Genomic DNA, 144179 nt, shown 5'->3' with positions numbered 1-144179 from the left:
ATTTCTGGGCCCTGTTTAGTTGGTTTGTCTGCAAGATTGAAGTCAAAGATGTCAGCCTGGGCCACAGTATCATCTGATGCTTGACTAGAGAAGAATCTGTTTCCTTATTCATGGGTTTATTTGCAGTCTTTAGTAACTTGCAAATTGTCAGACTTGAGTTCTACCTACACTTAAGAGGAGAGGATTATCCTAGGGTGTAAATGCCAGGAGGTGGTGGTCATGGGGGCCATCTACTAACCAAATCAGTAATATTTATAAAATAGAACAATTTATAAAATAGAACATCAGTAATATTTATAAAATACTTATAAAATCAGTAATATTTATAAAATAATATTTATTATTATATAATAATCAGAGTATAGAACTCTTTTTTTTTGCTTATTAGATTCAGTTACCCAAACTTTTCATGTGAAGCTGATTTTTAAAATAATTTCATATTTTCATATGTCACTCAAACGTTTTGGGGAGCATTCTTTAGTCTTTTTCTCTTTGATTTTATTTATTAATAGTGGAGATGGTTTCTACATAACTTGCTTCTTGTTTGCCAACAAAATTATTATATTTTTAAAAGTAAATAATTTTTATTTATATTTTTTGTCTACCTGCAATCATGACCATGAATTCTCAGTTATATTCAGAGACTACTACTCAGTATTAATTCTAGATCTTTAAGGATGATCTTTAATATTCTTATTCACTATATCTAAAAATAGTTGTAAAGCTCTATGGAAAACACATATAGCATTTAAAAACACATATAGTCTTTAAAAAATTAAAACAGGGCTTCCCTGGTGGCGCAGTGGTTGGGAGTCTGCCTGCCGATGCAGGGGACGCAGGTTCGTGCCCCGGTCCGGGAGGATCCCACATGCCGCAAAGCGGCTAGGCCCGTGAGCCATAGCCGCTGAGCCTGCGCGTCCGGAGCCTGTGCTCCGCGACGCGAGAGGCCACAACAGTGAGAGGCCCGCATACCGCAAAATAAATTAAAAAAAAAAACAAAAAAAAACATATATAGTATTTAAAAGAGAATAGCCATCAAATACAGTCAAATTTCCTTGGAGGGCCTGAAATAACCTATCCAATGTTTCATTTCTTTCTTTTTGTGAGATGAAAAATGTCACTCTATTGTGCATTGATATAAAGCCTCAAGTCATTTTCCTATGAAAGAAATTTGGGATAACATGGGCCTATCCTGAAAAGTTAAACAATGGGAAAAAGATATCAAAATACAACAGCACCTTTGAATTTTTAACAAGTCAACAAAATCAACAAATCCAGTCTAGATAGTTTTATCAAAAAGTATGTAGTATGGAAAAATAGGTGCTTAAACCATCATTTAAAGACCTGGAGAAGTCTCTAGACTAAGCCCCCAAGAATCACTACCAGCAGTAAGAACCACTTTGCCTCTACCACAGTTGAGGAAGTTACAAAAGCTGATGAATGGGAAGCTAACTGCTGAAAAGGAAATCATTGCTATAGCCTCTGGTTCCAGAACATCACCACCTCACTTGGAAATTTGCCCTGTAATCTACTTTTTTCCCCCATCTGACTCAGTTCTATATCAATATCTCTCACAGATGCACCTAATTTTCAGGCTAGGACCGCAACTGTAAAAGGGCATGGAGGAAATGTAATTTCTTAGTTTTCCAGCTAACAGGGTCTCCACTCTAGAATGGAATATTGAGTAAGCCAATTTATATAACAATGTATAGCAATATCTATGTCTATATCTATATATCTATGGACTAATTCAATAGTAAGAAAATAAACACTAGGTATATCTTGCATTCTAATTTCAAATAACCTCACTATCTTCAATGACAAAATCTTGAAAGAATGAATTTAAGGAGTTAGTCTTGTTGAAAACTTTTGGGCATTATTTCAAAATAACAATAATTATTCGTATCATAATATCTTATATGTTACTTTATCATTTTAAAGTGACTTTACATAATTATAACCTGTGTGCATCACTATACATTTATAAAAGTTGGAATAGTCACTATAAAATCTATGTATGGGGACAGAGAGTCATCAAAACACTTAAAGTAACTTGCCTAATCTATCTGTAACCTAGTAGATCTAGGATACAAAACCACTAACACAGTACTCTTTGTCCTAAAATGTATTCACTGTTATATGGGGGAAAAGCATTTTTACTGAAATCTTATTGTCCAAGCTGGCTTTTTTTCAAACAGGATTTCAGAATATGAAGTTGAGCCCATACGGGCAAACTAATTTGAAAAATAAAGACTGAAATAAATAAAAGGAAAGCAAGCAAACAATGCCACTTTGAAAAATCTTTATAAATGAAGCAAACATGAGTATAATATGATTATAGTTGTATATAATTACAGTGAGTATAAAGTTTACAATACAAATCTGAGTAGAGCAGGTGTAACTTTCTTAATTTGTCTATAACTGAGCTCCCTTTGCTCATGAGGCCCTATTTCTGCCAGTTGAAAGAAAACTGAATTTTGGACTTTAAGTAAGCTCAGCAATTTGAAGTTTATAATTTAGTCAATTTTCATTAAATATTCAGTTAAAAGTTTCTTGCCCTTCCCCTCTCATTATCCAAGCACGAGTGCAAGGACATTATTTTCCACCATGTTCCTGTGAGCCAAGACATTGTTCCTTATATCCTCACTGACCTACGCTCTGGGGTTGCTCTATTTCAGCTTGCTGGTATCAACACATGCGTTATGATGGAAGAGCAAATAAGAGGGGCAAGTAATTCTCAGACTCAGCTAACCATTAACAGGAATTTGCCAGAACTTTTGATATATCAAGAGAGCAGAAACAATGTATTTCTTTCTAATATTATTATTTTCAAATGTTGGTTCACTATTTTTTTAAAATAAGGATGCAAACAGAACATGTAAAACCATCACAGAGATTGCTGTTGGTGTACAGGATACTTGTTCATCACATTGGACATTTTATTGCATTTCCAGATATTTGTTTCTTATTTTTAAAGTTAATAAAGTGCTGCAGTATTTTTCAAATTTAACACTGAAAGATTAGTGTCTTTATGGTAATACTAATATTATAATTCTTCTTACAAGCTGTGGAGTATGTTCCTTGAATTTTAGTCATTGGTCTCACTAGCAGTCTTCTGTTACAGTTATCTTAATAGATTTAAATCCACGGGCATATCTCTGTTCCTTCTAAAAATCATTACAGGAACAGCAAAAGGATAATTTCTTTTAAAGTTATTAATCTACACCACAAAGAGAACAGAATAGTAGACAAGAACAAGAGATTTCAACATATTTTTTGGAAAATGGAAAGCAGTGGGAAGACATAATGATTGACACAGCAGAGCAAAAGAACAGTGAAGGGACAATGAATAACTAGCTTCTCTTACAGAGAAGAAGCCAATGAATAGCCAGCTGCCTCATCCCATAGAAACTTTGACTCAGAAATTGTTGCATAAGGAGTGAAAGTAAGTGGGTGTGAGCATGGACCTAAAAATGGATGATGGTTTAAGACATTATAAGAAACAGTTAAACTTCCAGTTTGTCTGCAGCTCTGGGCAGAGGGAAACCACCAATCTCCCATGTCTACAGGAAAAATTGAGGCTGAGACTCAACAGCATGAGATGTTGAGGTACTTTGCTGCAAATAATTGTAGCAAATGAAAGGCAATATATACTGAATGTTGACATCCTCTCTCCCTCTCTCTCTCTCTCTCTCTCTCTCTCACACACACACACACACACACACACAGACTCTCACACACACACTCATCTATTTCGATCTTTTTCAGAATCTCACTCTAAATATGAAAGTCAAGTAATATACAGATATTAAAAGAAAGCACCAATACAGAAGACAGATTAAAGAAAATGAGAAGAGAAAAACAACAATGAAAGAAGCAGACAAAAATCTCAATACTATCATCAGTATTTTTAGGGAGATAAAATAATGTCTGCTATGAGAAAAGAAAACATTCAAAGACTAGGAATCAGCCTTTGAGAGTTAAATGCATAAAAGTCAGAAAACAGACCATAGAAAGGTAAGAGACAGTCAATAAAATTTCTTCCAAAATAAAATTTTAAAAAAACACAAAAAATTAAACATTGAAAAGAAAAGGGAATTAGAGACCCATCTAGGAGGCCAGCTATCCAATGATAGGGTTCCCAGAAGTGGGAAACAAAGGAAACACCATGCTGAATAGTGTTCCATTTTATGGACATACCACATTTTCTTTATCCATTTGCCAGTTGTGAACATTTGGCTATTATGAATAATGTGTCTATGAAATCCACATACATCTCTTTGTATGGAAATGTGTTTTCATTTCTCTCAGGTACATTCCCAGGAGTGGAACTGCTGAATTGTATGCTCTATTTATGCTTAACTTCATAAGAATCTGACAATTACTTTAAAGTGGCTGTAACATTTTACATCCCTCAGCAACGTATGACAGTTCCAGTTTCTACATGTTCTTGCCATCACTTGGTATTCCTGCTGTTTTGATTATAACCATTCTACTGGATGTATAGTGGTATCTTATTGAGATTTTAATTTGTATTTCCTTAGTGTTAAGTATCTTTATACAGGCTTATTAGCCATTCACACATCTTCTTTGGTGGAATATCTTTTCTGATATTTGCCTACATTTTAATGGTTGTTTTTCCTCACATAATTTGCAAAAAAATTCTCTCAAGTGTTTTCGTAATGCAATTTAAGTTTTCAAGTGCAATTTGAAAACTGGTGAAGTCCAATTTGTAATTTTTTCTCTCTTATGGGTTGGGCTTTTTTTGTCATATGTAAGAACTCTTTTCCTAACCCAAAGTAATGGAGACTTCCTCCTATGTTTTCTTCAGGAAATCTTATATTTTAGCTATTGCATTTAGGGCTTATTATCCATTTTTAATTTCTGCTAGAATTTTTATAGGAATTTCAAGAATGTAGAGATAAATTGGGGGAGAATTGCTATTTTGACAATATATATTATTTCTTAATTCTTTTTTTTAAACATCTTTATTGGAGTATAATTGCTTTACACTGGTATGTTAGTTTCTGCTTTCTAACAAAGTGAATCAGCTATACATATATCCCCATATTACCTCCCTCTTGCGTCTCCCTCCCACCCTCGCTATCTCACCCCTCTAGGTGGTCAGTCACAAAGCACCAAACTTATCTCCTTGTGTTATGAGGCTGCTCCACAATAGCTATCTATTTTACATTGGTAGTGTATATATGTCCATAACACACTCTCACCTCCTCCCAGTGTACCCTTCCCCCTCCCTGTGTCCTCAGTCCATTCTCTACGTCTGCATCTTTATTCCTGTACTGCCCCTAGGTTTTTCAGAACGTTTTTTTTTTAGATTCCATATATATGTTTTAGCATACGGTATTTGATTTTCTGTTTCTGACTTACTTCACTCTGAATGATAGATAGATAGTGAGGTCAAGCCACCTCACTACAAAATAACTCAATTTCGTTTCTTCATACAGCTGAGTAATATTCCATTGTATATATGTGCCACATCTTCTTTATCCATTCATCTGTTGATGGACACTTTGGTTGCTTCCATGTCCTGGCTACTGTAAATAGAGCTGCAATGAGCACTGTGGTACATGACTCTTTTTGAATTATGGTTTTCTCAGGGTAGATGCCCAGTAGTGGGATTGCTGGGTCATATGGTAGTCCTATTATTGGTAGTTTAAGGAACTTTCATACTGTTCTCTATAGTGGCTGTATCAGTTTACACTCCCACCAACAGTGAAAGAGGGTTCCCTTTTCTCCACACCCTCTCTAGCATTTATTATTTGTAGATTTTTTGATGATGGCCATTCTGATTGATGTGAGATGATACCTCATTGTAGTTTTGACTTGCATCCCTCTAATGATTAGTGATATTGAGCATCCTTTCATGTGTTTGTTGGAAATCTGTATATGTTCTTTGGAGAAATGTCTATTAAGGTCTTCTGACCATTTTTGGATTGGGTTGTTTGTTTTTTTGATATTGAGCTTCATGAGCTGCTTGTATATTTTAGAGATTAATCCTTTGTCAGTTGCTTCATTTGCAAATATTTTCTCCCATTCTGAGGGTTGTCTTTTGGTCTTCTTTATGGTTTCCTTTGTTGTGCAAAAGCTTTTAAGTTTCATTAGGTCCCATTTGTTTATTTTTGTTTTTATTTCCATTTCTGTAGGAGGTGGATCAAAAAGGATCTTACTGTGATTTATGTCATAGAGTGTTCTGCCTATGTTTTCCTCAAAGAGTTTGATAGTGTCTGGCCTTACATTTAGGTCTTTAATCCATTTTGAGTTTATTCTTGTGTATGGTGTTAGGGAGTGTTCTAATTTCATTCTTTTACATGTAGCTGTCCAGTTTTCCCAGCACCACTTATTGAAGAGGCTATCTTTTCTCCATTGTATATTCTTGCCCCTTTATCAAAAATAAGGTGACTATATGTGCATGGGTTTATCTCTGTGCTTTCTATCCTGTTCCATTGACCTATATTTCTGTTTTTGTGCCAGTACCATACTGTCTTGATTACTGTAGCTTTGTAGTACAGTCTCAAGTCCAGGAGCCTGATTCCTCCAGCTCCATTTTTCTTTCTTAGGATTCCTTTGGCTATTCGGGATCTTTTGTGTTTCCATACAAATTGTGAAATTTTTTCTAGTTTGGAGAAAAAAGCCATTGGTAGTTTGATAGAGATTGCACTGAATCTGTGCATTGCTTTGTGTAGTATAGTCATTTTCACAATGTTGATTCTTCCAATCCAAGAACATGGTATATCTCTCCATCTGTTTGTGTAATCTTTAAATTCTTTCATAAGTGTCTTATAGCTTTCTGCATACAGGTCTTTTGCTCCTTAAGTAGATTCATTCCTAGGTATTTTGTTCTTTTTGATGCAATGGTAAATGGAAGTGTTTCCTTAATTTCTCTTTCAGAATTTTCATCATTAGTGTACAGGTATGCAAGAGATTTCTGTGCATTAATTTTGTATCCTGCTACTTTGATTAGCTCTAGTAGTTTTCGGGAACACTCTTTAGGATTCTCTATGTATAGTATCATGTCATGTCAACATGTGACAGCTTTACTTCTTCTTTTCTGATTTGGATTCCTTTTATTTCTTTTTCTTCTCTGATTGCTGTGGCTGAAACTTCCAAAACTATGTTGAACAGTGGTGGTGAGAGAGGACAGCCTTGTCTTCTTCCTGATCTTAGAGGAAATGATTTCAGTTTTTCACTGCTGAGAATGGTGTTGGCTGTGGGTTTGTCATATATGGCCTTTATTATATTGAGGTAAGTTCCCTTTATGCCTGCTTTCTGGAGGGTTTTTATCATAAATTGCTGTTGAATTTTGTCAAAAGCTTTTTCTGCATCTATTGAGATGATCATATGGTTTTCATCCTTCAATTTGTTAATATGGTGTATCACATTGATTGATTTGCATATATTGAGGAATCCTTGCATTCCTGGGATAAACCCCACTTGATCATGATGTATGATCCTTTTAATGTGCTGTTGGATTCTGTTGGCTAGTATTTTGTTGAGGATGTTTGCCTCTATGTTCATCAGTGATATTGGCCTGTAGTTTTTGTTCTTTGTGACATCTTTGTCTGGTTTTGGTATCAGGATGATGATGGCCTTGTAAAATGAGTTTGGGAGTGTTCCTCCTTCTGCTATATTTTGGAATAGTTTGAGAAGGATAGGCGTTAACTCTTATCTAAATGTTTGATAGAATTCGCCTGTGAAGCCATCTGGTCCCGGGCTTTTGTTTGTTGAAAGATTTTTAATCACAGTTTCAATTTCAGTGCTTGTGATTGGTCTGTTAATATTTTCTATTTCTTCCTGGTTCAGTGTTGGAAGGTTGTGCTTTTCTAAGAATTTGTCCATTTCTTCCAGCTTGTCCATTTTATTAGCATATAGTGCTTATAGTAATCTCTCATGATCCCCTGTGTTTCTCCAATGTCAGTTGTTACTTCTCCTTTCTCATTTTTAATTCTATTGAGTCTCCTCCCTTTTTTTCTTGATGAGTCTGGCTAATGGTTTATCAATTTTGTTTATCTTCTCAAAGAACCAGCTTTTAGTTTTATTGACCTTTGCTATTGTTTCCTTCATTTGTTTTTCATTTATTTCTGATCTGATCTTCATGATTTCTTTCCTTCTCCTAACTCTAGGTTTTTTTTTAATACTTCATTCTCTAATTGCTTTAAGTGTCAGGTTAGGTTGTTTTAGAATTTTCTTGTTTCTTAAGGTAGGATTGTATTGCTATATAGAACTGCTTTTGCTGCATCCCATAGGTTTTGGGTCGTCCTGGTTTCATTGTCATTTGTTTCTACGTATTTTTTGATTTCCTCTTTGATTTCTTCGGTGATCTCTTGGCTATTAAGTAGTGTATTGTTTAGTGTATTGTTTAGTATCCATGTATTTGTATTTTTTACAGATTTTTTCTTGTAATCGATATCTAGTCTCATAGCATTGTGGTCCAAAAAGATACTTGATATGATTTCAATTTTCTTAAATTTAGCAAGGCTTGATTTGTGACCCAAGATATGATCTATCCTGGAAAATGTTCCATGAGCACTTGAGAAGAAATTGTATTCTGTTGTTTTTGGATGGAGTGTCTTATAAATTTCAATTAAGTCCATCTTGTTTAATGTATCATTTAAAGCTCGTGTTTCCTTATTTATTTTCATTTTGGATGATCTGTGCATTAGTGAAAGTGGGGTGATAACGTCCCCTACTATGATTGTGTTACTGTCGATTTCCCCTTTTATGGCTGTTAGCATTTGCCTTATGTATTGAGGTGCTCCTACGTTGGGTGCATAAATATTTACGATTGTTATATGTTCTTCTTGGATAGATCCCTTGATCATTATGTAGTGTCCTTCATTGTCTCTTGCAATAGTCTTTATTTTAAAGTCTATTTTGTATGATATGAGAATTGCTACTCCAGCTTTCTTTTGATTTCCATTTGCGTGGAATATCTTTTTCCATCTCTCCTCACTTTCAGTTTGTATGTGTAGCTAGGTCTGAAGTGAGTCTCTTGTAGACAGCTTATATACAGGTCTTCTTTCTGTATCCATTCAGCCCGTCTATGTATTTTAGTTGGAGCATTTAATCCATTTAATTTTAAGGTAATTATCAATATGTATTTTCCTATTACCATTTTCTTAATTATTTTGAGTTTGTTATTGTAGGTCTTTTCCTTCTTTTGTGTTTCCTGTCTAGATAAGTTCCTTTAGAATTTGTTGTAAAGCTGGCTTTATGGTGCTGAATTCTCCTAGCTTTTGCTTGTCTGTAAAGGTTTCAATTCTCCACCAAATCTGCATGAGATCCTTGCTGGGTAGAGTAATCTTGGTTGTAGGTTTTCCCCTTTCATCACTTTAAATATGTCCTGCCACTCCCTTCCGGCTTCCCTTCTCAGCTGTTAACCTTATGGGGATTCCCTTGTATGTCATTTGTTGTTTTTCCCTTGCTGCTTTTAATATGCTTTCTTTCTATTTAATTTTTGATACTTTGATTAATATGTCTTGGTGTGTTTCTCCCTGGATTTATCCTGTATGGGACTCTGTGCACTTCCTGTACTTGATTGACTATTTCCTTTCCCATGTTAAGGAAGTTTTCAACTATAATCTCTTCAAATATTTTCTCAGTCCCTTTCTTTTTCTGTTCTTCTCCTGGGACCCCTGTAATTCGAATGTTGGTGTGTTTAAAGTGGTTCCAGAGATCTCTGAGACTGTCCTCAATTCTTTTCATTCATTTTTCTTTATTCTGCTCTGTGGTAACTATTTCTACGATTTTACCTTTCAGGTCACTTATCCGTTCTTCTGCCTCAGTTATTCTGCTACTGATTCCTTCTAGAGAATTTTTAATTTCATTTATGTTGATGTTCATCATTGTTAGTTTGCTCTTTAGTTCTTCTAGGTCCTTGTTAAACGTTTCTTGTATTTTCTTCATTCTATTTCTAAGATTTTGGAGCATCTTTACTATCATTACACTGAGTTCTTTTTCAGGTAGACTGCCTATTTCCTCTTCACTTGTTTGGTGTGGTGGGTTTTTACCTTGCTCCTTCATCCACTGTGTGTTTGTCTGTCTTCTCATTTTGCTTAACGTACTGTGTTTGGGGGTCCCCTTTTTGCAGGTTGCAGGTTCGTAGTTTCCATTGTTTTTGGTGTCTGCTCCCAGTGGTTAAGATTGGTGCAGTGGTTGTGTCGGCTTCCTGGTGGAGGGGACTTGTTCCTTTGTTCTGGTGGATGAGGCTGGATCTTGTCTTTCTGGTGAGCAGGACCGTGTCCAGTGTGTTTTTAGGTGTCTGTGACCTTATTATGATTTTAGGCAGCCTCTCTGCTAATGGGTGGGTTTGTCTTCCTGTCTTGCTAGTTGTTTGACCTAGGGTATCCAGCACTGTAGCTTGGTGGTTGTTGAATGGAGATGCGCCTTAGCCTTGAGATCTAGCTCTCTGAGAGAACTTTTTCCGTTTGACATTATGAGGAGCCAGGAGGTCTCTGTAGACCAATGTCCTGAGCTTGGCTCTCTCACCTCAGAGGCACAAGCCTGACACCCGGCCAGAGCACCAAGACCATGTCAGCCACATGGCTCAGAAGAAAAGGGAGAAAAAAAAGAAAGAAAAAAAATAAAGTTATTAAAATAAATTTTTTTAATTATTAAAAATAAAAAAATTAATAATAAAAAAAGGAAAGAAAGAAAGATCAACCAAACCATAAAACATATCCACCAATGATAACTTGCACTAAAAACTATACTAACAAAAAAAAAGGGGACAGAGAGAACCCTAGGACAAATGGTAAAAGCAAAGCTATATGGACAAAGTCTCACAGAGAAGCATACACATGCAAACTCACAAAAAGAGATAAAGGAAAACATCTATATATATATATATATATATATACAAAAGAGAAAAAAATAAAAGAGAGCAACCAAATCAATAAACAAATCTACCAAATGATAATAAACTCTAAATACTAAACTAAGATAAACATAAAACCAGAAACAAATTAGATGCAGAAAGCAAACCCCAAGTCTGCAGTTGCTCCCAAAGTCCACTGCCTCAATGTTGGGATGATTCGTTGTCTATTCAGGTATTCCAGAGATGTAGGGTACATCAAGTTGATTGTGGAGATTTAATCCACTGCTCCTGAGGCTGCTGGGAGAAATTTCCTTTCTCTTCTTTGTTCGTACAGCTTCTGGTGTTCAGCTTTGGATTTGGCCCTGACTCTGCGTGTAGGTCACCTGAGGGTGACTGTTCTTTGCTCAGACAAGACACGGTTAAAGTAGCAGCTGCTTCGGGGGCTCTGGCTCACTCAGGCCGGGGGGAGGGAGGGGTACAGAATGCAGGACGAGCCTGCGGCAGGCTCGTTTACTAAGAATTTTTATCATGAATTGGTGTGAGATTTTTTTCAAGTGTTTTTTGTGAATTAATTGAGCTAATACTCTGTGCTATTTATGAAAGTGATATTGTATCAGAATACATAATTTTTAATGATATTTTACTAATAGCATATTTTGGTTTACCCACACGTTATAAAATCTTAGAGGGAAGGAATAATGTCTCAATGCTTTTCTATCTTCCTAATTGTAATCAAAGTGTTATTCATGAGGTAATGATCAGCTGTAAGAAAAGAAAATTATAGACCAATGTGCTTGATGAAAATAGATGCAAATTTCAACACAATATTTGCAAACTGAATTCAATACATTAAAAGGATCTAACAACCATGATCAAGTGGGATTTATTGTTGAGAAGCAAGAACGGTACAACATACGCAAATCAATAAATGTGATATACAACATTAACAGAATAAAGTATCAATATAAAAATCATATGATCATTTCAGCAAATACAGAAAAAGCATTTAACAAAATTCAACATCCTTTCATTAGGAAAATTAGGTATAGAGAGAATGTACCTCAACATAATAAAGATAATATATGACAAGCCCACAGCTAACATTATACTTAAAAGCAAAAAGCTGAATCTTTTCTTCTAAGATCAGGAGCAAGAAATTAGGCAAGAATTAGGCAAGAAAAAGAAATAAAAAGCATACATATCAGAAAGGAGGCAGTAAAATTTTCACTATTTGCAGATGACCTAATCTTATATATTGAAAACCCTCAATACTCCACCAAAAAAATGTTAGAACTAATCAACAAATTCAGAAAAGTTGTAAGATATAAAATCAATGTAGAAAATGTAGTTGCATTTCTATATACTAACAATGGACTATGAGAAAGAGAAATTAAAAGAACAATCCCATTTACAATATCATTAAAAAGAATAAAATAGGGCTTCCCTGGTGGCGCAGTGGTTGGGAGTCCGCCTGCCGATGCAGAGGACACGGGTTCATGCCCCGGTCTGGGAGGATCCCACATGCTGCAGAGCGGCTGGGCCCGTGAGCCATGGACGCTGAGCCTGTGTGTCCGGAGCCTATTGTTCCGCAATGGGAGAGGCCACAGCAGTGAGAGTCCCGCGTACCGCAAAAAAAAAAAAAAAAAAAAGAATAAAATACTTAGGAATAAATTTAACCAAGGAGGTGGAAAATCTGTACACTGAAAACTATATGATATTGATGAAAGAAATTGAAGAAGACACACAAAAATCAAAGATATTCTTTGTTCAGATTGGAAAAAATATTTTTAAATATCCGTATTATCCAAAGTGATTTATAGATTCAGTGTAATCCCTATAGAAATAAGGATTACTGTGGAATCACTATGGAATCAATAGTTTAGATTTGAAGGAGAATTTAAAGATCACCTGGTTCAAGGCCATAAGTATCTTAAGGCAATTAAAGTACAATATTTTACAACTTTTTAATCTTAAAGTTACTATGAGAACTCAGATCTCATTGATTAATATCCATTAATATTTCTACTCCCAAGTAGCTCAAATTGGGGCTGTGAGGTTGCAGTAAGATATCTCAATGGACTTAATTTAGAATATTTAGATTAGGTCCTAAAAGTTCACTAGCAAATAATGTAATACTGGTTCACCTGAAAGCAGAATTAAGTGGCATATTTTTCATTTTTCTTTTTATGCATTTCAGCCTTGTTTGAATTTGATACAAAGAACCTGAAATATTTTTGGAGTTTGAATAAGTATGTATTTTTTTAAGGGAGTTGAGAAAAAGATGAGGTGCTATATTTACTTAGTTGTGTTTTGTTTTGAAAAGCTATTGCAGTGTGATTCAAAGACCTTCTCATTGGTTTGAACTCAAAGAATTTGGAAGTCTGGCTCTGAGTATAAAAACTGGTCAAACCAATAAATAGGCTTTAATGTTGCTTGATACTGACTCTTCAGATAACTTGACCTTTCTTTTCCCCCAAGTGTTTTGAAGTGAATGTGTAGATTCAGTTTGGATAAGTAACACATATATAAAATATTAGCATATTTCTTTCATTAATTTTTGTATGTTAGGAAAAAATGTTTTAAGAAATTATGTTTTATAAATATCAATTAAATCTATCTGGTCTACTGTGTCATTTAAAGCTTGTGTTCCCTTATTTATTTTCTGTTTGGATGATCTGTCCACTAGTGTAAGTGGGGTGTTAAAGTCCCCTACTATTATTGTGTTACTGTATATTTCCCCTTTTATGGTTGTTATCATTTGCCTTATCTACTGAGGTCCTCCTATGCTGGGTGCATAAGTTTTTATAATTGTTACATTTTCTTCTTGGATTGATCCCTTGATCGTGTCCTTCCTTATCTCTTGTAACAGTCTTTATTTTAAAGTCTATTTTATCTGATATGAGTATCGCTACTCCAGCTTTCTTTTGATTTCCATTTGCATGGAATATCTTCTTCCATCCCTTCACTTCCAGTCTGTATGTGTCCCTAGGTCTGAAGTGGGTCTCTTGTGGACAGCAGATATCTGGGTTTTGTTATCGTATCCATTCGGCCAGTCTGTGTCTTTTGGTTGGGGCATTTAATCCATTTACATTCAAGGTGATCATCGATATGTATGTTCTTATTATCATTTTCTTAACTGTTTTGGGTTTGTTTTTGTGGGTCTTTTTCTTCTCTTGGGTTTCCCACCTAGAGAAGTTTCTTTAGCATTTGTTGCAAAGCTGGTTTGATGGTGCTGAGTTCTCTTATCTTTTGCTTGTTTGAAAAGCTTTTAATTTCTCCATTGAATCTGAATGAGATCCTTGCTGGGTAGAGTAATCTTGGTTGTAGGTTTTTCTCTTTCATCACTTTAAGTATCGCCTGCCACTCCAAAATATACAAACAGCTCATGGAGCTCAATATCAAAAAAACAAAAATTCAATTAAAAAAGACATTTCACCAAAGAAGACGTACAGATGGCCAAGAGGCACATGAAAAGATGCTCAACATCACTAATTATTAGAGAAATGCAAATCAAAACTACAATGAGGTATCACCTCACACAGGTCAGAATGGCCATTATCAAAAAATCTAGAAACAACAAGTGCTGGAAAGGGTGTGGTGAAAAGGGAACCCTCCTGCACTCTTGGTGGGAGTGTAAACTGATACAACCACTATGGAGAACAGTATGGAGGTTCCTTAAAAAACTAAAAATATAACTACCATATGACCCAGCAATCCCACTACTCAGCATATACCCTGAGAAAACCATAATTCAAAAAGACATATGTACCCCAGTGTTCGTTACAGCACTATTTACAGTAGCCAGGACACGGAACCAACCTAAATGTCCATCGACAGGTGAATGGATAAAGAAGATGTGGCACATATATACAATGGAATATTACTCAGCCATAAAAAGAAACAAAACTGAGTTATTTGTAGTGAGTGGATGGACCTAGAATCTGTCATACAGAGTGAAATAAGTCAGAAAGAGAAAAACAAATACCATATGCTAGCACATATATATGAAATCTAAATTTAAAAAAAGGTAGTGATGAACCTAATGGCAGCATAGGAATAAAGACAAAGACATAGAGAATGAAGAATTGAAGACATGGAGTGGGGAGGGGGAAGCTGTGGCGAAGTGAGAGTAGCATCAACATATATACGCTACTGAATGTAAAATAGCTAGTGGGAAGCAGCAGCATAGCACAGGGAGATCAGCTCAGTGCTTTGCGATGACCTAGAGAGGTGGGCTAGGGAGGGTGGGAGGGAAGCTCAAGAGGGAGAGAATATGGGGATATATATAAGCATATGGCTGATTCACTTTGCTGTACAAGAGAAACTAACACAGTATTGTGAAGCAATTATACTCCAATAAAGATCTATTTAAAAAAGAAATTATGTTTGTTTCATTTATTATTTGTGTATTTATGAATGCATTAGTGGATAACATTGACAGATCTCCAATTCATTTTTTTTTTAACATCTTTATTGGGGTAAAATTGCTTTACAATGATGTGTTAGTTTCTGCTTTATAACAAAGTGAATCAGTTATACATATACATATGTTCCCATATCTCTTCCCTCTTGCATCTTCCTCCCTCCCACCCTTCCTATCCCACCCCTCCAGGCGGTCACAAAGCACCGAGCTGATATCCCTCTGCTATGCGGCTGCTTCCCACTAGCCATCTACCTTACGTTTGGTAGTGTATATATGTCCATGCCTCTCTCTCGCTTTGTCACAGCTCAGCCTTCCCCCTCCCCATATCCTCAAGTCCGTTCTCCAGTAGGTCTGTGTCTTTATTCCTGTAGATCTCCAATTCTTAATGGTTTTATCAATTAGCACCCATCAACTTATTTAGTAAAAATATGTCATCCAAAGAATATCTAAAATAACACAATGGTAAGTGAGTTATCACCACTGTCCCCTATATTTTCTTACCTGTACCCGAGTCTAATCTATTGGTTTCAGAACTGATTTGGAACCCAGGTGTATAGCAAAGTTGAAGGAAATTTTTCATTGGGACTTGAAATAACATGGTGCTGTCTGGAATTGTTTCTGTTGTATGAAGGAAAATATTTGAGATAGTGGTTATATTTAAACATAATTACTACCAGTTTTTAAAAATGTAGGGAATCAGAATGATAAAGTAGCTCATTCATTGCAAAGGTCCATACAGGCTTGCAAAGAGCAGGAATGCTGAAAGCAGGAGTTTCTAATAGATTAATAACTGATATGTATCTGACATGATTTTGTTTCTTTGCACACAAAATAGGGGAACCTATCTTCAATTTAAAGGGGAAAATCATGTACATTTAAATCCACCTAAATTTTCTGTATTTTCCTGAGCAAACTTTTATTGTATAGAATTATTTAGATAATTATTGAACCTCTTCATCCTCATGTAGCAATTGAAATGATCAGGGCTTTCCAAAAGTATTGCAAATATAACAAAGTTTTCAATTCCTGCCATTGATTCCAGATTGGTCATTTTTTCAAGGTGCATTTTGATAGTTTTAAATCAGCATGAACATGTTAAAATATTTAACACAATTGTTTTCATGTAATGCAATTATGAGGTAGTACATTGGCTGCTGAATGAATCAATAATCTTATTTTATGTGAATACTTACATTTGAAGTCTTTTTTTTCCCGAGACGTGACACATATTCAAAAGAGACACTGCAGCATAAAAATAGTTAAAATTGTACTGTAGCTCTTAAAGTAGTTGACTCTGTATATAAATCTCAGAAAATCCATTAGTCTTTTCTACACTGGTTAGATAGATGGTAATAAAATCCCAAGGGATATAAATACAATACTAACAGTGGTTTCTGATGATTTTGGCTGATATCCTAGAAAAGAGTGACATTTTAAACTGAAAGTGGTTTTATTTCCTAAAGGAATGAAAATATAATTTCTATTCTGTATTCAATTTGATCTATGCTAAATAAGAATCATTCAGTAGATGCCAGATAGGGCATTAACTTGTAGTGATAAGAGAAAATATGTACAATCCCCATGGACACTTCTTAAACTACAACTTCTCATACCATGCAAATATGGCACTTTTAAGTTTTAACGCATTTATAAAACTAACACACATGTTCAGCAGAAATACAATATGAGGAGGGCACATACCCTAACTCCATGGGGACAGAAGCTACAGAAATTGAGACCCTTCTGGACCTTGCCTTATGTACCTCTTCACCTGGCTGTTCATTTGTATTCTTTATAATATCTGCTACAATAAACCAGTAAACAAAAGGGATGTGTTTCCCTGAGTTCTGTGAGCTGTTATAACAAATTATTGAGCCTGAGGAATGGAATATGGAAACTCTCAATTCATAACTGGTTGGTCAGAAATACAGATGACAACCTGAGACTTGTAACTTGCATCTGAAGTGGGAGCAAGCTTGTCCAACTAAGCCCTTAACCTGTGGGGTTGGGGTTAACTCTGAGTAATTACTGTCAGAATTAAATTTTAGGATACCCATTTGGTGTCAGGAAACTTGGAGAATTGGTTGTTAGTATGAAAAAAACCGACACACATTTGGTGCCAGACGTGTTGTGTGTGTAGAGAAACAGTTTTCCTTTAATGTGTAAAAATATGCATTTGGAGTCAGTGGACTTTTGAGCTAATGGGCTTCAGCCTGCTTTGAAGAAATAAACAAACTAAGGGCCAAAACGCAGTGACCATCTTTGGTTCATTCATAGAACAGGTTGTATGACCTGTGAGGGCAGGTACCATTTCTGCTTTTACTCACTCTTTTCCTCCTTTTGGTGGTATATGGTGGTATATAGTGGATGCACAATAATATATAGAATGGTTGAATTATGTAAGATCACTTTTTAAAAGGTATTAGAATGTTCCAGGTTATGTTACCATCTGCTTTTATCAATTTGTGACCATTTTGGCTGATTTGAAACTTGTATTATTTTCTTCAAGGGCAAGATACAACAAGGCCTGCTCTGTTCTGAATGTTTGTGTGCCCCACAATTATTTGGAAAACTTAAGGCTAAACACCTAATGATGGCATTAGGAAGTAGGCCCAATGGGAGATCATTAGTTCATACAGAATGAATGGGATTGTACCCTTATAAAAGAGACCCCAGAGAGCTAGCTCCTCCCTTCTACCATGTGAGGATACGAACAAATATGCAGCTGGGAAGAGGGTTGTCATCTGACCATACTGGCACCTGGATCTTAGACTTTCAGCCTCCAGACTGTAAGAATAAAGTTCTTTTTTTTTTTTTTTTTTGCGGTACGCAGGCCTCTCACTGTTGTGGCCTCTCCCCTTGCGGAGCACAGGCTCCGGACACGCAGGCTCAGCGGCCATGGCTCATGGGTCCAGCTGCTCCGCGGCATGTGTGATCTTTCCGGACCGGGGCACAAACCCGTGTCCCCTGCATTGGCAGGCAGATTCTCAACCACTGCGCCACCAGGGAAGCCCTAAATTTCTGTTTTTAAGCCACCTAGTCCGAGGTATTTTGGTATAGCGGCCCAAATCGACTAAGAGAGAAAATTGGTGCTGCAGTAACAAATAAAAATGTGAAAGCAGTTTGGGAACTGGGTAATAGGTAGAGGTTGGAAGAGTTTGGCGGTGCATGCTAGAAAACAGCCTACATTGCTGTGAACAGATCATTAAAAGCATTTTGTTGTAGGCTCAGAAGAAGAGGAGAGCTGTAGTGAAAGCCTTAATCTTAGAGAATACCTAAGTTGTTGTGAACAGAATGTTGGCAGAAATGTGGAGGGTAAAGGCCATTCTGATGAAGTCTCAGACAGAAATGGGAAATATATTGTTGGAAATGGGAGGAAAGGCGATTCTTGGTATAAAGTGGCAAAGAGCTTGACTGAACTGTGTTCATGTTCAAGCATTTTGTAGAAAGAACTTCTGAACAATGAAATTGGATATTTGGCTGAGGAAATATCTAAGCAAAGTGTTGAAGGGGCAGCCCATTTCCTCCTTCCTTCCTTCCTCCTGATGTTATAGTAAGATTTGAGAAGAGAGAAATAAAGACAGAATTATTAATTAAAAAGGAAGCAGAACTTTAAATTTTGAAAAATTCTCCTACTACCCATATTGAAAGAAATGAAAAAGCTTGTTTGGGAGAGAACGTGAAGAGTGCGGCCAAATCTGATATGAATATTAGTATGGATTAGCCATTTCAACAAGAAGCTAGGAGCTATTCATCAAGAAAATGGAAAAATGACCCCAAAGGCATTCTGGAGACCTTCAGAGCTGCCCTTCCCATCACAGGCAGAGAGTGCAAGGGCCTACAGAGCCTGGCCACCTCACACTGTGGGCTCCAATCCGAATTCCAGTGCCAGGCTCCTGGACCATCCCAGTGGGCTCTGGTGCAGCTTCTGTGGCATCCAGCAAAGCACCAGCAGCCTAGCTGCCTCCACCTGGATTTTGAAGGATGGGGCAACCTGGAGCCATGGGCATGCAACCTGGGCAGAAGACCACTCCAGGGGCGGCCACCATAGAGTTCTCACCAGGGCAATATCCAGCAGAACCGTGGGAGTGGGGCCTTTCCTGCAACCCACACAGGTAGTCCCACCTGAATGCAACAGAGTGCAATTCTATTTGGGAAGACGAAGCATGGGCTGTGCCCAGCAAAGCCATGCAGGTGGGGCACCTAGAGCTTTGGGGGTCCAACCCTTGCCTCAGTGTGTCCAGAAGGTGTGAATGCAGATGGGTGGGTCTGGAAGATGGGACATACAGCTAATAGACTGTTCTCAAGCCTTGGGGTTTAGTGCTGTTTGCCCCAAAAGTTGTTGAACATACCTTGGACCTGTTACTTCTTTTTTCTTTTCTATTTATCCCTTTTGGAATGAAAATATCTATCCTATGCCTGTCCCACCATTATGTTTTGGAAGCACATGACATGTTTTATTTCATAGGTTCACAACTAGAGTCTCATCTGTATCTGATTTAGATGATATTTAGATGAGACATTCAACCTAGATTTTTTTTTAATTGGAGTATAATTGCTTTACAATGTTGTGTTAGTTTCTGCTGTCCAGTGAAGTGAATCAGCTATATGTATACATATATTCCCTCCCTCTTGGACCTCCCTCCCAGCCCCATCCCACCCATCTAGGCCATCACAGAGCACCGAGCTGAGCTCCCTGTGCTATACAGCAGGTTCCCACTAGCTATCTCTTTTACACATAGTAGTATATTTATGTCAAACCTAATCTCCCAATTCATCCTACTCTTCCTTTCCCCCTCTCTGTCCACATGTCCATTCTCTACATCTGCCTTTCTATTCCTGCCCTGCAATTAGGTTCATCTGTACCATTTTTCTAGATTACACATATATGCATTAATAAACGATATTTATTTTTCTCTTTCTGACTTACTTCACTCTGTATGACAGAATCGAAGTCCACCCACCTCTCTACAAATAACTCAATTTTGTTTCTTTTTATGACTGAGTAATATTCCATTATATATATGTACCATATCTTCTTTATCCATTCATCTGTTGATGGACATTTAGGTTGTTTCCATGTCCTAGCTATTGTAAATAGTGCTGCAATGAACATTGGGGAACATGTGTCTCTGAATTCTGGATTTCTCAGGGTATATGCACTGTAGTGTGATTGCTGGGTCATATGGTAGTTCTATTTTTAGTTTTTTAAGGAACCTCCATACTGTTCTCCACAGTGGCTGCATCAATTTACATTCCCACCAACAGCGCAAGAGGGTTCCCTTTTCTCTGCACCCTCTCCAGCATTTATTGTTTATAGAGTTTCTGATGATGGCTGTTCTGACCAGTGTGAGGTGATACCTCATTGTAGTTTTGATTTGAATTTCTCTAATAATTAGTGCTGTTGATCATCTTTTCATGTGCCTCTTGGCCATCTGTGTGTCTTCCTTGCTGAAATGTCTATTTAGGTCTTCTGCCCAGTTTTGGATTGGGTTGTTTGTTTTTTTGATATTGAGCTGCATGAGCGGCTTGTAAATTTGGAGATTAATCCTTTGTCAGTTGCTTCATTTGCAAATATTTTCTCTCATTCTGTGGGTTGTCTTTTCATCTTGTTTATGGTTTCCTTTGCTGTGCAAAAGCTTTTAAGTTTCATTAGGTCCCACTTGTTTATTTTTGGTTTTATTTCCACTTCTTTAGGAGTTGGGTCAAAAAGGATCTTGCTGTGATTTATGTCATAGAGTGTTCTGCCTATGTTTTCCTCTAAGAGTTTGATGATGTCTGGCCTTATATTTAATCCATTTTGAGTTTATTTTTGTGTATGGTGTTAGGGAGTGTTCTAATTTCATTCTTTTACATGTAGCTGTCCAGTTTTCCCAGCACCACTTATTGAAGAGGCTGTCTTTTCTCCATTGTATATTCTTGCCTCCTTTTTAGTGATGTTGAGCATACTTTCATGTTTTTGTTGGCAATCTGTATATCTTCTTTGGAGAAATGTCTATTTAGGTCTTCTGCCCATTTTTTAATTGGGTTGTTTGGTTTTTGATATTGAGCTGCATGAGCTGTTTGCATATTTTGGAGATTAATCCTTTGTTCATTACTTCATTTGCAAATATTATCTCCCATTCTGTGGGTTGTTTTTATATCTTGTTTATGGTTTTCTTTGTTGTGCAAAACTTTTAAGTTTAATTAGGTCCCATACTCTTATTTTGTTTTTATTTACAATACTCTAGGAGGTGGGTCATAAAAGATCTTGCTGTGATTTATGTAATAGAGTGTTTTTCATATGTTTTCCTCTAAGAATTTTATAGTGTCCGGTCTTAGATTTAGGTCTTTAATCCATTTTGAGTTTATTTTTGCGTACGGCATTAGGTAGTGTTCTAATTTCATTCTTTTACATGTAGTTGTCCAGTTTTCCCAGCACCATTTATTGAAGATGATGTCTTGTCTCCATTGTATATTCTTACCTCCTTTGTCATAGATTAGGTGACCACAGATACGTGGGTTTACCTCTGGCCTTTCTATCCTGTACCATTGATCTATATTTCTGTTTTTGTGCCAGTATCATACTGTCTTGATTACTGTAGCCTTGTAGTATAGTCTGAAGTTGGGGAGCCTGATTCCTCCAGCTCTGTTTTTCTTTCTCAAGATTGCTTTGGCCATTCGGAGTCTTTTGTGCTTCCAGACAAATTGTATAATTTTTTGTTCTAATTCTGTGAAAAATGACATTGGCAATTTGATGGGTGTTGCACTGAACCTGTAGATTGCTTTGGGTAGTATAGTCATTTTCATAATATTGATTCTTCCAAGGAGCATGGTATATTTCTCCTTCTGTTTGTGTCATCTCTGATTTCTTTCATCAGTGTTTTATAGTTTTCTGAGTACAGATCTTTTGCCTCCTTAGGTAGGTTAATTCCTAGGTATTTTATTCTTTTTGTTGTGATGGTAAATAGGAGTGTTTCCTTAATTTCTCTTCCTGTTCTTGTGTTGTTAGTGTATAGGAATGCAAGAGATTTCTGTGCATTAATTTCATATCTGCAACCTTACCAAATTCATTGATTAGTTTTAGTAGTTTTCTGGTGGCATCTTTAGGATTTTCTCTGTATAGTATCATGTCATCTGCAAACAGTTTTTACTTCTTCTTTTCCAATTTTATTCCTTTTATTTCTTTTTCTTCTCTGATTGCCATGGCTAGGGCTTCCAACACTATGTTGAATAATAGTGGCAAGAGTGGACATCCTTGTCTTGTTCCTGATCTTACAGGAAATGCTTTCAGTTTCTTACCATTGGGAATGATGTTTGCTGTGGGTTTGTTGTATATGGCCTTTATTATGTTGAGGTAGGTTCCCTCTATGCCCACTTTCTGAAGAGTTTTTATCATAAATGGGTGTTGAATTTTGTCAAAAGCTCTTTCTGCATCTATTGAGATGATCATATGGTTTTTATTCTTTAATTTGTTAATATGATGTATCACATTGATACACCATATTTGCATCTCTGGGATAAATCCCACCTGATCACAGTGTATGATCTTTACAATGTGTTGTTGGATTCTGTTTGCTAGTATTTTTGTGTGTGTGTGTGTGGTATGCAGGCCTCTCACTGTTGTGGCCTCTCCCATTGTGGAGCACAGGCTCCGGACATGCAGGCTCAGTGGCCATGGCTCACGGGCCCAGCCACTCCGTGGCATGTGGGATCTTTCCGGACTGGGGCACGAACCCGTGTCCCCTGCATTGGCAGGCGGACTCTCAACCACTGCGCCAACAGGGAAGCCCCTGTTTGCTAGTATTTTGTTGAGGATTTTTGCGTCTATGTTCATCAGTGATATTGGTCTGTAATTTTCTTTTCTTGTGATATCTTTGTCTGGTTTTGGTATCAGTGTGATGGTGCCCTTGTAGAACGAGTTTGGGAGTGTTCCTTCCTCTGTAATCTTTTGGAAGAATTTGAGAAGGATAGGTATTAAATCTTTGCTAAATGTTTGATAGAATTCGCCTGTGAGGTCATCTGATCCTGGACTTTTACTTGCTGGAAGATTTTAAATTATACTTTCCATTTCATTACTTGTGATTGGTCTGTTTATATTTTCTAATTCTTCCTTTTCCAGTCTTGGAAAGTTGTACCTTTCCATGAATTTGTCCATTTCTTCCAGGTTGTCCATTTTATTGCCATATAGTTGCTTGGAGTAGTCTCTTATGATCCTTTGAATTTCTGTGGTGTCAGTTGTAATCTCTCCTTTTTTATTTCTAATTTTATTAATTTGAGTCCTCTCCCTTTTTTTCTTGATGAGTCTAATTAAAGGCTTATCAATTTTGTTTATCTTCTCAAAGAACCAACTTTTAGTTTTATTGATCTTTGTTATTGTTTTCTTTGATTCTATTTCATTTATTTCTGCTCTGATCTTTATGATTTCTTTCCTTCTACTAACTTTGGGTTTTCTTTGTTCTTCTTTTTCTAGTTGCTTTAGGTGTAAGGTTAGATTGTTTGAGATTTTTCTTGTTTCTTGATGTGAGCTTGAATTGCTATAAAATTCCCTCTTAGAACTGTTTTTGCTGTGCCCCAGAGGTTTTGGATCATCGTGTTTTCATTGTCTTTTGTTTCTAGGTATTTTTATTTTTATTTTTTTTATTTTTTTGCGGTACGCGGGCCTCTCACCGTTGTGGCCTCTCCCGCCGCAGAGCACAGGCTCCGGACGTGCAGGCTCAGCAGCCATGGCTCACGGGCCCAGCCGCTCCGCGGCATGTGGGATCTTCCCGGACCAGGGCATGAACCCACGTCCCCTGCATTGGCAGGTGGACTCTCAACCACTGCGCCACCAGGGAAGCCCTCTAGGTATTTTTAAATTTCTTCTTTGGTATCTTCAATGATCTCTTGGTTACTTAGCAATGCACTATTTAGCCTCCATGTATTTATCATTTTTACAGTTTTATTCCTGTAATTGATTTCTAATCTCATAGCATTGTGGTTGGAAAAGATGCTTGATATGATTTCAATTTCCTTAAATTTTCCAAGGTTTGATTTGTGACCTATTCTGGAGAACGTTCTGTGTACACTGAAGAAGAAAGTGTATTCTTCCACTTTCAGGTGGAAAGTCCTATAGATATCAATTAAGTCTATCTGGTCTATTGTGTCATTTAAAGCTTGTGTTTCCTTATTTATTTTCTATCTGGATGATCTGTCTATTGGTTTAAGTGGAGTGTTAAAGTCCCCCACTTTTATTGTGTTACTGCCTATTTTTCCTTTTATGGCTGTTAGCATCTGCCTTATGTATTGAGGTGCTCCTATGCTGGGTGCATAAATATTTACAATTGTTATGATTTCTTCTTGGATTGATCCCTTGATCATTATATAGTGTCCTTCCTTAACTCTTGTAACAGTCTTTAAAGTCTATTTTATCTGATATGAGTATTGCTACTCCAGCTTTCTTGTGTTTTCCATTTGCATGGAATATCATTTTCCATCCCCTCACTTTCAGTCTCTATGTGTCCCTAGGTCTGAAATGGGTATCTTGTAGGCAGCTTATATATGGGTCTTATTTTTGTATCCATTCAGCCAGTCTGTGTCTTTTGGTTGGAGCACTTAATCCACTTACATTCAAGGTGATTATCGATATACATATTCCTATTACCATTTTCTTAATTGATTTGGGTTTGTTTTTGTGGGTCTTTTTCTTCTCTTGTGTTTCCCACTCAGAGAAGTTCCTTTAGCATTTTTTGCAAAGCTGGTCTGGTGGCGCTAAATTCTCTTAGCTTTTGCTTGTCTGAGAAGGTTTTGATTTCTCCATTGAATCTGAATGAGATCCTTTTTGGGTAGAGTAACCTTGGTTGTAGGTTTTTCCCCTTCATGAGTTTAAATATATCCTGCCACTCCCTTTTGGCTTGCAGAGTTTCTGCTGAGAAATCAGCTGATAACCTTATGGGGATTCCATTGTATGTTATTTGTTGCTTTTCCCTTGCTGATTTTTATACTTTTTCTTTGAATTTAATTTTTGTTAGTTTGATTAATATGTATCTTGGTGTGTTTCTCCCAGGGTTTATCCTGTATGGGACTCTCTGTGCTTCCTGGACTTGGGTGGCTATTTCCTTTCCCATGTTAGGGAAGATTTTGACTATAATCTCTTCAAATATTTTCTCAGACCTTTTCTCTTTCTCTTCTTTTTCTGGGATCCCTTTAATTAGAATGTTGATGCATTTAATGTTGTCCCAGAGGTTTCTGAGACTGTCCTCAATTCTTTTCATTCTTTTTCTTTATTCTGTTCCTCGGCAGTTATTTCCACCATTCTATCTTCCAGCTCACTTATTCACTCTTCTGCCTCAGTTATTCTACTATTGATTCCTTCTAGTGTATTTTTCTTTTCAGTTATTTGTGGTTCATCACTGTTTGTTTGTTCTTTAGGTCTTCTAGGTCTTTGTTAAACATTTCTTGTATTTTTTCTATCAGTGCCTCCATTCTGAGATTTTGCATCATCTTTACTATCATTACTCTGAATTCTTTTTAAGGTAGGTTGCCTATTTCCTCTTCATTTATTTGGTCTTGTAGGTTTTTACCTTGCTCCTTCTTCTGTAACATACTTTTTTGTCATCTCATATTTTTTGATGGGTGGGACTGTATTTCTGTCTTACTGGTTGTTTGGCCTGAGGTGTCCAGCACTGGAGTTTGCAGGCAGTTTGGTAGTTCTGGGTCTTGGTGCTGAGATGAGGACCTCCAGAAGGCCTCACTCCGATTAACATTCCCTGGGGTCTGAGGTTCTCTGTTAGTCCAGTGGTTTGCACTTGGCGCTCCCACAACAGGAGCTCAGGCCCAACCCCCTGCCTGGGAACAAAGATTCCACAAGCCACATAGTGTGGCAAAAGAAAAGAAGAAAAAAGGAGCAGTACAATAACAAAGAATAAAAAATAAAATACAAGTAGAAAGATAAAAAATATATTAGTTAAAATAAAAATATAATTGAAACAACTACAACAAGGTAAAACAGAACCACAACAGAAAAAAGAATTTAAAAAAGGGAACAAGCTAAAAGGAGCAGAACAATAACAAAGTATAAAATAAAATTAAAATAACAAATTTATTAGAAAAAATAAAAGCATAAATGAATTAACAACAACTAGGTAAAACAGAACTGCAACCTAAAAGAAAAAAAAAAGGCTGGAAAAGGTCTTAGCTCTGTGGGGTAGAGGTTAGGCAGGGGTGGAACTTAGGCTGGGGTGGGGTTTAGGGTTGGAGGCAGGGCCTAGGTCCGGGTGACTTTTAAGCATGGGGCAGGGCCTACGCTTAGAACCTGTTGTGGGGAGAGGCAGCACAGACTGAGGGGAGCCTCCGAGTGTAGAGTTCTGGAGTTTGGAGATAAGGCCCCAGGGTGAGGGTATGTGGTTGGGGTTTATGCCCAGTGGGGTTGGAGGGGGTCTCAGAGGGGGTCTTGTTTTGGAGTGCCCTGTGTAAATGTAGGGCCCTGGCTGCGGGTGTATGCGTGGGGCTTAAGCTCTGCATGGCTGGAGGGAGCCTCTGTGGGTGGAGGATTAGGCCCGGGAGCCCAACAGATTCCCCGGTGCCCAGCTGGGCAGGAGAAGTGCTGGCCATGCTCCCTTCTGTTCCTCCACTCTCCCGAGCATCTCCCCTGTTGCTGCTGAACCCCTAACCGTGGGTAGGCCTCCCACTGGGTGTGGGAATCCCTCCCCTCCCCCAGCTGCCCCCCAGGGGCACTTGTCCTGTCCGTCCAGCCTTTACTTTTGCTCCGCCTCCTCTCCCTCCCACTCCCTCAGGACCCATGCAGCTGGAGGGGGCCTCAGTGGGCAGAGGATCAAGCCTGGGATTTCAGCAGGCTCCCTGGGGCCCAAATGGGCAGGCGAAATGCTGGCCACACTCCCTTCTGGTCCTCCACCCTCCCAACGATTCCCCCCTTCCCCTCTATGGGCGTGGGAACCCTTCCCCTCCCCTAGCCTCACCAGGGCTCTGGTGCTGTCCCACCTCCACTTTTCCTCCCCCTTCAATTCCCCCAACTTCCTACCCGGTTGCTGGGGGTTCCTTCCATCCCCTTAGGTGTCTGTGGTCCCCTGCCAGTACTTTGTAGGTGCCCTAGTTGTGCAGAGACGCAAACTCCACATCCTCCTGGTCTGCCATCTTGACTCTGTCCCCCTTGACCTAGATTTTTGAGTTGATGACATGAGAAGGACATGAATTTGGGGGCCAGGGGCAGAATCCTGTGGTCTGAGTTTGTGTCCCCCCCAATTCATATGCTGAAGATCTATTGTCTGAGGTGACAATGCATTACCTAGTACTGAGTAAGCAGTAGATCAGAGACTCCCACTTGTTCTGTGAGGAGAAAAGGTCTTTCTTTTCCCAAAGGCACTATCTTCAGGAAGAGCAATGCTGTCATTTCCACCATATCTCATATATGTCGATGGTAAGAGATAAAATTTCTAGCCTAAAAGCATTATGATGTAGTATAAGACTGGCAACAACTCTGCAGTCATCAATCGCATTTGAATTATGCCCTTGCCAGAATTCCTTCCCTCATCCTGCTACGCTTCAATGCCATAGCTACTACAAATGCATAGCAGTTTCTTCTAGGATAAGAATTTATTTCTCACCTGTAGTCATATAAAGGTTACTAAGGTTGAATGAGACTTGAGCTTTAGTTCAGATTATCAGTAGTTTATTTCAAGCTAAGACAGTAGCTTCATCTGTAAAAATGAGTGGCTCAAATGCACTGTGTATAAATTTACAGCTCAATGATTATATAATTCTAGGTAGATATCTTTCATTCATACAAAATCTACTTACCTGACTATGTTTCTTAGAGAATGAAACTTAGAAATATTCTCATCTATAGTGCATGTACAATAATATAATGTATTTAAAATTGTTCTTACAACAAAATACTAATGACATGGGCATGACTCTTAGAAATTCACATATATATGATAAATTTTGTGCCTGACCAGAAAAAAAAAAAGAATGAAAGAAAAAAGTAGTACTTTTACTGCTTAATAAAATCATCTGAAGTTTAAAAAATGATATGAAATGGTAAATTAACAGCACTTTAGCACATGAAAATTAACAGGAAAACTCACAGATTTTCTTGGTGATGCATTGCTGTTTTTATTACTGGTTAAATTTTCTTATACTTCTCAGGAGACGGTGGAAACATTTATACAATAAGATACATAATCAATGAGCTGCATTCTTAAGCAATTTTATATTTCTGACAAGGTGACAGCTATGTTAAAAATTTCAGCAAGTGTTAAGCATATGGACTGCATGTCTCAAAAAAACACTTTTTTCATTAGAGTATTTATTATTTATTTCAAATGTAAACATTTGGGTATTCAGATACCATTGAAACATTATTTAAAACCATATCCTATGGCTGATAGACACACATATTTCTGTGTCACCAAGATGATAAGAATATGCATTGTAGCAAAATAAGGGTACAAATTTGAATTGGAAAATGAAAGAATTCTTGACATCATTGTAGTTCAAAAAGTATATGTCACTGAGTTTTGCAAAACCATTCCATTTAAAATGCATGTTTTAAGATTGACAAGAAGAACCCCACCTTAAGTGAAAGCACATACTGGTAGAACCTTGTCTAAAACAGATTATCTCCTAACTTTTCCCAAAGAATTTTATTTTCATAATTTTACATTATCTCTTGATATCTAAAATATTTTGACTCAGTACCATGTTTCCATTTGTTTAATATCAATCTAGATAATGTTTGAATTCCCAGCTTCTAGTCTCCAGTTAGGAAGCTATCCCCAAAACTTTTTTGCTATTTCTTTGTTTTGATGCATTGGGAAAACTACATCCACTAAAATGACCTCTGTGAGGTCAATGGTTTTGAATATTTGTTTACTGCTCTATAACCAGCACGAGGAACACAGTCTTACACATAATAATTATTCAATAAATATTTGGTAAATACATTTTCTGAATGAATTTTTTTCTGATGAAGCAAACATTTGGAACTCTTTCCATTGCCATAGCACTAGCCCAAATTAGCGTAAGCTAATAAGACACAGGAATGTGAAGATATATATTATTGGGAAGTCCGAAGATGGAGCAACTTTTAAGCACAGTTGGAACGAGTTGAAACAAGATTATCTAGTTTGCTTTCGGTCTCTGTGGTTCTTCTTCCCTGGATGCATTAGCAAGTCCATGTGGCCCCCTAGGATGTGCACTGCCTAGTTCTAGAAGATACAGTTCACATGGGCTATGATGTGAATGTTCATCCCTAAAGTTGTGAAGTACACAACCTGCAAAAGTATACAAGGTCGTCTAGGATTCTAAACTCATTCTTTCTTTCCTTTAGCCAGGGAAAATGACTGCTATTATTGCTGTTAAATAACATTAGTCAATATCCGTAGAAAACATTTTTTTTCTGTGTGTATACGTACACACGCATGCGTTTGCATGTCTACATGTGTGGTGTATCTCAAGATAAGATTCTGATTATTCTTTGACAATACCTGTGCTGTCTCCAGAGGAATGGAATAACAAGTTATTTTTTCACTCCTGTGGATGGTGGATAGAGTGTACTTCCAAAATAAGGGGAATGGGAGAAAAGTGAGAGACAATCACAGATGATTGCTGAAACCAGGGGGAAAGTACTGTCTAGTTTTACAAAAGATATCTGCTTCTGACTTTTAGGGATTGAAAACACTGACTTTTAGGGATTGAAAACAATCAGCAAAAGCGCTCCAGTGCAGATCCTTAGGAATGAAACTGCCAAATAAATAGACTGAGTCTACCTATAGACTGAGTCTAACATATCCTAGGCTGCTAGAAATATGCTAAATACAAAGTCAATACAATTGACTGTCTATATAGAATTGATGAATAACATATTTGCAGTATATATATATGTGTGTGTGTGTATTTTTGTTGAGTATAATTCTAGTTATCAAAAAGGTATAGTGATTATAAGTATTATTGTCATCTTAATTACAAATAACTGGTGGGGTAATAAGACAAATTATGGATCTAAAGAGAAGGACTAATATAACCTTTCTCTCTCCTCTTTTCTTGCTATTTCCTCCAATTTTTCTCTCTCTTGTGTTGTTTTTGATTCCTTTTCTTCTCTAACACAATAAATATTCTCTATTCTATTCTATTCCATTCTTTCTATTCTCAACTCTTAAAGCCTATCCTATATCCTTTCCTCACACTACATGTTCTTCCTTATCCTATGAACTTATGTTTATTTAACTACACCATGTATGCTGAGAATCCCCAAACATATATGAACTTAAGTCCAACTCCTATCTGATTCTACCTCCAATAGGTTGATAAGATCTTTCTCATACCATTAGTTGTATTCTAGATCCTCATCATTTCTTGCTTTGAATATTGAAACGGTTTTTAAATAATTATTGCTTTGTTCCCTGCCTTCAAATTCACATTTCTCCTATCTCTGTTTTCACAGATCAGATTATGTTATTCCTTGCTCACTAGGCTGGTTCCCTAATGCCTGAAGAGTCCATACCCAATTCTTAAATGTGAAATTTGAGGATTTTTGCAGTTTAGGTTCAACCGGCCTGTTTAAATTATCCTTCCACCTTTCATTTGGCCTCTACTCTGGCAAACTAGATTACTAGTCATTCCCTGAGTACACCATGCCCCCAGCCTACCCCCGGCAGCCCCTTTGATGAGACTTGAAATGACCCAGTGCTAGCATATGGCACAATTTGTGTTCATAGGAAACACTCTGGAGATGCAGACTACACTTGGTTTGTTCTCAAAGCAGCTATAAAGTCTGCCTATCTCCCTTTAAGTTGGAATCAGACCTTCGTTCTATGAGTCTTCTAAGCTCAAAGAAAGCATAGCAGGCTATTCAATGGTCTCTTTAAAGTCACTCTCTCAGGACTTCCCTGGCAGTCCAGTGGTTAAGACACAGTGCTGCCACTGCAGGGGGTATGGGGCCAATCCCTGGTCGGGAAGCAGGGAACTAAGATCTTGCATGCCACGTGGCCAAATAAATAAATAAATGAAGTCCCTCTCTCAAAAGAGGTGAAAAGAAGACTGACACTCTCCTCTGAGTAGCTGGGAGTGGAGGGAATGGGGTAGGGTGGTTGCAACCAGGCAGATCTGCCTAACTGTTCTCTTCACAAGTCCTGCATTACCATATATCCCTGAATCTGAGAAGCTGTAAGATTCTCTAGTCATTTACATTCTGCTAATGAAGACAGGCTGCATAAAAAGTATGATGTGCTATTGATTTTCAGATAATTCTTGATTTCAGAGACGTCAAAAAAAACAAACAAACACCCACTCTTCTTCTTTGAGACATGGAAGTTAAGGGTAAGACTCACAGCCCGCTTTTCTGGAATTCACTTCCATAGCTTTCATTTAATTTTGACTTATCATACCCTGGATGGAGCTACAGTCACCTAATGGCCTTTTCTGGCCACCTATTTTTGCTTTAGCCAAAATTTAATTATAACGTTATGCAACATGTGTCATTTTATACAATAATTCCTTCTTCATCTTTAAAGACTCAGATAAAATATAACATTTTCTAAAAAGTTTTCTCTGATTCCTATCTACTAAACTTCTCACTCTCAGGAAGAATGAATCACTTTTTCTTCTTTTAATTTCACTGTTTTTTGTTAATACTATTTATGATTCTTTTTTGACAAGGGAGTCAAGAACTTGCAATGGGAAAAGGATAGCCTCTTCAACAAATGGTGTTAGGAAAACTGGATAACCACAGGTAGCAAAATGAAATTGGATCCCTATCTTACACTACTCACAAAAATTAACTAGAAATGAATTAAAAACTTAAACATAATACCTGATATCATAAAACACTTAGAAGTGAACGTAGGAAGAAGCACCTTAAGATTTGGCAATAATTTTTTTGGATGTGACACAGAGCACAAGCAACAAAAGCAAAAATCAACAAGTGGGACTACATAAAATGAAAGCTTTGCTTTTCTCCACAGCAAAAGAAACCACCAACAAAATGAAAAGACAACCTGTGGAATGGGAGAAAATATTTGCAAACCATATATCTGATAAAGGGTTAACATCCAAAATAGAAAAGAATTCATACAACTCAATACCAAAATACAAATAATCCAATTAAAGAATGGGAAGAGGAACTAAATAGACATTTTTGCCAAGAAGACATAGAAATAGCCAACAGGTACTGGAAGAGAGGCTCAATGTCATTAATTATCAAGAGAATGCAAATCAAAACCATAATATCACTTCATACCTGTTAAAATGGCTGTCATCAAGAAGACAAGAGATGACCAGTGTTGGCAAGGATGTGTAGAAAAGGGAACTTCTGTTCATTGATGGTGAAATATAAATTGGTACAGCCACTGTGGAAAACAGCATGGAGGTTCCTCAAAAAATTAAAAGTAGAACTACCATATAATCCAGCAATCGCACTTCTGGATATACGTACAAAGGAAATGAAAAAACGTATGTCAAAGAGATATCTGCACTCCCATGTTTATCCAAAATAGCTAAGATATGGAAACAACCTAAGTATCTGTCAACAGATGAATGGATAAAGATGTGGTAGATATATAAATATGAATATTATTCAGCCATGAGAAAGAAAGAAATCCTGCCATTTGCAACAACATGAAATGACCTTGATGGCATTATCCTAAGTGAGATGAGACAAAAAAGACATGTAGATATCACAAAAAAGATATCACTTATATGTAGAGTCTAAAAAAACAAACTTCTGGAAACAGAGACTAGAATGGTGGTTACCAGGGGTTCGTGGGTGGGAAAATTGGGGACAAATTCAATTTCAAGTTTGTCTCAGAATATAATAATGCTGCAGATCTTGAGTATACTTCTTTATGTGTTGATTTTTATAGTTTTCAGATTTAGAGGGCAAACTATACCTTGATATTTTTAATCCCAATTGGAAGTCTACCTAAGAATTGCAATGCATGATTACTTAAAATTATGCTATATAAAGAGGAAAGAAAATGATTTGCACTGTTAAACCGGGTTGCAATATAATTAAGTACTATGGGATAAAATGACTAAGCAATATTGAGTACATCTATTTCACTAATAGAATATATTTCTTCACTAAGAAATGTATTGGATCATAGGATAATTTCTATTGGGAATTTCTATGGAAAAAAATAAGTGTATTTGTAGTACTGATTTTCTCTCCACCTAAGCAAGTGACTCATTGAATCCTACATTACGAAAGAAGTAATCCAAGAAAAGCTGTGATAAATCTAAAATTTGATTTCATCTATTTTAAGAGTAAAATGATTCACTAGGTAAACTATAATAAAAATTTTTGGCCTACTTTAGTTACATACATTCCAGTTTTTACCCACCAACCAACCAGATAGCCATTTCTATACCAAGGTAGTTAGTTTCACATTTGTTTTCTTATGAATATATTCATTCTGATTTCAAAAGAATATGCCTCAAGCATAAATTTTACCAATAGACTTCCTCAGATGTTTGAGTTGGAATAATTATGTTGTTGTTGTTGGTTTGTTTTGATATTTTAATACATAAGCCAAATCATCAAATTAAGTTGTGATATTCTCACCAAAAGACAGCTACAGTGTAACACATGACCTCTTCTCTCCCAGATAAAACGGAAGCAATTTTTCTTTTAGTTTTATAATATATGTTACTCTATATTTTAGATACACATTACTTATAAAAACTAGTCTGAAAATAAAATGAGATTACTGCTGAGGTTTTAGAGAGGGCAGCTGTTTTATGTATGTTCTGGTTACAACTATCTGCTTCCAGCTAGAAAAGTCCTGTGGTCACAGCTAGACCTAATCCATTGGGTTGTTCGCCATGTGGAAAGTGAAATATCTATTGATATCCTCTGCATGAAAACTCTCTACTATTCTCATATGAGATTTTTTTTTCTTAACTGACACTAAATAAATAGAATTTTTTAAAAAGCAAGTTTCTGCCATTTCGCTTTAAATGAAATTTCAGGAGAAAAGATAGCATTGAAAAACGGTAGACTGTATATGAACAAACTGTCATAACCTTAACATCTCTTTTTTTCCCCCAGAATGTTTTCATTTTAAAAATCACTGTTCTTACTCCACAGTGAAAAAGTAATTTCTTCCACAAATATTGTTATTGTTTTCCAAACATGTATTATTTTTAAAGATAAAAGGAATAAATGATGAAAGATTCTCTCTGTAATCTTATTGGTGGAAATATCTGTATATTGATGGGATTCAGAATAAGTCTCCTCAGAATGTGTCACACTGGCATGCAGACTATTCTGAGCTGACGATGATCGAGGCCTAAAAGACTCAGGTAGAGCCTTTACATCCCCCTTAACTGCCTAAAAGATTTAGATAGAGGACCTGGTCCAGGAAGAGAGTTATCACCAGAGAACTGCAAAGAGTGTGGGCTAGTTGTGGTAAACTGGGGAAGGGCAGAGGTGGAGGCGTCGGGGAGCTCAGCAGGGCCTGTTTCAAATTTCTCTCGGTCTTCCATTGTCTCTGCATGGCATGGCAATCATTTATTTACCAAACATTTTTTCTTTCTATCTTCCTCTCCTTTGCAGTACTAGATCCCTATCCCCTTCTTAGCTCTGAATGACATGTAAGGCTCAATTGCCTGACTGCCTAGGGGTTTCATATTCTATGGGACCCCTATATGTACTTAATTAAATGTGTTTTTCTCCTGTTAATCTGTCTCATGCCAATTTAATTATTAGATCACCCAGAAGAACCCAGAAGGGTAGAGGAAAAAATTTTCCACCTCTAAAATTATATATACATTTCTCTCATATAGGTTCCATTACTGAGTTTGGGTGTTTGGGTTTTTTTTTTGTGTGTGTGTGATTCAAATATTTTTAAACCAATTTTTTTCTTTCCATCTCTAGAATCACTATTTATAAAGAAAACGGCCATTAGTCACTACGTTTTACTATGACTACATGGGCTTTTTTTCTTCATAAAGTTCACATCTTGAAGGTCAACAACTGATCTAACACAATATACCACTGACATTCTTGGTCAGTTCAAAAGAAATAGATCCAATCCCCAAATGTGACACCATGTTAAAATAGATAGCTTTTAGTGTATTTAAACATCTGTCTCTGCTCTATAAATAAAACTATTTAGTGGTCAGATTTATAGTATAGAAAAATAATTGTAAGGCTACTTTTAGTTTTAAGAGATCTCAGTTAATTTAGTTCATTTTTGTATTTTTATTCTCCTACTTTAAAAACACCTTTTGCCCATATTGTTGTTACAAGAGGTAGAAAACTCTCAATTATAGACTTCTAAAATATGCAAGAAAATGTTGATTAAAAAGCATTGGGATTTATCAAATTTCTATTATGTTAGACAGCTGTTGCTGAGATTAAAACAAAGCATAGACCTCAAAACCTAAAGTTGTTATTTAAAAGTGTTTAATGCGTCAAGATTTTAAAATAAGGTGCAGGAAGAAAAGGTTAAGTAGAACATTTGGAAATCATGAATAAGAAAAAAAAGTTGAGTTCAACTTTTTTTGTGTGTGTGTGGTATGCGGGCCTCTCACTGTTGTGGCCTCTCCCGTTGCGGAGCACAGGCTCCAGACTCGCAGGCTCAGTGGCCATGGCTTACGGGCCCAGCCGCTCCGTGGCATGTGGGATTTTCCCGGGCCGGGGCACGAACCCGTGTCCCCTGCATCGGCAGGCGGACTCTCAACCACTGCGCCACCAGGGAAGCCCAAGTTCAGCTTTTAAAACATAAGTATACATTTGGTCAAAGATCTTATGTATATTGACACATAAAGTTACCTCTCAAGTTTGTTAATCATAAGCCTGAGTAGGTTTAGATTTAGCATCAAAAAGATCACCATTATTACTTTGATCCTAAAGCATATACACTTGTTTCCTAATATTTGTTTCAGTACTTGGAGAAATTTCTATAAAAGATAAATGCTATGCCCCAAATCTCATGCTCTGTGTCATTCTGAGAAGTAATGCTATTGGTAGACAGTGGCATCTTATTCAAACACTTGAATTTTCTGTTTTACATTGTTTGATTATTTGGGACAGCAATGTAGGATAATGGCAAAATAAAACAAGGAAGATTTATGTCTACTTGAAAATAACTTTTAACTTCATTATAATAGCTAAACTATAGGTTTTGAAAATTGTTTAATTTTTAAGATTATTTTCTAAACACACCAAATGGCTATCTTACAGAGGGCAGTCAAAAATGTTTGAATGAATGAGTAAAAATTCTACCTATGATTTTATAACACTAGTGTATGGTATTATGTTGGGGATCTGCAAGACCACCTCCAAGTTCAGTGATTCACTCAGAGGACTCATAGGACTTGGCATGGAGTGGTACTCATGGCTATGATTTATCACAGTGAAAGCATTCAAAGGTAAATCAGCAAAGGGAAAAGGTGCATGGGGTGAAGTCCAGAGGAAACCACGCACAACCTTATAATTGTCTTTTTCCAGTGGAGTCACACAGGATGAGCTTAATTCCTCCAGTAGTCAATTGTAACAGCACATGTGAAATGGTCTATAAGGGAAGCTCCTTTTTTTTTTTAAGGGAAGCTCTTTTGACCCTAGCAGTCCAGGAATTTTATTTGGGTTGGTCATATGATTGACTATAAACACTGAAATTCCACACTTTCAAAGGAAAGCAGATGCTCAGCATAAACCTCATTATACAGGTTAGGCATGATGAACCACTCTTACCATTAAGCAAAGTTTTATATCACTGTGAGAATGTTTCCCAGCCAAGTTTCCAGACTACAGCCAAGGGCCAAACTGACAAGCAGGCCTTTCTAAGGATAGCAGTCTCAGGCTTGCTATATTGTTTTCTGCACTTGGATGAATAAAAAAAGCAGATGTCAGCATCTATATTAAACGTTTTATAAGAAATATTGGTAGATTTTCTTATCAAGAAAGAAAATTGAAAGTCAAAGACTGTGTTTAGTGCTTAGATAGTAGGTATACTAGATGTCTTCCACTTTCTTCTCCAGATTTATCCTCCACTTTGTGTCTCAGAGGCATTGATAAACTGCATCAACCGGCTCTCTACTACCTGATTTCCACTTGGGTTTGGCAATTGGGAGGCACAGCAGAAGACTGAATGGTAGGAGGAGAGTGAGTTCTTGAAATTTATTAATACTGCATCAAGTTCACAGGATTTCTGCCAGGGCCCTGACTGATACAGAAGATTTTGGAGGGTTCTTTAAGAAGCACATTGATAGCCTCCTTTCAGATGGGTAATGGTCTGTTTGTGAGCTCATCATTACTCAGATTATCACTGGTGGTGCATGAGATGGCATACAGATAGAGGCAAAAGTATTGAGAGATAAAGTAGCTATGGCAGTTAGTCACTATGGTGACAAACATGACTGCACATATTGTATCTTTCTCTGATGGCCCTAAGAACATACAGAGGGAGAAAGAGATATTAAAAGTTGTAAATACCCAACACAGAATACAAATGGAAAATCAGAAAACTGAAAAGTAGCTTTAAAGAAGTACCCATCTCCTATTGCAATAGGGCATATATGACTGAAGACTGCACCCATGCCTTGACTGTGACAGTTGCAGAGTTGCAGCACTAATTACATGCTCAACTCTCCCAGAATTCTAAGCTAAGGTAGGGGAACTAGAAGTAAAGAGCAGGGCCTTATGATACATGTTTGATTGGGAACATGCTCTGGAGGCATGAATGAGGTTGGAAACTTTGTATTCTCAAACCGCCCTGAATCTCTCCAGCTAGTAGAAGCAGCTGCTATCCATACCAGCCTTCTTCATATAAGCCTTTGAATAACTGCACGTGTGTAATCTACCACATATGGAGATCTACACTCACCGTTGAACAATGTCTTCTGTTCCTTCCTTTCAGTGGACAGGCATGACTGATCATGTTATCTCATTCCATCCTGTTTGCAGGAAATAGTCCTTTTATCAAACTCAAATTTCAGAATAAGATTTTTCTATAACCAGACACAAAAAAGGAGCCATTAGAGATTTTTTTTTCTTTTGGCAGAGGAATGGGTATAAACACAAGGCCTTTGTTGACTGCATCTCTTGAGCCTCACTTGATTATGCTTTTAGTTTCATAGAATTCATGCAGGAGGTAACTTTCTCTTCCCAGGCACTCTGAAAATGGCTTATTTCCTGGAAATGTTGTGTAGTAGTCTAGCATTTGGGGGTTCTGTTCTCTGTCTCTCTGAGACATGTTTGTGCCCCTGGCCAGCTTCTTGTGTGTTCAGACGGAGCTGCATTATATCTCAATTCCTTTTGAGAGAAAGATTAAATTCCACATTGGGTCCAACCTCTACAGAATCCTCCCACGGTACAGAAGCACGAATGCCATGTTATTTTCTATGTAACGCCATTAAACATCCCTTGAATTGCAGCAACCTGCGATTTGACTGTTTAATCACTGTCTTATTTATTTATTTTTTATGTTGGGTAAATGTTTCCTTTTTAGAATTCACAACTCCCTGAAGGTATCAGAGTATAAAAGAATATCTACTTGTCTCTTCCCTTACTCTGACACGGGTTGAAATTAGTTTATTCTAGGTATAAGGGGGCCATCTTCCCTTTAGAATAGTGCTTATAAAGTTTTAACATGTATCAGAATCACCTGGGGGGTGGTTATTAAAACACAGATTTCTAGGCCTGCTCCCAGAGATTCTGGTTCAGTAAGTGTGTGTTAGGGCCTGAGAATTTGGGCTTCTAACAGGTTCTCTGATGATGCTTATGTTTCTGGTTGTGGGTCTCACTTAGAGAACGATGTCTCACTTTGGTTTGAATAGTATTATCAGAATCCATTCTGCCTGGTAAAAGTGAGTTTCAAAATTAAAAGAGGGCTCTGCCATCTTGACACAGAGGTATAGTTCACATTGTGTTCAATCATATTTAAATTCTGAAAATTGGTCATGGGGGTGCTATCATGCTATCAATGCTCTCATGAGGGATACTAGTTATGAGGATAAAATGTCTCTGATATATTGAAGAATTTTTATTCTCAGTAATCATTCAGGGACTCGTGTTTCTCAGTGAGAAATAGTCTCAAAGTGATTCAAGTGCTTTTTCAATTCAATAGAAGCTTGTAAAAAGCATATTCAAGGTTAGATATGGTGGCAATTGTGACACAAGCTGTTGAAAGTTCAGCAGTGTAATGCTTAGAGCAAGAAAGAAAAGAACATTTGCCTTTTGTTGATGTGGTTGTTTTGAGTGGGAAAAAAATTATAGCTTCAAATAATATATGAGAACGGAGACTATAGATATATTCAGGATATATAACCATGGGTATTTGGAAATGGCGGGATGCAAAGATCTCTCTCTCTCTTCCTCTGTCTCTCAAGAAGAGGTTGAAAAAAACAGTCAAGAAAATATAGACAGAATCAGACATTGCATTAGGTTTAAAACAACCTTTACCTGGACCATTCTTTCTGTAAAACTGTGTTTTTATATATTTTATTCCATGGAATCTGAAGCAAAGAAAACATCTTTTTTTTTCACCTGAAAGTGAGAGAAGATAAGATATTCTGAGGTGTTAATGGGATATTATGAATCATCAGTTAGACAAGTGGTTCTCAAACTGCTGTGGGCTAAAGTAAAGAGGAATAGTTAGGAAAAGAAAATGCCCAGGATGCACCTCAGATCAATCAAATCTGAATCTCCATGGATGGGACCCAGATATGTAATTTTTAAATTAATCTCCCCAGGTGATTCTACTTTACAGCCAAGATTAAGAAAAATTGGAAGAGAACCTTAGCATAACTGACTGAATTTGCAGAAATTAGTCTGTGCCAAAGGGAGGAACAACACTTGCATGGTCTATTTTTTCATGGAATTTGCTTTCAAGCAGTTGGGATATTCATAGTAAAATAAAGAACTTAAAGAAGCAAAGGTATTTATATAGCAATCCATTCTTAAGTAGGAAAGTTAAAGATAGGGCTAAAATGATTCATTCTGGGACTTCTATTCAAATATTCCTTCCCTCACTTTTTCTTGAAGTATTTGCTCAAATCAGCTTTTAATCCCTCAATAAAATGATCTAGTTCTATCAGCCTGGAGTTGGTATCTTTATTTTGGATATAATTGGCTTTTCAAGTGATTGAAAGCTGACATTTGAAAACACTTAACTGGCCAATTGGTCCTAAGTACCAGGTGCCAACATAACTCTTTTACAAGCAATTTCTAGCATCGTATTTTTCTCCTTAATGTATTTTTACAATGAAAAATCCCAGTTCAATAATTGAAAAATATATGTATTTTTCAGTGAATCATATATGTACATTCAATCTTTTTTCAACCATTTGTAAAAGTTACTTTGTTCTTCTGGTAATGATGAGAAAGTGACACATGTTGATAAGTGCTTTTGGAAATAATTGAAGCTGACTGTCTAACCCCAAAATATTTTTTCTGCTACTACAAACCATGGAATGGGTCATTTCTTTTATATACTGCCGTAACAAATATTTATTGAATATTTACTCCGTGTAAGGCATCATGCCAAGCATTATAAAATATTAAAAAATGGGCCAGACACATTGTCTGTTCAGTTAGAGAAAGATGTACAGGAAAATGGTTTTTAACTACAAAACTCTAGAATTGAAAGAAATTATTTTCTACTTGGCTCTGAGCAGTCATTTACCAGGGATATTAAAAATTGTTTTTGCTGACCATTTATTAGGAACAAGACTGGAATTCAGAATGTATATTTAAAAGTAATTATAGTTTTAAAAACATTGTACAAGAAGATTGATATTTATCTACCTAGGCAAAATCATCTCCAAATAACTAGTAGCATCCTCCCTGGCTCAAAAATTCTGAGTAAACAATCCAGTTTTATAAGGACTTATAAAACTCACAACATAACATGCCTTTAAAGATATGAATGGTAAACGGAATGGGAATAGGACAATAGGGAGTGGTGGGGACTGTGGCAACTAAAGCCACATGTTGCTATGTGAGAACATATATCCTATGTGTCTTCTAATTTTTATAAATAAGTAATAATATGGACATCCCACAGGAAATTTACTTATTTTAAGAACACTTTATAGCCCAAACAACAGTCATTAAAGGGCCACATTTAATGAGTCCCTTTAAGAAAATAAGGGTTATTTAATTATTATTTCTTTATAAATAAAAAAACTAGCAGGTTAATACAGGCTTCTGAGGTGACTCTAGTTTTATAACTAATCTGTATATAGCTAACATTTGCCTAGTCTTTGAAGCATCCTAGGCACTAAGTATTCATTAAGTGATTGATTGATTTAACAAATATATGTTTTCCTCTAATGGAGAAAAAAATAAACTCCACTTTGTACACTTTATGTACCAGAGCATCAGTGTTCTGGCAGTGCACTGATTGCTTCCCTTGAAGAAAGAGACACAACACTGACCTTCTACTATCCTTCCACTTTGTCCTTCCTCACTGTAGGAGGATAGAGAGACATTTTCATTGAAAGGACTATGTCAACTTCCACAGTAGCCTCAAATACCTATAATAAGCAGTGAGTCCTTCGGTTCAAATGTCAGCATTTGGGAAAATCTCTTTGTAAACTAAGAATATAATAAAAACAGTTTTAGCATAACAAAAAAAGTTATCTGAAGCAAACGGTCAACTTTAAACTTCATGTTGAAACTTTAGAGTCATTTCTGTAAAAGTTAAGACAACAGAAAATAATGCTCACTGGAAATATTAGCCTATCAGTGACACAATAAAAAGAAATCAGAGTAGTCAATATCAGAAAAATGATCCAAATTCTTAAAATGTACTTACGATACAATTATGTACCTGTAAAACCCATGAAAATGAAGCACAAAACTGTTCAAATTAATAAGAATTTATTATACCAGCAATAACTGTTGAGAAATTTAACAAAAAACTCTTTCATTTATAAAATAATAAGTAGCACATGATATACTTCACAAGAAAGAAATATGCTAAATTTTAGTGCGAAGCCTAAAACAAATCTCATAAAAATGCATCCCACTTTTATAAATGGAAAATCATAAATTCAATATTGAATCAATATCAAAAGTCATATATTCTTCTCAAATGAATCCATATATTTAATATCATCCCAGGCAAAATTGCAATGAGTTGGGAGGGGTGCTTAACAAATTATTCAGAAATTTGAGGGAAAATATGTAAAATACCTTATAAAATTTTGAAAGGACGACTTAAAGAGTCTTTCCCTCTCAGATATCAATGTTTGATGAGTACATTTTTATGACTAATCTGCTTCAAGCATGGGCAGAGTACACACTATAGACACAGCTCCTAGCCCCATAGAGCTTAAAATCTAAAATGACTATGAGAGAGTAGGAAAATACAAAGTTACAATGCAGTGGGGGTAGGTAATATGATAGAATGAATAGAATGCTGCATGAGAGCACATTGGAAGAACTACATTAGAAAAAACAATACTGGATTTGATGCAGAAGCAAACCAGTGAAACAGAGAGCCCAGAATACGTATGAACAATTTAACTCAAGATAAATTGGGATTTTATACTCCCGCCAACAGTGTAGAAAACAGTATGGTGTTTCTTCAAAAAATTAAAAATAGAACTACCGTTCGAAGCCACAATCGTACTACTGGGTATGTATTTGAAGGAAATGAAATCAGTATCTCTAAGAGATAGCAGCACCCCCATGTTCACTGCAGCTTTATTCACATTAGCCAAGGTATGGAAACAAGCTAAGTGTCCACAGGATAGATGGATAAAGAAAATATCAAATATCTATCTATCTATCTATCCATCTTCTATCTATATCTTTTAGAATTTTTTTCTCATTACATCTCCATGAAAGAATAAATCATAAAATAGATGAGTATGCTAAATCATGAGAGCAGAATCATCAGTTAAGAAGTAGCATGATTTAAGAGATGGAAATGGAAAAGCGGCACTAGTGATGCTGTTTATAACCATAAATAATATGTAACTTATGTTTCTAAGTGTTTGATGTTCATCTTCAAGGAACGTTGGCACAGAGTTTGAATTTAATATTCAACGGGTCTCTTTTAGTAAGATTATAGCCTTTTCAGCATGCCTTACCATTTATTTCAAAAGAATATAAATCAGTTAATTTTTTGTGCCATAGAAGCCACTGAAAAATTAACTGTATAACCAATCATCTCACATCTAAATAAATTAATTTTTATAAATGCTTTGTTTCTATTTCTCTTATTAATATGAACTAACTTAAACCACTCATATAATTTTGAGATCTTACACTTAGAAATATATGTTCTTATTTGTTATTCTCTTGTATTACTCAAGAATATACATAAATTAAATATTTATATTATGTAATATCTCAGATACTAACAATGCATTAATAGTATTTATGACTTTCAGGTACAGGGTCTGATTATATCAAATGAAGTAAGGATATTCTACGTGTTTTTTTTTTTTTTTTTTTTTTTTTTTTTTTTTTTGCGGTGCACGGGCCTCTCACTGCCGTGGCCTCTCCCGCTGCAGAGCACAGGCTCCAGACGTGCAGGCCCAGGGCTATGGCTCACGGACCCAGCTGCTCCACGGCATGTGGGATCTTCCTGGACTGCGGCACGAACCTGTGTCCCCTGCATCGGCAGGCGGACTCTGAGCCACTGCGCCACCAGGGAAGCCCAGGAATATTCTACTAGGTTTTAAATTGAATGTGTGATACATGGTTTTAGAAAATAAAGAACTACAAGGTATCCTTTTTCTCATTTACTTCCTAAACTATTATGCTTAGTAAGCTGTATCACACAGTGTGCATGTGTGTGAACTACAAATAATATTATTAACAACTATTCCAGGAAGTAGGAAATTGTCTATGCCTCATCTTAGGCAGCCAGTTTTAGGAATCTGTCATGTTCAGTAACTGGTCATGTGGTAATAGAAAAAGTGAAAATATTGGCAGATGTTGTTTGAGGCATCAAATTGATGTTGCCTAAATTTCTCTAGAGTTTGGATGAATTATTCTCCACATAACTTCTAAAACTATTCACCATAAACAAGGGGCCAAATTTGATATTTCCAATTTTAATCTCATCTTCAGCCTCTGCTATTGCTAGGTGATACTTTGGTTATACTCATTCTAGCATCAAGCTGACCTGTTTTAACAAGATCATTTTGGTCACTATGACTTTTCTTTCGAGTACCTTAAAAAAAATTTTTTTCAATGCAAAAATTTAGTTTTACATTTGTGGCCATGCCTTGTACAAGATGTATACAATGTTTATCTAAACTTCATAAAACAAAACAAAACAAAACATACTTTTAAGTATGTTCAGCATTCTTTCACTTATAAAAAAACTACTGGTTTAACAAATAGCTATATTTGAGTATATACACATTAGGAATATAAAATTGTGTTCTGCAAACTCATTAATAAAATATTAAACCTGCATCTCTGGGATAATAAAATTCCCCATATGTTATTTAGAACACTGTTATAGCTTATTGGGACTAAAATTTGTTTAACTTTTAGGAGCAATTTGATATCATTTTATAGATATTTTTAGCTAATTGATGTCATAATGATTTATACTGAATTTAGTATCAATATATTTGCTATTATAAAATGACATTTAAAAAATATTAAGTGCTCTTAAATGTGACTTTTAAAAATATCAATTTGCATATCCACACAGAAATCTTGTTGGAAATAAATGTGTAATATTGTTCTGTGTTATTAAATACTGTAAGTCACCATAATTGTGGGAAATATACAAATTGGGTAGTTATTCCATAATTTTAATTTATAAAGTACTATATATCTCACTACTTATTTGCAAACCACTCTGTTGACCCCAAAGCATTTTAGCATTAAATAAACTACCAAAATAATGAATATTTGGGGGACCTCAAGAACTTCAAACAGTAATATAATACATTCATATGTGTATTTAACTTGCTTTGATTTTATTTCCTTCTCTAGGCTCCTACAAGCATTACAAACTTTTCTCCACTGTTCACATTTTTAAAGTCATGCGACTTTGTATCAAAAGAGTGGACAACTTTATATTTTTAAGGTAAAAATATTAAGCAGTTGGTGAAATGTTGCTAAAAAAACACAAGCTATATGCAGAAGATAGGAAGAATGGACTGCCCTGGGTGCAGGCCAGGAAATCTAAATAATAGTGCATAAGATTAAAAGGTATTTCAGATCCAGATTTTGTGGTCTTTAAAGCCCCAGTGAGGGGCCCATACTTTATTTAGCCTATAAAGTTTGAGTTAAAAACAGTTGTGTTTGTTGTGTATATACGTGTGTGTGCGTGTGCGTGTGCGTGTGTGTGTGTGTATTTGGATGAGAGTGACTTCATCAAAACATTTATTATAGCAACAGTGTTGAGACTTGATAATATCAGTGTGTGGGGAGAGGTTGTTAATGACTAAACAAGTAAGAACATTACTGAAGGAGTTTAAATGTGTGGTGAAAAGTTTCTGAGCTGAAATAGATGCAAGAAGTATTAAGAAGAAGTAACAGAGGGAAATAACAAAATGGAGATTTTAAAAAACTGAGTGAAAAAATTCATAGGGGGAATTAAAAAGGAAGAATTGAAATACGTTTGACATGTACATAATAAAATCTTAAAAATTCATTGAACGATTGAATAAATTAATAGATGTCATAAGTGAAGGATAAAGATTTTTTTAATGAATTTTTATTTTGAACAAAATGCTCTTTTTCATTCATTTTTTTGGTTATCAAAACATTATTTAACATTTTATCTTGAACAATTTTAAATTTACAGAAATTACAAAGATAGTAGAGTCCTGTATACCCTTCTCCCAGCTTCACTTACATTAACATTTTACATGACCATTATATATTTATCAAATCTAAGGAATAAATATTGTTACAATACTATTAACTAAACTTCTGTCTTTATTTAGATTTTATCTGTTTTCCTACTAATGTCCTTTATTCCAGGATCCAATGTAGGAGACCACATTGCATTTAGCCATAGGTTTCCTTAGGCAACTCCAATTTTTACTGTTTCCACTACCATTTTTTTTTCTTTTGTCTTTTATGAACTTGTCATTTTGAATACTATTGGTCAGGTGATTTGTAGAATATCCCTCCATGTGGGTTTGTCTAATGTATTTTTTAATGACCAGACCAAAATTATGCATTTGAGGGATGAATACCACAAAGATGAAGTGACATCATCAAAGCATTATATAAAGGGTAAATAACACAAAACATAATTACTGATGATGTCAATCTTGGTCACTTGGTTAAGGTGGTGTCTGCCAGGTTTCTCCACATAAAGTTACCATTTTTCCTTTTCCTTAAGTTTTGGTTAGAATTGAGTTCAGCTCAAAATCAAAGAAAGGGGAATTAAGCTCCCCTTTCTATTAGGGATAGTATCTACATACATTATTTGGAATTCTGTAAAATGGATAATCCTGTCTCCCTCACTTATTAATTTGCCCAATCATTGATTTTTGTCAGCATGGGCTCACAGATATTTATTTTATATTTGGGGTTATAATTCAACACTACCATTATTTTGTTCCTGATTTGACCATTAGGAGCTCTTATTTTTGATACTTTTTAAAAGTGTATTTTAAAATAAAGCCAAATTGAAAAAACATGCTTAGAAACCACATGGCTTTATGAAGTAACATAAGGTAAACATCCTTGTAAACATCACTGAGAACATATAATAGAATGTTGTCAGCTGCTCCAGAACTCCCTCCTTGATCCCTGTCCCAAACAGCTCCTTGTTTCCCTCTGAACTTTGACAACAATCCCTTCTCTGAATTTTTTAATAGTCTATCACCAAAATATGTATCTCTAGACACTATAGTTTAGTCTTTCCCATGGTTTTCCATTTAACTTGATATGTCCTTTAAATCTCTTTTTGTAGGCCCCCACGAACTTTCCCTTTCATTTAATTTTACCTACTAAAGAGCCCAGGACATTAACCTATAGAGTTTCTCAAAATCTGGGCTTTGCTGATGTCATACTCATGGTGTAGCTCTGCATGTTTGTTGGTCCTCTGTATTTTCCGTAAGTTGGCAACAGGATTTGGAGGCTTCATTAGACTCATAATCATTCCCTTCTGCAACAATATAAACTGTTATGCTTTTCTATCATTGTATGCATAATGTCTGACTTCTCTCTTTTTGTAATGTTACCAGTCTTTAATGTTCATTGCCCAGATCCATTAATTCACTGGGGCTTGTAAGACTTTGATATTCTAATCCTTTCATATTATTTTCACTTATTATCTGGAATAATTTTATAAGGAAAGATTTAAAATGTGGTTGATTCCTTCATTTTATTTACACAGTTTTTAAGATAGTAAATTGGTTTTCTGTCATCCACAGAAGTTAACCTATTTGAGGGTTTTAAATATCAATATGAACTGAAAATTATATTTGATAGATACCAATCCATTGTACTTCATATACCAACTGAACTGCAAATTGTCCCATCTTTGACCATTAGGAGCCTCTTCAAGTTGGCTTCGGAGTCCTATTAACATAACCATAGTGATCTTCTGTAACTTCCTTGAGATCTTGTTTGTCAGATCTTGTAAAATTCCTACCCCCTATTATACAATTCCTGCTCCAGGCCAGATATCAGCATTATCCCAAGAAGCCTTTGTTTCTTTTATAGGAAGTTATATTTTAAGACTGCAATCTGGGTGCTTGGAATATTGGGCCAGTCATGTTTCTAGACCTTTAAGTTATGTGTAAAAATATATGCGTGAATAACATATATGTATAAAGATAAAATACCTGTGAATTCATACTAATATTTCCAACTCAAATCCAAGGCTACAGGTTTTTACCTAGCTTCTTCATCATATTTGTACCTCCTTTATTCCACACCAAGAATTCTAATTCTTAAGGACACAGATTTTGGTAGAATTAAAAGAGCTCATAATTAATTATCTGCTTTATCTTATTTTATATATGATAATTTTATTTTAGTTTTGCTAACTAGATGCTACTTTTAAAATTTATTTTTAACGTGGAGACTTGAGAAGATTCAAGACCCTATATTGTAACTCAGAAAGAGGACTTATCTTAGTGTTGAAGAGGTGCTCTTCACTTATCACTTGTATAACCTTGTGGGAGTCAGTCTGCCTCCATCATGTCTCATTTTCCCCATCTATAAAGTGGGAATTATGTTGGTATCTAGATCAGGGTATGGTTGTGAAGATTTAATAAGTTAATAAAGGTAAAGCTCAAAGAATACTAAATAAGAGTGATGATGATGATGTGTACTACACTAGGTCCCAGAGAGACTACAGAGAAAAAGATAGAGAAAAGGACAGATACAGTTTCTTTTTTCATATACTGGTCTAGTAAAAAATCAAGTCCTATATATTATAGAGAAAGTATTTAATATTGAAGATGCACCAGATAAGTAAGATGACTTTATTGAGGCTGCTGCAGTAGGGAGAGTGTTCATGACTGAGAAGCAAAGAAAAGAAAAAGGGTGTGAAGTTTTAACAGAGGCAAGTGAACAAGGAAATAATTGAAGAAGGGTGGCAGTAGGACTTATCTCAGAATATGGCAGGGTGTATTCTTTGCAGATAGACATTTCTCTGAATGAAAAGAGCTGGGGGATTTCTCACCCATCTCTGCATTCTGTGATTATAGAGTTCATGTAAATTTCAACATTGTCCATAATGTCACAATACCAAATGCAGTGATTGATTTAATTTAAATTTAGGAGTCAGGAAAAGCTCTTCAGAAGACATGACATGTGAAATTTTAAGGGTGAGTAGTAACTGACCAGATGAAGGAGGTGGAGGTGGAGGTAACTTAAAATTCTGGAGGCTAGAGATCATGGAGAGTTGGACAAATTACATGTTAGTATAGCTAGAGCGTGGTGGAGGTAGGAAGGATGAGGTAGATGATCCTGGAGTGATAAGCATAAGTGAGAATGTTTAGGGATTTATTGGACATTTTAAGAAAGATAAAATTTATTTTTAAGGCAGTAAGTCACTTCTCAAATATTTAGAATAATTAAATGTGTGGTTCATATTCCCCAATCCCTGGGAAAAGCAGCCAACTTTTCTCTCTTCACAGAGCCAGCTGAATTTTTCCAGGGAAAATCCAATATTTAATTAGACTTTCAAGCATTACCAGGGTGTCTAGATTTCACATTCTGAGTTGACAGTTGAGATGGTTTTGTCTGATATGACTGTTCTAATTGCTATGAGATAGTGATATTGATTTAAAATGTTCCTCTGCACATTTCAGCTAGTCATCTTCCCAAGCTCTTACAGAAAAATGTTTATGACTCCACATCCAGATACCTCAATGTCAGTGACTTCACTGTGACGGAGGGTCTACAAACATGTGTGGACCCTCTCCAGGTTGGGGATTTGCCCAATTTCATCAGGATCTGGGATAAAAATCTAATCGGGAGTGAAACCTGATGTAACCACTTGGGTGGTATATGATGGTGGAGTTTTTCTTGGACCCATATTTGGAGACATGTTTGTTACTGGCAGGCAGCACTCAGGTGGTTGTTGTGTGAAGGAATGACATACCAGCTCATTGCTCAGGTTCCTGTTCTTTCCAGTACCTCCAAGGGTGAACTCTCCAAGTCTATTCTATGTGGTATTTCCTTGATGGTGACATTGACCTACTGGTTTATATTTCCAGAACTAGTTTGTTTGGTGACTCTTAAGTCTTGCAGGTTACAGTTAACAAAACGAGTTGCAGTTATTTTCTAAAACTAAACAAATGTGATCTGTCAGACCTGCTCCTGGCTGAAGTGCATTGGACCCTGATGTTGGTGAGACCCTCTGGTCTTGCCATCAGTGACAGTGGAGAAGGTCTCTTCCTTAGCGTGGAACCCAGACTGGATGCTGCGGAGCCTATCAAAACTGCATAAACAGGTAATTTGGGGAGGACCCCACACTGTATCTGACCCTTTGAAGATAGCATTCTTGCTGATATACAGGAATCTAGTCCAGCTGTGTAATAAATTCCACGTTCACTATGAAGAAAGGAAGAAGGTGGAGGGAGGATCATTCTGGTGGCAAGATGGGGAATGAACTGAATGACTAAAATTAGAGACTTAGACCAGAGAGAATATTGCTGTACATTCATATGAGAAATGATGAGAAACATAAAAGAGAAACAGGTTTCAGGTCTAAGTTTAATTTTGAATTTTTTGGTTTTGAATGTCTTAGATAATCACATGAAGAAAATCAGTAAGTAAGTAATTGAGTACATAGATATGAACCTAAGAAGAGAAATCTAGACTGGATATAAAGATTTGGTCACTGTCAGTAAATGAAGGAAGGCTGTGTCTTCCTTCATTTTCAGTCTCTTCCAAACACATGCACACACACTCACTCACATCTATAACCTTCTCTAGGACTTCTCACCTACTCACCTAGTCAAGACTCATTGAGAAAAACCTCTTACAGCTTCTTTCTCCTTGGCAACCAAATCCAGAAGATGAGTCATAAAAACTAGTATAACTTGTCTATTTGTCATAAGTACTCATTTAATATTGATGTTAATACAAAAGAGTATAATCAGATGCATATGCCATGTTAACATGTTCTTAAAACTGTGTAAAAAGAAAAAAAAATGTTGTAGGATTTTATTTTCATTTTTGCTTTTCCTAGCTGTCTTCTAGGTACTGAGATTTTTGGTTTGTTTACTTCTTATGTTACAGAGAATATGATTTTAGTCTTATGTGCTTATAAATTCATTTTATCTTTTTCTTGTAGTTAAACTGCATAAACCCTAAGAAAAGCTATTTCCATTATTAAAAAACATAGATTTAGTTTTAAATGGTACTCAGGACTCTGGGAGGAAATTCCTGGAATAAATGAACCAGAATTGAAAGAAAGACACACAGGATGATAGATAGCAAGAAAAGGATGGAAAAGGGGGAGAGAAAGGTGGGGAAAAAAATAAAACTAAAATCGTTAAGACATTTTTGTTTCTGCTCCTCAATGTGTACTCTATCACTAAAGAAGACATGGGGTTTGTTGGCAAAAGGGGAAGAGGCTGTGGATATGAACTTATCTTCCTCAAAAAAGAAAGGAGAAAATTATAATTTCCAATAGGTATAGCTGAATAGTAAGCTGGTAGAATTTAAGGAGGATAAAAGTTAAGTGAAGGAGAGAATAAGAATATACGGGTCTGAATTGTGAGGAGAGCATGGAAAGAAGAAATACCTTCATGTAACCACCACCTAAGTCAAGAAATAGAACATTGCCAGAACCCTAGATACCCACCATGTGCCCCTCCTCAGTTGCAATGTCCTCATTTGCCCCTGGAATTGTTATTCTGAATGTTATAATTTCCTTGCTTGTCTTTGTAGTTTTAATATCTTTGTATACATCTCTAGAAAATATAGTTTAGTTTTGTCTTTTTGTATATATATATATTTTATAAACTGAAACATACTAGGTTTATTTTCCGTGCCTTGCTTCAATAACATTTTTGAGAGTCATACAGGTTATTTGAATGTAACTATGGTTTGTTCCTTTCCACTGCTATTTATCTACCATTGAAGACATTGGGTTGTTTACTGGATTAGCGTTTGGTAAAATATTCTGTGTATATTTTTTATGTGTAAGCGCTAAAAATACTTTAAAAGTCTCAATAATTCCAAAACATCGAGGGAGGCAGCAAGAACTGTATCCTTTTGATTCAGATAAGAACAAAATGAGAAAGATAATCTAAGCAGTGTGATTAACACCTTACAAGTTGCCCAAAGCATTACATTTAACAATTACAAATCAATATTTCTCTAACCTCATCACTACTGGTATTTGAAAGGGCCTAATAAATAACTCTTCTTCCTATCTTAAATGTGGAAGCAATTGAGAAGCTGTATGGGAGCTCAAAATATTTTTTTATTACTGATAAAGCTGATACTGAAGAAACTGGCTTTTAGACGCATGGAAACAAGAAGCTTCTTAGTACTGAATCCCAGAATTAAGAACTACTCAGCCTGAAAACAGCAGTGCCAGTAGACCATGGGCCTCCTCTTGTAGGGACTGTCTTTGTGAAACATTTGGTGTGAAGGACAGAACTGAATATCTGACTTTTAAAGGAGATAGATTACAAATAGAAAGGGATGGAAAGAAGAGGCTGGGCTTCCTTTCTTTGTTTAACTGTTCATCTACTTCACTAATAGAATTCATTCTCCTCCACTCCCCTACCCCACCCCCTTCACCTATATCCTATGAATACCTAGGCAGGATGAGGTGAAAGGTAAAGAAAGGCCAAATATGTCATTAATTGATGTTCCTCACACAGAAATGTAGAACAAAGGGAAAGGAAATTTCTCCTCCTCAAACCTCTATAGGAACAGTAGAGCCCCTTAGATTATTGTGAAACAAACCTAAGAGGAGTAGCTGAAGGAATCATTTATGTCTGTTTTTCTAATTGTCTTAGTTACCTCAGAGAATCCATATTTTTATTCCCTCTCTAGGAGATTTCTTGGTCTCTCAGGTGAATAAACAATAGACGCTTAGCTGACTTAGGCCAGTAATTCTTCAGACATCCTCGGACATGCCTGAACACTACAGTGCACGCACCTTCACCTCAAGCTGGGTGCTCTGACAGGAGAATTTATAGAGCAAACTCACCTTCCTGGTTCTGTTTTGGCTCATGCTTTTCATTCAATTTGATGTATCCTCTCCTAAGTTAAAGATTTCTATATCCTACTTGTCCTTCCATATGAATCACACAACTAACTTCCTCTAAGATTTTTTTTAATCACACAGCTGAAGATCTTACAAAATAACAACCCAGGGTCATCTAGTTCAAACAAATTTCTGACGTTCAAAGCTTCCTTATGATAATATGACCAAATAGTTATCCTGTTTCTTTTCAAAATAATTTCCTTCTTCTTGAAGAAATCCATTTGTCTTTTGGATGGTTTTAGAAAGTAATTTCTTATTTTGAGTTAAAGTATGTGCTGAGATCTGAATGTTTGTGTCCCCCCAAAAGTCATATGTTGAAATCCTAATGCCCAATTTGATGGTATTAGGATGTGAAGTTTTGGAGAGGTGTTTAGGTCACGAAGGTGGAGCCTTTTTCTTTCTTTCTTTCGTTCTTTTTTTAACATCTTTATTGGAGTATAATTGCTTTACAATGGTGTGTTAGTTTCTGCTTTATAACAAAGTGAATCAGTTATACATATACATATGTTCCCATATCTCTTCCCTCTTGCGTCTCCCTCCCTCCCACCCTCCCTATCTCACCCCTCTAGGTGGTCACAAAGCACTGAGCTGATCTCCCTGTGCTATGCGGCTGCTTCCCACTAGCTATCTATTTTACGTTTGGTAGTGTATATATGTCCATGCCACTCTCTCACTTTGTCACAGCTTACCCTTCTCCCTCCCCATATCCTCAAGTCCATTCTCTAGTAGGTCTGTGTCTTTATTCCCATCTTACCCCTATGTTCTTCATGACATTTTTTTTTTCCTTAGATTCCATATATATGTGTTAGCATACGGTATTTGTCTTTCTCTTTCTGACTTATTTCACTCTGTATGACAGACTCTAGGTCCATCCACCTCACTACAAACAACTCAATTTCGTTTCTTCATATGGCTGAGTAATATTCCATTGTATATATGTGCCTTTTTGAATGGGATTACTGTTCTTATCAAAGAAACCCCACAGAGCTCCCTTCCACCATGAGAGGATACAACAAGAAGTCTGTGATCTGGAAGAGGGCCCTCACCCAACCATGCTGGTACCCGGACCCTCCAGCACTGTGAGAAATAAATTTCTGTTGTTTATAAACTACCCAGTCTGTGGTATTTTGTTATAGCAGCCTAAATGGACTAAGACAGTATGACTTCCTATAATTTACATGTATTGGTTCTAATTGTCTTTGCAATTAAAGAGAACAATTTACTGCAACTTCCAAATGACATTTCCTCAAACGTTTAAATATAGTTACCATAGCTCCCTTTATGAATTAAATATTCTTAGTTCCTTTCATTTTTGCCTCATTTGATTTTTTTTTTTATTTCTATAAGAATTCTAATTTCTTTTAGCTGAATATGCTACTCTTTATAACTGAATGTGATTCCTAGGACTAAGGTGTAAACACTCTGGTTGTGAGATGACAAGTGCAAGGCAATTCTTTTGAACTTCCATAATATTTCTCTTGTACCTGTAATAATGCTTAATAAGGTCTGAATTATCTCTCCTTTCTATTCCATAAACTTCTTAATATAAAATCCAGGTCCTTTTCAACTTTGTATCACCTAAAACATCAGTGCATTTAGAAAAACTGATGCTTAATAGATGTCAGAAAACAAAGGTATGGTAGGTTGCATAACATTCCCCAAAGATGTTCACATCCTGATCCTTGGAACTCATGAAATGTTACCTTCCTTTGCAAAAGGGACATTTTAGATGCGAGTAAATTAAGCATCTTGAAATGAACAGATTATTCTGGATTATCTGGGCAGGCCCAGTATAATGACAAAAGAGAGAAGGCAGTATGAAAATCGAAGCAGAGGCCAGAGTTACTCAGGGCCACAAGCCAAAAAGTGCAGGCAGCCTCTAGAAACTAGAAAAGCTAAGGAAATGGTTTCTCCCCTGAAGAAACACAGCCCTGTGACCTATTTCAGACTTCTGACCTCCAGAACTATAAAATTACAAATATGTGTTGTTTTAAGCATTAAATTTGTGGTAATTTGTTACAATAGCAATAGGAAACTAAAACAGAATGGATGATAAATAATTTACTTAAATCTACCAAGTTGAATATTGTTCCAAAATAATATTTTTAGAAAGCAGATATTCCTTCTGTGGGTTAATAAAATACAAATTAAGATGACCTTTAGAATACACACATGTTATTTGTGTATGTAATTTTGTTTATGTAACATTAAACTGGAAACAAAGCTTTTAAAATAACCAAGATTATTTAAATGTCCCCTTAGGTGGCATTTTCTTTTCTGTTTTTAGAGGACCATTTTACCAGGATATTTTCAATTTGTGGTAAGAAATATAAAGAGTAGTACTGAAACTCTAGGGTTCATCATTCCAATCTGTTAATTGAAAAATAACTGCAATCAAACTGAAAGTAAAATCACCAAGATTTTATCTTTAAAATAATTACAATAACAGATTATTATAATTCCAGCAAGCTTTTCACTAATTACTTTCTCTGGAGAGACAGACAGAAAGTGTTGTGTGATGTTCTGAAAACTCATCAAGTTGCTCCTGGAGTAATAATTTCTCATTTGTAGTCTGAGTGCTTCATTCAGTGCACCATTTGTCAAATCTGACATAAGGGTACAAAATCTAACAGCTTTCCGAAAGGAGCTGAAAGGCAAGAGGAAACTTCATTCGCCAACAGTCTGTTATAGAGCCAAAGTCTATAAAATTCCTTTAATTTGCGCATATTCATACTTGAATTACAATGGAAAATCGATTAAGATTTTATTTTCTAATTTATAGTTTGAATTTTTTGCCATATGTTATTTAGCCAGTTCCTTACTCTATGAGACAGTATTCACAAAAGATTTTTATAGTAATACAAAGAATCAATTTCAAAGTATGTAATACGTAAACAGTGAAAGGCAAGAATTTACCAGTGATTATCAATGTGTATGTTTATGCCTCGTTGTGCTTTAACTTAGCAATCAGTTCTAGACTTTCATCATACATTAAGCAGAAAGGGAAAATGAAGAAATTATCTGGATAATCCATAATATATAAAATTGTATTGGTGATTAGTAAGTCAAAACATATTCTCAATTCTTAAAAGATTTCTGTGGCCTGAATTATACTTTGTGACTGAAATGGATCAAGTTCACATGAGAAATATTTGTACCAAATATTACAGTGGAGTAAAGTTAAAGACTGGAACTATACAATGGACCATGTGATCACATCCAAAAAATAAGTGAGGCAAATTTTAGATAAGTAAAGAGCAGTATTTAATTTAATTTGAAATGTTCAGATATCTAAAATTACCAAGAGCTTCAGAGTCAAAGAGATGTGGGTTTAACCATTTTGTAATTGTGTGAGTCTGGGTAAATTATTTAGCCTCGTGGCTATCATTTAATCATTTGTAGTATACAGAGTAATAACAACTACTTCATCTTGTATGATGTCTAGATAAAACACAGACCTCATAAAAGCAGGCTTTTGTCTATGTTGTTCATATCTCCACCACAGGGCCTAGCACAGCACAAATAGTAATCCTCATTTTAATAGTGTTGAATAAATGAGTGACTAGCATATAGAACACTCAATAAATGTAGATGTTAATATTAGGTATATAAATTCACTTCTCTACTTCGTCAAGTTTTATTCTGCAATCAGAGGCATCAAATATCAGGCAAAAGCACTTAAATCACCATATTTGCTCCTATTTCCTATATTGCTTTGCATGTGATTATAAGGATGTGTATATGCTAATGTGTATTAATTAAAGTAACACTAAGTGCTGCAATCTGTTAACCCTGAAATCTCAGAGTTGTAACACAATGAAAATTCAATTTGTTCTCTCATAAAGTCTAATCAGAGTGTGTGTGGGGAGGTATTGGGGGAGATTCTGGGGGGAGTCTGGGTGGTGGTGGAAGAAAGCTGTCCTTCATAGTCATCTAGGACCCAGGTTCCTTCCCCCTTGTGAGTCAGCCCTTTCACACACCCTCACAGTCTTCTCTATTTGCCTAGTGGTTGGAGCAGTGATATATATCAGTTCTATCTATTTTCCATGTTTATAATTTAGTTTATGGTGACACCAAATTCCCAGAGAAGACAGGAAAAGGAGCATGCCTCTGTACCAGAAGGCAGAGGAGCCAGGTTTGGTGAACAACTTGAATGACCAGCTGTTCTCTATCACAGTCTGCCCTTGGGATCACCAATTATCTGTTCATTTCTCCTCCTACACAAACAGACACGATATTCACTTCTTCCCCAAGTAAAACAATCCCAAGCCCCATCCAGTCACTGTATCAAGCAAAAGTCCAGGATCTATCCCTGGAAGATATGCCTTTCTATCTGGCCGTGAGATCTGGATGTACTTCTTTAAGGCCTAATGATTTATTAACTAAAAGATATGTTGTCCCTCTCCCCAGTGCCTGATATGGAATGGTGGAACAGGAATAGGAAAGTTGAAATAAAAACTTGCACTTGGAAAGGAGATGAAGGGGAAAAGGAAAATAGTCACTGTTCCCCATCAATTCTGATATTCTGCTGGGCAGGCATTTGACAGGTCCCCTTCCCTGGGACTAGTGCATGTTCCTTGATTATACTCCAAATCTATCTCCGGGAGGCTCTCCCTGGCCCATTATCTTCCATGGACATATAAGAAGTCAGTATTGGGGAACATAGCTCCCTGAGAGTACCCAAGGATCCACAGATGGTTTCCTATTTAAATGATTTTGGGGGATTGAGAGTTATAGTGAATTTCAAACAATCCAAGATGTCTTATCTGGGTTTGTGTGCTATGGTCCGAATGTTTGTGTTACCCCTAATCCAGATGTTGAAATCTTAATACCCAATGTGATGGTATTAGGCGGTAGAGCCTTTGGAAAGTGCTTAAGTCATGAGGGTAGAGTCCTAATGATGAGATTAGTGCTCTTGTGAAAGAAACCCCAGAGAACTCCCTAGCACCTTCTGCCATGTGGAGATACAATAAGAAGTCCGCAAGCTGGAATAGGGCCCTCACCCTGATCTCAGACTTCCAGCCTCCAGAGCCATGAGAAATACATTTCTGTTGTTTATAAGCTACCCATTCTGTGGACTTCTGTTGTAGCAGCCCGAATGGGTTAAGATAGATAATTGGTACTGAAAAGTGAGAGTGCTGCTCTAACAAATACCTGTCCCAGTGTGTCTGGAAGGTGGGATACCCCACCCCACTCGGTTTTAAGGTTTTGGACTTGCTTGGGACCTGTTACCCTTTTCTTCTTTCGTATTTCTCCCCTTTGGAATGGCAGTGTTTATCCTATGCATTGTATTTTGGAAGCACATAACATGTTGGATTTCACAGATTCACAGCTGGAGAACAATTTGCCTCAGGATGAATCATCTACCCATATTTGATTTAGGTGATTAGATGACACTTTGGACTAAGACTTTTAAGTTGGTGGTGGAATGAATTAAGACATTTGGGGTTGTTGGGATGGAATGAATGTATTCTGCATGTGAGAAGTACATGAATTTTGAGGGCTCAAGGGCAGAATACTATGGTCTAAATGATTATGTCTCCCTAAACTTAATATGTTGAAGTCCTAATGCCCAATGTGATGATAGGAGGTAGAACCTTTGGGAGGTGATTAGGTCATAAGCATGGAGTCCTCATGAATAGGATTAGTGCTATTATAAAAGAGACTCCGCAATAAAGAAGATACGGTGTATGTATATATATACACACACAAAATGGATATTACTCAGCCATAAAAAGAATGAAGTAATGCCATTTGCAGCTACATGGATGGACCTAAAGATTATCATCCTAAGCAAAGTCAGAAAGAGAAAGACAAAAACCATATGATATCACTTATATGTGGAATCTAAAATAATACACAAATGAACTTAACTATGAAACAGAAACAGACTCACAGACATAGAGAACAGACTTGTGGTTGCCAAGGGGAAGGCAACACAGGGGAGGGATGGATTGGGAGTTTGGGATTAGCAGATGCAAACTATTATATATAGGATGGATAAACAACAAGGTACTATTGCATAGCACAGGGAAGTATAGTCAATATCCTGTAATAAACCACAATGGAAAAGAAAAAAGATAAAATGTAATAGTTCATTTGGGGGAAAAAGAGACCTCACAGAGCTCCCTAGCCCCTTCCACCATGTTACAATACAAGAATTCTGCAACTCAGAAGGCCCTTCACCCAACAAAATGCTGGCACCCTGATCTTGGAATTCCAGGCTTCTGAACTATGAGAAATACATTTTTATCATTTACAAGCTACCTAGTCTGTGGTATTTTTCACCCACTTTTTCCTTGGCATAATTGTCTTTGCTTTCTTTCTTTGATTCCTTACTTAGACATCTTCTCTTTCAACTTAATGAGTTAATTTGAGGTCATCTGGAGTAGTACTTGAGGGAAATGTAATACCCATAAGCTGATCTTTGCTTTGTTGCAGAATCTCTTTGTTCTGTTGAAAAGTCTTACTGTAACATTGTGGCTGAAACCTTTTTTCATCTTATATTTTTACTACTTAGGTTCCCAGTGGCAGCTGGCTTCTCCAAGCCTGAAAGGCCCATGTTCTCTCAACTCTTACTAATATCTTTGTTCTCTGAAAACAGTCAATTTTTACCTAAGCTTATCCCTTTCATGAAATGTATTGCTAAAAGTAGAAAGTAAAAGCCACAAGTGATACTCCTTGAGTATTTCCAACCACTGTCCCTAGAGTTACAGGGTCAGTATGCTAGGTTTAGCCAACTAAATGTCTGGCACTGCCTAATGTGGGTCTCCCTCTTTACAATCTACAGCAGTTTCTTTTTTTTTTTTTTTTTTTTTTTTGCGGTACGCGGGCCTCTCACTGTTGTGGCCTCTCCCGTTGCAGAGCACAGGCTCCGGATGCACAGGCCCAGCGGCCATGGCTCACGGGCCCAGCCGCTCCACGGCATGTGGGATCTTCCCGGACCAGGGCACAAACCCGTGTCCCCTGCATCAGCAGGTGGACTCTCAACCACTGTGCCACCAGGGAAGCCCTACAGCAGTTTCTTTATGGCTTGAATTTATAAATCTGTATTAATCAAGGTAGTACAAGATAACTAGAACATCTCAGTGACTTAACACAACAGAAGTTTATTTCTTGATCATATGAAGTCTAATCAGTAGGAGGGGGTGTGAGCAGTGCTCCACTCAGAGACTTTGACTTCTTTCCTACTATAAAGCTGTCCCCTTTTATATTTTTGGAGTTCTCTAGAGCCAGCAAAATAAGGGTGGGAGGAGAGAGAAGGGAGGTAATCATGAGTCAGCCAGGAAATACACAACCTGCTCCCACATTCCAGTGTTCAAAGACCACCTAGATACAGTTAACTGCAAAGTAAGCTGGGCTATTTGTCCATATGTGTGTTCAAAAGAAAATAGAAACTAGATTGATGAACAATTAGCTATTCTCCGCCACCACAGTGTGTATGTAACATGCATTTCTTAACTACTTAAGCTATTTAAAGTCTGACAAGAAGGGGCACGTGATAAGTTGTGAGCATAGGACTCTCAGTCTAAACAACTTTTCTAAGTCTGTAGAATGAAAAGACAGCCATTATGAGAGTAAAGAAAAACTGTTAAGTGATAAAATTTCAATTCTAAATCCTAACCAGCAAATGGAATAGAAAAAATTTAGCATATTCTTACCTTGTTTTAAATTTCACTCTGAAATAATTTATTACTGTTATTCTAGTAATTGAATGAATACCAATCTATAAAAGTAAAGGAGAAGAAAAGTATCCACTGTTGTACTGTTGGCTTAACTTGTGTTAAATTGATCCAGGCACTTCTTTATGAAACATTTGGTATGTTGGCTAATTTTGGCAAGGAAGAATACCTTGGCATCAGTGACACTAACATTTTCCAACGTCAGATAGAAAGTGTGCCTGCCACCCAGTAAATCAATTTATTCTGCAATGTCACAGTGTGGTTATCCAGTTCCAATTCATGCTGAAAGCTCTTTAATATCATTTCTATTGAAATTCAAAAAGTCAACAGTGTCTTAGAGATTTTCTTCTTTGAACAACATGTACTTTGGTAAAATCAAATCTTAAAATTTCTTAAAATTTCCAATTCATGCTGAAAGCTCTTTAATATCATTTCTATTGAAATTCAAACAGTCAACAGTGTCTTAGAGATTTTCTTCTTTGAACAACATGTACTTTGGTAAAATCAAATCTTAAAATTTCTTAAGCCCCAACGCATAAGTTCCACAATGTGGGATTCAAACAACTGATTTCATATACTAGTTCATGTATCTGAAAGGATAATCCTGTGTTTGAAATAAAGATTAAGGACACTTTTACTGGTATGGATGTCAGATAGTATTAGGTGTGGAGGAAAAAACAAGTAAGATTTCTTATTTTCAAAACAAAGATGTCAAATCTCCAATATGCCTGACAAAAATTTAGATTTCTTATATGCAATTACAAAAATGGTTTCCTGCTTTCACTTATTAAGGAGCAAGGAGGGGCTATACTTTTTCTCTCACTGCAAACAATTATAGAAGTAAAGAAACATGAAAAAACAGGTTTTGCATATTGGACAACAGTCAGTGTACAGCTATGATCCATGAAAGAAGGGAACACATAAGAGAAATACTACCAAGATGAAATATCTTATCCTGATAGGGAGGGAGATGAAATATCTTATTCTGGTAGGGAGGGAGGATCCAAAGAGCCTGGAAGTCTTTTTTTTTTTTTTTTTTTTTTTTATGCGTTACGCGGGCCTCTCACTGTTGTGGCCTCTCCCGTTGCGGAGGACAGGCTCCGGACGCGCAGGCTCAGCGGCCATGGCTCACGGGCCCAGCCGCTCCGCGGCATGTGGGATCCTCCCAGACCGGGGCACGAACCCGTGTCCCCTGCATCGGCAGGCGGACTCTCAACCACTGCGCCACCAGGGAAGCCCGAGCCTGGAAGTCTTGATGAGGTGAAGATATAGATCAGAGTTTAGGGAGGCAAAGGAAGCCAGAATTTGCAAGGCAGAGTATGAGACAGGGAACTATACTGAGAAAAAGCTTCAGAAATTTGCAAGAGACCCCTTTTGAGTCTTCCATTAAATACTAATCTGTACATAAATAGGGGAAAATTCCATGAGGCCAAGAAAATAACAATTGTCAGGAAGCTATAAATTAAACAATTGTCTGAGCTTACAGCCTAGGAACAGTTCAGATATTCACCAAAAAGAGTTACGCTGGATACTTCGGGTAATCAGTAAAAACCCAAGTATATCATGCATTAGGAGAAGGCATGAATTAGACCTAAAGTAAAAGCAATTTTGACCCATCCAAACAAGCTTATCCACAAGTAACTACCTGCAAAACAAAGTTCAACACTCTTTAAAAAAACAGATAATGTGACCTATAGCCAACCAATAAAAATAGACAGAGACATGACAGAGATGATGGCCAGGAAACTTTGTTAAATGGTTATACCTAAGTTTAAGGAGTATTTGTGTTGGTTCATTTGCTAGAAATGCTTCATATAACTATCTTTCTCATTTCAGTTTTAGTTGGTAATTGGCTCTTATAAAATTTAATATTTTATGTTATAATAAACCAAATTAAATCAGTTTTAATGTTTAAGGTATATACTATAATAAAATATAAAATAAGATTTTATCCAGATACACGTCTCAGAAGATAATTAAGTGTGAAAATAATGTTCTTACAAAATCTTTTTTCTTATCAATAGGGTGACACTGGGCTCTGGCATAGGAATCCTGAGTTTCATCTTTCATAATCACAAATTTAAGTCTGATTAGAAAATACATATAAACATTAATTTCCTCTGAGAAAAAGGCTAAAATTTTTAAGTCATGTGAAAAAATTCTCTTAACAACAAAAAAAATAAAAACAATGTAAAATTCTCCCTACTGTCATTTAAAAAATATTGACTTTTAAGTTCTGAATGTTTTAAATTTAATTTCAGTTAATTAATAAATTTTAATGGAGGTGATTTTCCATTATTGAAAATGAGTATTGTGGGTAGCAGAACATACTTACTTCAGATAGCTATAGAGTATTGCTACTCATTTATCATTTGAAGAAATGGGTATAAATTAGCTAATAATCCATACAAGTTCTACTATTTACAATAGTATACTAGATATCAGTGAACTTATCTAAGGGATTAGTTTCTTAATATCAGCATTTCCATCACTGTTAAGAAGGGTCTTTTAGACAGTGAACTATAATTTCCATATGTAGTCTTGTATCAGTGTAATTATATATGCTGTTTTGACAATTGGCTTATGTCCATGCATTAATGTTACTAAGTTACTTCATTTCTATAAATGCAAATTTAGGAATAATTGCTCCTAAATAATTATTGCTCCTGATAAATGCATAAACACCCCACTGATGTATTTGCTAAGACGGATGACTATATTCAGGTTTACTTCTCAACTCATGATGAATTAAAAATACGATACTGAAAAGGAACAGGATCCGTTGAAAAATTATTACTAGGATTTCATGTAAAGTTTTCACTTATCAGAAAAGCACAGAGTACTGGAACATTGCTGTAATTTGTACACAGTAGACGCCATTCATAGACACCCACTCTCTCTACGTACTAGGAGAGATACCAGAATCAACTCTTGCTTTACAATTGGATTTCACATTAATTCAAGTATCACTTATCACTTTCCAGATGAAATCAGGTAATTTTATGCCACGTGTAATAGGGTATATAATTTTCTTGAAAGGACTATTTTCAAGAGCTTTATTAACACATTTTTTTCTTAACAACATTTTAAAGTATTATAGGTCAAAATCTATTTCAAAAAGCAACACTCTACCAAAACTCTCTAGGTGAAAATGTTTTTAAGCCTTAATAATGGTCTACTTTCCAAGGAACATAACAGCAAGCAGGAGGAGAAAATTTTTAAAACCTTAAACTTTGTTGCAGTAGGATTTAATTTTCACTATTTGTTACTAATAATAAGACCGCATTTGCAGTTGTCCAGGCGCTTTCCAGTTCTAGAGGAATGTGAAAAAAAATCACCAAAAAAAAGTCTTGTGAAAGACTAGACTTTCTTCATTTACAAGTTGTTTCCTACTTTATGTTGCTGACCTTATTATTTATTGACAAGACCATGATAATAGATAGTAATTTTTTAATAACCTTTTTAGGAAAATATAAATGTTAATCTTATAAAAACTTTAATCCTCAGCCCTTTTAAAATACTTTATTGATTCACAGTATCACAGAGAGCTGGTATACAACGAAGACAGAAGATATGGATTGGAATAGGGAGAATAACATCCGGAAGATAATTTATACAAAAGTTTTTAAAGGCTAACTCTACGGTAGCCATGGTAAAATTGTAGAGGAAGAGATATGTGAGGCATATGAAGTTTAATTTAGTGGAGAATTCAAACTATAAAGAGAATGGCTGATTAATCACAGAACTGATTTACTTTAGAACTAGATGATACCATGGAGTTCACTTTATCCAACCTCTTACATATTCACAGATGAGAAAAATGAGAAACAACTTAGCTAGAGAAACTTGCACAATATGATTTAGCTCCTTAGAATCAGAAATGAAGTACTAATGAAGACAAATGGCTGCTGAGAGTTCTAGACCTGGCCTCCTTGGGAATCTCAATATCAAAGTTAAGTTTTTGTTTACTTGAAAATTTACTCACTTGAAAACATATTTTTCAGTTTTATCCGTAATGCTTTTAGACAGCACAGAGCATTACAGGAAAAATGCAAGACTAATAAGGATTTTTGGTTCCTACTCAGCTATTAGCCAATTGAGTGACCTTAACACAACCTAGTAAGAGTCCATCTTTTTTCATATGAAAAATGAATTTAATGGATTTAAAAGTCCATAAATTACATGGAAGTCTAAAATTCAATGCACATATTTTAAAAAATTGTACAAATAAAAGCATCTGTTATATAAACGCCCACTGTGCACTTTCTTCACAAGAACATAACTTTCCAGAAGGCAGTTTATTTTTCTAATAATCAATGCTCTCCCAAGTGTTAGTACCAGTAAATGATACCTCTGAGATAATGAATTGTATTATGATAAAAATGACCTACAATAGAAAAATCAATATTTGTGTCATAATCTTTACATATAAGTAAATATTTTACCTTCTTTAAAGAAACTAAATTGTTTTACAAAAACAAGCAAATTGTTTTCTGAAAACTAACAAAAGCAGAATAATCTTCATCTGATAAATGTTGAAATGACATGGCAATAAAGAAATAAAACAAACTTTTATATTTTCTTTATTGCTCAAGGTAAAATGACGGAGATAATTTCAATCATTATTTTGAAAGTATCAAACTGGCATGCATTTTCCAACATTTGGAGTTTACGACTTTACCATTCTTTGAAAGATTAATATGCAACTGCTATATGAGTCCTATAAAAGCAACCAAAGACAACAACTGCTTAAAGTAAGAAGGAGGAAAACTTAAAACATAGAAATTATTTCCTTTTTCCTGTAGAGTTTGATTCAGTCACATGTTATGTACCCTTAGAAGAGGTAAAAACTCCCTTTGGATATGGTGGAATTGCTTATTCAAAAATGCTAATGATAAAACCTAAGCTATGGCATCCTTTACAGCCAGAAGAAAAATACCATTTTCTGCATGCAATTTTATTCCTAATATTTTAATAATTTCCAGGAAAACAAATAAACATAAAAGGTGAAAAGGATAAGGCAACACATCATCATGTTGACAACAATGGCATGCATTTTATTTTATTCATTTTTTACTGGAGAAGCTAAGTGTCTGTTCTACATCTCCTCCAAAATCATATGAGAAATCAAAAAGAATCTGCTTTAAGAAATGGAGGTCACATGGTCTAGTGAGAGGCAGTAACCTACGATCTGAGTTCGGTGTTTGGAGCTCAGGCTTTGGTATCAGATGGGCCTACGTTCAAAAACCAGTTCCTTCATTTACTGTGTGACTTTAAGGAATTAATTTATCTATAAATATCCTCATGTACAAAATGAGAAAACTGCTGCTGGGAAGACTAAGTGAGATAATGTAGAGAGAGCTTTGCACAGCATATGTGCTTAGTAAGTCCTTGATATTATTATTATTATTATTATTAATAATATTGATACAAGTACCCCTCCAGTAAGAAAAATCATCTTGAGGCTGGGAAGGCAGGTGCAAATAAGGTTAAAATTTATGCCTTTGTGTAAGGAGTACCATTGTTTCTCTGTTTATTCAGGTATAACTTTCACAAGAGAAACCTAAAATCAAACTGAAAGGATAAAAATAGCTGACAAACTTTGTCATTTTTACATGCAGGAACTATCTGGTATTATCAGAATTTGTATGTGATGGGGGAAATGCCATGATGGGGAAATAAAAAATCCTTTGATCAATACACCATCATTTGAATGTAACACTGATATGTCCAAAAACTTTTTACAAATAGCTTCAGAGGCACTGGACTTAGGCTGTGCCACCACTGCGTGGTTTGCAGCTTGGCAGCAATATTTAAAACTGTAGTCTTTCTGGAAGGCTTGGTGCTAAAAGGAAAGGGCAGGTCTGGTTGTGTGTCAAAATTTAAGGTTCTGTGGCACACAAGGGAACCAGTGACTTGGGAATCTGGGAGGCTGGTTATCTGAGGTGGTATTAGATATGAATAGGGAAGAGGATGTCTGAGGCACATAACAGTTCTAAGATTTGACTGCTCAATAACTGAACACCAGTCTCCTTACCCTGGCCTGTATTCAGGGTTCCCTGTAATCCTGGTCTTTCATATCCTTTCAGTGTTTGCTTTGTCTACTTTACTTATATTCCAGCCAACTGAGCTAATTTTATTCTCTAAACACGCATCTTTGCTTATGCCCTCTCTGCCGCCAGAAATTGCCTTCTCCCAATGCTGTATGTTCAGATCCTACCTAAGATTGTAGACCTATGATCTTTATTGCTTCCTACTGTCTTTCTCCTTGTCCCCACAGTGACCCAGAACTTATCTGGCAGGAGAAATTTATGCCTTCCTTTAATTCCATGGCATTTCACCTACTTTTCCTGAGGTATTTAACACCTTTTTTTCTGTTCTCTCCTTGAAGTTCATTTTTGATACAGATAAATTAATCAGTTGATAGACGAGAAAGGAGCAGTGATTCTACTTCAGGAAATCATAAAAGCTCCATGGAGGAGTGGTGTTTTGACCTAGGCCTTGAAGAATGAGTACAATGTGGACTAATGGAAATGAGAGAGAAGCTCGGTTCAGGTTAATGAACAGAGTAAGCAAAGCAAATAGGAAAGGCCAATTGGTTAAAATAACGGAGTATTGACTGGAAAGCCATGAGATATACACTGAAATAAAAATTTAGGGCTAGATTTGCTTTTAATAACAGCTATATATTTCGTCTAACCTTGGTTGCCCAGTACTCTGCAGACTGTTATCTAGTGTTTCTTTTCTGCTCTCTCAGCATACATTTTCCTGTAGTTCTTCCCATTTTTGCTCCATCCATGATCCATCTGAGAATGAGTGATTTTCTGAAACACAAATCTGATTATACCTTTCTCCTAAATAAAACTGTTTATTCTTTGTTTATAGTTTCATTGTACAATTTAAATCCAAACTCCTAAGCAAGACTTACATTAAAATATTAGTTTATGTATAATTTTCCAGTTTACTCAAAGGAGCACCTGGGGACATCTTCTTGTCAATTCCAGTCACCTTTCAAATCTGGAAGGGATTTCTTCTGATGGGTATCTACATGTCCTTCTTTAATGCACCCCTCAGATTATGTAGTGATTTCCACAGGGCCACGCCCCATATGGGAATATCTTTATTAGGTCAGGTTTCCATTGCCTTTCTGCCTGATCAGGTAGATGGCCAGGCTACTGGCTACTTCCCATGAGTCAGTAAAAACCCAAACATAGGGGCTTTTACCCCTGTTCAACTCTCATTACTGCTAGGAAAACTGAATGAAGTTCAGCACACCCTGCTGATCTGTTTTTACCTTCTTTGATCAGAGTGGCAGGCTTTCAAAGAGGATCTTGTCCACTCATTTTGGAATAGCCATCCATAAACCAGCTCATTGATGTTCAGTCGGGAGCTGTTCACAGGGCACTGTTCACATGGCAATCAGTTCCAGCAGCTCCTCAGGCAGCTCCAAAGTCAGTCCTAGTGGAAAAGAGTCTCCCTGCTGTGAGTACTCTCCTTGCATTCTCCAGGCATAAGGATCCTATATAAATCATTTCCATTTTATTATGAAACTCTTCCAGCACTGCCATCCGCAGTAGAGTGAAATTCTGACATCAAGATCACTTTATGCCCTTCAGTCACTGGGGGAGCTTCAATTAATATCCAATAGCAATGTAGTAAATACTCCTCAAATGGAAATTCTCTGGTTCAAAGTACCAGTAGTTGTCACTGGGAGGTGCTCACAGGCTCTTAACATAAGCCTGTCTCTGCTCCACACAGGGCTATTGCACAGAGTATTCGTCTCTACCAGGAGTCCAGCTTCTATTGTACATTGTTCAGACTCAAGCAATCTTACTGGTTCCCATTTAGAAGGTCTGATTAATATTGCTTGAAGGGCAGATTTACACGCCTTCTGTTTTACAGTACTAGGTAAGGGACATGTTCCTCACTCAGACACAGTGTCCATTCCCAAAATACAATCAGGTAGAAGAGATGCAATTTTTTTACATCATATCTGCTTAAACATTCCCAATTTCATGATCCTATTCATAACCCATTACCAAACATTTCCTTTTCCATCACTGTGTGAATTGCCTTCCTTTCCTTTCAAGTCCCAAACACCACCCTCAACATCTTCTTTTGTCTTCAGCTGAAGATGATATTTAAGGTGAAGGTTTTAGTCATTTTGGTGAATTACTCAGTTTTCCTGAGTCTCTACCATGTACACATGTTATTAAACTTTTGTTTGACTTTCTCTTATTGATTTGTCTTACATCAATTTCATTCTTAGACCAACCAGAAGAACCTAGAAGGGTAAAGGAAAATTTCTCCCTTCCGACACTTGGGTAATGGGCATTTTCACAGGTGAACATCCAGTTGTCGATCATCATAAAGCCAATCCCACTTGGCTTGCATAGGAAGCATATCTGCTGCTTCATCTGGGGTGTTTTATTTGGCATTTATAGGGGGATTTGGGAAGTTCCCCTTCTCAGGATAAACATACTTTGCATGGCTTTCATCCAGTCCACCAGGCTGCCTGTTCCCTTGGGAATAACCTCCTGTGTTTCTGGATCATGTATAGCCACCTGTGATTGTTCCATAGTGAGCTATAGGTTCTGTATCAACCCAAATATGCTCTCCCACTCTGCAGCATTTAAAACCAAAAACACAGCCCCCCCACAAGTTATTGCATGTATATTCCAGCCTGATGTTCAAATGAAATATAGGCTTCATGACAGATCCAAAAACTGGCTTTTGAATTGGGTATAACCAAGGTAGCAACTGATAACATTACCACAGTCTGTTCACTGAGTCAATACAGAATATTTGAAAACACATCACTGCTATTTTCCCAGACATTTAAGAGGATTTTCTAAGTGTGAACTAGAAGGATGTTGGACAATGTGCTATTTGCTCTCACTCAAATGGGGTTTAATTGGCCAAACATTCCTCCATTGGGATTTTGGAATAGCTACTACCAGAAAATGGTGCATTACTGGTTTTTATAGCTCACTTTAATTCAGTAAACTAGTATCTTCTAAAATTGATGATGGGGATAAAATAAATAAAACATGTTCTATGGGAGTTTAAATTTGAGAGAACATAATGTTGGTATAATACAGTAAACAAAAAATGCAGCTAATTTTCTGGTTTAATCAGCTAAAGCATAAAATGGATTTCCATGGAGACTATTAAAATAAGGCTTTTTAAAATTATACTTACACTTTATTTAAAACAATGGACCACTGAAAGAGATAAAGGATATATCTTTAGAAATATCAAGAAAAAAATCAAAATCAAGTAGGCTTTTTGTGTGTGCTTTTTCAAGACTCAGAGCATTACATCTGATTGGTATTTGACTACATTTAGGATTGAGTGAAAGGAAAATCACAATGGAGTCGGTATTGCTAAGAGAGAGCTCTCTAAAATGAAGCCTGGAGGTCATTAAGGAAGTGGGACTTAAGCACATCTCAGTCCAGATGCAATCTGAGCCTTCGTCACTAAATAAATCGTGACAGCCTGTCCCTCAAGGGCAAATATTTCCTTTTTGCAACAGAGTCAACTGTTATTCTTGCAAAACGACTTTAACAACCTTGTTGCTTTTGCCTTAGTAAGTCCCTGACTGTTTCTCTTCCCTGGAACACTCTTTCAGTTTTACCCAAATCTGTGTTTCCTGAATTGCAATTCCTAGGACCTCAAATAAAGCTCTTTGTTCTTTGCAGCCTCAATACTAATTATTATTCAACAATTGTAATAATGATCATCATCAGAATAATAGAAAAGGAAACAAAAAAATTTAAAAACTTGGGCTCATGTAGAGAGGTTCACAATTGAGTGTTATAATGTAAGCACTTATTCTGTGTGGACAGCCCATAATATTTTCTTTTTCTCCTAGTCCCAGTGGATTACTATGAATCTCAAACGAAATGTATGGAGGAAAAAAAAAAACAAACATTGAATTATTTTTGTTCTTATGGTTGTTCCATGATTCCTGCACTTTCAAGGATTCCTTTAAAATTTATCAGTTACTTTACCCATGCCCATTCTTCCTTGCTCTGCCATGAGCTCAGGGAAGGAACTCTTCTTCAGCCTTAGAAAACGAGCCTTGATTAATCACTAATCATGCTTATCTCACTTCCATTTTTAAAATCATTGGTTGTCTCACTCCCATTGTTAAATCACTGGTTTAGTTATGTCATGTCACATAATTCTGGCCAACAAGCTATTAAGGTAGGACCGTTAGAGAGCTTCTTGTAGGTTTTCCTTGCACTTAAAAGGGATTCAACATAAGACAATTCCTTTCTAACTCTGGACATTGTGATAAGGTGATGTTTGGAATTATGGAAGCCGTCTATGAAGGGGCCAATTGAAGAGGAAAAGTCCATTCACTGTGGCAGGTAAGAAGAAATGATAGGCATCACCTGGTTTGACAAAAATCACTGTTCTACTGAATGCTTTAACTGAGCTTCTTCCAGATTCCTTGTTATGAAAAATAATAAATCCCTGTGTCTAAGCCGATTTTAATGAATCTCTGTTGTTTGCAGTTGAAAGCAACCTAAATCATACTGAAGGATAATTTTTCTAATCATTGATAAACTACTCCCAACATCTAGGTCCCTCATCTTTCTAGTTCTGAAATTAACTCTGTATCAGCCTGTTTTTTTGCATTAACTTTTTTGATTAGTCTTTATATTTGAGAAAACTTGATACAGAATATAACTAAACTGTTTTTATATAGTATGGAAATTCTTTCATGAATATCAGCATTACTGTCACTTATAACATCACCTGAGTCATTGCAGAATTATACTCCCTTAATTTTAGAACAGATCTATATTTAAATAAACAACATCTTATCCATGTAGCTATCTGTAGTAACTGAACTTTAGAAATGCGATTGTTAAAATTTGATAATCTACCCCCATCATTAATAAGAAATGCTGTAAGACAAACAAAACCCACCCCAGAATCATTTTTTTATATTTAACAAAAGTCCCTTAACTTTAACATGCACTTATTTTTTCTTGTTATGATTTCAGAGTAGGTGCATATCTGACCATCATATTATAAATAGATTTGAATATTGAAAATTATAATTTAATTACTTTTCTGTTTAAATTACTGAGTTATAAGCCAGTACAAAATAAACTATTACTATGATTCCCTGTGTATGATTGGTACTTTAAAAAATTGAGTTCCAAATATGTACAGAATATATCAAAATTCCTATAGAATCAAAAGCTAGGAAATCACTCTCCTGAATGCCTATGTACCCTCAATACACAGATGGTATCACCTCTACTTTATTAAAATATCAACAGAAGGGGGAAATCCTTTTAATTTGGAAATTTTTGCTGCGAAATTTCTGATAAATGGATACTTATAAACTCACTATAATTTGCATTGCTTGCTTTGTATTTTATCCCTATATTAAAAATACATCACAAAAGATATTATTCAACAACTGAAAAATATCTCTAAGCAAAAATTCTAATATCACTAGGTCATCAGTACTTTATTATTATTACATTTACTGTAAGGGAACAATTATATTGATCATAATAAAACAATCCAAAAAAAAATCATTGTCTCACAACCAGTTTCATTACAGTTCCTATGGAGAAATGCAATTTTATTTTATTTTTTTATCAATTTATTTATTTATTTTATTTACTTATGTGGCTGTGTTGGGTCTTCATTGCTGCATACGGGCTTTTTCTAGTTGCAGTGAGCGGGGGCTACTCTTCGTCGCGGTGCGTGGGCTTCTCATCGTGGTGGCTTCTCTTGTTGCAGAGCACAGGCTCTAGGCGCACAAGCTTTAGTAGTTGTGGCACGCAGGCTCAGTAGTTGTGGCTCGCAGGCTCTAAAGCACAGGCTCAGTAGTTGTGGCACACAGGCTCAGTAGTTGTGGCTTGTGGGCTATAGAGCGCAGGCTCAGTAGTTGTGGCCCACGGGTTTAGTTTCTCCGCGGCATGTGGGATCTTCCTGGACCAGGGCTCGAACCCATGTCCCCTGCACTGGCAGGTGGATTCTTAACCACTGCGCCACCAGGGAAGTCCGAGAAATGCAATTTTAATTCAGACTTTTAATCAAAATTTATGTTTACTGACTAACCTTACACATTTTTCTACTTTTAATTTACACTTTAAAAACTCAATTTGTCTGAATTAGAGTTTTTTGGGCTAACTATTCAATTACAATCTTTTATTTAATTTGCCACTTTAGATTTAAAATTTGGAGGATGATTATACTTTATTATACAGAATATAATATACTATTTCTTAGTAAAAAACTATTTTCTTAATAAAAATCCATGCTCCCATCTTGTTGAATTTTCTTGCAAAAGTAATTTTCTGTCTTTAGTCACATATTACTCTCTGATGTGCATAAATGTCTTTATATTTTCAAGGAGAAAATTATTTTCAAAAACCTACATAATTCAAATTTTGTTAAATAGTTTCTCTGCTGCTGAAGTACCAGAGAAGTTACTAAAATTCCCAATCATTATTTTTTTCTAGTACCTTTAAAGTAAATATACTGAAAATGTATTAGGATATGGAACTTGCTTTTAGTTGGTGAGTAAATTAACATTTAGAAAAAAAATACTCAGCAGTAAAAGGCTGAGATGCAAGACTTTGCTTCAAGATAAAAATTGTGAGGTTTATGGAGAATTTTTACAGATAAGTTAGACAAAAATTAAGACAGCTAGGGAATCATATTTTAGATACAAAATATAATTATTTAGATTTTATATGGGTGACTAAATTCCAGTGAGTATGCTTTTAGTTACAAAATGATTGTGAAGTGGCCTAAAGTGCACCTATTACATAATTGGAATATGTATGGCTGGTGCTATCCAAATGTACAGTCTGTGACTGAGGTCTCTACAAAACATCTAGGTTAGAAATAAATGAGTGAACTGGGTCTCCTTTCTGTTTTATTTAAATAATTACTGTGATATATAAAAAAAAGAGATGTTGTCTATGTCCTGAAAGTTGATTTTTTTCAACTTTGATCATATATTGTTCAACCTGTGGCTCTTTGTCCTTGCTTATTTCATTTCCTCCCTGGATAGACCCCTAGGAGATCAGAATTGATCTGAAAGTAGAGGGAATTCCATCAAAATATTATAACTTCTCCACATTACTGAGGAACCTTGAATAACTGAGAACAATCAAATGGGTTAAACTATCTTGATCTCCCAGGTAATTTGCTGTTCAGATAAAACATAAAACATTAAATTTGTGGTTAAAATAGTACATCTTCATTCAAAAGCACTAACTAATGTTTTGGAAGAACATAAAAGCCTCTAAAATTTTTGAGTAGCACGATAACACAGTTAAAATAGGGCCAAATAGAATTCAGTTGTTAATATTGATGAATGGTTTTATAATTTTTCTTTTATTCAAGAGAGGCATTAAGACTAATTCAAATGGCACCTATATTTTTAAAGATAGAATAAATAAATATACTTCCTTGCTAACTTCATGCCAACTGCATCGACTTTAATTATGGTTATAACATCTATTTTCTTTATCTAGAAAACATGTATTTTCTGTATCTGGACACAGTTAAATTTTGAATATCATTTCTCTATTTAAAAATTCTTAATAGTTCTGTGTATGCAAAATGAACTTTGGATACAATTATCCAAATACGTGAAATCTTCCTGACACTTTCTTTCAATTATGTTCATGTATCAGAGACTCATTCTTGGAAGCTTAATCTGGGAACTTCAATTCCACACTTCCCTGTGAGTAGATGTTCATTCATTCAGTAAGTAATTATTGATCTCCTGCTCTGTGCCAGGGGATGAAATAGGCACTATTATAGTGGGGAAAAAAATGCCCTCTGCTCAGAATTACCTCCCAGTCAAAAAGGCATACATGTTAGCAGATAAGTCACAAGAGAATGAAGTAAGTTTTTTGAACAGTAAACAATAAAGTGCACAAGATCTGCCTGGAGGAATCATAGATTCCTTTACTCAAGAGGTAACATTTGATGTGATAGATGTAAAGGAATTTGCCAGGTGGAGAGAGTCGGAGCCTGCTAGACTGAAGAAATAGGATCTTGTAATGACAAAGTGTAGATCCTCTATGGCAGGCTCCAGGCCTCTGTATATTTGCACAAGATGTGCCTTTCTTCAGCTAACCTGCCTGTCATTTTTCTCCTACTATTTTAAAGCCTGCCTCTATGAAATCATTCTTGTGCTGCTACCTCACCCTCCACGACTTCAGCTGCATCATAAAACTTGTTTGATAGCCTTATTACAGCTCTTATCACATTATGCTGTAACCGGTGTTTGGGTATATCCCCACACTGTAATACTTGTCTCTATTACTCAAGCACCTAAGTTAGAGCCTGAGTCTAGCAGAAACTCAGTTTCTAGGTGTAAATGGAGGAATGAATGAATGATATTAGACCCTAGAGAAAGGAGGGGAAATGCGGTCACCTGGGTAGACACAGGGTAAACTTGTAAGAGAAAGATCTTTCTCTAAAGCAAGCTTGAAAAAATCAGTAACCATTCATTTTAAATAAGAAAGAAAATACTATCAGAAGTGTCACACACATGGCTTTTTTGTTAATTAGAAGGCATATTCATTGCCTTAATGTAAAAGGGGTAGAAGCTGAGGCAGCTGAATAATGAATGGCAAAGTGAGAATTGCTGAGCAGAAACTCATCTTTCACTCAAGTTGGAAACATCAATTAGCTGTAGTACTATTCTTCATGGTTGGATATTTTATTCCATTAATGCTTGATAATCAGTTCATTCAAATATGTTAATGAAGCTTATCAAGTTAACAAAATATTTTATAGAGTATATTAGTTATATATTACATAAATATTAAACAAAATCTTGTTGGCTTAAAACCACAAACACTCAATCTTCCACAGTTTCTGTGGGGTCGGGAAGTGGGACTGGCCTAGTTGAGTGATCCTGGCTTAGGCTCCCTCATGTTTGGACTGGACAAATGATTTCCAAGATGGCTCACCTATGTGGCTTTGCCAAGAGGCCTCAGGTCCTCACCACCTGTGCCTCTCTCCACAGGCAGACTGAGTATTCTCATGACGTGGCAACTCATTACCTCAAAGTGGGCTATGAGAGAGACAGAAAGAGAGAATGAGAGAGACAGGAAGAGACAGAGAGAGAGAAAGCAGGAAGCTTCAGTTCCTTTTATGATCTGACCTAATACGTCACACACAATCATTTCCACTTTAAAAAAAATTGTTAGAACCAAGTTATTAGATCCAGTTCACACTCAAAAGGGAGTTAGCTCCACTTTTGGAAGCAATGTGACAATTTTGTGGGCGTATTTTTAATCACTACATGGAATTATAATGGTGAGCAAAGCAGATAAAGCTTTGCCCTTATAGAGATCATATTCTACTTCAGTAAGGTGAAAAATCAACAAATAAAATCTATAAACAAGATAATTTCAGATTGTTTTAAGTCTTGGGAAAGCAATGAATAGGAGTCTATGTTACTGGGGACCTAGGAGCCAAGAGTATTAAACAGACTGAACCTAAGGCCTCCTAAAGCCAAGTTCCTCTGCAGAGTTTATGATTAAGCTCTCTAGCAAAAACGTTATTCCCTTTCTTGTCCAACAGCTGTTCTCCTCCGCTTGGCCCTGCAATAAACCTTTCTCTGCTGTAAACTCTGATGTTTTGGTTTGTTTGGCCTCACCGTGGGTCAGGCACACGAACTTGCATTCGGTAACAAAACTGGTCAGGGGAGACTGCTCTGTGAAGGTTAAGTATGACGAAGAGCTGAGGAGAGAGAGAAGCTATATGAAGAGCCTGTGAAAGAACTTTTCAGGGAGAGGAACCTATCCAAGGAAATAGCAAGGGCCTGTGGCAGAAGTGAGCTAGCAGAACAAAAGCCATACTAAATGGGTAAGTGATTCCAGTTGGAGCAGAAGAGGTAGGAAAAGACAAGATAATACAGATCTTTCTTTGCTGCCCTAGGAAGGGAATCTCAATTTGATTATGCAATGGGAAGACACTGAAGAATCTGTATAGGAGCATAAAATGATTGGCTAATATTTTAAAATCCAAAGTAGGAGTAACAATCATATAAACATATAAAACTCCATTAAGAATAAAATGAAAATATTTCCATAGAATTATATGCAAAATACAGAGTATGCATCATCTCAGTCTTCCTTCATCTCCATCACAAACAATGACAAGGTGTGTTTTAGCTTGAGAAAAAGAAGAGTGGTCAAGGAGGATACAACAATACTTGCAAATATACTGAATAATCAAAAAGCATTAGGTGGTTATTTGTCATGCATGCACTTTTAATGTGAATCGTATTTAAATCAAATTGTTCAATGAAACTCTCACATTTATCTTCTTGGATACTTAATCATGTATCTAACTCTGTAACTTTCTAATTTGATATATTATGTTCACATCCAATAGCATATCTTAAAATTATACCAGCCATAACAATTGTCCTCTTCTTACATGTACAGAATAACATACTGAGTCTTAGGAACACTTAAAAACGTACATACCCACATCCTGAAAAATCTCAGAAAGCACTTTCCAAGGATAAATTTGACACCTTTAGAAATATCAAGTGTTATGTGTTAATTCTGGAATTCACAGCTGCATGAAGATGATAAAAGCAAACACATGAAAAAACATTTAAAGTGTAAAAACACAACATACATAAGCAACTTAAAAAAATTATTTTGAAATAGCAATTGAGCCATGGCTCACTATCAACTTGGAAATGCTCTTTCCTTTTTTTTCCTTCTTTCTTTTCTCCCTCTTTCCCTCCCTCCCTTCCTTCCTTCCCTTTTCATCTTCTTCCTTTCTTGCTCACTTTCTCACCCTTTCATTCTTTCTTTTGTCGTTTCTTCTCCATCTAATTCCAAAATGCATTTAAGGTGGATTTAAAAAATTCACTTAAAATATTAAAATATTTCAAAAGAAGTAATTTACATACTCAACAAATATTTATTTGGGGTCTATCTTATTCTAGGTATTTTGCTAGTTCATTGGTGCTAATATAGTGAACAGAATCAAATGGATTCCTTATGACCACTGCAGGCTAGAGAGAGAAAAAAAGTTAATCTATTTTACATTTGGTAGATTAACTAACTTTTGTTCTCTCTCTAGCCTGCAGTGTTCACAGGGAGATCAACTCAGTGCGTTGTGACCAACTAGAGGGGTGGGATAGGGAGGGTGGGAGGGAGATGCAAGAGGGAAGAGATATAGGGAGATATGTATATGTATAGGTGATTCACTGTGTTATAAAGCAGAAACTAACACACCATTGTAAAGCAATTATACTCCAATAAAGATGTTTAAAAAGAAAGTTAATCATTCTACTTAATGTCTAATATCACATAGATATAATGGTTCTTAAGGCAAGGTAACTTGTGTGTGAGAGTATGTAAGAAAGGAATCTGACCAAACTCATAGGTTACTGACTTTATTTCAGAAGAAATACTTAAGCTGAAGATTTGTAAAAGAGTAGGATTTAAGTAGGTGAAGAGAGGGCTTCCTTGGTGGCGCAGTGGTTGAGAGTCCGCCTGCCGATGCAGGGGACACGGGTTCGTGCCCTGGTCCGGGCAGATCCCACATGCCACGGAGCGGCTGCGCCCGTGAGCCATGGCCGCTGAGCCTGCACGTCCGGAGCCTGTGCCCCGCAACGGGAGAGGCCACAACAGTGAGAGGCCCGTGTACCGAAAAAAAAAAAAAAAAAAAAAAAAGTAATAAGTAGGTGAAGAGAGATAGGAACAGTATCCTGATCACTGATATAGGCCCTGTGCTGCTGGAGAAGATGAGTAGGGAGTTGAGGGAAGGATTGCAAGGGAGAAACAAAATGCATTTGAGGAATTAAAGAATACTGCAGGCAGATTAGAGAGAAAGATATAGCATTTTATGGGACCCTTCTGCAGTGGCTAACACCAAACACAACTTTTGGGATCCTTTTGAGGTTCCTGCCAATATGCTCATCATACTCCTTTATTCAAAAATGCTAAAACAATTTAGAAACGTGCACACAAGTATATTAAAGCTTCACTTTGTTGCTAAATGAGCAATTAGAGAATACAGCTTGTATTCTCTGTATTTGACCCAGCTTTCTACTTGTTACAAGTTAAATTGTGCTATCTGAAAAGATCTGCTGAAGTCCTAACCCTGGTACCTCAGAATATGAATCTATTTGGAAATAGGATTATTGCAGATGGAGTTTGTTAAAATGAGGTCATACAGGAGTAGGGTGGGCCCTAATCCAATATGACTGGAATCCTTATTTAAAAAAAACCCAGAGACACAGAGAAGAAAATGCCATATGAAGAAACAGACACAGAGATAATATCATGTGACTATAGAGACAAAGATGTAGCTGCAAACCACAGAACTCCAAGGATCAATGACCATTAACAGAAGTCAGAAAGAAGCAAGGAAAAATTCTCCTCTACAGGAGCATCGCTTTGCCAACACCTTGATTCCAGACTTCTAACCTCCAGAACTTTGAGGCAATACATTTCTGTTGTTTTAAGCTACACATATTGTGGTACTTTGTTACAGCAGCTTTGAGAAACTAATATACTACTCTTGCCTATCAAAACCTTTGGATTTATCAGTGAAAAAAAAATGTTGCCTGCCATTTCAGTAAACTAAGGATGTTGTAGCCATCAAGCCATCACATGACAGCCACCCTGAGGGAACACAGTATGGACGCAGAATGCCCACCATCTAGCAGTCAGCCACTGAAGCCACCTGCCCCCGCCATGGTGCACCCTGAGGAGACTCAGGATGAGAAAGCACAGGATACTACTGTCCCCAGATAGCTGAGGTGTATATTAAAGGAACGATTTCAATAAGCCCTGATTTTTGCAACTTCCCATACATAGAAAAGTGCTAAATTCCTTAACTTGAGATATCTGGTTTTCTTCAATTGACAGTAATCTTTTGATGGTCTGACTCCCTGTTCTTTGTTGCAGAAACTCCTACATATCCTGGCTCCTCCCTTACCTCTTCAGAGCAGCCTCTCAGAGTTATCTGAGATGCTGTGTCCCAGGCTTATGTCCTCAGTTTTGTCTGCCGAATAAAACATAATTCTCAACTTTTAGGTTGTTCATTTCTTTCAGTCGACAGATTCCCCTTGAGGGGAGACTTACATTTATTTGTGGGATGAAGAAAGAGTGCAAAAGATATGAAATATGTATTCTCAGTCTCTTTTCCCATCTCCCCAACCAGATAAATATGTCCTTGGTGAAGAGCAGGGAAGAAGATTGAAGGAAGGGTAGAAATCACCTTCTCATCTTCTAAGAGGTTGGAAGTTTCTCTTTCAGGATCTTAGCTAGTAATGAAGAGAGGCTGGAAATAGTTTCCCTTTGGCCTTGTAATCCTGAAGGATTTGGTGGTTTTTTACAGGGCAATTAGAAAAATTTGAAGATTTCTGTGTGTGTTTCATTTTGCTTTGACAGAAGTTATGGTGCAGAAGTACACAATTAAATTTTTATTTTGAAAAGATTATTTGCCTGCAGTGAGCAGAATGGATTAGACAGGACCCAGAGGGAACATGGATAACTCTCGTAGCTTTAAAAAGAGATGCTAGGAACCTGTCCTAAGATGATTTACTGGAAATAAAATAGTTTAAGAGAGATTTAAATGTAAAAACCTTCACAATTTGATGACAGATTGAATATGAGAGTAGGGTGGAGGTGTGAGACATGATAAATTAGTGAGGAAATTTCAGCAAAAGAAGTGTGGTTAAAAACAAGAAAAAACAATAAAAAAGGGAAACAGATTGAGATTAATTACACATACATTGCATGGTCCATGACTTTTGCTAGGTTTGGGCTATATTACTACCTCTGAGGTTTCTAGAAAACTACACAAAGAAGGAACCACATAATTTCTTACAGGTTAAAGTGAATCATTTGTTTAAGATAAGCATAAAAATTCCTGATACCAAGACCCAAGTGACATTATCCCCATGGTTTTCTATAAAAAGAATGCTTTATATTTCAGTGAATAACATCCTCACCAAAACCTTAGCAATAACTATATCAGCAAGAAGTTTATGCCCAGTTCAAACAAAGGGTAAAATATTCAACTATTTCAAAGTGTAAATTTTTTGGTAGTGTTTTGTCAGTCCTACGTAAGCATTTACTCTCTCAGTGAAGTGTTAAGTTACTGTGGGTTGGTGAAAGTTCTCACAAGAGAATGGAATATAACTCTCCTGTGTGGTTAAGTGACTCACCACACAGCTGAGCTGCATGTAACACTGGCATTTGCTTATGAAAACTGTGATGTGTAATGAGAGCATGCACTGAGATGTATAATAAGAACAGTATTTAGATAGAAGGATGTCCTATCACTGCTCAGAGAGTATCTAAGATAACATCCTTGTCTAGGGGATAGACGCTTACTTAAATAAAATAAAATTTTTTAAAAAAAGGTGATTCTTCCAGACATAAATAAACAGAAAATGATAATGATGGAGGCCCTCTGGTTCTGTGTATGATAAAACTTGTAGCCCAAAAATAAAGGCAACTTTCGTATAAAAGAAAACGAAAGTAATTATCAGGGTAAGTAGCTGACAATGTAGTCACAACTTCCTTGAAAAAGTAAACACTTAGACAAATATGACCAATATTTTTGATAGCTTGAATTATTAACCAAATCTAGATCTATAATTATTTTCAAAGAAGTATCTGATTTTCTGGTAAGGGAAATGAGCAACTGAATAATTTGCTGTACATACAGATGACTCCTATTTCATATAGTAATCAGATGAATGGATGTGGTTTGTTTTATTCTAATGTTTACTATAAGTTTACAACATTGTAATATTTATTATAAGTAGACAAATATATTTTCAAAACTACCTGTATAAGAAATTTGAATGTGTCACATAGGTTTCTTTCAGTCGTAACTGAAGACCCAAGTAAAAGTAGGTTAAATAATAGCCCTTTGTTTTCACATAATGAAGTCCAGAGGAAAGGTTATTCCAGGGTAAGTTAATTCAGGGCTCAACGGTGTCCCAGCACTTTCTCATCTTTCTTTCTTGCCATACTCAGCCAGTGATGCCAGTGATGCCTCACTTTATTAATGCATGATGATTTCCACAATTCCAGGCATCACATGTGAAACAACATCATCTGATGTTGTACTGGGCTTTTTATTTACTTTTCTCATCTATGTCTTTTGTCTAGCAAGGAAAAACTTTCTAAGAAGTAAGATTTCTATCTCATCTCATTGCTTATGATTGTGACACATATCCGTGCTTAAACCAATCAATAGCTGGAGTAATAAGACTTTTATGATTGGCTTAGACCATTCATCATTCACTCCAGGACCTCAAGGTAAGTAAGAGCTATAACCATATCTTCTGAGACTTTGACTGCATGTCAGAAGATTACCCAAACAAAATTAATGTCTTCCCAGTGAGGAAGAATAATGGCAGGTGGTGTGCCTATTGGATGGACAACCAGAGTGGCTGCCACAATGGATGAAAGCATTCATTATAAGAAATGAGACAATGACAGCTGAGGGTTTCATATACGTTTTATTTTGTTTCTGTTATAGGGAAAAAATTTATCCATGATTGCTGACTTGAAGAGATAGAGGAAGAGACTGAATGCAAAGGAGGGAATAAAAGGATTAACTATTATTCTAGGAGAGTAGCCAGGCCCTTGAAAAAACTAAACAAGCTCTTTGGTGATTGCTATTGTTTTGCTGTTGTTTTGCAGTAAGGAGATAGGTTTCTTGCTGGTGGGAGTTCAAACCCTAACGTGAAGGGGCAGAATGCACTCTCTGTGTTTCCAGGAGTTGTTAGAAGTTGCCAAAACTCTAAAATGAATCCTGGAAGTTCATGAAAAAGGACACGGTTTGCAGATTTCATTAAAGCTTTATTTCTGAGACAAGATCTTAAGTTCTTCTCCAGGATGTAAAAACCTTAAAGAGAAATGGTCCCAGTCTAACCTGTTTTACATTAAATTATTTATTTTCATAGTAATTCACTCAAAATTAGAGTTACTGCATAGTACAATTTGCCTAGCTATGTCCTGGTCTGGTGTAATTATCAATAGCTCATATGTTTTTTCTCTTAAAATTGTCCTAATTTGGATAATAAATTATATATTCACCTAATCAAAACAAGGACGATGTTCAGATGCTTGATAACTAAAACCATGACAAATATCCACTATGCTGTCAGTTAAAATTTTAACTTAGGTCAAAACAAACTCTGTACCCTAACAAAAGATCAAACAAGAGTTAAGAGTATCTTGCAGTCTGCCCCACTGGACAGAAGGTAAGTTGAATGTACACCATCAAAATCTTTTTTCTTTGATAATGTCACTTCCTATGGATTAGACCAGGATACTGACCATCAGTGCCTCTCATGGACCACGTCCTTCCTTTTATCTCTTAGAAGTAGAATGTCCTCCAGCATCTTTCATACTCCACTCTCTTGACAATCTCATCAAACTCTGATCTATAGCTCTAATCTATGGTAATCTGACTTATGTATTGAATAAAATTTCTCTGTTGAGCTTCAACCTGGATAACAACCAAAGGCTATGGAATCTAAATATCCAACTTACTACTGGGTATCTTTTACTAAATCATTTATTCTAATTGTTAGAAGAATTCAATTTCTTGCAATTGTACCACAGTGGGCCCCATTTTCTTGCTGCCACCATCTTTTAGAATATGGAAATAGTTGTATTTTTCTCCTTCTTTGAAAGATCATTCTGGTGGCAATTTGGAATTTAGATCATTAGGTAGTTACAGTATGACAGAACCTTTCTTCTTTGAAATAGAAGAGTTACCTGCCAATGGGTGAATAAGGGTAAGAGTTGGTTAGAAGGCTTAAGGAAAGTGGCATGTGTTTGAAAGAACTGGTGACAAGAGTGGGAGAGTGAATTGATCAAAAGTGAGTAAAAGAATTTCAGAGGATAATTGGTGCTATCCTTAATTTGTAGTGACAATAAACTACCTATTTGGCAGATACATTTTTGCTAGCAACACTATCCAGCCTGGAGAAGAAGTAATCCGGACAGAACCTGAGATAGATTTGAAGTGAGCTGTTTTCAAGTAAATATGATGAAATCAAGAAAAAAAGACTTGCTGAGAATTAGTGGGAAGAGAATATTAAGTGGTTAATAGTATTGGGCTCTGGAGAAGGGGGCTTGCTCAAAAAGGGGACTAAATGTGAAAATGTGGAGGGATCAAGGGACTTAGGTCCTCTAGAATAAGTTGATAGGGATGAGAAAATTGGACAGAGAGGAGATTGTTGTTGGTTATTGGAATATGGACATGAAAAAATAGAAAAGTAACAGATCTAAGAAAACCTCAGTTTGTCTAAAGAAAAGTAGGAATGTACCACTGAAGATAGTGGGGGTAAACTTTACCACTACTTGTTGTGTTGACAGAACTAAGATTGTTCTTTACCTTTGGTTCTTACTTGGATAGACTTTAGGATGTACGTTTTTCTGGGGGGAGTCCATAGCTATCATCAGGTTTTCAAAGGCTTTGGAAGCCTCAAAATGTTAAGGCTAAATTAGATTATTAGATAAATCTACATTTAATGAAAATGCTATTTCCATATTCTTTGTGGTTTTCTACATATATGGGCTGTAATTTCCTGCCTGTTACTTATTACCTGCTCTAGCTTATTATTCCTCCATAATAAGTTTCAGAAAGTAATTTTGAGCAGGGTCCAGAACATGTTTGCCTTGCTCTTTTATCTTCAATAGTCAATTTTCTTTTTCTAGGAACATGTCACTAGCCTTGATAGAGAAAAAAATCAAGTTCCTTTGAAACATTAAATTTAATAGGACACACAATAAGTTTACTTATGTGAGTATACTTAATCATAAACTACCAAAATATATCTTACTGAAAATGGATCTGAATTTTAAAATTACTATTATTCTTTAATTATTTAAATTAATTGCTCAAAAAGTTAATTCTGAAATGTTAGATGTTTACAATAAGATGACACAGGAAGAAACAGATTAATTAGAATTTTCCTAGATATGTATCCTCTTAGTTTGATTCTAGGAACATTAAAGGCATTTCCTTTAAGTCTCAAAAGATGATTTTATTATTACTAATTCACTGGAATAATAGAGGAATATAGAGTTACTTGAAAATACCCAAGATATATCTTATTGTGTATCTTTGCAGATGAAGAAATTTAGGATGAATTTGGATTTTATAAGCTGTTTTATAATGAGAAGGAAATGATTCTCATGAAAGGAAAAGAAGTGATCATTTGTAAGCTAGAAATGAAACATTTAGAAAGCTTACCTTTTGTAATGAAAATGTAATACTAAAATTGACAGTTGATAGATTTTACAAATACCTCAGTGTATGAAAATCCATCAGGAAAATGACAAAATGATAAAAGAGAATGTTGCACAGGAATATTAGTGAAGATTGAAACTTGCGCTAAAAAAGCCATCCTACCACTGGGAACATCATTAGAGCTATTAACCAACCAGTATGCAATGCCAAACCCACATACTTGTAGTGATTGATTAGAAAGTAACTGAATTTATACTTTGTGCACTGGGCCAAAAGAACAGAAATAATATAAACTTGCTGCAAGTTACCAAGTTTTTTTTTCCCTTGTATCAAGGAAGCTTGTACATTTAATGCAATAAAAAGTGAAATATCTTTCCAAAAAAGGTCACCAAGATTTATAAGGAAGAGGAAATAAAGTAAAAAATAAATAGGAATAGAGACCCATGGTATAGAGGAAGGACATGAGCACCTTACACATTTTATTACCTATCACTACTCTCATTATAATACCTAAAATTACTAGTTACCATTTGAAACAGTGTACATACATTAATCATCACCACAACTGCAGAAGTATTGCTTGTTTGCTTATTTTACAAATAAGGAGGGACTTCACTGGTGGCACAGTGGTTAAGAATCCACCTGCCAATGCAGAGGACATGGGTTCGAGCCCTGGTCCGGGAAGATCCTACATGCCACAGAGCAACTAAGCCTGTGTGCCACAACTACTGAGCTTGTGCTCTAGAGCCCGTGAGCCACAACTACTGAGCCCGTGTGCCTACAGCCCATGCTCCACAATGAGATGCCACCACAATGAGAAGCCCTCGCACTGCAATGAAGAGTAGCCCCCGCTCTTTGCACCTAGAGAATGCCTGCGTGCAGCAATGAAGACACAATGCAGCTAAAAATAAATACATTCATTTAAAAAAAAAAAAAAAGGAATCAGAGGCAAAGAGCAGATAATTAACTCTCCCAATGGCAGATGGTCAGTAAATGAACAAGGATGTGACACCAATCTAATTGCAGGACAGATGTTTTTTCCACTCTACAATGATGGGCCTGATCACTGCCCATACAAAATAGAATCTTATTCTAAAATTACTCTCTCCTAATCTAAGAAATTGAGGAAGAGAGCATGAGTACAAGATGTACATTACTGACAGTTTTTGGGTGGTGTTTTTGTATGATAGGCTTTCAAAGGATATAGAAAAAAGTGTAGAAATACAAAAATTTTTATAAAATATTAAATTCTTGTAGAGTTTTGAACATAAGAATAGAGAAAGTACTATGATCTTTACAAAGAAGCAAGAGGAGAATTTCATGGTTATACTAAGTAATCCAAGCCTAGGTTCTGAATTAAACCTACTGAAATCACAGCTTTGCCACTTAAAAGCTGTGTGAACTTAGATGAGCACTTAGCTTCAATAATCTTATCTATTAAATGGGAACAATAAATTAATCTCTTTAACATGGTTGATGATTGCATGAATTAATGTATGTTAAATGCTTAGCAAAATACCCAACAAATAATAAGTAAAACAACCACAATTAATAACAATAAAATAGATGGTTATTTTATTTGTTCCATTTTAGTTAGACATGGAAATGCAAGTAATTAGAGGTTCATTTATGAGGCAAAAATGTGTTTTAAAATAATATACTACTTTCATTGAATTTTTAATCACTTATCTCTTTTAACATTAAAATTCAGTCATATAAGTATAATGAAATGTCAAAAGGGAAAGGGCTCTAGACTGTTAAAATATTACTGATATCCATAAAACACACAAAACATCAGTTTATTATCTTAGTCCTGAGAATATTTTTGTACTAAAGAAGATTTTTTTTGTACCAGATAGGAAATTTTAACTTTTAATTAAACGCATAGCTCCATTCACAACATCGGAAAGTAGACCTTACCACATTATTCTACAAATTGTTCTAAAATGAATACTTTAATAAAAAGACTTGATTGGCAGTTAATATTTCCCCAAGCTAAGCTTTACCTTTATGCTCTATATGCTTATTTTAAGAATATTTCAACTTGTACCTATTGACAAAAATGACATTGAGTAGGTCAATTCAATAGTGTATTTTTTACTTTGCTCTGAACATTTGTCTTTGAGTTCCGCTAAAATAAAATATTTAAAATTTTATCAAATATTAGCTTGAAAAAACTTTGTATAAAAATGCCGTATATAGGAAATGTCTTGTAGCATATATTTTAAAATATTTGCTTCAGACTTTTTGCCTTTTAGTTCCATTAGTAAAACACCAGATCAAATTTCACATACAAACCAGTACATAAAATCCCATGTTTACACTACAATAATTTATTCTTTTTTTTTTTTTTTTTCGCGGTACGCGGGCCTCTCACTGTTGTGTCCTCTCCCCTTGAGGAGCACAGGCTCCGGACGCGCAGGCTCAGCGGCCATGGCTCACGGGCCCAGCCGCTCCGCGGCATGTGGGATCTTCCCGGACCGGGGCACGAACCCGTGTCCTCTGCATCGGCAGGCGGACTCTCAACCGCTGTGCCACCAGGGAAGCCCCAATAATTTATTCTTAATAATAAACCCTGCTTAATCTCTATTGTGCACAAGGAGATTTATTGATTCTGTTTTATATTTTCACTTTCTTAATACACAAAGTGGAAGTGCTCCAAAATCAGTTTGTGCTTAATGCTAAAGTTTAGACTAAATCTTTGTGATAATGATTTGGACTTTCAGCAAATAATATGAATCTACAAATGACAGAGAATTCCTAAGCATTATTTTATGACTTACGTTTCTTAACACAATTTTGCCCCATACAATTATTCAGTAGTGCTATAGATACAACTTTAAATTTCACTTGACCAAATAGAATATAGTGCAAGTATCACAGTGGTGAAGGTGATAAATTTTATTCGGCAGTTAATCTTTTTTTTCTGTTCCACAATCAAAATACCAAAATGTATAGTTATATTTTTCTACAAAAATGTTCAAAAACTGTCTAGTTGATCTAGTATGTTTATAGTATAGATTTAATGCATTTGAAAATGTGGCTTACAACTAACCTGTGTTTTCCTGCTATTTCCTAGTTTTAGAGTAGAATAAAATAAATAGTAGAACTATATACAATTTTAGTAAATAAAAATACTGCTAAATTTTTGTTCAACTTAGAATTAAATGGAGTGAACAGCATATTAATGCTTAATAAGGTAAAATCACCAATCCATGACATTAATGAATAACACAGTTGAAATGTATGTTTTTTAATTTATCTTTTAGTTCATTAATTTAATGAGTGAAATCAAATTTTGAGCAAGATGTCTAATTTTTTTTTTTTGCGGTACGCGGGCCTCTCACTGTTGTGGCCTCTCCCGTTGCGGAGCACAGGCTCTGGACGCGCAGGCTCAGCGGCCATGGCTCACGGGCCCAGCCGCTCCGCGGCATGTGGGATCTTCCCGGACCGGGGCACGAACCCGTGTCCCCTGCATCGGCAGGCGGACTCTCAACCACTGAGCCACCAGGGAAGCCCAAGATGTCTAATTTTTATAACAAAAACTACTCCTAATTATTAGGGAGTAAGTAGAGAATTTTACAAGCAAATAATATGTTAATAAATCAGTCTTTCAAAATAAAAAAAAATTAATGGGGACTGTCCAAGTAATCTGTAGTTCTATTCTTTAACATTTGTGTTCTTTTCAAAATATATATTCAATGTTGACATTCCTTATGTGAACTTATGCTGCTCTAATGAATATGCCTTCACCATGGTATGAAGACATTGATACACATATTCTTTTACATTATTTTAATAGACCTCAGTTATTTTAAATGGGTTAGTTCTTTTTAAAAGCAATTATGAAAAACAGCAGTCAAGATGACAGAAGGGGTCTTCTAGCAAGAAAAGAAATGAGTAAATCATTCTCATTGTGGGCTAAACTGACATGCTATAGGAAAGCCAGGAGGCTTGGGTTTCTCTTCCTTTTATAACAGATCCCCATCATTTCCTTTATTTTTGGCCTGCTCCAGTTGCTCACTGCTGGTCCACTGAGGAATTCACTTTCAGTTTATATCCTGCCAAGTTCCAGAATAGAAAGGGCAATGCTTCTGGAAGAAGGCAGTATATGAACTGCAAACATCCTCTCTTCCCCATCTGAAGTGTATCTTTCCTCAGTCTAGGACTCAGTGTACCCAGGAGACCCAGTGCACTGCCTTTTGGGTCCACAAATCTTCCTTCTACAAATAACACATCCTCAAAAATAAATTATATAACACAGACAAGTATAAATATCACTTCTAACCATACTGTGCAGAGAAGCACTGTTAACATTTTGGTGTCCATTTCTATTGCCTTATACACATACACACACACATACACACAAGCCATACAACACACACGAAAGTATTGCATTAGGTTGGGGTCTCCTATAAGCAGACTCTGAATAAAATTGGAGAAGAAATTGTTTTATTTGGGAGGTAAACCCAGGAGTACCCATAGAGGAGAAGGGATATGCAGACTGGAAGAAAGCCCACTGGGGGAAATTAACGGATAAGTTATCCCTGTGGGAGACAGAGGCTCAATCCTGCTGGGAACCTCAGGAAAACTGCAGTGAATGTGACATGGAGTTGCCCCACCCAGTGAGTGAGAAACTGAGAGTATTTATTCACAAAATCCCAGGCATTATTGGCTGTGGGCTGCCCACAAGGGTGTGAACTTCCTGGCACTTGAGGCTTGCTGCGCATATTCCTGAGGCCAGAGAAATCCCTCAGGTGCTTGGAGAAATCAGTTGGACAGTGTCCAGGGATTCTATGCCTATACAATTATCCAAATTTTTCTTACCTTTCTTATTTATTTTATAGTCTAATTCAATTGCATTAGTGTCAGTGCAATCTTATCCTTTTAAACATAACTTTAACCCTTCTCACTATAACAGCTTTATAACAGTATATTACTATACTATTTATTTCCTATTTCTTACTGTAGGACATTTAAATTTTCTATAAATTTTCTATTTTTATTTCTATTTTACCAATACACCAACTTGTTTATTATTTCTTTAGAATAAACCCTTAAAGGTAGAACAGAATAGTGGAGTAAGAGTTTGCACATGATAAATACTGACTAATATTTCCTGATTATCCATCCTAAAAGGTGTGCCATTTTAAACTCCCATCAACAGAACAATTAAAATGCCTGCTTACACACATCTTTCCATTGCTATGTTTTATCAACTTTTCTAAGGTTTGCTTGCTTTTCCCTTATAAATCTGTACTATTCATTATGTTGAAGAGCCAATCAATCATTTATTCTTTTACCACATTATCTATGAGGATGTGAGGTTTGCCTTCTGTTCAAACCCTGAAGAAACTCTGGTGTCTTCATTGATGAGTTCCATAAAATTCAAAGAACTTAAATCCGTAGTTCTGGCACAGTGTTTTCCTCTATAATTTGAAAAGGTACTGCCATTCTTTCTCTAAATGGACTTTTCCAAGGAAAACATTAGTGTTTGGCTTTGCCAGCTGGTCTCTCTTGCTGAACCCTGAAGTGCCTTCAAAAGTTTTAATTCAAAGTGCCCAGGCTTTCCCATGTCGCTGAAGCACAGATGTCATGTCATCCTCAGGTCGATGCTCCCCAAAATACATTTGTTGTTTTCAGTCATGTGCTTTTTAAACAAGAACACTTTTAAAATTTTTATAAATGTAAAACTCAATGCAGGATGTTTGTGTTTTCCTAGTCATTCATCAAAATTTTGCTTTCAGATTTTATTCATGGGTATGATGCAGAAACATTTCTAATTTCCAAGTGTAATAATAGGCCATTGGTCACTGAAATATCTGTGAATAGCATCCAAATAATAGTTATCCACTTAAAAAAGTTTAAACTCTAACACACTCCTAAGCTCTAAGAGCATTCAGCTAGTTTAAAGAGAATCTGTTTTCTTGACATGTCTAGGTAGAAAGCCTCTGAGTTAAGAAGAAGCACTGTTACACTAGATTTAGCTGGAAGTATGTTTAGTGACTATGCTATACACCCTAGGAACTACTTTACTAATCTGGGTTGCAGAATCCAAAATATCCTGTGACAATGAGGAAGTTTTCTGTCAAAATACTTGATTACTATTCATTTAAAAAGTCATACATTCTATTAAACTGGTGTGACCTTTAATATCACTAAAATTAAGTAACCCTAACCCTTACCCTAACCCCTAACCCTAACCCTAACCCTTTCACTAAAATTAAGTAGACCTGGTTAAGTGCCCTTAGAGCGAGATTAGTTCCTACTTGTGGCTCTTCTCTGGCTTTTGTAGCTGGGTTAGGTACTATAGTCAGGCAGTTATCTTAAAGCATCAACTGAGTTAATTAACACAGAGTTTAAAAGTTCTACAATCCAACAAGGTAATATACCACTTCCATTCCCGTCAGCTAACACAGTCTCTGTGCAAAATAAGCCCTACATTAAAAAGTCAGGGTTCCATTATATAACTTAGCTCAAATAGGTGCCTCTCCTATCTTTTCAATTTTTTTTTTCATTTTAGTTCTCTAAGTTCAGTATCTGAAGCTTCTGCATGTAAGTTAAATTTTTTTAATTGACTTCTCTTTCTCCTGAATAAGAACTCTTTGAAGCCATTCTCACTCTACAACAGCTGAATGACAGAATAAATACTGCCCACTCCAGGGTGGAAGTACTTGACTTTATCAGAAATAGATAACTAACACCACTAAGAAAAAGTCTCACTCTGCCTAGTAGTGAGGTCTAGATAACCTGCAGAGTCCTTTTCCTGACCCTGCTCTTGGCTCTAACTAAAAAGGAAAGTTTCTCAAATATGCCACTCCACCTGTCATTCTACCTTCCTTTAATGCAGATGACCTATCACCCCTCTGCCATTAGCCAGAGATACCACATTCCTCCTCCTTCTCCAGCATGTCCACTGGAGAAAAATGTTTTTCTTAAAATTCTGTGTATGATTATCCAAACTGGCTTGAAATAAAAGACATAAATTTGACACAAATGCCAACCTGTGTGTGGGAGATCTTTCCTCTATTAAATATATTGTTGTTTATATTCCCTTTGTAAAACAGTTTAGATAATTGTGTTCTAAATAGATATTATGCATAAGAAACAATCAATATTAGTTAACACAATCTGGCTAGGATAATATTCTGATTTTGTTCTGCCTTCTTTTAGCTATTATAACCTTGTCCCTTTACATCACACATATCACACACAGGCTGAGAAGTCCCAAGATCTGAAGCTGGCAAGCTGGAGACCCAGGATGGCTAATGGTGTAGTTCGAGTCTGAGCCCAAAGGCCTGAGAACCAGAAGAGCTGATGATGTAAGTTCTAGTCTGAAAGCTGGCAGTCTTGAGACACCAGAAGAGCCAATGCTTCAGGTCTATTCTGAAGGTAGGGAAAGACTGGTGTTCTACCTCACACAACCAGGGAGGAGGAGCTCCTTTTTATCTATTCTTAGGAGGTTTGGCCTTTTATTTTTTTTCTATTCAGGCCATCGGCTGATTGGGTAAGGGTCACCCACATTAGGGAGGGCAATCCTGCTCTTACTCAGTCTATTGATTCCAATGTTGATCTCAACCAAAAACATCCTCACAGACACACCCAGAATAATGTTTGACCAAATATCTTGGCACTCTGTGCCCCAGTCAAGTTGACACATAAAATGAATTATCACACCATATCTCATCTGACCTGAATGAAAAATCCAACAGAAAATAAAGACTTTACTCTCAATATAATAGCATGTGGAAGGCAGGGTCTATGACAACTTCACTGTAATGTAAAGGACAAGAGCTGGTGGTGGGCGGGGTGGCGGCGGCAGAGGGAGGACAAAGGGAGGAGGGAGCATTAACAAAACTCAGATCTGGGTTACAGAATGTAGCTGCTGAGACCCAACTTGACCTCTCGGGGTGTCCATGATTAAAAACAACAGCCATAACGATAACAACCTGGAAGCAAAATACAGTCACCTTCTGGTCCATTTGGGGTTACAAATATACACTGCTAGCCAGATCTACTTTGAGAAAAATGACCTAGTATTTAAGGATATCCTACCTGAGTACTATGAGTGGAGAAGCATCAAAGTCATTACTGTATTTCTCATTTGTCTACCTCATGCTCAACACAGAATGGTAATGCTTTCTCCATATTAGTGTTTAATGCTGAACAGGTGCATGAAGCACAGTTGGGGGCTCGAGAACCGAGAGGCAGAAACCATCCTGCTGCACTGGCTCATCTCTCCAGGCTTGAGAGCAGCCTACAAAACCATTCACTTAAGGCAGATGCAGTACAGAGGTGACCTTCCTTTTAAACCTACTGATTTCTTAACTTGAAAAAAAATCCTTTTTATTGAAATATAATATTCACATAAAAGTACACATCTAGTAACTATAAAAATGAATTTATACCAACTAAGCACAGCCCTGTAAGTACACACAGGTCAAGAAAACAACGTTACCAGCCTCCAGAAGTATCCCTTATGCCTGTCAATCACTAACTTTCCCTGTCAAGGGTAACTGTTATCCTGACTTCTAAACTGATGGGTTAGTCTTGCCTACTTTTGTACCTAATTTAAATGGAAAATATACTAATTAATTAAAAACACTTTTTAAGAGCAGTATTAAAAAATGAAATATATTTTGAACTCACACTATATCACAGATTTTAAACAAGTTCCTCAGCCCAGAATATTACTCTTGCTTTTACATAGCACCCTCCTTTGTCTGGATTAAGGTCTCTTTTACTCTATATTGTGTCTTATTTTGACTACTTCCTTATCACTTACCTGAGAACCCAGCATATTAACTCTGATATGTTTCTTTCTTTTGTCACTTGCCTGTTGCAAGCCTTGTGCTCCTCTCTTATTTCCCAAATGCCCAATTGAATTGCCCCAGTCAGTAAAACTTATCCTACTAACAAGGTTAAAAATGAATTTTCTACTGATTTGATTTTACGTCTTACTGATAAATTTCTTAGTTGCCCAGCACTAAGTTCAGGCAACCTTGTTCCCTTACCCCTTTCACCTAATCTGAGTGACTTGAGCCTAAATGACACAGAGAACCTTGTTAGCCTTAAATAAAACACGAATCATTCCTTCTATGCTTGATTAGGGTATACAGGATATATTTAGCAGATATTAATAATGATCACTAAAATCACTATGAGTTGTTAATAACACACTGATGTGACAAAATAACAAATAATAATAATTTAGTGTGATATTTATCCAATCTATTCCCCCTCAGAAAGACCTGAGTTGAGTATAATGCCAAACTTCTTGAAGGCGTAAGTTATGTGGGGCAGGGCCAAGGGCAACAAGTAGAAGAAGTTTACAATCCTCCATCAAGAGGAGACGTGCTGAAATGAAAAAATATTAGCATGGGCTGCAGACCTTCATGCCTGTCAAACAAAGAAAGTAATATTTATCTAGCTAAGGTACCTCCAGAAACTATAGAAAATATATGTCATAAAAGACATATACTTGCTTTCTGAGAGCAAATAAACTACAAGAAAAGCTGACTTCCACTTTTCTTCCTATCAGAGCTGGGCCTTGTTGAATGCCCCCAACCTAAGGTTCCAAAAACCAAATGGATAAAAATGAGTATATGTGTGCGCCTGAACAATCGTCCAGTATTCAGTATGCTGCAAATCTAATATTTGTGCCTCACTGGTGATTATAACAAGACTTTTGTCTAAAGCACTTCTAGCATAAAAGAGGGTCTCATTCACTACAGCAGATTGTAGGGTACTGCCAATGGTAGGGAAAGAAAAAAGGAAGGAGACTCTGGAAATACAGAAGATTTAAAAATAAGTTATCTGTCAGATACTATTCAGAAGTGTCTTCTTTGAATAAACAAAGGAGGACTCATTTGGATTCGTGACAGGAAACTCTTCTCTAAGAGACTTTTCATCGTCAAATCTTAAGAAACTATTACTTCCATCTAATTTTTTATAGCTCTAATTGTGCATACTACATGGTACCAACTATATTGTAATCATCATGGTGTGATTTGAGTTTTTAGTTATCTGTCATGTGCACACTTCTTATCTTCCAAATTAGATTTCCCACATCTATTCTCATCATGTTCTCTCACACATCTGGCACAGAGTAGAGAAGAACTGAACACTTGGCACTCAACAGATCTTTACTGATTAACCGACTGGATCATTTTAATTCTATATAAAAAACTTTTACTGATTTTAATTTGATCCAAAGTCAACTGAAATTTAAAAAATGTATTTGCAAACAGATGTTATGAAAATACTTCTGTTGTGAGAACACATCTACAGTATTAATTTTGTAACACTGGTCTTCTGCTCTTTCAGAAATTTTCAGAACTATTCTGTTGGCTAACTAAATTAGGTAAAAAGCATGCAATTCACAGTCTACGTTTTACCTTAGTTTAAATCTTAATTAAAATTGGAGACTTTGTTTAAGAAATAGAGAAAGAAATGCCATTCCAAGCACTGAGATTTAACAAGTTGGGGGCTTCCAGATACATGCAGCTGTATTCAAGAGAAAGAATTTGATTCACTGTGCCACCGATTTGAGTGAGGTACTGCCACTGTTATAATTAGGAGAGAATGTGTGAATCTTGATGTGCCAGACAGTGAAATTCTTTCTATTTTTTAAAAGGGTGAAACTATCCATCACACAGTAAAGATAAGTTGGGACTGCAACATAGGATCAATGATGAGAATGAAAAGTTACCCTACAATATTTATGCCCATATAGATTTTAACTCTAAATATTTATGCTGTTCATCTGAAGAAAACAATTAACTGTTTTATAATAATTAAATATGTTGGTTGATTACATCAGTGACGAAATTTGTACAAAATCTAAATGCTGCAACATCTAGAATATCAAGAATTGTATCTTCTAATAATGATGTTTTGTGGAAAACAAAACAAAACAGGTCCTGGGACTTCCCTGGCAGTCCAGTGGTTAGGACTTTGCCTTCCAATGTAGGGGGTGAGGGTTCGATCCCTGGTTGGGGAGCTAAGATCCCACATGCCTCATGGCTGAAAAACCAAAACATAAAACAGAAGCAATATTGTAACAAATTCAATAAAGAATTTTAAAATGGTCCACATCAAAAAAACCCAAAAAAACTAAAAAAAAAAGACCAAAATAAAAACAAAAAAAACAACCCAAAACAGGTCCTGAAATGCTTGGTTGGATTTTTTTCAAAGTTAGTAAGAGCTGCATTAGCAAATTAGTAAGAGTTGCTTAAGAGTATTACTGCACACTAACCTAAATAGGTCATTAATAGTGTATTTCCTTAATATTTTATACTTCTCTAAAACATTATTCTTAGATTTAATTCTATCCACATTTTACTATTAGTGTTTATTTCTAGGAAGAATTGAGCCTGAACACAATATGCATCATACAGAGTTTTTCAAAATACTGTTTTTTTCTTTTTTTAAATATATGTATTTTATTTGTATTAAATATATCAAAGCAGAAAGGAGAGGCAAAGTATCCAGGCTAGCTCATATTGCAATATGTTATTAATGAGGACACTCTGTACATTTCATAAATTATTTCAACCTGCATAAAAGCAATTGTTAGAATTGTTCCAATGTACATTTTGACACATTCCAATTATGCTACAATTCGGCTTAAGTCATTAAAAATTTTTTTTGAGGGCACACTATAGTTAAATATTACATAAAATTAGCCAGCATATGCTAATCAGTGTGAATAGATATATGTTAAAAAACAGTTTCTCCCATTCTATAGGTTGTCTTTTCACTTTCATGAAGATATCCTGAAGCATAAACTTTTAAAAATGGATGAAGTCCAATGTATCCAGTTTTTCCTTATCACTTACACTTTTGTTACCACATTAAAAAACCCTGATGTTTTACTCCTTTGCTAAGTGTCTTATATTTTTAGGTCTCACATTTAGGTCTATAATCCATTTTGAGTTAATTTTTTAATGTGGTTTGCAGGTGTCCAACTTTATTCTTTTGCATGTTGTCCTAGAACCATTTGTTGAAAAGACTGTTTATGCCCTCATTAAATTTTCTTGACACTTCTGTCATAATTCAGTAGCCCATAAATATAAGGGCTTTTGGGGGGGTTCTCAATTATATTCTATTCATCTATATGTTTATCCTTATGTTTATACCACATTATTTTGATTACTATAGCTTTACAGTAAGTTATGAAATTGGGAAATGTGAGTCCTACAACTTTTATCTTTTTCTAGACTGTAATGGCTAGTTTGAATCCCTTGCATTTCTATATGAATTTTAGGATAAGCTTAACAATTTCTGCAAAAAAATCAGCCAGGATTTTGATAGCAATAGCATTAGTTTTTTGTTTGCTGTTTTTTTGGTTTTTTTTTGCAGTATGCGGGCCTCTCACTGTTATGGCCTCTCCCGTTGCAGAGCACAGGCTCTGGACGCGCAGACTCAGTGGCCATGGCTTACGGGCCCAGCCGCTCCACGGCATGTGGGATCTTCCCGGACCGGGGCACGAACCTGTGTCCCCTGCATCGGCAGGTGGACTCTCAACCACTGCGCCACCAGGGAAGCCCAACAGCATTGTTTTTTTAGATCAACTTGGGGAGTACTGCCATCTTAACAATATTAAGTCTTCTAATCCATATACATGGGTGTCTTCCTGTATATTTAGATCTTTAATTTTTTCAAAAATGTTTTGTAATTTTCAGTGTACAAGCCTTCAACTTTTTTTGTTAAATTTATTCCTATTTTTTTTCTTTTTAATGCTATGGAATGTTCAATGATAATGTAATATTTTTCTTAATTTGGGGGTTTTCAATGCTAGTGTAAAGAAACACAATTAATTTTTATATAGTGATCTTGTATCTTGCAAACTTACTAAATACATGTATTAGTTCTACTATTTTCTCTTCTTTTGAATTCCTGATGATTTTCTATAAAGAAGATAACATCTGCAAATAAAGACAGTTTTCCTTCTTCTTTTCCAATGTGTGACTTTGTTTTATTTTATTTTTGCCTATTGCTCTGGATAGAATTACACCACAATGTTGAGTAGAAGTGGGAAAGAAAAACATCTTTGTCTTGTTCTTGATCTTTGGGGGAATGATTTATTCTTTCTCTGTTAGGTATGATGTTACCTACAGAGTTTCATACACACCCTTTTTCAGGTTGAGGAAGTCCCCCTTTGACTCCTCATTTGTTTAATGTTTTTGTTATGAAAGGGCATCGGATTTCATCAAATGTTTTTTCTATGTTTATTGGGATCATCAATTGGTTTTTATCTTTTATTTTATTAATATATATTGCATTGAATTAAACCAATTTTGCATTCTTGGGACAAATCTCATTTGATTATAGCATATAATAATATATTTGGTTATAGCATATAATAATTGTTATATTTCCTGGATTTAGTTTGTTAAGGTTTTGTTGAGGATTTTACATCTATATTTATAATGAATATTGATCTTTAGGTTTCATTCCTTGTGATTTCTATGTCTGATTTTGGTATCAAGGTTAGTACTGGCCTCAAAACGAGCTGGTATTTCTATCCCTTCTACTTTTTGGAATAGTGTATAAGAAACTGACATTAAGTCTTCTTTGGGGAAATGCACTATTTTTTTTTGGCCACATGGCATGTGGTATCTTAGTTCCCCGATCAGGGATCAAACCTGTGCCCCCTGCAATGGAAGTGCAGAGTCTTAACCACTGGACCACCAGGGAAGTCCACAATAAGTCTTCTTTGAATGTTTGGTAGAATTCTTAATCTATGCCTAGGTTTCACAGAACCCTAAAAAATATTTAAAGGAATTATATCACTAGAAACACCACCACATTGGACTCAAGGAGACAGAGATGGTACAAAATGAAAATGCCTTTAGACACCTGAATTCAATGGGCATGAAGCAGACTTAGAATTCTATTCAGTCTATGATTTTATTTCTCTTGTGTTAATATGTAGGAGTGTAATGCCTCGTCACAGGGAAGGTGAATATTTAAAATTTTTACAAACTGCCAAATTGTGTTCTAAAGTGGCTCTACTATATGTTTCACCCAGCACTGAATAAAAGTTCCATGTGAATAAGAGTTAAGAGTTCTTCCATGTGTTCACCAGCAACTGCTATTTTTTTTTTGGCAGTACGCGGGCCTCTCACTGTTGTGGCCTCTCCCGTTGTGGACCACAGGCTCCAGATGCGCAGGCTCAGCGGCCATGGCTCACAGGCCCAGCTGCTCCGCAGCATGTGGGATCTTCCCAGACCGGGGCACGAACCCGTGCAGGCGGACTCTTAACCACTGCGCCACTAGGGAAGCCCGCTATGGTAAGTGTTTTTAACGTTTGCCATTCTAATAGGCATGTAGGAGTAGAATCCCATTGTGGTTTTTACCTTGAATTTCTCTAATGACTCATAATTTCGAGTATTTTTTATGTGTTTATTTGCTACCCATATATCTTCTTTGGTGAAATGTCCATTCATAACTTTTGCCTGATGTTAAAACGAATATTGGTTAATATTTCTATTCTCATTAACAGGAATACATTGAAACAACCAAAGAAAAAAAAATTGCAGTCTCTTCTGCACTCCCGCTTCCCTTCCTTCACACTTTCCCTGAGGCCAAACAGCATTGGAATGGCTTTTGCAATGTGGGGGTCTGGCTAAAAGGAAGTTATTAGAGGATGCATTTAGTATGGGCTTAACAGGTACATTTATGTGGTTGGCAGTCACATCAACATATAGATAAGTTGTTGTTAGTGGTTCTGGTGTTGAAATTGCTTCTAAGAGTATTCTGATTACTCTGTATGCTGACTCATCTAGCATTGTGATAAGAAGACATATAGTCAAAGAGGCATTTATTTAAACAACGGACACAGCTGAAAATACACCATTTTTGCGGCAATTTGGAAAGACACTTTGGGACATCTCGCTTGGTACAAGTGAAAACCATAGACTCATTTTGCATTACTCTCAAGTTTACTTATTAAATAATTGACAAAAATTGGTAAAAATTGATGGACTATAAAACAGATGTAATAAAGATAAGTAATATCAATAGAAAGATTTCTGTAATCAAGAATTAAATTGTTGCCAAAACAAATTTTAGATCCGATCAATAGCTTTAATTAATTTTTAAAAATTGTAATTGAAGTTACAAATAGGCCCTTGGATTGTTTCCTAATGCAATCAATGGAGAATAATAAATTGTCTGAACTTATGTGAAAAAGATTTAAATTTCCAACTGACCTGACATGAAGTGCTAATCCCAGTGAAGGAAACATATAACTTGGGAGAAGGTATTAACAATAGTGTGCTGGTACCTGTTTAATAACTAGCTCTCTGGGAAAAAAAAAATAAACAAAAGGGCTGATTTGTAGTTTTTGCCAACAGTGTAAATACCCCCACCACAGCCAGTTAAACCTACCAATATGATATCACTGAGCCCAAAGTTGGAAGGAGATGCACACAATCAGCTCTTCGGAGGAGAGATGGGATTAGTTGTTTCCAGCCTTCCCAACACTGTATTACAAGGAATGTATCAACTGTAAATTGGTTCACAGGTTTGTCCATTAAAATCTGAGAGTGGTCATGACCCAAAGAAAACTGAAGTTCTGTGAAATATCACAGTCCATATGTGAAAGAGAAAGGTTTCTCTCAATTTGACAACAGTTCTAAAGCTGTACATAGTGTTAATGATGTTAGTTATGAAGTTGAAAGAAGCTTTTATATGTTATCAATACAAATGTCAACAATCCTACTGAAGGAGAATGAATTGAGTTTTTATTATTCATAAAAATGTTAGAAAAAAAAAAAAAAAAAATGTTAGAAAACAATGGTCAAATGGAGAAAAGACCAAAGAGCATGTAGCCAGAAAATATAAGGAAGAAAGGTTTTAAAGGTGGATCAGGCAATTAATGAAAATATACTATTTTTAAAATGTTGTGCTTTAAGTTTTGTTTAATAGCTATATATAATTTTCAATTTAATTTTTGCATTCTAAATCTCTGCTTTATCTTTAATTTTATATTAGTAATTTACATTCTTTTTCTTAAAGGGGACCGTCAGAATTATATCAGTTTCAGACCCCACAGACCCTGGATGTGCCCCACAATTGATTTATAATTCTTCCTAAAGCCAGCTTAACTTTCAGATGCTAAGTGATAGTCTGCTACAGTTTTGCTGACCTCCAATGGCAAATTTTAAAGAAGAAAAAATTTCACAAAAAGTGCTCACAAATGAGTTGAGTTTTCTTCTAGATCTACCCACTTAGCAAATTTTATTTTTTGGTGAGTACTTAATGTTTCTGAGTATCATTTCTTCATTTTGAATATCAGGTTAACTTGTTTTTCTATGCCTTCCAAAATAATTATGTTGGGGAAGTGATGTATGGGAAAATATTTTTATAAAGTAAAGAAATAAATGTCATCCCTGAGTCTAGCTTTACTCTTATATACATAAATTATGTTACAGTATTATGGTGAATTTCAACAAAATGATCCTCAAAACTTACTAACTCTCCAGAAACAACGTGGTAATATAATTATGTTAAAATGACCTATTCAAATGAATTTGTTAAAACATAAGTTTTTATTATTAAAATGCATGTGGAGACCTTCAAGATGGCGGACGAGTAAGACATGGAGATCACCTTCCTCCCCACAAATACATCAGAAATACATCTACATGTGGAACAACTCCTACAGAACACATACTAAATGCTGGCAGAAGACCTTAGACTTCCCAAAAGGCAAGAAACTCCACATATCCCTGGGTAGAACAAAAGAAAAAACAGAGACAAAAGAATAGGGACGGGACCTGCACCTCGGGAAGGAAGCTGTGGAGGAAAAGTTTCCACCCACTAGGAAGCCCCTTCACCGGCAGAGACAGTGAGGGGGAAGCTTCGGAGGCATGGAGGAGAGAGCAGCAACAGGGGTGCAGAGGGCAAAGCGGAGAGATTCCAGCACAGAGGATCGGTGCCAACTAGCACTCACCAGCCCAAGAGGCTTGTCGGCTCACCCGCCGGGATGGGTGGGGGCTGGGAGCTGAGACTTGGGTTTCAGAGGTCAGAGCGCAGGGAGAGGACCGGGGTTGGCGGCGTGAACACAGCCTGAAGGGGCTAGTGCACCACAGCTAGCCGGGAGGGAGTCCGGGGAAAAGTCTGGAAATGACTAAGAGGCAAGAGACCATTGTTTCGGGGTGAGCGAGGAGAGGGGATTCAGAGCACCACCTAAACCAGCTCCAAAGACGGGCATGAGCCGCAGCTATCAGCGCAGACCCCAGAGATGGGCATGAAACGCTAAGACTGCTGCTGCAGCCACCAAGAAACCTGTGTGCAAGCACAGGTCACCATCCACACTGCCCCTCCCGGGAGCTTGTGCAGCCCGCCACTGCCAGGGTCCCGTGATCCAGGGACAACTTCCCTGGGAGAATGCACGGCGCGCCTCACGCTGGTGCAATGTCCTGCTGGCCTCTGCTGCCGCAGGCTCTCCCCAAATTCCGTACCGCTTCCTACCCCCAGCTTGAGTGAGCCAGAGCCCCCGAATCAGCCACTCCTTTAACCCCAACCTGTTTGAGTGAAGAACAAATGCCCTTAGGTGACCTACATGCAAAGGCAGGGCCAATCCAAAGCTGGACCCCTGGAGCTGTGCGAACAAAGAAGAGAAAGGGAAATCTCTCCCAGCAGACTCAGGAACAGCAGATTAAATCTCCACAATCAACTTGATGTACCCTGCATCTGTGGAATTCATGAATAGAAAAAGAATCATCCCAAAATTGAGGCGGTGGACTTTGAGAGCAACTGTAGACTTGGGGTTTGTTTGCTGCATCTAATTTGTTCCTGGTTTATGTTTATCTTAGCTTAGTATTTAGAGTTTATTATCATTGGTAGATTTGTTTCTTGATTTGGTTGCTCTCTTCCTCCTTTTTTCTTTATATATATATATATTTTTTTCTTTTTCTGTGAGTGTGTATGTGTATGCTTCTTTCTGTGATTTTGTCTATATAACTTAGCTTTTACCATTTTTTGTAGGGTTCTGTCTGTCCTTTTTCTTTTCAGTATGCTTTTTAGCGCTTGTTATCATGGGTGGATTTGTTTTTTGGTTTGGGTGCTCTCTTCTTTCTTTTTTTAAATTACTTTAAAATTTTTATTAATTAAAAAATTTTTTACTTTAATAATTTCATTGCTTTTTATTTTCTTTTTTTATCCTTCCTTCCTTCCTTCTTCCCTTCCTTCCTTCGTCTCCTTCCTTCCTTCCTTCCTATCTTCCTTCCTTCCTTCTTTTCTTTCTTTCTCTCTCTCTCTCTCTCTCTCTCTCTCTCTCTCTCTCTCTCTCTATCTCTCTTTTCTCCCTTTTCAACTGAGCCGTGTGGCAGACAGGGTCTTGGTGCTCTGGTGTGGTATCAGACCTGTACCTCTGAGGTAGGAAAGCCAATTTCAGGATATTGGTCCATCAGAGACCTCCCGGCTCCACGTAATATCAAACAGCGAAAGCTCTCCCAGGCATCTCCATCTCAACGCTAAGACCCAGCTCCACTCAACAACCATTTCCTCTAAGATCAGGAACAAGACAAGGTTGTCCCCTCTCACCACTATTATTCAACACAGTTTTGAAAGTTTTACCCACAGCAATCAGAGAAGAAAAAGAAATAAAAGGAATCCAAATCAGAAAAGAAGTAAAGCTGTTGCTGTTTGCAGATGACATGATACTATAATAGAGAATCCTAAAGATGCTACCAGAAAACTACTAGAGCTAATCAATGAATATGGTAAGGTAGCAGGATACAACAATTCATGCACAGAAATCTCTTGCAGTCCTATACACTAATGATGAAAAACTTGAAGGAGAAATTAAGGAAACACTCCCATTCACCACTGCAATAAAAAGAATAAAATACCCAAGAATAAACCTACCTAAGGAGACAAAAGACCTGTATAAGATGCTGATGAAAGAAATTAAAGATACACAAACAGATGGAGAGATATACCATGTTCTTGGATTGGAAGAATCAACATTATGAAAATGACTATATTACCCAAAGCAATCTACACATTGAATACAATCCCTATCTAACTACCAATCGCATGTTTCACAGAACTAAAACAAAAAATTTCACAATTTGTATGGAAACACAAAAGACCCCAAATAGCCAAAGCAATCTTGAGAAAGAAAAACAGAGCTGGAGGAATCAGGGTGCTGGACTTCAGACTACACTACAAAGCTACAGTAATCAAGATAGTATGGTACTGGCACAAAAAGAGAAATATAAATCAATGGAACAGGAGAGAAAACCCAGAGATAAACCCACGCACATATGGTCACCTTATCTATGATAAAGGAGGCAAGAATATACAATGGAGAAAAGACAGCCTCTTCAATAAGTGGTGCTAGGAAAACTGGACAGCTACATGTAAAAGAATGAAATTAGAACACTCCCTAACTCCACACAAAAATAAACTGAAAATGGATTAAAGACCTAAATGTAAGGCCAGACACTATAAAACTCTTAGAGGAAAACAGCAAGATCCTTTTTGATCTAACTCTTAGAGAAATGGAAATAAAAACAAAAATAAACAAATGGGACCTAATGAAACATAAAAGCTTTTGCACAGCAAAGGAAACCATAAACAACATGAAAAGACAGCCCTCAGAATGGGAGAAAATATTTGCAGATGAAGCAACTGGCAAAGGATTAATCTCCACAATATACAAGCAGCTCATGCAACTCAGTATCAAAAAAACAAACAACCCAGTCCAAAAATGGGCAGAAGACCTAAGTAGACATTTCTCCAAAGAAGATATACAGATTGCCAACAAACACACAAAAGAATGTTCAACATCATTAATCATTAGAGAAATGCAAATCAAAACTACAATGAGGTATCACCTCACACTCTCAGAATGGCCATCATCAAAAAATCTACAAATAACATATGCTGGAGAGGGTGTGGAGAAAAGGGAACCCACTTGCACTGTTGGCGAGAATGGAAATTGATACAGCCACTATGGAGAACAGTATGGAGGTTCCTTAAAAAACTACAAATAGAACTACCATACAACCCAGCAATCCCACTACTGGACATATACCCTGAGAAAACCATAATTCAAAAATAGTCATGTACCACATTGTTCATTGCAGCTCCATTTACAGTAGCCAGGACGTGGAAACAACCTAAGTGTCCATCGACAGATGAATGGATAAAGAAGATGTGGCACATATATACAATGGAATATTACTCAGCCATAAAAGGAAACGAAACTGAGTTATTTGTAGTGAGGTGGATGGACCTAGAGACTGTCATACAGAGTGAAGTAATAAGTCAGAAAGAGAAAAATAAATACCTTATGCTAACATATATATATATATATATATATATATATATATATATATATATATATGGAATATAAAAAAGTGGTACTGAAGAACCTAGGGGCAGGACAGGAATAAAGACGCAGATGTGGAGAATGGACTTGAGGACACAGGGAGGGGGAAGGGTAAGCTGGGACGAAGTGAGAGAGTGGCACGTACTTATATATACTAACAAATGTAAAACAGATAGCTACTGGGAAGCAGTGGCATAGCACAGGGAGATAAGCTCGGTGCTTTGTGACCACCTAGAGCGGTGGGATAGGGAGGGTGGGACGGAGAAGCAAGAGGGAGGAGATATGGGGATATATGTATATGTATAGCTGATTCACTTTGTTATACAGCAGAAACTAACACACCATTGTAAAGCAATTATACTCCAAGAAAGATGTTAAAAAAAATGCATGCAAATATAATCTACCTCATTCCATAAAGGATATAAGGTGGCTTTCAAATAAGATGGTGAGAAAATAAAGCTTTACGATATGCTCTGCTCCTGAATGCCTTTAAATTGTCTTTAGAACAATTTAAAAATATTTTATTCAATCTGAATGACATAAGAAACAACTATCTTCCAGATTTAGTCAGAATGTTACAAACCCTCTTACTGTCCAGTAAAGTATTAACAGTTCTTATTTCTTTGAAATCAAGACTTTTACCAAAAACTGGCAGGCAGTCATGGACTAATTTTGCTCATTTTCATTTATGTTGTTGCCCGCATCATATTTTTTTTTATGCTGGTCACTAGCATTATTTGTGGCTAATCTATGCTTTGTTGTTTGTGAGCAGTGACTGATGAGATGCCTCATTCTAAAGATTATTTTTGTCAGAAGTAGCAAGCTTTTATCTATGCCTAATTAACTCCTGTTTGTTGACCTCAAGTTATATCAGTAAGTAAGCTGAAGCTGCCTTTTATATAGTTCTATGGTAGCTCTTGAATATATGAATAGAACAATGAAATGGACAACCAGGAAGTAAATCTATCTATATATGGATCTATAACTAAGCATATGATAAAATGTATTTTTCCATTATTAAAAGAATGTGAAGAACATTAATTCTTACAGAAAGGCTTAAGAAAAGAAAAATCAGGATATAAAAATGGCACATATAAACTTATTGCAAGAAAACATGCCCAAATCTTGCCTACATCTTTATATTTTTGTCATGCATATATACTAATTCTTCAATAAATATGTATTGTATTTTTAAGCAGGAAAAACTGTGACTTTTTAAGCTTAATATATTTTAACTCTACACTATAAACTAGATTTCCAGTCTCCTCTATGTTTCAGTGCCCCACCATTTATACATGGTTTATTAGATGTGTGGGGGTGAGGAACAGAAATAACAGCTCCTGAGACAACTACAAAGTTAGAACTCACAGTCCCCAAGACTGTCCTGACTTCTGACACAAACTGCAAGTTTGGGGAATTTCCCAAGTCATCTTCTGATTTGATAGTTCACTCTAAGAATTCACAGAACTCACCGAAGGCAATTATGCTCATCGTTATGGTTTGTTGCTGGGAAGGAGACAGACTAAAATCAGCCAAGGGAAGAAGCTCATAGGGTAGAGTCCCATAGAAGTACCCAACGTGGAGTTTCCATTTTCCTCTCCTTATTGAATCAGGATGCATTACTCTTCTAGCACTGATTTGTGACAGTAAGTATGGAGTTTTGCCAACTGGGAAAACTTGTCCAAGCCCCAGAGTTTTTATTGAGACTCCATTATGCAGCCATGATTGATTGACTGATTGCAAATATGGTTGAGTCTCTAGGTCAACTGATACCTACATCACATTATTCGTCTTTCTGGTATGGTCAGCCCTCACTCTAAATCATATTGTTAGGCTAGTGAATATGACCAAAGTCCTTAGGCAAAGAAAAGACACTAGAGATTACCTCCCCAAAGCTTTGGGCAAGGCCAAATTCTTTACTCAGGGATTAAGCAGGTCAATAATGTATTGGTTTACCATGTGTATCAAACAGCATGGTAACTTATCGCTCATCTAGTCCTCAATGTTTGCTGCCATAGGGAAAACCCAAAATGTGAATGGATTAAAATATTTGACAGGTGAGGCAAAGCTTTTCAAAAAGCCTTCCAAAGTCAGTACTTTATCAATTGGAATACTTATTTTATAATTAAAGAATGCTTACATCTAATTACTAAGGATGCTTGTTCACTTTCATAATGAAAAAGTTCTGTTCAGTGGATGAAGAGGTCATCCATCACACATACAAGATTCATTTAACCTGAAATACTATTGGGCTCATGTTATGATATAAATGATTATGAAACCTCAGTACTTAACTAAATATTTGCTTCATGCATGTCTGTAAACCTAGTAAACCACACAAAACTTCATACTATTGGCAAGCAACTTGGGCAGTAGGGGAAAAATAACATTGCTCTCAACATTTTGCCTTTTAAATAAATGAACAGGGACTTGGATCTAAAGGACATGCACTCAATATGTGGGAGGACAAGCTTCATACACAACACCCTGACCCCAGATCAGTGTTTCTGAAATTTTCAGACTGAACTAAGGCCTTTTAATGTAACAGAGCAGAACCCTGTGGGGCCTTCCCAGGACAGAACCCTCCTCCACATCCTCTGCTTTAGCTCCTCTCTGAAGTACATAGATAGTAGTGTCTGATGCACATTTCCTGAGTTGTTTTGCAGATGCTAAAACCCCTACCAAGTGAAAGACATTAACTACTTGATGACCATGAGCACAAGGTCCCTAGGCCTACTGAAATCTAAGGATTGATAATGTTAACCCTTGTGACACCACCCTGTTACCTCACCAACAATCAGAGAATTGTGTAAAAGCTGATCACAGTGCCCTGGGACTCCCCTCCCTCACCTTGCCCTAAAAATGTTTTGCTAAAACCCATCAAGGAGTTTCGGATTTTTGAGGATTAGCAGTCCCAGACTCCTTGTATGGTGCCTTACAATAAACACTGAACTTTCCTTCACCACAACCTGGGGTCAGTAGATTGGCCTTACTGTGCACGGGCGAGCAAACCCAAGTTTTGCTTTGGTAGCATTAAAAGAGAAGGACTTTTAAATATATAAGTAGATTCTTTGTGTTGATTCAAGTCATCTTTAGTATAGCATTTTTATTATTATGCTATACTATAACATCTTTATTATTTATTATAATTATAAATTATATCTGTTATAGCATTACTTATTTACAATTATAAAACTACACATTAATTACTTATCACATAAAACTGATTAATGGCTTATAAATTTTGTACGAGTATGAAACATGAACAAGTAAAGTAAAAATTAGCAAACTAAAATCAATCAAATTCTAATGAGCATATTTATGCACTACTTCTTCCTGATTTAATCCTCACCTATTCTTTTTTTCCAATTTTCTGGAACAATGTAAAAAGAAAAAAATCACTCATTGGAGGAGAACTCATCCTATACCACTAAAGCACAAAGGTTAAGTATATATACTCAGTTCCTAGATCCAAAATAAAAAACAGATTCTGAAAAGGAGAAAAATCAAAATGTATAAAATATCAGTCAAAATATAAAATGCATTAGGCTCCTGGGACTAAACAGTTAAAATTATCTGACTATATTTCTATTCAGAAAATGTGCATTTGTCAAATCGTTAAGAGGACCATTGTGAATCAGCTGCCTGAGAGACAGCCAGCGGGACCACCCCTTAGCCATGACAATAGACAAAATTGGCTAACTTTAAAGAAAAGGCCAGCCATAACCATCACTCTTTTACATTCACTACTCACCTCTAGGAAAATATAGTCAAGTTGCTCATCTAGACTCTCAAAAATGTTTAGATTACAGCTCCCAGGGTGAAGTTACTAAAAAACACAGATGAAAATGACTGTTCATCATCAGTGGAGGCTTCACACTTCATTGAGAGCCCAAGTGGGAACATGATCTCTGAATCACAGTATATTGTCAAGCATCAAGTGATGGAATGCTACTTAATGACTCTGTGATCAACAATGCAGGTGGTCCCAGCAGCAGGAGAGAGCATCCAGGGTGCACATCAGTCAATATATTAGACTCCAGTGCATATTTTTCTTTGAGGACAAATCATTTTAGCTCTTCGTAAAATGTTTGAAATGTGATATCAAAGAAGGAAAGAAAGTGCTGCATTGAATTGATACACAGAACTGTTCTTTTCCAGGCTTTGCATGAAGGCAGAGGATACTGGGAATTTGATTGTATTTCTTATACGTGCTAATTCTAAGTACTTAAAGGCTGCCTTGATGAATACATAATCAATCAGTACAGAATAGTGCAGACTTCTTACACAGGGGTTGTGGAACAGGAGTGTGAAACTACAGAGGAAAGTGCTTCACAGTCAAAGCTGAATCATCAACTCTAAACATGTTCACCTGACTGCTTTTTAAGGGCTCCAAAAAAATGATCTCTTTCCTACCCCACGCCAAAATGCATTATTCTAGGTTATGATTATAAGCTTTAGTCAAATTTGTTTTTTAAATTTTTTCTTGGGTATACACAGCAAAATGGTAAAGTGCTAGAGCCAGCTAACACTGGCTCACAAGAGCTGATTGTGTACATCTCGTCCCATCTTCATGTTCATTAATATCACACTAGCGGCTGAAATTGATGATGGAGTATCTACACCAGAGAAGTCAAGAAACACTACAAATGGGGGGTCCCCCACCCCACTCCCCAAGGAGCAGGTTGTTAAACATTTACCAACACACTATTGCCCCTCAGTAGTGTTGTGTACTCATTCAAATATTGTGCTATGGGTCACACAATTGGTCAAAAACAGGGAACAAAACCAATGACCTGAAGAGACATAGTTCTTGTTCTCCTACATCTTACCAGTCTTATGTAGTTGCCATGCCCCTTTATTACTTTATTCCTTACCTTCACTTTCATATGTCCTACTCATTCCTTAAGCCATCTCTATTTTATATGACACTAGTGTCTCCCTTTGCTAAACTTTTATTGCAATTATCAAAGTAATACATTTTGTAAATAAGATCTAAATTTTTTCCCATGTATGATCTTCTTGACTATACTTCACGTTACTTCAAAGCAGACAAGTTTTAAACTTTGTTGCAAGGTTTGCTTAGCATGAAGCACATTGTGGGTGGCAGGAGCTGGGAGACAGGGGAACACTCAAAATTTTGGAATTGATTCAGAGGAATGTTTTTCTTTTAACATTTAAATAGAATGGTGGGGCTCACACATTTTCCACAGGCTCCCCTCTAATATTTGTAGGACTAGGGAAAGGAGCTTAAACAGAGAATCCCAACCTGGCTCTCCCCTTCTCTTCTCACCCTCTGACTATAGCCTACAACTGTGAGGGGCCCAATGCTTAAGTGTGGTAGGGTGATCAACCCCCTCATTTTGCCTGGGACTGAGGGGTTCTGGGGGTTGCAGGACTTCAGTGCTAAAACTGGTACAGTCACAGGCAAACTGTGATAGGTCATCTTTTGGATTAAGGAAAGAGGATTATGCAAGCAGGTCCAGATAGCAACAAAACATCTGCTGGTCAGAAATTTCTAGGGTTTTGGAAACACAAAGCATGGCCTGGAGAGGTGGTGGTGAGTGCGTGATAGCACATGAACTGTGGTTGGGTATCTTCCTTTTACCTCACACACTCATCTCTCCCAGAACTATGATATATTCTGGGCATGTAGTAGTAGAAAAAGATACAAACATGTTTTTAAAGTAAAACATATTAAAAGCATGTTCAAGTTACACTAATTTCTCTTGTTCAGTGTTAGAAAGCCTTCCTTTCTGACCTCCCTGCATCCATTTTTTGGCCCCTTCCAGTCTACTGACCATATTGTATATATCGAGTGGTATAACCTATGTAAATCTCCTTAGTGTATTCAAATAAAAGAGCAGGACCACTAACTTGATAAAACGGCCCACTGTGATATGAAAAGCCCCCCCAATCCCACTGGACTCACATTATGCCACTCACCCCCTGTGCCACTCATAGGCACACTGGCCTTACTCTGGTTCCTTCCTTAAATGGTCCATCTTCTTGCCTGCTTCAGGGCCTTTGCATATGCCAGGCCCCATGTGCCCCTGTCACTATGTGAAAGCTCTTTCCTGATAAAGTTTTCCCTGTCCAATCCTCAGTCTAGATCAGGGTTTCATCCCAGGCTTTCAGACCTCACCTTGCTTTTCCTTTTTGCCACATTTTGTACTTTGTAATACAATGACATGTTATTTGAATAATATATAACTTCTCCTCTAGACTTGCAAACTCAGTGAGGGCAGCATAATGTTACTTGTTTTATCTCCATATACAGATTATATAGTAAACAGGAACTATTTGAGGAAAACAGAAAGGCAGAAATGAAGGAAGGAAGGGGAATTAAGCAAGCTTCTACATAATGTGGTAAAGTTCACTACGCAAGGAGTTTTAATATTCTACTCTAATATGGGTATTTTATAAAACCTCACTCATTTTAAGAGCAGGTGTTATTTTGTCACAACTTATGTTTCCCTGTTAAAGAGAAAGCATTAGCAACAGAATATATTCACATTGGAAGGATTTTGTTCCATTATGTCATGGATTTGTGAAACAGCACCAAGGAATCAAAAATGCTAGAAAAACCCAGGTAGGGATTATATACTATTTGTAAATTCTCTTTCTCTCTTTCATTTCGCTCTTTCCTCACACTCTGATCCTGATCATAATATTTTCACAAAATCTAGTATCAGAAGAAAAAAACTATTAAGCTCATTCTCAGTAATGTGTAAAAGATTAATAAAGTATAAATAGCTACTTTTTTTTCCTACCTCGCGGCTAGTGGGATCTTAGTTCCCAGACCAGGGATAGAGGGCAGGCCCCGCAGTGAAAGCGCCAAGTCCTAACCACTAGACTGCCAGGGAATTCCCAATAGTTACTCTTTTATACAGTTCCCAGAAGCTGTAACATTTGAAAATGCAAATAGCCTAAAGTTAAAAAATTCAGTTGGTATTCCAATTATGTGGATGCCATTTTGACAATAAAATCATTCCATATGGCCGAATAAATAAAACAACCAAAGTTTCATGTTTCTAAAGCAATTATCAAGCAACATGTACAACAGATTTCTTCTATCCCCGTCTCCCCTCTACTCTCATTTCTTCCTGAGCCTTACCAGTGAGCCAAGAAACCACTTTACCCATGGAAGGTGACCACATACCCTTTGATAAATAGCAACTGATCCACAAATGCTGACAGGAGATATGAGCTCCGGCAAATGGATTATTTAGACAAACCAGACACAAAGTACGACTAGCTGGAGAGACATTACTCATTCAAATTCTAGGAAAATACATCTTTTATAGTTAAGACAAACCTTAGGGCAGAAGTTCTACGCCAGAGAGGGAAAGCCGGAAGGAAACGAGATCCTGCGATGCTGCAGCAAGGTCCAATTCTCTTACTTGGACGCCCGCAGGCCAATATACCCAACTGCCTTTCCATCCTGCGCATGTTCCAAATCCCCCAAACGCATGCGTAGAGTGTCACTGCATCTATGGTGGGGACGTTGTGAAAGAGTGTCCTCAAGTCCTCTATGGTTCCTGCGCGGGAAGATGGGCAATGTATATGAGGCGCATGCGCAGGCGTGGAAGCAACCGCTTCTTTTCTCTTTGACGTGCGTCAGAGATACCCGGTGTCGCCATGGGCCGACGCCCCGCTCGTTGTTACCGGTATTGCAAGAATAAGCCGTATCCAAAGTCTCGCTTTTGCCGAGGTGTCCCTGATGCCAAGATCCGTATCTTTGACCTGGGTCGGAAGAAGGCAAAAGTGGTTGAGTTCCCACTCTGTGGACACATAGTGTCTAATGAGTATGAGCAGCTCTCTTCTGAATCCCTGGAGGCCGCCCGAATTTGTGCCAACAAGTACATGGTGAAAAGTTGTGGCAAAGATGGCTTTCACATCCGAGTGCGACTCCATCCATTACATGTTATACGCATCAACAAGGTGTTGTCCTGTGCTGGGGCTGACAGACTCCAGACAGGTATGCGAGGTGCCTTTGGAAAACCCCAGGGTACAGTGGCCAGAGTCCACGTTGGTCAAGTCATCATGTCCATCCGCACCAAGCTTCAGAACAAGGAACATGTGATTGAAGCCTTACGCAGGGCCAAGTTCAAGTTTCCTGGGCGCCAGAAGATTCATATCTCCAAGAAATGGGGCTTTACCAAGTTTAATGCTGATGAATTTGAAGACAAAGTGGCTAAGAAGTGCCTCATCCCGGATGGTTGTGGAGTCAAATACATCCCCAGCCGTGGCCCTCTGGATAAGTGGCGAGCTCTGCACTCGTGAGGTCTTTTGACAGCACTGGCGATTTTGACCATGCTGGTCTGACTTTTGCTCACCAATAAATTTTACTTATGGTAAAAAAAGAATTATTTCTTAATTTTTTTTATAGTTTAAAAATATCCAATTTTTAGAATATAGATTAATAGAGAAATAATTTTTTGTGTTAACGTTACCAGAAAGAGTTTTAATGACAAATGATAATTTCATTTCAAGTGAGAGTGACACAATTTGTATGCCATTTATAGAGAAAGCTGTTGCAATTCTAACCCACACTTTTAACTTAGAGAGTCTACGAAAATATGTCAAAAGTTTTGTTTGTAGAGAAGTCATAAGTTATATAGCTGTCATTGCCTTGAATAAAAAATAGAGAAGAATCTGAGATTTACAGAAAAAATTCTTAGTTTTTATAGAAAATAAACAATTGGGATGAAAATAATGGTAGGCATTAGTCATATTTCAATTACAATCTCTTTGAAACTAAAAAGTCTATTCTTAAACTTGTTGCTTATGTTTCCCTTATACATTTCTGCACATTGTTTCTAGAATTACCTGTCACCTCCAATTATCAGCCTTAGGACAATTGGGGATCACTGCCAAAGGTTTCCCCAGACAAGCCTTACATTATCTTACACTCAAGAGACGACAATCCAATCTTTTCTTCATCACAGAAAGGTCATAGGTTGACAACCAAGTACATATTTCTTGATCTGAGTCCCAGTAGAACCAAAAGAAGAGAGAAAATGACACTAAATCTGCTGTCTGTCCTCTAAAAGAATCCTAGAGAGAGTTTGCAGTTGTAGGTGTTTGCCCTACATTAGAGTTATGTTGATCATACAGATGTTTTTATACATTGTTTTATTTTAGAAATTACATAAGCTAAAGTTTCTGGGTCTCTTCTGCATTCTAAAATTATGGTTATTTAGTTGTTTATTTGTTATTTAGTCTTCTAAATCTCAATCCTGCAAACAGTGCCCTCAGTTTTCTTTAGCTACTCATTTTCAGAGTCAACATATTAAATAAGGAACAAAAGGAATACTAAATAAACAGTATTGAAACATATGCTTTTAAAATTATTTTCATTTACTTAAAAAAATTTCTATGTCAATCTTAAAATTTTGCATCTGACTTGATACTTCTTTCAGGCCCTTACTATGCCTCCTACTTGTGTATTTTAAGCTAAATTGCTGTTTTAAGCAATAATATTTATTATATCTAAACAAGAAGGATAACAGGTACTAAATAATATATGAATGTATAAAAAGGGCTTTTCAATTTCAGTAGCACTTTCTTTGACATGTTTTACTTGATACTCTAAAACTCTTGAAGTTTTCTAGGAAATTAAGTCCTATGCAATTTGCAAATGAGGGTGTACTTGAGCCAGATCTTCTGACTCCTGTCCAATCCTGTTTACTTTTTACTGAACTGTTTTTCAAAAACAAAAAAACCCAAAAAAACCCTCAACTTCAAAAAAATCAAAATGCCACACAAAACACAACAAAACAGTTCCTGGGTCATGTGTTAATACAACTGTGATGCAGCTTTGAAAATATTTTCCGTCTTCGTTATTCATCCTTATCTTTGGTCTCAAACTTTTCAAACATCTTACCCTTCAAACTTGGAACTCTGTACTCACTCACTAAATACAGGGAGGCAGCCAAGCATAAGCCCATGAATGTCCTTGCTCTAAGAGATTGGTAACTATGATTGTTTATGCATATAGATAGGTGGATGAAAAGGAAATGAAAGATTAAAAATTATTACATTAAACAACTAATAGGAAGCTGTTATCAGGTTTATTATTTGAGTTTTCCCTACAGTTTTCTATTATAAGCTATTATATATAAATTTTATTTCCTTTAATGTTAATAGAAGAACACTCTCACTTGTTTTTCTTAACAAAAGTCCTGCTAACATGTCCTTGAAGCCATGATTTCATTTTTTCAGCATTTTCCTTTTTCTGGTCATTCTAGTTGTTAAAAAATTGATACGACAGTTGAACTGAAATATAATTAAATTATATATTGCAGAGCTCTTCATTATTTCTAAATTTCTATTCTAAATGGAAAATTTAATTTGGGAACATGTGTATTCAGAATTTCATGCATTACTGCAATGAAACAGAACTATCTGCTCATTCAAAATAAAAATACAATTACAGTTAACTAAATTCAAGCAAATATTGCCAGATAAATCTCTTTGATTTAGTTGATGGAGTTCTTCAGGTTTTATGGAAAATACTGACTGAATCAGTTAGAAAATGGACCATGTACCATATCAGCTTAGTTTTGAAAAGCACATTCCACCAATCATCATTGCATAATCCACCATTTCTTACCCCCCCCAAATATGGAATTATTCTAAGCGTATTTAGTCTGGAATCCTTAATTTTTATAAAAATATACACTAGGGGCTTCCCTGGTGGCGTAGTGGTTGAGAGTCAGCCTGCCGATGCAGGGGACACGGGTTCGTGCCCCGGTCCAGGAAGATCCCACATGCCACAGAGCGGCTGGGCCCATGAGCCATGGCCACTGAGCCTGCACGTCCGGAGCCTGTGCTCCGCAATGGGAGAGGCCACAACAGTGAGAGGCCCGTGTACCGCAAAAAAAAACAACACAAACAAAAAAAACACAAAAAAATGGTATGTATCACTTCCCTGCTAAAAACTATTCACTAGTAATATCAAACTCTTATATAGTGATTAACATATGCCAGGCACTGTTCTAAGCTCCTTAAATATCATAATTCAGTTCCTATAGCCCCTGCTAGATTTCTCCCTTTATTTTCTTTAAGACTCAGGCCAAGCATGTGTGCAGCTGTGCTGAAGGGCACAGACTTGTGTTTAGTCACCCTGTTGGAGTTTGATGCACTGACACACTTGGATTCCAGATTGTCCTTGTGGGGTTCAGTTTGTACTCATGGACTTCATTTGCCTGTGAGATCAAGGTTACCCATATTTCTCTTCACTTTGCATTTAGATATTTTTTTCCCCAATTGCCTGTCTTTCTGATTTGTAAGGATTTCAGGTCCATTGCAAGGAGAGAGTCAATAGCGTCCAGTAGACTTCTTTATAGTCCCTGGTTCGTGACTTTATTATCTAATCACCCACTGTCCTCCTCAGAATTATTTTCCCAGCTGTTCTCATTATTCTGCAAAGTTTAATTCCCAAAAGACATTTCTTATTCCATATTACTCTTAGTATACCCTAAGCAAACTCTAGCTGATACGGAAATGATCATTAGGATCGGGAAAATTTTGAAAATTAGTTTGGTGAAGCTATTGAAAAAGTAAAATGTTTTGGAATACATAGCCTTTTGTTTGGATTCTGGCTCTGCCTTCTACTTTTCCTTTCACTTTGAGCAATTTATTGAAATTTTCAGAGGCTTAGTTAGTTGTCTAAAATTAAAATGAAGATTATTGTGACAGTTATGAGAATATGCATCTAACACAGTTTCTGGTACATAGTATACCCTAAATGAATGTTGCTTATTATCATTATTTATTATTAAATGATTAGAAGTTTAAAGGAGTTCACTGCGTATTAGCTATGCTTATTAATATAATTACTCTGGCCATGAAGTGAAATCTAAAATATATCTACTTCTAATTGCAGAATCTCAAAATCTTTTGATGTTATTTTAAAAATTCATATTTAATGTATACACTGTATCTATTTTTTCTGTGTAAGCTCAACAGTGATGAAGTATTTGAATACAAGTGTGAAAATGTTTGATAGCCATCATACTCAGTATTCCCTGGTAGGTTAATTCTGCTGTTCTACTGAAGACATAAAAAATTTCTGTGAAATAACCATTGCAGCTTGTGCAATTTGGCCATATTTTAACCTTTTACTTCTGGTTAATATATTTTCCAAAGCATTTAGATATAATTTTAATTATGTAAATAATTATTTGTATGGAATATTAAAAAGTAATTATTTTAAAGCAGTGTAAAAGATTTTAAAATTTACTATTTCCAACTTATAAGTTACAGGAGCATATTGGTGTATATTATTATAGATTTAATGAACCATGAAAAGTTATGATTAAGTTAGAGAAAGTTTTTTTATTTATCATCATGCATTTTAAGAGGTATATTAAAATGTAATAATGGACTGCACAAATTAAAGCCATAAAAATGCATAGACTCCAATCATAAGATCATAAAGAATGCTAGCCTAGACATTGTCTTTCATTTTGGACTTAACCTCACCAATGCAACCAACTCATACATAATTACAATAAGTTTTCATGCTAGATTCTGATTTGGAAACCTCTCTCTCTCTGTCTCTGTGTGTGAGGATATATATGCATAAACACACTTGTATATTTGAGATTGTCAGTAAGTCAGTACTCTAGCAAATTGAGTAGTTGCATATTCTATCCAATTTAATCACATGCCAATCAACTAAAAGAGGAAAAAAGAAAAAATCACTTCTCTGGAACAAAAACCTTTACAAAATGCAAAATTTACAAAAATGCAAATCATTTGCCTAAAAATTTGTAATGTTTAACAAATCAAGCATTATGTTTTGACACTTGAGAAGAGAATAAGAACTGCAATACAATAAATGTTACCATATAATAAGAAAGAATTAAAATTTATTTATAGAAGACCTGGTTAAGCTTACTCCTAACTGATTACAATAATGTCAATTACAATAATATCAATCAGACAAAGAGTATTTGCCTAGAGATAGTTAATATGGAAAGAGCAAAACCGCTAGATAAGCAGAGGAGGAAAAAACACTGTCTTGCTCACAGTAATGGCTCAGCAGCTTTCTAGCACGCTAAAACTAGCTGTAATCACACATTTTCGTTTGCTACTCTCTATCACCCTGATGGCCAATTTACCCACAGTAGCATATTTACAGGTCTGTTTAGGAAATTGAAATTCTTCACCAGAGCTGATGCTACATTGCCTCCGAGCACTATAGGATTTAATTGAACCAGCATGAAAGAACTGATGAATGGCTTTGCTTGCAGTGAAGAAAGTGACGCAGGTTCGAATTTCAATGGAAGATTCTAGCCAATACTTAGTGGCTGGGATACAAAATTGCCGACTACTGAAGTGTTATCTTCTGTCTTTCTCTCTGAGCTTACATGTACCTAATTTTCTTTGCCACATCCTCTTTTTTTCTTTCCATTTATGTATACTGTGCCATCCACCCTCAGCTCAAATCTGTGTGGCAGGGTCAAATCAGATGTGATTGCAAACCTCAGTCTCTTTACTTTACTATGCCTCATTAAGATATCCCAAAGGAAGAACATTTTCAGATTTCTACCATTCATGGAGTTTTTGAGATGGAGCATTTTAAACCAGATGTAACCAAATTATGTGTACATTATATATACTTTTTCTTTGCACTGCACAATCAGTACATAATACACTTGTGTCCTGTTGCATTTTTTAAGCCTATTTCTTTCACCTGTTTAAGTCCTTTATTCTCCTCTTTAGGTGGTTTTCTGTATTAAATATTTACTATTCCATTGGACTTTTCCCTCTTTACCCATTCTTTTGGTAACAATCCCCTTTCCTATCTTGATATTGTTGCTTTTGCCTTGCTTCTCTGTGGTGATATGTGTTAAATATCTCATAAAAAAACAAAATTATACAAATATTTCTTGAAAATCAACAATTTCCCAAATATCTGTTTCTAGTCTTGAGGTTTCAAAGTTTGGTCAACTTCTTGTTCTTCCATTATACTTTTCTCTTTCTCTTATTGAGTGGAATTGTTTTTGTTTTATTTCTCTTGTTCCCATGTAATAAAAGCTAACCAGGAGTTATGTTTATTTTCTTTCTGTTTCTTTAATATTCTAATACCACCTGTTGCTTTTAACCTTGCCTTCTCAGATTTTCCTGAATGTCAAAAAGTGGTTAATAGAAATGATATCCCTCACTTCATTTCATGAGATACATAACTAATCCATATTTATTTGTTTTCTCTACCATCTTACTACAAGTGGAAATAATCTGTCATTTGTATTTTTTTTCCTCTTCCACTGGATATCATTTTTCCACTCCACCTTTATGCTTCCATCTTTTTAGTCTTTTCCTATTCCCCACACTTCAAGGATAAAATTAAATTTTGCTTTGATTTATTGCTTCCTGGCTTTGCTTTAGTCTTTTCTTTGATTTTTCACTCCATTCCACCTTAATTACCCTCTGTTTTGAACATGGCTTCAATTAAGCACTGATCTTTCTATGTATTTGTCTCTACCTCTACCTCTATCTCTTCTCTTCTGAATGTTTCTTCGTCAGTTATGATTTGCTTCAACCCCTTGACCTTTGTACTTGTCTCCTACCAGTTATGTCTTCTGGTTTCTCTGCTTTCTCATTTACATGCGGACCTCAGACTCCACAAATTACTACCCTAATTTTATCCTGCAGTTTTTATGCCTCTTTTGTTCAGATGGTAGTTTTGACTTTAGGACACAAATGTTCAGTCAAGATATAATTACTTCTGAAAATGTCGTCTAGTCATTTACATGGCTCAATGGAACCATATGGCCATTTCCTCTTACACATTAATAAAGATATCCATCTACTAATCTGGTCAACTCTAGGAGTAGAAGTAAGAATGATAAAAATAACAAGTAATGCAAAATGTCCTTTCTCTTGGTGTGAAGATTATCAAAATTACTTTTGAAGATTGTTTTATCTAATGTTCAGAAACTCACTTTGTACATAATCTTGGGATTTGTTCTTCAATTAGCTGATTTCTTTGCTGTACACTTGATTTATAACCTCCCTACAGTTTCTTCTACCTCTTTTTCTTTTCTTTTCTTTTTTAACATTTATTTATTTATTTTATTTAGTCGCGCTGGGACTTAGTTGCGGCAGGCGGGCTCCTTAGTTGCAGCATGTGGGCTCCTTAGTTGTGGCATGCATGTGAGATCTAGTTCCCTGGCCAGAGATCAAACCCAAGCCCCATGCATTGGGAGCACAGAGTCTTAACCACTGCACCACTAGGGAAGTCCCCTCTTTTTCTTTTTTCTAGGAAAGAACCAGACTATGAAGGATGCAAAGCATCAGTTTAAGCAGAGTTGATATCCTTCAAACCTTCACTTGAACAAGACTAAGTGTGTTTTTTCTTTTCTTTTTTTTTGAGAAATATTCACATCCTGAAAAGAAAGAGAAAAAGTAAAGTCTACTTGTAACCAAGCAAGGAAATATTAAAGATCACAGAGGCAAAACGTGAGCAAAATAGATAAAGATTCCAATACGGAAAAAAGAGTAATGCTCAGTGATTGAATTATGGAACAACACTTTCTTTTGATTACTACTCTCCTACTCAAACTTGCTTGTTTTTCTTGGAATTTATTTTTATTTCTTGCTTTCCTTCTAAGTTAAATTAATAATCAGTACACATTTCTTCTGAATCTTATTACTAGCTACTAAGAACACTAAGTTTTATATGTTAAATATCCAGCCAGGAAAATAGGATAGTCGGTATCTGTGAGATAATAGGCTTTCCTGGCACAGAGCTCCTAGGACATTTATACATTCCTAATTGATAAGAGCGGAGCGTCTCTTTTTCTAATATTTGGTCTTTGATCCAGTCCCTGACACAGGGTTCTTAAACCTTTGTAAATTTCTAAATGATAAGAGCACTAGGAGCATGTTTTGTTCTAATGAGGTGACTTTGGCTCAGCTCCTTAATGGCTCCTGGATGGGGGCTGATTGCCAGGAGGACCAAGCCATGATTTAAAGCTTGGAATTTTCAGTCCATCACCCATCCTCCAAAGAAGGGAGTGGGGCTGGAAATGGAATTAATAACTGATTATGTCCACTTGAGGTAGCCTGCACAAAATCCCAATAGAACGGGGTTTAGAGGGCTTTCATATTATTGAACACATCCACATGCTAGGACAGTGACACCTCCCCAACTCCATGGGGACAGAAATTGTTGTCCTCAGCACCCTCCCAGGCTTTGCTCCATGTATCTCTTCATCTGGCTGTTCATCTGTATCCTAAATTGTATCTTTTCAAAAACTGGTAAACTTAAGTGTTCCCTTGAGTTCTGTGAGCTGCTCTAAGAAGTTAATCAAATCTGAGAATAAAGTCGAAGGAATCTCTGATTTACAACCAACTGGTCAAAAGCACAGATGATAACTTGGGCTTGCGACTGGCATTTGAAGGAAGTGTGTGTGTGTGTGTCTGTGTCTGTGTGTCTGAGTGTGGTGTAAGGACAGTCTTAGTGTTATGGGATTGAGCCTTCAACTGGTGGGATCTGATGCTATTTCTGGGTATCAGAATTGAGTTAAATTGTAGCACACTCAACTGGTGTCCAAGAATTACTTGTTGGTAAGGGGGAAATTTTCCACACATTTGGTGACTAGAAGTGTCAGAAGTGAAGTGTTCTCTGTGACGATAAAGAAGACACACAGGATAAAGAAAATGTACAGCAGGGAAGAACCGGGTTTTCCCCTATGTAGGAAGGAGAGGTTGTGCTTTACAATACCACAATAACAGAAGTATAAAATGGACTAGTCTTAACTTCCAAGTCCTATAGTAGTGTGTGGTTTTTTTGTTTTTTTTTTTTTGTGTGTGTGTGTGTGTGTGTGTGTGTGTGTGTGTGTGTGAAGGGATGAGAAGGGATGGCAAAGAAAGACCAAAGAGAGCTTTTTGAATAACAGATGAAGCTTCCATGGAAATTTTGGGAATAAAAGGAAAATACAAACAAGTTCAAAGAGGTTTGGGGGTGGGTACCTGAAGTAAAGGATGTGAAGCAGATTTCATTAGATAGAATGAATGAGTTCAGGAAGAAAACAGTGAGTAGACTCAAGAAAGATTCTCTAAGGTATAATGAGAGAGGTAACTCACCTTTAAGTGAAGTTAACATGGGTGAGAAGAAACTATTACAGGTACTGTGTTATTTAGGACATTTCATGTGTCATTAAATAATTCAACTCAACAAATATTCCATGGGTGCCTATTAGGAACTGTACTGAGCAAAAATGCAAGCATAAATGAAGCATGTTTCCTGTGCTTCAGGAATTTATAGCTTACTATGGCAAATTAAGACATATATGAAGATAGTGAATACATGACATAATCTGACAAATTCTATATTTCAAATAAAGTGCAGAGAATAGTTTGTTGTTGTTTCCTGCTGAGATAAAGAGGGAAATCTTAAAGCATGAAGTTAAATGTGAGTTAGATCTTAAAGGATGGGTTAAATTTTGGTGTTGGAGATGAAAGGAAGAGCACTCCAAATGAAAGATATATGGCCAGGACCTAAGTCATCAGGACCTAAGTGGATAAAGTACAGTGCTTACGTGTGTAAATGTTAGTGAAGAGTTTATTATAATTATGCAGACATGATAAGAGGAGGTGATTGGGACTAGACTGTTATGTGTTACACATTTTATTCTGTTGGCCATAAAAAACTAAGAAAATCTTTGACTCAGGGTATGACTGATCATAGTTTTGCATTAAAAAATTGTTAGCTATAGAGAGGATGGTAAATTATATGTGGAAGGAGATTAATGATAAGTTGATACAAGAGTTCAAAAGATAATAGGAACAATATTATTTTTAAAAAGGAAAGAATTGACTTTTTTTTTTTTGTGGTACGCGGGCCTCTCACTGCCGTGGCCTCTCCCATCGTGGAGCACAGGCTCCGGACGCGCAGGCCCAGCGGTCACAGCTCACAGGCCCAGCCACTCTGCGGCATGTGGGACACTCCCAGACCGGGGCATGAACCCATGTCCCCTGCATCGATAGGCGGACTCTCAACCACTGCGCCACCAGGGAAGCCCAAGAATTGACTTTTAAAGAATGCAGAATTGATTGAGAATTGAATGCATGCATAAAGAGTAAGAGAAACAGAAATTGACTCAATTTTGAGTCAGCCAAGTTTGAATGGCTGAAAGACGTAGTCCTCACTCTTAGACATTGATTGTTTCAATTTAATATTTTAGTTACCTGTATATAAATATGGTTGTGTGGTTCCTAGTAATAATGTAATTTCAAATTCCTGTGGGAGAATACCCTGCATAGTATTTTAATATAATTTGTGTGTACTTTACATAAACTTTATGTAAGATAGTAAGTATAGGAATTTTCTTGAAAGGAGATGAACATATTTAAAACTTTAATAGAGGTTTACTTAGAAAATCACAGATGTGTTGGGACTCCCTTCAAATTATGAAATGATATGAGATTTTCTCTTAAAGATCAGAAGAAAATCTGAAAAATCTTTGAGCATTTCTCAACCCAACTGTACATGCCAAGTGATGTGGCAAATTGAAATACTTAAATTAAAGACCTCATGTATTTTTGCTTGGAATGTATGTGATTGAGAAGAAACATCTGCAATAGGTTTTGGGTTGAATTTTCTCATATTTTAATTTCATGTCTTTTATGCAGTCCTCTGCATAGAGCAAAATACTTTCTTGTGGTTAAGCAGGATAGTACTGTTAGGAAAATATCTATCTCATCAAGATCTAGCCATGAAAGGGAGAACAAGAGGGGGCAACGCCTTGAATAGAATAACTCCCAACAGATAGATATTGATTACTAGAGATCCAAAGATCAATAGGCCAAGCAACAAAAACAGCTCTGTTACAGCTGTGTTATATACATGGCTGGAATACAAATTCCAGAACCGGAACTGTTTCAAACCAGTGGAGCCTGAGTGTAGGCAGAAGATACTTTTACTAGAGTGCTATCAGTGGCCATGTTAGAACACAGAAGCTGAAAACCAGTCCTGGCATTGGCATATGAGAAGGACTAAGACAAAATCTCTCTTGTGTGTGGAAAACTATCAAGATAAGTAGGCTTCCTACTTATGAGTGAGTCTGCTTTATGTTGGCCTGTGCTTTGAATTCCTGGAGGTCATCTGGGTATACAAAAATGACTTCAGATGGTGCAGGCACAAGGGCATGGGGGTGAAACTCAACCAAACCCTCTCCTTTTTCAATCAGAGGAACTCCAGTTAATGCCTTTTCTGTATTTGGTTTCTCTAAAGATTTTGTTTGAAGAAAGTCCTCAGAAGCTAGTTTTTCTTGTTGTTTTGTTTTGTTTGAGAGCACTGGTTTAGACAGTATAATGCTGGGAAAACTAATCAAAAATGTTAAAATGTAAAGAGGTAATATTTTCTAACCTCTACATTTTACATAACTGAGATTGTGAATTCTTTGGAGAGACAAATTAAGGAGACTCAAGGGGTGAGTCATTCCCGATATCCTTGCACTGTATTGTGCTTTTTAAATGTTTACAATTTTGTACAAAAGAAGACAAAGTTTTTAACTTGCAGAGTTTTTTCTCCTGAAAGTAGAAAATTATATTCAGAATTACAAAAGTATACTTGAGGCATTCGATATTTGTTTCTTTGCTCAAAAGTAAGCAGCAGAATCTTGTTAGTTTTTACCCCATGAACCCTTTCCAGCTCCTCTTTGTCAATTACAGTTTTTACAGGGAGACACACACAAACACACACAGACACAAACACACACACAGGCACAGACATTTGCATGCAGGGAAAGAGAAGGAAGAAGGGAGGGGAAGACAGAGAGAGACAGATGGGGTTTAAAGCCAGTCTTGTGAAAAAAAATTACATTTTTCATTTGCCTGTTTTGTTTTCTTTGTTCTCAAAGGCGTACTTCTGCAGATATGTGGCAGAGTACTAGGGAAAGATAAAGCCAGAAAAATATTGCTTTGGCCAAAAAGTTCGTTCGGTTAATGAATAAGTTGTTCAATAAAGTTCTTGGTGAAAATGAAGAATGTGTATTTTATTTTTACTTAAAACCAAACGATCTTTTTGGCCATCCCAATATTTGGTGTCATTGACTAATAATTTAAGACAGATTTGTAAACATGAAACATAAAACTTTTAGACAACATACAATGTCACAATATATTCCCCATTATCCGTTTCATTCACTAGGAAAAGCTACTCTCGTAGTTTGATCTTAAATGTAGGGGAAAGAGTGGAAACGTAGGAGTCTTTGGGATGACATGCATTTGTTCTAAGTCCATGTGCAAGAGGGGTTTCACAAGGAGGACACAAACAACCCTAGAGGAAAACACCAAGTAGATGAGGTTTCTGTTGTAATCGCTGTAATTCCACTACTCCAGTGCCTCAATAGCTACCCCCTAGACCCATCTTTCTGCTAAAGTTTCCTGGGTTTGGTAAAAACTATTGTTATTAAGATACATAATAGAGGAGATCATGGGCCTTTTCTAAAAAAAAAGTAGTTGTTGAATGCATAGTCAAACATCGCGGGCTTCCCTGGTGGCGCAGTGGTTAAGAATCCACCTGCCAATGCAGGGGACAGGGGTTCGAGCCCTGGTCCAGGAAGATCCCACATGCTGCGGAGCAACTAAGCCCATGCGCTGCAACTACTGAGCCTGCACTCCAGAGCCCATGAGCCACAACTACTGAGCCCTTGTGCCACACCTACTGAAGTCCGTGTGTCTAGAACCCGTGCTCCACAGCAAGAGAAGCCACTGCAATGAGAAGCCTGTGCACTGCAACGAAGAGTAGCTCTCGCTCGCCGCAACTAGAGAAAGCCCGCGCGTAGCAATGAAGACCCAATGCCATAAATAAATAAATAGATAGATAGATACAACATTAAAGAAATAAAAATTTTTTTTTTTTTAATCTTTTTTTTTTTTAAATCTGCAGGGCTTCTCTGACGCAGTGGTTAAGAGTCCGCCTGCAGGGGACACGGGTTTGAACCCTGGTCTGGGAGGATCCCACATGCCACGGAGCAACTAAGTCCGTGCACCACAACTACTGTGCCTGTGCTCTAGAGCCTGCAAGCCACAGCTGCTGAGCCTGCATGCTGCAACTACTGAAGCTCACGTGCCTAGACCCTGTGCCCCACAACAAGAGAAGCCACCACAATGAGAAGCCTGCACACCGCAATGAAGAGTAGCCCCCGCTCGCCACAGCTAGAGAAAGCCCGTGTGCAGCAATGAACACCCAATGCAGCCAAAAATTATTTTTTAAAAAATCTGCAAACATCGGTGAGAAAAGCAACAGCAAAGAACATCTATTCTATACCTATTCTGTGTCAGATACTTCTCATCTCAATCATCTCAGCTAATCTTCACAGTAGTCCTATGAACCAGTGTTATGGTCTGCATTTTACAGATTCAGACACCCAATGTCAGAGAAGTCTCTTGCCTAGTGCCACACAGTGCAGAAGAAGCAGAACCCGGACTTGAGCTCAGAACTTGCTGAATAGAAGGTTCATGTTTTACATGGACTCCCAGTGTCAATCAAAAATAAAAGTCAATTAAGAATAATTCTAATAATAGGTAATTTAGACACTGCTGGTGGTTGGTTTTCACATTTTGTGTTGGGGTGTCCCTCTAACCATGTTGTACACATTTTCATCTCCCCACATCACATACCATATCACTCTGAGGCAGATATGTGTTCACAGAACTAGAAATGGGGTGTACTCCCTAGATAGAACCATCAACCAACATTTGTAAAGTCTCAGGACAGATAAAAATTAAAGTGACATATTGTTCATGTTGTTACTTTATTTTTAATTAAGCTTGTACATGATTGGTGGGTGAAAAATAGAAAAATAAAGATTTTAGGCTTCTACCAGGACATGATCATCTAAAGCTTAGTGGTTCTCTCCTCTGGTGCAAAACTGAGCTGACATACTTTCATTAAATATAATAATTTCCTTAAATTAAAAAAAGTCTTATGCAGTTCCAAATTGCTTTCCTGGGTGTTTTCATCTTGAGAACAGCAGGTGAATATGAACAAGTTCAAATCTATTTTTATTTTCCAGTAAATCCCAAATGCCTTAGCTTTGCAAGCTAATAGCATCCAAACAACATGCTGATCTTGGCAGGAAGGAGAGTCCTGAGACAGACCAGGCTGAGTGAAGGAACACAGCTCTGGGTTTTTGTGAGAAAATTTAAAAGCAATTGACATAAATATGAACACTTTAAGGCTTATCTCTTCCTAATTCCAAAATTTGAAAGAATATGTACTAAATGAATTAACTTGAATTTCTTGTTAACTTAGATTAAAATATGTTTCAGACTAAAAGACATTGAAGTGATGCAACAAATATTGGGTACAAAGAGTACCATGAAGAAATAAATAAAATATGGTCATCCAAATCAATATATACATTTTGAAGTGAAAGTATCCAAGACTAACTGTGAAACTGTGAAAATAATACAAAGCCATTTCCTACTATGATGCTCACAGTCTAAGTTTTAGAGTCACACCACTTTGCTGAGAGTGTGTTGTTTGAATTTTGTGACTCTGAGAAAAACTTATCTTCCAAAAAAATGAAGATTTTATTTATTTTATGCTCCTTCTGTTTTATGTTTCTAAAAGTAACTGTCATCATGATTGAACACCTTTTCCTCAGTTTGACGTTTGTTTGTTCAATTATTTGGATGGAAGAAAATTTCTTGTGATTATAATATAAATAATAGATATTTTAATGAAACAAACTTCGCATTGGGTGACTGATGAATCATTGATATTACTGATTTTTGCCTCATATGTAGCTTGGAGTATTGAAATTCCTTGCTGTACTAGGAATAACTCCTTTATTAAAAATAACACATTACTCTTATATGGCAGGGGAAGTATACATTTTACATATTTCTGAATACAGAGCAGGGAACCATTCAAAGGAAACTCCTTTACCTTTTGACAAAGATGACAATGATGATAATAAAAATGAATTTTCTCTTTGGAAGAGCCATATGGCCTCTTAGAAAGGGATATGTCTTTAATAAAATCTACAAAGTTAGAGTAATTAAAATTATAATTGTCCATAAGGGTAATGTTAAAGCAAATTCTACAACAAAGGGCAGACACAGCATAAAGATATTTCAAGTGAGACAATGGAATCTCTTCTTCAAATTCCATTTCGGGCATATTTCAAGGTTGTAAAGAAAGATGGGGAGCCATTCAGCTCATAGCTAATGTTTCAGAAGTTGAAGCCATTCAACTTCTGTTCCATTGATAGATGACTCGAGGACTTACCTTACAGACAGATGACCTGGGAATGAGCCATGATCTTAGCAGAGAAGCCAGGGAGATATAAGAGCTCATGACGCTGCTCCAAACAGAAATTTCAATTTTATTATTGTCATAGGTTTGTCAAAAATAAATGAATCTCCTTTTGTATGGTTCCTTGGTACACACTCAAAAATATGCTAAATATATACTGTCCCTGCCTTCTATGAGTAATATATCAATGTTTATAAAGGAATTATTCACAGCAAAGAAAAGGCAAATTATTTCAATGCACCAAGCTACATATAAAGTAAAAATAACCAGTAGCAATCACACATTCAATAGCACAATGAGGAATTTACTCTAAAATTATTATTTAGGCTATGCCTTCAAGAGAATTACTTGGAGACGTTGCAGAAGAAATTTATTGCACCCAAATAATTTCACAAGCAATGAGTCTGTAGGTACATATAAAGATCAAAAAAGGTATGTAATACTTGATTTCTGCTTTTTAGGTCTCTGGTACATTCAGGTTGATATCTGCAAATGGTTGTAGATATTCAGTTATAGAACTCAAGATTCTGTTCAACGATCAGTTAACAAACATAACTGAATGTCAGAAGCGTGCCTGGAATGCCGAAGGACACTGTGATACACTGGTGATTTGAACAGACTTGGAACCCTGTAGAGCTTATATGCTAATGGTAAAGACAGGATAGTGACCATATAATTTGAGAAAAGGACTACAAATTTTTAAAAATCATTATAAGTTGTAAAAAATCTGGCAGAATTATGAGGCCCACTTCATTTGGGAAATATGAAAAGGCATCTCTGAGGCTCTGACATTTATGGTGGGACCAGAAAGAGAGAAAAGTGGACTAGTAGTGTTTATGTGTGTTAAGTGAGGTCTCAAGCACAGAAGGGATTGCTCAGTAATAATGTTCAGAGTGAGGAAAAAGAAAGGGCTAATAACAGAGTCCTTGACTAATACCAATATTGCATGTAGGAAAGAAAGTGAGTGTAGAACTAAGATGTTATAATGTAGGAGGAACAGTCAGAGATAAATAAATCCCCCACATATGAACGAGTTATGTTCCAAGAGGGCATTCGGAAGTCCAATTTGTTCCTAGGTCCAACAAAGTTAGCCTAGGTACCTGACTAACACAATCAGCTATATACAGGTAGTACTGTACTGTAATAGGTTTATAATATGTTTCACACAAATAATACATGAAAAACAAACAAACACAAAAAATAAAGAAAACATCTTTAATCTTATAGTACAGTACCTTGAAAAGTACAACAGCTGGCATACAGGGGCTGGTAGCAATACCAACTACATCACTGCTGCTTTTACACTTGCTTCCGGACAACCTGGGCTTGAAATAAAGATACTGTACTACTGTACTCTATACATTACTGTACAGTAAAGTACACAAAAGCACAACCACTTGTAGAGGATGCACGCACGTGACAATGTATGCCAGACACGTGAACTAACTTACGTGATTGGACATGCGAATGCACGTTCACATCTTTGAAAGTTCGCAACTTGAAGGTTCATATGTAGGGGACTTACTGTAATAGTAAGGGAAGAAGAAAAAGATGACAAAATTTTATTATATTCGTTAACATATAACAAACCCTTTCAAGTAATTTACATGCTTTAATTTATTTAATCCTCAGAGATGTAGTTTGTTTACACATGAGGAAATTAAGGCATAGAAAGTTTAAGTCGTTTTCCCAAAGATCATAAAGCTACTAAATGGAAGACCAGGAATTCGATCTAGGCAGTCTGAATCCAGAGCCTATATTCTTAACCTCTATGCCAGTAAAGAAAGAAATTAATAGAAAGGATTAGTAGTTTGTTGAATACATACTATGCTAAACACTTTACATATAATATCTCAATTAATATTCAAAAGAATCTTATTTTGATGGTGAAGTTAATATTCTCACTTTAGAGACAAAGAAACTAGAGCTTAGGAAAATTAGATAAGTAAGTATAGAAGTCATATTCAGGTCTGTCTAATTTCTTACCACTCCTCCTCCCTGTGTCTTCAAACTCTACTCCGACTTGTCTTTGGCATATGAACAAGCTCAAGTATTTCTCATATTTAAACACACCTCCCACACACTATCTCACAATGTTTGTTTTCTTTAGCTTAATGCTTACTGTTCATCTTTCCTAAGCTTTGGTTTCCTTGCCTCTAACTGTGAATTGCTGTGTGAGTCCAAATCATGATTTTCTGAAAGGATATTAAGTCTTTTAGTACCCTCATATATCAGTCACTCCTGGAAACTACAAAAACCATTACAGATATGTAATAGTTATCATATTATCAAATATGCAAGTGTAATCCAACATAAGTGATGCAATGGGTATGGTGGGTGAGTATGTAACATTTCTGAGCATACTACCATGAGGTATTACCTAGTACATTATTTTCAATTGGGTGAAAATAAAATTTTAGAGAATTTTCCTCCTGCCTTGTAATTTTGAAATTAAACATAATAAGTAGGGAAATGTGAGATAAGAAACTGATTTATAGGGAATTTGATTTTTTTAACATCTTTATTGGAGTATAATTGCTTTACAATGGTGTGTTAGTTTCTGCTTTATAACAAAATGAATCAGCTATACATATACATATATCCCCATATCTCCTCTGTCTTGCGTCTCCCTCCCATCTCCTTATCCCAGCCCTCTAGGTGGTCACAAAGCACCGAGCTGATCTCCCTGTGCTATACGGCTGCTTCCCACTAGCCATCTATTTTACATTTAGTAGTGTATATATGTCCATGCCACTCTCACTTCGTCCCAGCTTACCCTTCCCCCTCCCTGTGTCCTCAAGTCCATTCTCCACGTCTGCGTCTTTATTCCTCTCCTGCCCCTAGGTTCTTCAGAACCGTTTTTTCCCCTCCTAGATTCTATATATATGTGTTAGCATACGGTATTTGTTTTTCTCTTTCTGACTTACTTCACTCTGTATGACAGACTCTAGGTCCATCCACCTCACTACAAATAACTCAATTTTGTTTCTTTTTATGGTTGAGTAATATTCCATTGTATATATGTGCCACATCTCCTTTATCCATTCATTGATTTTGTTTTAATGGATGAACCTTTTAGTCATTGAAAAAATCCCCTGAAAAATTGATCAAAGCCCTAAATTCAGTGCTATCATCTAAATAATTTGCTTTGGTATTAAATTATTACTAGACTTTTTAGATAACCTATAAATAAGGTTCTATCTCTACACAGATAACAAGAGAGATAATATAGTATATTTGTGAAGCAAATATGCATATGATGCTAGTAGTAGTTAATTTGTCAGATGAGCAGTTTAATAATATCATTGATTTCAGGTCAATTAAAGTGGCATTCTTTATGAGGACATTTGGATAAATACTTAAGCATAGAAATTATAGTACTGAGCATAAGGTATATATTTCTCCTAGAGGTTTTATTTATTTATAGTTATGGGAGAGGACAGGCTACAAATACATGCTCCAAGACCCAGCCTTGTTAAGCAACTGTTCATTTTTGGTTCATTCCAGTTATTAATCTGCAACTGAACTATAACACATAAATTCATTACAAGGAAAAAAGTGAATGTTGTAGAATATTTCACTTTTGATTTTTAGATGAGCAAGGTGAAACAGTACAGAAAGTCACACTGGACAATGTCTCTGAGTGGTGAGCTAGACAAGATGACCTTTCCAATCAAAGCACGTTAAAATTGTATGAGAGCCAATTGTTTGTAATGGAAATGGAATAGGCTTTGTCTTTGATATTTGCCAGCTGTACACTTTCAGCTAGAAAACTTTTTGAACCCCTGTTTCCTCAGCAGTGAAATGGGGTAGCAATAACAGTCAGGATTGTTGTAAGATTTATAAATTTTGGTAAAAACTTATAATGGGTTTTGAATATTAAATGTTCAAGGGTAGCTACTATTGTGTTTTCACCTAGTAGTTTAATAATTTTAACATTACAATTTTTCATTTATACATACATATTTAATATAATCTCATACTATGACATAGCAACTTTAGAATCCATTTTTTGTTTTTGCTTTTGGTTTTTTTTTTTTTTGCGGTACGCGGGCCTCTCACCGCTGTGGCCTCTCCCGCCGCGGAGCACAGGCTCCGGACGCACAGGCCCAGCGGCCACGGCCCACGGGCCCAGCCACTCTGCAGCATGCGGGATCCTCCTGGACCGGGGCACGAACTCGCGTTCCCTGCATCGGCAGGCGGACTCCCAACCACCGCACCACCAGGGAAGCCCTAGAATCCATTTTTAACCACTGTTTAAGATTTTGAATTGATTTTTAAAAAATAACCTCTTATTTGAAAGTGTAAGACTTCCAAGAAATTGTAAAAATAATACAGAGTTCTCATATACCCTCCAATCAGCTTCCCCAATGTGGTATCTTACATAACCATAGTAACATTCTTATAACCAGGATATTGGTGTCGGTACAATATTATTAACTCAGGCACAGACATTTAAATTGACTTTGAGCATGTATCAGTTTCTGTATTACTCTGCACTAATATGGTAATGCCAAATGCATCATCAACTGTTTGTCAGGTTATCAGCCATATTGAAATATTTAAAGCAATTAGAACCAAGATGCAGCATGTATTACGCCTAGGGTTTGGAGGAATCATCTAACTAGATCAAATTATTTTTCAACCATGAGCCAAAACTTGTATGCATTTTAACATTATTTTGGTATTTCCATTCCAACATACAATGCTTGGTATCAAATATCAACACTATTTACCAACTATGTAAAGTTGAGTAGGTATCTTAATTTCCCTTTGCCTTAGTGTCCTTACCTATAAAAAAGAGATCATGATAGAATGCTGTCATATTGTGTTGGTAAAATGAGTTAATGTGTGAGTTCTGGTAATTTACCTATTGTTTTTCTGCTCCAAGCTTACTATTCTACCTTCTGTTCTGTGACACTGATACAAGAACTCTGCAAAGTACATTTCTTGAACTTTCACACCAAAAGAAGACCAAACATACACACATGACTCCTTAGGTTCTACCAATGGAAGGTTCACAAGGAGATTGGAAAGTGGAAAGATGGCACTACTTTTTTTCTTTTTTTTGATATTTTATTTTATTATTGTTTATTAATTTTTATTGGAATATAGTTGCTTTACAGCATTGTGTTAGTTTCTGCTGCACAGCAAAGTGAATCAGCTATACATATACATATATCTCCTATTTTTTGGATTTCCTTCCCATTTAGGTCACCAGAGAGCACTAAGTAGAGTGCCCTGTGCTATACAGTAGGTTCTTATTAGTTATCTATTTTATGCATAGTAGTGCATATATGTCAATCCCGATGGCACTACTTCTAAGGAAGACACTACCTTCCAGTATCATTTCATCAGGCAGCTTATAGCAGTCTTATCTTTCATTGTACCCCTTTGTTAATCAGAGTGCAGCATTGCTCATGCCTTTTCTCCCAGAGTCTGACACAGCCTCCAACAAGCATCTGATGGGTCAAATCTGCTTCTCCAATGTCTGAGCATCAGCTGCACAGTTTTCCCTAGAGGGCTAAGCACCATCCCTGCAGGACACACTGAGTTCCAGGTTCTGGTCATGTGGCTTCTTTTGTGTTCTTGTGGTGGTAGATGTTTCATGCAGTACTCTACATGAATTCAGCATCCCTTTTGCTCTTTCAGCAAAAGCTTCCTAACACTTCTATAACAAATTCTATACATGAAATCTATTTTTGAGATACCTAGTGGGCTTTGCTTTCCTAACTGGATGTTAAATACTATAGTATGTGGTACAAAGAGTATTCCAGGGCTAATATTGATTTGCTTATGCTTTTGACCTTGAAACAAAGGTCAGTTTTGGCTGAGTTCTTTGCCAATGGAAAATAGGATTCTGGTAATCTCTTATATGCAGTGTCATCGCAGAAATTAAATTATCACCACAACTAGTTTGGAATATCTATTAGAATCAAGTCTTTGGAAAAGCAAGTAGTCCCTGAACTCAACTATTATGGTAGGAATTCTGATGGTAATGACTGGGAGTTTTGATGGCTGTCTCTAACTATACTAGAGAGTTTTAAAAAAAAAAATGAGAAACTGAGGAGTTTAAACTCTTTTAATGTCATGTCAGAGAACCAGAATTCTATGACAGCCTAAAATTAATCTCTAATTTTTTGTAGCCACAGTAAATAGTTAAAAGTCAGACCTATATTTTAATGTACATTTTGCAAAAATTAAATGTTAAGTCTCTTTTATGCATATTGGGGCATTGATTAGGAGTAATGGAATCCTGAGACCCAGAATAGTAATATATAATTGTACTAGAATAAAACTGATACTCTTGAATTGCTAAGCCTTCCTGATCCTCCCTTTCCCACAGAAGCATCCCAGCCATTTCTCACCTGAATGTAGATACCATCTTCCTTTGCTTGAAGATCCTTATAATAACTGAATCTAAAGTAGTTGTCCTGCAAGGGTAAGACATTTTCCCTAAGATATATCCCCATTATCTTTCACTGCCTTTAGATGCATAACTAGCTTTGGATCCCAGAATGTTCCAGGAAAGACAAGTGCAAAGTCTAATTTGGAAGGAAATACACTTCAGAAGAATTGTAGAACTTTGTAATTTTTTATATGCAGAATCCTGAAGAATACGTGTGGGAATGTTAGGTCAAGCAGGAATGAACGTACATTTGATTCATCCAATTTATAGATTTAAGGACACATGAACAGAAATTTTGGATTAAATGTATTAGTTTGAGCAGTTTGCTTGAACGTTTGACTGAAGCCCAGAGTCAAACGGGTCTAATATTAATATAAAAAGGTTAACATGCCAAAACTTCCCTGGCATAATATAAAGGAAATAATCCAAAATCTTAAAAAAATGAGAATGTAGAAATGGATTTTATCATATGCAGAATGCATATTCCCTCTCTACTATATTCTCTGAGGGAAAACAGAAATTTTCCTTCAGTAAAACAGTAGGAAATGAGAGGGCATCAGAATTCTTAAAAAGCTTTGAGGTGGTTGTTCTCTGTAGGCTGAGGATAATGGTGAGAGTTGCTACCATTGAGATAATATAACATCAACCAGAATGATGGGACGCCAACTGATAAAATATACAAAACATCTAGTAGAACACCTGTCATAAAGCAAATGATATATAAATGTTAATTAACATTAATCTTATATTCTTTGTCCCCTGATTGAAGACTATCACCTTATATTATGCTTGCATGAATGCTATTGTGGTCCAGTAGTATCACCAATAATAAAGATATTCCAGTGGATATGTAATGTACTTTATATAAGTTAAATTATGCATCTATATATTCTTAGGATTCCCAGTTGAAAAATGAGAAATACTTTTGCCCATCTTAGGTAAAAGAACTGAGTATTCAACTAGATGTTTTCTTTTCTATTTTTGTCAAAGTAATGGATATTTAATAAACAATTGGTAATCAAAAAATGCACAAAAATAAAATATCAAAACCAACCAACCAAACGCACAAAAACAAAATAGAACAGCAATACTTCAGCCTATCCTTGACATTTGTCGTATTCTCATAATCCAACGTTAAGACGCTGTTAACTCTACCTGAAAAATATATTCAAAATATTGGGTTGGTCAAAAAGTTCATTTGGGTTTTCCATAAGATGTTACTGCAAAACCCAAACGAACTTTTTGGCCAACCCAATACATCCAAATCCAACCACTTCTCATCACCTCCACTCTACTTTGGTTCAAGAGTCTCTCTCTCTCTCCCCCTCTCTTTCCTAAATGATTGCAATAAGCGTCTAACTGCTGTCCTTGCTTTGCTTCTTCCCTGTCTCTGAATGTTTATTTCCAATAGCAATGATCCTTTAAAGACATGTTAGAACATTACCTGCTCCTGCTCAAAATCTTCCAGTGGCTCCCTTTTTCTCTAGGTTGGGATAAAAGCAGAAGTCCTTAAAATGGTCTACAAGGCCCTATGTCGTTAGCTATGTGGCCTCTGCGAGTTCTTACTGTATTCCTCAACTTTGTCACATCACTATGACTCACTGGCCACCTTGCAATTCCTCATCAACACCTAAGGGCTTTTGAATTGACTGTTTTCTCTGTCTGAAAGTCTCCTTTATTATAATAAAGATCCCACTTTATTTCCCCCCCACCACAGTACATACTTAGGTTTCTCAGAGCAAAATTTCCACTGAGCAAAGTTAAACAGGTAAGAAAGACTTCAATTCAAGGTATTGCAATAGGGGAGAGAGTCGGAATTCAATTCTGCTGAAGCATAAGGATGGAGAGTTTTTAAGGACTGGGCTGGAAAGGATGTGTTTGCTAATTGACTTTACTCCAAGGAAAGGTAAATTTTCTTGTATCTTCATAACAGGAGGTAGTATTACAACTTAGGCTCCTACTCTCTCTGACTCAGGGAGATAGGGGAATGATCTACCCTTCAAAGTGTTGGCTCCCAGGTCCTTGAAATCCCTGGTTGTAAAACTGGCAAAGGGCTTTTAAAAGATTTACATCTCAAAAAGGAAGAGAAAGAATGTACAAGTTTTCTAAGTAAATGTTCTAAGAAAAGGGAGGAGAGGGACCTCATTAGGTCATCTGGATTCTGTAAGGGCCTGAATGACAAAATCAGGGATCTAGAGGCAGAAAGAAGCCTGTCTAAAGCTTAGTTAAGCTAAGGGAAACATTAGGGCTGTCTTGGTCGGGTTGATATTACCTATTTTTTCACCTAGAATGTACATTCTGTAAAGGCAGGAGTTTGTTTTGTACACTTCTGTTTAAAAAAAAAATCCCCGAGAAACGATTTCTGCTGGATGGAACTAAGGTAATTATATAATCTGTTCATTTTAATATGGTACAAAACTTAAAGCAAAGAAAGAATTTGGCCATAAAAAGATATTAAGTTGAAAGACTAATGGGAACTTCCCTGGTGGTCCAGTGTTTAAGACTCCACACTTCCATTGCAGGAGGAATGGTTTTGATACCAACACCCCCCCTCAAAAAAAAAGAAAGACTAATGGATAAAATTAGGTTAATTTATACTGGTTGAAGACTAGACATGTGTAAAGACTAGTAAACACTAGTAGGCATATTTTTCTTAAAATTCTTTTCAATCTGTTTGTTCATCTGTTTCTTCGACTTTCATTTATTTCCCATCATACTGGCATCTCAAAATGAGTTTAAAAGATGTGTAATTTTTTTTTTGCTTATTCCTTACACTTTTTCTCTTTACAGTGACTGACCATCTGAGCACAGTGATATAGTGATATAAATGCTTTTACGTATGCTAGAAGATTTTATTAGTGCAACTGATATAAACAAATCTAAATATTGCAGTCTTACCCTAGAGATGGGCCCTCTTTATGAGCTGTGAAGAATAATGCAGTGATAAGAGAAAGGGAGCAGTTATCGTGAAGTTGATATATAAACTCTGACTTAAACTTGTCTTTAGAAAAGGCCAGCTGTAAATATTAGAGAAATTGCATATTCCCTCAAAAGATTCTTTTATTAGCAAGTGAAAAAAATATATCTAAATCAAATAAGCTACATTCAATTCAAAGGAAACTCAATCATTATCAGGAAATAAGGTATCATGTGGCCCATTTTAGATTTTCTTTTGCAATCTTGGTATTTAGATTTGCTTAGATTTTCTTTTGCTATGTTGGTATTATCATAATATGTAGATATTAACAAATAGGATGAAAATACTCAAAATTTATTAAAGTATGTATGTTCCAATTGTTTTATCGATGAGTTACAAGGGTTTATTGCAAATATTTATATTTTGACAAGCTCCAACTGTCCTATGATAATTTGAGCATGGAATATGTGGAAAGCATTCATATTAACAATACTGTACATTTAATATATTGTAGAGATTAAGTACTGGTAGGAAAACATCACATGAGTTATACTTTTGAAACAAATGATACTATTAAACGTGAACAATCTTCTTGGTGAAAGTTCTTGGTATTTTATAAGAAAGAAAAGTGAGGCTCCCAAAAGTCAAATAGTTTGCTCAAGGTCACATAACTAGCTAAATGGGAAAAGGGACTAGAATAAAGGTTTTCCAATATGGTGCTGAGGTAGTTGTTGCAGTGAGCTCTTAGTAAGTGCTGGAGTACATACTCATATGACTCAAGAAAGCTTATGCAAGTACTGACTTTTCATTTTGTGTCCCTTATCACTTTTAAAACCTCTTTTCTGGTCCTCAAAGGAAGAGCATACTTTGTTGGGAGTAATTCATATTACCACTGTCATCTAATATTATCTTCATGAAACAAAGCCATCCCCATTATTCAAATCCTCAGATGCTTATATTCAGAGTAGGCACATTGCAGTAATACCTGCAAATGGTTGAACTTACAGATTCTTTTTTTTTTTTTTTTTTTTTTGCGGTACGCGGGCCTCTCACGGTTGCAGCTTCTCCCGTTGCGGAGCACAGGCTCCGGACGCGCAGGCTCAGCGGTCATGGCTCACGTGCCCAGCCGCTCCGCGGCACAAGGGATCCTCCCAGACCGGGGCACGAACCCGTGTCCCCTGCATCGGCAGGCGGACTCTCAACCACTGCGCCACCAGGGAAGCCCTACAGATTCTTTTTTAATTGGATTTCTTAATTGATGAGCTATAAATACTCAAAACAGCTTTTAAATGAGAACTACACTTATTTCTGCCTAAGAAAAGAAGGATTACAACATAATCTGACATGCTATGAAATGTTCAGCAGTAAAGTAGCCTCTTTGCTACTAAAAACAAAAAGAACTAAGGCTTGAATTCCATAGTTTAGTTACAAAAATGAATTTCAAATACATTTTGAAATGTTTAATTTTAACCATTTCTTCATTCTCTGAAACCCTTTAGAGAAAACCCTTTGTGAGTTTTGAAGAAAAGACTATTAAAATCACAAAATTGATCTGAAGTTCAGCAGCGAAAAAGACCTTTGCCTGATGCTTTCTGATTGTGTAAACTACTTGAACCCACCACATTTTAAAAGGACAGACATATGGAATACTTGAGAAATCTGTATATTTTTTTCTATAAAAATTATTTTAGGAATGATTTTTATCCTTTGTATTTTGAGAAACAAAGTGATACCTAATAGGTGATAAGAAGACATATGGAGACAAATTAAATAAAATCACTGGAATTGAATGAACTTTTTATTAGATGTATAAATCTTCTGTTCTTTTATTAAGTCCTGCAAAAATTTATTAAATTTTGCTTGATTTGATAAATACTGCTGAATTGTAATAAAAAAGATGGATGGATTTTAATCCAGTTTTCATAATGATCCAATGGGTTGATTGTAGCATTTTGATGTAGGGAATGTGAAGATATTATAAAAGAAGATTTATTTTTAAATTACAATTTTTGAAAGTTGTAATAGTTTCTTCAGTACATTCAATTGTCATTAGCCACTGGGTTTTCTCCCTGAAGTCTTTCTATCAATGATCAATTTTTAATTCAGATGAAATATAAGGAACACGTTTTTTTAAAAATTCATCAAAAAACTTTCAAAAATTAAATCACTTGGAAACATTGCATTCTTGATGTACACAAAATCATAAATAAATAAATATTGCTGTGTTTACCATAATTATATTTTTGAGGCTGTTCTTCATTATACTACATAATATTCTTTTTATTTGATCTCAGAAAAACATTTTCTCCATTTTCAAGCCAAAATTAATTGTGCTTTTTTCATACAGCTCTTATTTTTTTTTTCACATCAACACTGTATATTGTGTGTGTCTGTGTCCCTGAAAAACTTAGTGACATTTATAACTCTATTCTAGAAACAATAAAAGTTTATAATATACACCACTGGGGGACAGGGCATTGCTCTGCTCACATTGTTTTCCATTGATTACCCAACTCACTCATGTTCCAGATTCCACTTAGAAGAATCTCATCTCTTCCCTAAAAGCTCACTAATTCAATGATATGGACTGAACTGTAACTGTCATCTTCTTTCATCCATCTCCTTTAGTTCATTCAACAAATATAAGCTGTGACCCTTCTACCTGTCAAGCCCCCTTGGAGGTCTTCCAGCTACAGAAATAAACAAAGCAGAATATCCCTTCCCTTCGTAATCCCTTCCCTTAGTAAATGCTAGAGCATTTACTCATCAGTTTGCATTCTTTGTTGATGGAGGACTGTTCTCTGGGATATTAACTCACCTGTCTTATGAGGCTGCATATGTGTATGGCTCCTATGACTTCATGGAAGGTCCTGAGAATGAAAGCAGAAAATAAAATCTGGATTTTACTCAAGGAGGGATAGTTCCAAAATAAGTCTAAACTTGCATGGAACTGTCTACTGCTATCACAGATGAAATCAAGGGAATTGGACACAGGCATAGGAAATGGCCGAAAGAAATTGCCAAAGCATCTGACCCAAAGTAGCCAACATAAGTATTTTACCCGCACAGTCACAGTTATGGCTTTATGATTAGGTATATGACCCAACTTGAATCTGAGTCTTTCCCTAATTTTGTTTTAATTTAGCTCGTAGGGAAATCTCCTTTGCTTTCTGGTTGTGGATTTTTGAGGATGTAGACCATTGACCAGCTAAAGCCATTCTGCTAACATATGAGAAAAACTATTGCAGTAGGTAAAGAATATCAATAAAAAAAGAAACAACTATGAGTGACAAGGTATTCCTTAAAGTATTTTTGGCCCATGATCTGTTAGCTGAGGATTTCAGAGCTGCCCTTATCCTGATGCCTCATAATGCTGGTTTTCTTTAATCTCTGACATACTCTAGTATTCATAATAACTTTCATTTATGATCAGCTTAGCTTGAGCTGTGTTTCTATGATCAACAATTAAGGGAGTTCTTACACAAAGACTTCTGTGATGCATTACACTTAAAACTTTTTTCTACTTTCATTTTTACCCTTATCCCAATTTCCTTAGCTACTCATTCTTATTTAGTACTAATTTATATTTTGAGAATTTGCATAAGCCACTTTATTTGCTAAAGAATTTAGATTATAAATAAATTATTAAAAATCAACTGTTTCCTTCATGATAATAACTTTAAAAATAAAGCACCACAATATAAAACTCACATGTCGTATTAGCTATAGCTTTATACTGAATCTATGAAAATATAATTGTTTCATTTATAGGTAATATTTTATTATAGACATATAAATTTATCATTATATAGATCATAAGGTAGGTCTCTTCTTGAACGCACACAAGTGAGTTAATTTAGTGGTTGGGTAGTAAAAAAAAAAAACTCAAAAAATTTATAATGCAGTCCCACAGACTGGACCTGAAAACTGCATAATGTTGAAGGTTTAAATACTGGAGAAACAAGTATGGCAAAGGAGGCTTGATCCTGCAATGAGAAAAAAATTCCCCCCCCGGCACCACCCCCTCCCGCCCACCATGGATAATTTGTTTGTGTAGTTAGATAAACAAATTATTTCAAGATAATGACCATTTATTCTTTTCCCTGACTAGCCAAATCAGAGTTACATTATATACAGTTTTAATCCTAGTTCAGATAAGTTAATTTTATTTATTATTTCTTTTATTTGGGGGTACTTATTTACCCCAGGTGACTTATGATGAATTTAAATAATATGCCAGCTACTGGATGTTATTGATGTAGGGGCCCTGGAGCACAGCTGATAAGAGTAAGGTTTCTGGCATCAGACTGCCTGGGTTGGTAGCCTGGCTCCCCAATTTACTAGTTGTTTTCTTAGGACAAGCTCCTTACCCTCAACAGTACTCACTTTACCGGAATGTGTGTGTATTTAATGAGTTAACATATATAAAACAGTGTCTTTAATATACTAAGTAGACAATAAATGTTTGCCATTATGTGCTAATGATAATGGTGATCAAGAACATCTTAATTATTCTATATCACACTGGGCTCTGGGACTTTTTATTCACTAGATTTCTGGCAAAGATTCACTATTTCCTAAGTTCTATCCTTTTCTCTCTCTTGATTTACTCTTATTATATGCTACATATCTTCCAGTAACTTACTCAGATGTATGTGTGGTAAATCTTTTTGAGAGTTGATATCTTTAAAATGAGATTAATCTGTTCTCTCACTTGAGTGATTGTTTGCTGGTTGTAAATCCCTCTATCTGTGTGTTTTCTGATGTATTTGAATCCCTGTATCAGGGTCCTGCTCTGTTCCATGAGGTTGTTCACTCAGGTTCCTATATATCTCCCTTGTTCCCAACTTTTCTGGTGAGAATAAAGTTGGCCCATGTCCAGACTTCACGTATCACTGTTCAGAACCTAGATCAGAGAAAGAAAAACATGGAGGTATATTCAATAACCCGATCTCCCAGCTCCTACACCACAACTAACACATGGCATAGAAACAGGGTTTAAATGAAGTGGCTTATGCCTTTGCTACAGTCTGTATACATCAGAGACTTTGTACCTGGGAGTTTCTGATGAATGTTTAAAATTATCTTCCTCAATTTCTTGCAATACTGAAATGTACCTGAGAAAGGGAAGCTGTGTCTTGACTACCATTCTGGGGGGATCAAATTAGGTTATTTCTGCAGAATTTACAGACTGAAGATTACACTTGTTCTAAGTATAACATAGATGAAGTAAACCTCTCTATTCCTGTTTAGGATACCCCTTTATATATAAATACTTATCATTTTTAAAGAGAATCTGGGCTCTTCTAGATGTGAATCTAATGAAATGCTGATATAAGTTGGGGTTTATTTATTTGAAAAGTGCCTCAGTCTCCTGCTCAGGGAGGGAATATTTCCATTGCTATTGTGTATTCCATGTATTAGCTCATTTCCATGACATTTTTCTCAATATGGGCAGACTCCAGGGATGGTGGGGCTATTTTTATTTTTTTAAAGAAGGATATTAATTTATTTATTTTTGCTGTGTTGGGTCTTCGTTTCTGTGCGAGGGCTTTCTCTAGCAAGTGGGGGCCACTCTTCATTGCGGTGCGTGGGCCTCTCACTATCGCGGCCTCTCTTGTTGTGGAGCACAGGCTCCAGACGCGCAGGCTCCGTAGTTGTGGCTCATGGGCCTAGTTGCTCCACGGCATGTGAGATTCTCCCAGACCAGGGCTTGAACCCGTGTCCCCTGCATTAGCAGGCAGATCCTCAACCACTGTGCCACCAGGGAAGCCCCGGTGAGGTTATTTTTTAAAGTAATGTAAGAAGAAGGAGCTGTTCCTCAGTCTTTCAAAAATGTCTTTGACATTTGTTGATCATCTACTATGGCAAAGTCTGCAAGGCAACCCACAGAAATATTTAAAGAATATCTGTATGTTGGTTAAAAAGTTTCAGCAGTTCTGGAACTTTCAAGACTACTTTTGTTTTCCTTAGAAAAGAAAAGAGTAATGATCAGTAAAATTTAACGTAGTTCAGAATATGTGCAATAGTACCACTAGGAGAAAATGTTGTAATGATAATCTTGGGAAACGTTGGTTTTTGTTGTTGTTTTATTTTTAATGAGATATAATTAACATGTAACACTGTGTAAGTTTAAGGTGTACAACATGTTGATTTGATACATTTATATATTGCAATATGATTATCACTATAGCTTTAGCTAACACCTCTATTGCATCACTTAATTATCATTTCTTTTTTGTGGTGAGAACATTTAAGGTCTAATCTCTTGGCAACTCTGAAGTAAGACACTATTAGTGATTATAATCATTATGCTGTGAATTAAATATCTAGAACTTTTTCTTCCAGTTGCAAGTTTGTGCCCTTTAACATCGCCCCAATTCCCCCACTCCCCTGGTCTGGT

The 144179-nt window shown here is 36.3% G+C and overlaps 1 protein-coding gene across 2 annotated transcripts; it reads left to right on the top strand.

Annotated features, from left to right (window-relative positions):
- Positions 1-112779: 112779 nt before the first annotated feature.
- On the top strand, positions 112780-113509 carry RPL10L (ribosomal protein L10 like). Of its 2 annotated transcripts, XM_032623602.1 has the most exons (2): positions 112802-112883; positions 112992-113446. In XM_032623602.1, exons 1-2 carry the CDS (start codon positions 112802-112804, stop codon positions 113444-113446), a joined length of 537 nt encoding a protein of 178 aa, XP_032479493.1. The 2 variants fall into 2 exon arrangements, with proteins under 2 accessions (XP_032479492.1, XP_032479493.1); XM_032623601.1 differs by having other exon boundaries at positions 112780-113509.
- The last annotated feature ends 30670 nt before the right edge of the window (positions 113510-144179 follow it).

This window comes from Phocoena sinus, chromosome 2, assembly GCF_008692025.1.
Source record: "Phocoena sinus isolate mPhoSin1 chromosome 2, mPhoSin1.pri, whole genome shotgun sequence".
NCBI classification, from domain to species: Eukaryota; Metazoa; Chordata; class Mammalia; order Artiodactyla; family Phocoenidae; genus Phocoena; species Phocoena sinus.
Note: the sequence above shows the minus strand (reverse complement) of the source record. Positions and strands in the feature narration are given on the sequence as shown.

What these genes read in the sequence shown, in the direction of transcription:
- RPL10L (XM_032623601.1), top strand. Translation starts at nt 112,802, where the DNA reads ATGGGCCGACGCCCCGCTCGTTGTTACCGGTATTGCAAGAATAAGCCG.